The sequence below is a fragment of the Megalops cyprinoides genome, chromosome 16, assembly GCF_013368585.1.
Source record: "Megalops cyprinoides isolate fMegCyp1 chromosome 16, fMegCyp1.pri, whole genome shotgun sequence".
Classification (NCBI taxonomy): Eukaryota; Metazoa; Chordata; class Actinopteri; order Elopiformes; family Megalopidae; genus Megalops; species Megalops cyprinoides.
Window position 1 is genome coordinate 30,509,052 of NC_050598.1, and position 120,000 is coordinate 30,629,051.

Below are 120,000 nucleotides of genomic sequence, written 5' to 3' on the forward strand. Positions count from 1 at the left end.
ATGTCTTCTGAGTATTGTTCTGCTCTGTGTGTCTTCAGAGCAAAACTGGGCTCCATCCCAAGAATTACGTATCACAGCAACGGTGAACATCTCTGCAAACAGAACTGATCTGCACTTAAGGATAAATGTTACTGTTCTTCATCTACAAACACCAGGGCAAAGTTCAGTTTCTGTCAGAAGAATCAAATATTTATCAAACGTGTGTTGTAGCAGCTCGAACCCAAATTCTGGGAGGGTGTTATTTCATAGGAAACACATTCGTGACCCTCTCCACTGATTCAGGATTTCACAGGAAATGAATCCTCAAGCGCAGATATTGGGATAGCTGCCAGGTCACGGGGTGGTGGGAGATCTATACAGCACTGAAAAGTTGTTTGTCTTTAGAGTTTTTACTACAGAATTGACCATAATGACCCTGAGATCTAAGTCATCACTATCCAGAGCTTTCTCCGCTGTCGTCCCCCAATGGTGGAGTGAACTTCCACACTTCATCTGTTTTCTTGAGTCCCTCACCATCTTCAAGAATCATATCAAGACACAGCTCTTCCACGCTCACCTGATCACCTGAGACACTACCACCTAAAGCAATTTATTATGTCTCAAACTTTGTTTTCCTTTAAAAAATATGGTTTAATGCACTGTCCTATCTATACCAACTAGTTTGTACCTTGTCTGGCCAACTGTTAAAATTGGTCATGCAACGCATCTAATATTATTGACTTCTTATATGGCTGTTTATGCTTGTGTTGTACTCAGGTTGAACAACCTGATATGGCCACACAATAAAAAACAAGCTAGCTAGTTAGCTAAGTAGGAAGGTCACTCGATTTTGAAAAATGTAGTTTACAGTGTTAAAATAGTGATTTAAGCTTTTATTTGTCAGCCAGGTTACTACTTTGTGGTCAAATCATCTGATACTTAATACTGTATGTTAATTTAAAAGCTATGTCCTCTGGTACAGAAATGCCTAACACAACGAGCAATGAAACCACTTTTCAGGACCTGCACATTTCAGCCTGAAAATACAAGGAATGCCAGGGTGTGATCACAGAAACAGCCTTTTCAGTTAGTCAGAGAAATAGTACATTTGCTGTGACGATTTTGAGTAACAACAGCCAGTTTGGCCTTTAGACAGTGTTGTACTTTTGAAGCCAGCTAGCTAATTACCTCCTTGTGTTTTCAGCAAGTGTTTTCTGCCAAGTATTTTCTTGGCTAGCTAGCTTGCTAGCATTCACACTGTAAGAAGGTAAGATGTAATGACATCAGCAATGCTGTTTGTGATTGGTGACTCCAGGTCAAGATTCAAGTGATTGGTCTTTCCATGTGGCTTTTATTGCTATTCCCATCATCCTCACCATCTGTGTCATCGTGCTCCTCCTGTTCTTGAAGAAGTAAGTGCATGCCTATATTTTTTTGTTTATTAATCTGCTGCTTTTTTTGGGGGGGGGTAAATGTGAGAAGAGTGTTAAATTGTACCTCTGTCAAAATGACTTTGTTATAAACGCTTTCCATGTTGAAACAACAGCCAGTAGTATCCAGGGAGATTAATCTGTTCTGCTATGAATTCATAATCTGAAGACCAGCCAAAACAAATATCATAATGTCAATGGGGACAGTGTGTCAGTGTACAGTAAAAGGTGGTGCCTTAAAAAGGATTTTGTTTCTGTCCTACTTTGACCTGTGTCAAACCTGAGGTAATGACCACTCTGTCCTTCACTGCTTTAGGAGGTCATGGTACAGCGTATCTCTGAATTCCCAGCAACAGTGCACACCACCACGATCCACAATCTTTCCCTTACAAGCAGATTATGTAAACAGGACAAAACTTCCAAAGAGGGTTATGATTTCCCTGGTGGCTGCAGCAGACATGCTTATCTTAAATTTCCCTATCAGTAGTCGGCTGTTTGTGCTACTGGGAGGGTCGAGTTGAGGATTTGTTGAATCTGGGTGGCTTAGCATGGTTAAGATGCGCAGCCCTGAGAACAATCAGTCAGGACTTCCAGGTACCAGTGGCCTTCCTGTCGTCACGGTGCCCTTCTCCTTTGCCCCAGACTGCAGGTCTTGATCCTGCCTCAGATTCCCGACCCAAGGAAGTTCCTCAAAGAGCTGATCAACAGCAATGAAGACCAAGGGGTTGCGCGGCCAAATCTCCCCTGGGACAGTACTCTGGATGAGGTACTTTTCCTGTATTGCTTCAGTAAATAATGTAAAATGATGTGAAATTTAAAGTGTTTGTATGTTGCCCTGGATAAGAGCACTGTGTCTGCTCTGGAGGTTTGGAGGTCTCTGGAAGATTTCCTAATACAAATTTATCACTGAGACAGCAACACATGTGTCCTCTAGTCTTAAGGGTCTCTTTTTTTACTTTCATCTTATAATGTTCATATAGGCCAGCTAAGGTAAGGGGTGCTTTTTTGACTTTGAGTCACAAACGTTCATGGTCCTCCTTCTTTTGCAGAGGAAGGTCTTCGTCCCCGAGCAGACGGAGGTGTGTCTGAAAATTGAGCTGGAGGCGGAGTCGCAACCGAAGGAAAAGCCAAAGGCCGAGCCATGACCAGCGAGAGGTTCGGGTGCTGGTGTCCTTTCCGTCCAGCAAACACCCTGGACGGCAAGAAAGACAGCGGGTTTAGCGCTGTCCTGTCAGCCATCAACAAGCACACAAAAAAAAAAAAAAACTTCACTGGGAAATGTTCCGTTCTGTTTTGCTCTGTTCCTTGGACACCAGAATGCTCAGCCCAACGTATGGCTCCTTTGCCCAGCTCTTAAGAAGGCGTCCTGGGCGTGGATGAAAAAGGCACACGTTTTCCACGTGTTTGTCGGACAAGTTACATGCGGTCAGGAGTGTCTGTGACAGGCTCCCACATAGATGGTTGAGGCAAGGTGGCGGCACCTCGGTGCAAAGAATCCCAGGAGGATCCAGGCCTGAGATGGCTACCACATGAAACAATTGTTTTCATGATCCTTGGAGGAACGAGAAAGTTCTCTGTGTACCGCCAGTAACCGGGTGGTTGGGGGACGTGGGCTTTATATCAGGGCTAAGTGACTGTCAGAGAGGACCACGCTGAGGGACCTGACAGTGTCCACTAGGTGGCAACTCCAGATGACAGTTGGGTTTGATTTGCCAGGTGAAGCTGTGAAGTCTGTGACTGCCAGATTTGCATCTATGGCAACAAACTTTTGCAGCCCGGTGTTTCCAACTGCGAAGAAGGAGTGTTCTGTTTCTAAAGGACTAAATGTGTGCAGAAGCTTATTACTTGACTTGGACTCTGTATTCCTGTGAATGCTCCTCCCAGCTCTACCCCTGACCTTGTCTGGATGACACAAGCTAAAGCAGGGGATGACTCTCACTGTAAATAAGGAGGAAATAAAAGCAAAGTTCATTTTTGTAAGCGCTTTATGAATCGCACAAGGCTGTACACATATATTTTTGTCTGCAAGCTGTTTATATTGTACAATAAAAAATAACTGAGTGTGGCACATTCACTCTTTGTGCAGAGAATGCTGGTCACCTTGCATTGGATTTGCAGGCTCAAGAACCCGCAGTTTATGCATTTCCCGGGCGGGTGTGGAGGGATATGCGTGAGATAAGTGCATGCAGTGGCAGTTTATTCTGAGGTTTTTATTTCAGCAAACGTCTGATTTTTGTGGGATCTGAAACCCTGGTGCTCAAGCTATTGTGACATCACTTCCTCCACTAGCTGAAGCTAGTAAATGCTTTCTGCCTTCACAGTGAGTGTCTTTACCACAGCAGCATTTATACCCAGTGTATGGGGTCAGGACGTAGGACACTACTCTGGCATCTTGTTTCCTTCCCGGGTATTGGAAAAACCAACACTAGTTTTCTGTTTCCATCATATCAGAGTGCAAATGTCTCTGAATTACCTCCAGCCCTACAGAAGCAACTTTTGCATACAAAAAATGACTTTCCCACGGTAATCTGTTGGCCCTTTTTCTATGAGGAAAGGCAGCAGCAAAAGGGTTGAGCTGTTCTTAGGATGCACAGAACTTGCATTGTCACGTTTTATCTGTTACCAATAACATTCCGTTAACGTTAATTTCCCACAGTCATTTTGCCTTGTTGCATCGCATAAAGTACGCTTCAGGGGCCTCTGTGCTTAATTAAAAATGACTGGCAGGCTATAGTAAGTGTCTCTGTACTGTGCAGATTCTGGGCATGAACAGAAAAAACAACTGTTTGTGGCTCCACCCTCTTTACATTCTCTTAATATACATAAACGGCTGATTTGCATGCTTATGTCCTGATTTATTAGGGCCCCCATTGCAATCTCATATTTCAAATATAGTGGTTCTGGATTTAATAGTATGCATAGCCTTGGAATGCCTGGGGGTCTTTGTTTATTTCCTCATATAAATATTTGAACGCTATTATTATGGAGTAAATATCATGCACGCATCCCCATTGAGAGTGAGTGGCTTTACCAGGTGTGTGTGCGTGCCACATTTTTACTGCGATCCAATTGGTTGTGTGAGCTGAGGGGACCTGCGTGTGTATTACCCAACATCGATCTATCAGAACTGGTTTTGAACCATCAAAAATCACAGAGCAATCAAGGAGCAATCCTTCAGGAATGGAGAGAGAAGCTGAAAGAAGAGAGAAGCTGTACACACACCCATGAAAGGTATGATATTTGCTTGACAGAGTGGTTTGGATTTAGTCTCGCAAGACTCTGCTGGCTGTGGAACCTTTCCCACAGCTTTGCGAGGGCATATGGACCTCAAAAAAGATCTGAAAACAGGTGATGCAGGATTTTTATGCCACTGAAAACATGCATAATAATCACCCGAGGGAAGATTGTGTGTGTGTGTGTGTGTGTAAGAGAGAGAGAGAGGTCAGGGGTCAGGCTCCAAGGTGGCCACCAGGACAGCAGCAGCAGCCCCCTGTGAGCCCTTATTGGTCCAGCACAGAGGCCCGGCATGGGTGTGCCTCTGTATGTGCCTGCATGAAACACGTTACATATTTGCTCCACAGTTACAATAAGCTGACATGTGACATAAAATTGCCCAATAACGCCCACAGACATCGCTGTGAATTTACAAGTTGGGAATGGTTTACTGTCTCTACCCACTACTATTTTGCTGTCTGTTGTTTGTTTTTTTGTCTATCAGTGCATTTCAGGAAACCCCCTGTGTTATTTGTTAAGTTCCCACTCATATCTGACAGTGTAAAATTCCATTTTTAAGCTGATTGCTTAATACCTATAAAATAAATTGTGTGTGTTTGGAAGCATTTTTTTTATTTGGTTACATTGGACAGTGGAAATCCAAGGGGGGGCAGAGCTGGTGAGTGTTTTTTCTCCAGTTGCCTCTGATCTACTTACCACCGCAGGAATGTTGAACTTGTTGAGGCAACGCTAAATGAGCCAATTCCAGTCATCTGTATTAGGTAATACGTACAGGAAACAGCCTGGTTGATGGGACTTGACAGAAGAATTCAACTGAATATGAAAGGAAAGTGCTGCCACCTACTGTAAGTATTGAGTAATGCAGTCTTACACCCTATGGAGGGACGTGGGATATCTTCCCTCCATAGGATAGCCAGAGAGGCAGTGTGACATCATCTGCTGGTGATGATGTCACAGGTAATGATACAGTGTGACATCATCAGCAGCAGATTTAGTCTTGCTGAAGGTGGCTGAAGCCACCTCATAACTCTGACATACAAAAAACAGCAAGGAAAAGTTAATTGATGTGTGTTGAAAGGAAAGCTTATATTAAAAAGAACATGCACAGCACTTTTGCCCACTGCACTGCTACATTTAACTGCAGTTATACTAATAATAAATGTTTGCATCGTTCTCTTTTAAGATGAGTTTCAATGTTTTGTTTTACTGTACAACACAATGCAACACAATTGTGTGAGAACTCCTCACGTGCCAATTGCAGTTTGGGCACCAAGCTGGAGTCTTTGGAGGGTCATTACTCAAATGAACAATGCAAAATAATACCAGCTGTGCATTGTGTGCAACACCCAGTAACGCCATGTTCAGCAAAGGCTGAAATAAATTGTTTTATGGCATGAAAAGGTCGAACTTCTCTCTTCTTGTGTTGTGAAATCATACCACAATTTCCCTTTTTTCAAAATCCCTTGGGGTCTGTCATTGGTGTCAGTGCGAGATGCCACTGCCTTTGTGTCAGGACTTACCCTTTTGTGTGGGTATTTCCCAGTCTTCCTCCAGCTGACTCTGGCACCATGGTTTTGACAGTGAGGTCTCCTGTCCAGCAAGCAGAAATGTGTGTTGCACAAATGGAGAAAAAAGATGAGATAAGATCACAGATTTCTTATTGAGCCTTTTCTGTAACATCTTTTAACACTATAGTCTAGTGAAGTTTGGACCAAAGGTCCTTAAATTTCAGGGTTTTCTGTGATTACATATGATTTGCACTAATTTACTTATATTTTAACTCATCTTTATTTTTTTCACTTCACTTTCTTCTTTCACATGAAACATTTAAATGAGAAAGAAAAAATCTACTGTACATATATTAATAGAGTAAGTACTGTAGCTGTAAAAACATGGAATATGTAGTAACAGATGACTATAGAAATTAGAGAAAAATAGAAACACAAAAACAGATTTAATTAATGTGTGGGTATTTGTGCTTGATGTCCGCTTTTACATACAGTCATCGGGAGTGGCGGTGTAGCACAGTGGTTAAGGAGCAAGACTTGTAACCAAGAGGTTGCTGGTTTGATTCCTAGCTGGGGCTTAACCCACAACTTATGCCTTGATGTATTAATAGATGAAATTGTGTTAAAAAAAATTCTGTAACCAATGTAGGCTGCTCTGGATGAGAGCATCTACTAAATGCCAACAATGTAATGTAAAACAGTCTTCATAATTCATAATTATTAGAAAAGTGGGAGGACAGACAAACTGGAGATCATCAGTTTTTCTAATCAGATTATCTCTGGTCAAGAAGCAGCTCCATGTCTGTTTAGAAAGGGAGACAAGAAGATGAGGCAGAATCGAAGACCTACAAGTATTTTTATTAGTGCAGAATAAGTTTAGTCAGTGCAAGGTTTGGTTGGAAGACTCGCTGAATCAACTAGATTGGAAAATAAAACAATACTGCAGTACTGAGATCTCACACTGGGTGGCGCTTCAGTCCTGTCATATTAAGTCAGCAAGTTAGTTTCTCTTCCCCTGATTTTTTTTTTTTTTTTGGCCTGACATTTTTGTACAGTCCCTGTAAATATTGTTGGTATGTGTTAAAAATAAAACTATAGGTATACTACAAGTTCTCCTTAGACCTGAATGCACAGAGCCCCTGTCTTGCTAAGGTTCAGTGCAATGTTAATGTAAAGCAGGGCCTGGTGAATTAGTATGACATTAACGACTCCCTCTCCTTCCCTCTGTCCCCATCTGTCATTTCTTTCTTTTTTCCACTCTATCTTTCAGTTTCTCAAACACAAACACATGCGCGCACACACACACACACACACACACACACACACACACACACTCACAGCTGGTCATGATCGACTGCATGCCAGGAATTCTTGGGAATTCTCATCTTTCAGAGGTCATTCATTCACTCTCTCCCACTGTCCCTTACTCTCTCTTTGTCTGACTCTCTGACCCTCTTTCTCTCTCTCTCTCATCCCTTGTTCCCTCTGTGACCCACTCTTTCCCTCTCTCTCTCACTCCCTCTTTCCTTCTCTCATCCTCTTTCTCTCTCTCTCTCTCTCTCTCTGTCCCTCTTTCTCACCCTCTCTCCCTCTCTCTCTGTCCCTCTTTCTCTCCCTCTCTCTCTTTCTCTCTCTCTCTCATCCCTTTTTCCCTCTGTGACCCACTCTTTCCCTCTCTCTCTCACTCCCTCTTTCCTTCTCTCCCCATCCATCACCCTCTCTCTCTGTCCCTCTTTCTCACCCTCTCTCCCTCTCTCTCTCTGTCTCTCTCTCTCTCTCTCTCTCTCCCTCTCTCTCTCTCTCTCTCTCTCTCTCTCAGTCCCCCTTTCCTTTCACTCCTCTCACTTCCTCCTTCCATTCTCATTCCTTTCTCTCTCTGTCTATGCCTCTCCTGTTTCTCTGAGATGTGTGCATCTGCTAAATAACAACATATAAAATTTAATAAAAATGTATGAGATTCATGATTCAATTAGAGCTTTATTGTTGTGACTTCATAATGTAAAACATTACCAAAGCAGGGTTACAAACGGAAGATAAATATTTCAATAACAATGATAATGGTGACAAACACACATTTACACATTGATATTGGTAGTTCAGGAATAATACATAAAAAGAGGAAACAATGAGATAAAAAGAAGAAAAATGAACAAAAATGATAACAGAAAAAAATAAGCATAAGCAAGTTGAATAAGAGCATTGGATTCATTTTGTTTCTGCAGGGGATGTTGCAATGAGATGAATGTAAAACTGATGATTCTGAAACAGTGTTGCATAAGGAAAGAGAAATAGGGTAAAAAAAAAAAACAATATTAGCACTAACAGATTATAAAGTAACAATAATAATAACTTTATTATGTAACATTCTGCCAATCCAATATTTCTGTGAACAGCCCAATACAGATGGATTATTATTATTATGTTTTTTTATTTTTATATGTAATATTATTTATATGTATTATGTTTGCATCTACATATATTGTACAATATGTTCTGTCTTTCTTTTCATTGTTAATTTAGTGATTTCTGTGAGTTCATGGTTTGGATTGAGATGCACCGGATCTAGTCTGGCTTAAACCCGAAAGTCATGGAAGAACTTTTCCTTTGAGAAAACTGATTGCATGGGATTTCCCTCCCGCTCTTCCCCACCCCCCCCCCCCCCCCCCCCCCCCCCCCTCTCTCTCTCCTTCCTGTCCTCTCCCCCTCAGGGTCCAGAGGGCAGTGCACTGGAGGTCTCAGATTTGTTATTTCTCACAGTCTTCCTCTGGCTCTGACTTTTTTCACCTTCAGTTTGAAATCAAATGCTTTATTGGCAGGATATACATGTTTCCAAACTCAATGAGCTATCATAACTCAATCATAACAACTTAATAATCGATAATTAACCCCATAACAAATATATTAATAAAAACACTGATAACATTTATAATACATGACACTTTACCCTTTATGTCACACAGGCTTTGACACAAAGTTTCTCTCTTCTCTGATGACAATTCTTATTTTCTATCATTTTTTAACTTTTCAGTTGTATTTTATTTATTTTTTTTTTACTTTTCAGGGGGAAAGATGGTTTAATTGGGAATTTAATGGGAATTTCCTTATAGCTCTGTCTCTGTTTCTTTCTTGTTGAAGTGAAAGTACAGTCTGGCCTTTCAGGAAAACCGTGGCTGCCTGTTACATCTGGGCAGTGTGCATCTGGGTCTGTACTCTGTCAGTGATTTTCTGAGTTTTAATCCTCAGGAGAACTGCCTCAATGCATTCTCATTTCAGGGCCAGATAGCACACCATTGTACTTTCTTCTCTTCCCCCCTTTCCTACTCTTCATCTTTTCTTTCTCCCTCTCTCTTTCTCTCCCTCTCACATCTGTCTAATCCTTCTCCTTTCTTCCTGTTGACTATTTAACTTGCAATTAACTTAACCTAACATTTAGGTGCACATCCTTTTGTGATAGCAGAAAGACTGAAACATCTGTATTGCTATGTAAACATAGAGATGAATCATGTGATTTTCATAATGACAATATTCGATAAGAATTATTAGTATAAATTGGCATAAATAAGACAGTAAGTAGTTGATTCCTTTATTAATAATTATTATAAATTATGCACACACAAAAAAACAACTCACAATGCAAAGTGGTATAAGATAAAGGTAGCAACAGTACAGTACAGTATCAGTACAGCTCACAGGATATGTGTACACTGTGATGTCTGATGTGTGCAGATGGTGTAATTATGTGTGTTAATGGAGTGGGTGAATGTGGGGGTACATGTGAGCGCGGTGAAAGTGAGACGAGCTGTCTCACCATGGCTGTTAACCCAGCTGTGTGACTGGGACAGTCATACATTGACAGATGGGCAGATGGGGACATGGAGGTTGGGAAAAGGGGGGTTGCTAATGGGTCCTCAGAGCCAGGGTTTGGGGGAGTCATCTGGCTGGAGAGAGAGAAAGGAATTAAGTTAAAAAGCAAAAAAAAAAAAAAAAAAAGAGAGAAAAAGGACAAAAAAAAACAGCAGGAGACCAGAAGACAATGCTGCTATCCATTTACACAAACACTAACACAGGACAGTGGTCACACACTCACACACATACAGACACACCACAACACAGGCCACCGATAGTCTACAGCAAACAAAATTGGCAGCTGTACAAAAAAGGGCAGACAAAAATTACCATCACAAGAAGACCACAGACTGAAGATGAATGAAAAAAGAGGGGGAAGTGTGTTTGGTTGCTCTCTGTGAAACAATAATTACCAGCACAATGAATTTCTACAGAAATGAGGGTATAATTGCCAATTAACTGCATTGCGTTTCTTGATTTAAACAAATCTGACACGAGGGGGTAGGATTTGTACAGAAAACAGTCGCAGTTGTCCATTCAACAACGATTGGGTATTTCCACTGTACAAGACCCATGATACTACATCACGATAGGTTTATTTCTAAGTCATTTTATCGTGTCACGGCCCCTTCCATTTCTCCATGAACCAGCCTCCCTTCTCTTACTGGTGTAAATCAGTCTCCTCGTAGGCTAGATAAAGCTGTGCGATTTCCATACGTTCTGCGTCGTTCAACCACTCTGGGATCATTTTAGCTTTCCCTCATCCCTACCCACGACCGTTATGTGAAAAAGACAAAAACTGATCCTAGATCAGAACTTCAGGGTCAAACTCGACTCACAGCTTCTGAAATCAGGCCCAAGCCCCGCCCTCCTTTTTGTTTGCAGACTCCTCCTCCCTCCCGCAGATAACGCTCTGAGGGGTATCACGCATGTCAATCAAAGCTGCTCGGTCGTAGCCACGCCCCGCGCTATCGGCTCCCGCACCCCTCTCTCACTGGAGATTGACAGTTACTCCCCGCTCGCTTGTGCTCTGTCGAAATAACTTGAAAAAAAGAGAAAACTTTGGATTAGTTCTCCGCCTCAGTTTGCGTCGTTGAAACTTGGATACCGTGTATCGCTTGTCTGTAAACTTAAAAGGGACGAAAAGCGGTTTAAAAAGTTCATATATATAAAAAAATAAAGTATATAAGAGGCATATTCATATATGGCTGCTGGGGATGGTGCCCAGCTGCCGGCGACGATAGCGGCCAGCCGGAGCGTGGAGAAGGCGCTCGAGGAGGCTGCCTCGAGCGGGGCGCTCAACCTGTCCAACCGAAAACTGAAGGAGTTTCCGCGCAGCGCCAGGAACTATGACCTGTCCGACATCACACACGCAGGTGAGCCGCTAGCCAGCCGGTTCTGCTCTGCCGTTCAGTTATCTAAAAAAAAAAAGGTTGTTTTTGTGTGAACAATAAGATCAGAAAGCGGGACTGCGAGTTTAAACTAGACAATGGGTTTTGTGTGTTGTTTTCTAATTATTGAAAACGGTGCACATTTGTCTCCCTTCTCTTCAACACAAGTTCAAGAGTATCACATTCGCTTCCTGTTCAGTTGCTTGGCTAGCTAGCGTTAGCTTCTTGATGGAGCTGTGTTTTAGCTAACTAGTGCACAAGCTGTCGTTAGCTAGCAAGCAAACTTACGCAGCTCATTTTGGCAAAACATGTCTTTTTCGAACAGTGCTCCATTATTTTTGCTTGCTGAGTTAGCCAGCGAGTATATCTGGATTAGGCGGAGATATTCTCAATCTAACATTGCAAACTTGTCTTGAATCATGAACAACGTTAAAAGTGTAATGTTGTTGGTAGCGAATAGTAGCTACACATTTTGAGAGGAAGCAAAATAACCATTTACTTTTTGGAATAATTGCTGGTGAGTTGGTTGGGTAGCACGCAGCATCTCGATGAAATGAATCCCGCTGTCTAGCAACTTAAAACGCCCCTCTCCACTAGCTAAGCAAGCTGTGCTGGACTGCAATAATTATGACCATCTGCTCCTGCTTGTGTATATCCAGGCTGTGGGGCCCGAGTGTTTCATTCACCAAGACAGCTGCCTTCAAGGAATTAAAGCTAGCCAAGTAGCCTGCTAGCCGAAGACAATGGAAAACAATGTTAGACCTGGCTAATTAGTTATCTGATCGATATTTATGATCATTGATGTCTGAATTATGGCATATTTTTTGAAAGAATTTTAGCATTTCAAGAATGTAGTGAATGATATTTTTGTGTGGTGCACACAAGTAAATGTTAGACTGTCATGACATATAGCTTATGATATTTGAGATTTGTCGGTCTGTCCCCTACTTGTAACACTCAAGAGCTTGTGCCGCTCACTGTGTGGCATGTCCTAACACACTGCAAGACGTTGAAGCTTGCCTGTGTAAATAATGTATTCTTTACCTGGAAGAGCTCACCTACCCCCTATTTACGGTGCGTAGTGACAAATTAAGTTTTCAGCATGCTGAGGTAAGGCTGGTGTTGGCCTTGTTTTGGGTTTACGTTTAATCTGCTGTTTTTTGCACTGGTGACAGAGTAGTTTTTGAAATTATCCAGGAAATCATTCACTGTGTACTGGTGAGATACAGGTAGTCTAGCACAGGCAGTAACATCAATAATGAGTAAACAGTAAAAAGTAGTGGAGTTTTTAGAGAACAACTGTGTAATGATAGTAACAAAGCATCTGAACATTTGAGCAGAGGATTAAAAGTGCATATAAAGTACATATCTGTCCACAATTTTAGCTCCTAAGTGCTGTTTTTGTGAAAAGACAACAATAAATAAACTTCAGCCTAAACACTGTGAGGGCTTTTTATGTTATATTGCATTTATAATGTAGTACTTCACATACTTTTCACTGTAAACCTGAGGGTATAGCTAAATAAAATGGCTCTGGGTTGTAATTCTGCTGTATGCAGTCCTCTAAGCCTGGAGGTGCGGTAATCTGTGTGCAATATCAGTCCCTTAGTGAGCCGTAATGTGGAGCAGCTTCCCAACAGGAAGGTCATGGGTTCAGATCTCCCTGCGGGAGCACATGCTACTGCCATTGCTCTGTCCAGCGAACAAAGCACAGCTGTGTGTTTGCCACGACGGCGCTCCGCTTGAAAACTCTGTCGTCCCAAATGCAAAGAGCATCGGCCATAACTTTGGCTTTAACATTGGGGGAAACCATGAAATCTGGCAGTCAGGCTTCCGAGAGGAGACCCACTGCTTAGCTGGCAGACTGCTGGCCCCAGCTGCTGCAGTAGCAGTGTTGGTTGGGAAAGAGAGTGGGTGCAAAGTTAATAATTGTTGTTGCGTCCACTCACTCATGTGACCCCCAAGGCCTGTGAAGACAAAACAGTTCTTGTGCTCACAGAGAGAGAGGGAGAGAAAGGGGCTTTTTATCCAGCAAGCTGGTGTTCTCGGTCATGATCATCAAGGGTTTTCCCATTCTCTTTCTTTCTCTCTCTGTCCTCATGGTCTCTCCTTCTGTCTGACGGTCTCTTTCCTTTAACCTAGTGTCTGACTGTCTTTTAATTTCTTTTATATTATATATTTGTTGATAAAATACCTGTTTCAATGACAAGGTATGCAGTTTGTTTTGATTTGCCTGGTCAATTCCTCTCCTGGGGGGGTTGCTGCTGGCAGTGGTCAGTTTCTCTGGGACACAGCAATGGAAACCCTTGTTGTGCAGCTGTGCTCATATGAATGAAATCATGGACGACCTGCACAGTTCCTGTTTTCTGCATGGCCTGTTCTTCTGTGTGCCATAAGTGTCAATAGTTATGCATGGCTCTTCCTAAAGCAGCCATGATCCAAATCAAGAGGGTGGTGACCCAAAACTTTACAGTGACAGTGGGGCTATTACAGCCATGCCAAATGGTGTATAAGACTCATGCTATAGGGTGTATGTTCCATGTTTGGTTTTTTGCACAAGTATAACCACTGTATCATATTGAAAAAAAGATCACTTCTCTGTCAGTACCCCACTATGTAAAAGATGTGTGTTTCCCAATTTAAGATGACTCAGCCACAAGGCGTAATCTTAAGTACTTACGGGGGGATTCTTGTGGCGTGGTCTTTGTGGAACACAAGAGGTATTGTTCAGAAAGCAATCACAGTGGGTTCTCTCTGGCCGTGTATTTGAGCACACCTCAGGTTTTTGAGTCAGTGTGCATTAATCTGCAGTAAAAACAAAGCAGTCAATGTGAGAAGGTTTCACCGGAAGAGCTGCACACTCTGATTTTTTTGCCTGAGCATCAGCTTCACTTCCTTGTAGCTTCATTTACCGCATAAAAGCAGCCCAGGCTGCCGGAGTGTGTCTGTGCCCTCAGCCCGTGTAGACAGAGAAGAAGTAAAACCTCCAAAGTGTGGTTTAGTGTGCTGGAAAATTGATTTCACGTGGCAAGCTTCTTTTTTTTTAATCCCACCTTGGTGATCCTGTTCTTAATGTTTGCAAAGTCCTGAAAGTGAAAATAAGAAAGAAATAAGAAAGTCATATGAGCTGGGTAGCACCCTGTCTGTAACGCAGAGATCTACAAAATAAGGATATATGAAGGGAGGTCTGCCTCTTTCAGAGAAGCCTTTCAGTATTATAGCTTGGTAGCAATATAGTCAGGTAGGCTAGGCTTTTATTAGGCTTTTATTATTCTAAAAAAAAAAAACAGAAATGTCCTTTGTTTATAGATGGATTCTATTTTGCCATTAATATTTTGAATTAAGAACAGCATAGTTCATCTAATGTGAATTAGTTGTTTGAAGTTCAGCTACGCATTTTAATTTAGAATTTTCAGGATATTACTGAAAAGCCACTTTCTCTTGTTGCTGTGTGATGCTCCTAATGCTGGTCCTGTTGTCCTGGTGCATGTAGGACTGTGTGGTGAAACCACGCAGTTGCCAGTGTGATTTCCATCGGTATATGTGTACGTGTATGTACTCACTTGGTGTGGGGGTGTATGCGTGTCGGGTTTGTTGCGCAGTACCGCTCTGCTTCCTCTCACAGTTGCGTTTCCATCACACGGCGGATGTGGCTTGTTGCTAAGCTTTCTTTAACTTCTGCTTTTTTTTTTTCCTCTCTCTTGATTAATTCTCCTCCTCTTTCCCTCTGTCGCCTGGTTGGCTGCTTAAAAGGCCTGCTCCTTCACACAGCACAGCAGATGGTGTAGAGAATCCCATCCGTCCCCTGGGACTCTGAGATACAAGCAGGTTCGCTGTCAGACCCATAGAAATAGGATTTCTAGAATGGCTTTACTCATTTAAAGTAACAGCCCAATGTGGGCTATGGGAGGCCAGCCACAGCGAATTGGATAAAAACAGGATCTTTGTTCAAATTAAGATTTAATTATTTGTCTATGATAAAAGCTGCTTAGTATCTGCAACAGCAGGTTCCCATGCCCTCTATATACAGTGTGTTCAGGCTTCTATATTTAATTGGCTGGGATATGGCTGTTTTGTTTGTTTTGTTTTTTTTGTCCCCAAAAAACTGTCCACTAGTCTTTCTATTTGTATTTGTATTTGTATTTGTATTTGTATTTCTATTTGTATTTCTATTTGTATTTCTATTCTATTTCTATTTCTCCTTCTGTTGTCTCTGGTCGTCCTGCCTGTGTTTCAGTGCTTGCAGAGCTATGTCTTCCATGCAGCTGCATACATGTAAGCACATTCCAGGGGCTGCATTTTCACAATTCACTGTGACAAAGGACATGTTGATGGGCTTTGGCCAAGTTCTTTTTTTTTAACTCATGGTCAGATCTTATCACCCTGGTACTTTGGCAGTGCTGTTGCTTTCCTCGCCTAAAAACACCCCAGAGGCTGAGCACCAGTATTGGTTCTTCACTGTCAGTTCATTGCTAAACTTTGTCATTACATGAAGGTTTTTCCTCATAGTCACATAACAATACGATCTTAAATATGCAAATGGTATAAGTGTTGATTTCCAGGTATAATGACACCACTTTTCTTATGTAACTGATGGTCATTATACCATAAATGTTAGTTTGTTGACTTTGGTGTGTTCAGATGGTTTTCGTCCACTTACCCTAAACGTGACAGCATGGAGGGGAGGGGCAGTTATATAACAGGGAAACCCAGACTGTTGACTGATCAACATTCAGAGAATTAAAAATCCTGACAAGATCAAAGTTGCCGCATAAAACACATCCTCCTCTTGTTTAGCAGTGCAACAGCTTTAAACATTGATATGCACGCAACAGTAAAAAAAAAAAAAAAAAAAAACAACCATGGGCAGTAATATCTTTTCAGGACAGCTGGTTAGTAGGGGGTGGGAGGGAGAGAGGGGGGTCTCACATCTGTTTTCCATTTTCCCCAAAAAAAAAGTGTTTCTCCCGCATCCACAAAAAAAGAGCAAAATGAGCTCCATGGTTATGGATAACGTTTGTTGGGCCGTGACGTGCTTTTACACACTTCGCCACTTTGCTGCTTCGCGAGTCATCGCTCGGGCGGAGGAGGGAGGCTTGAGTTTACGTCCCCACACAGCAGATAAACCTGTGCATCTTGGTTGCTATGGAGACGGAGACAGAACACCGTGTAAGCTGCGATACATATTTGTTAATGAATGAATGTTGTTTATTCATGGACTTGACTTGATTCATAGGGATGTGTGAGATGAGAGGTGCAGGTGTGTGTGTGTGTGCGTGCGTGTGTGCGTGCGTGTGTGCGTGCGTGTGTGCGTGCGTGTGTGCGTGCGTGTGTGCGTGCGTGTGTGCGTGCGTGTGTGCGTGTGTGCGTGCGTGCGTGCGTGCGTGTGTGCGTGCGTGCGTGCGTGCGTGCGTGCGTGTGCACGTGTGTGTGTGTGTGTGCATTTGGTAGGGGTGAAAATTCACAACAACTCGTAGTCATGCATTGGTCCTGTGTGCCTTTGCCCGTGTGCTGTGTGATGTAAGCGTGCCTGCACTGGAGGCTAAGGTTACTGGCTGTGTCGTTTCCCTGCCTTTTGCATACCTGCTGCATCCCTTTGCATAATGTGGTCGTGTGAGTAGCTCAAAGCCTAAACTCCCGAGCTTGATTTCTTGATTTCTTCTCTGAAAAGGAAGCAATGTGTGCACAAAACGGCTACATGAATGTTGCATGGTGGACAGTGTGACATGTGTGGAAGTCTCAGCGGTGGGGTTGTGTTTATGAAAGAAACAAACCCGGTTCACTAGGTGTTGGTAAAGCATTTAAGGATTTAATTCTGGCTGTGATTACACTGTCTCTCTTCCATTACAGTGAAGCCAAATACATATTGCCCAAAATGTATGTTTGAGTCAAAATATGAAATATGGAAATATTTGTAGAGATTGTGCTGTTATGATATAGTGAGAGTTACATATGCACGGCTTCTGTAGAAGCGGGTGCTCATACAAGGACAGCATTGTTGAAGCTGAAGTGCACTGAATGAAATGAGCAAACAGTTCCTGCCAAACAACTCAAACCAAGCGCTTCTCCATGGGCTGGTTTCTCTCTTCTGGTGGCTTCTACCGGTGACTCCTCCCATCTCCACTGTGGTATAATGTGTCACAGTATTTGCAGGGCTGCTGTTGATTCGGAGATGAGCAGGGGTGGGAGAAGCACTCCTAATGTGTGGCAGTGTGAGCTGTTCCAAGTCTTACCAGTAGCATGTGCAGTTGCTTCCACTCAGTATTCTAACTGGCTTTTAGTAAAACCTGGAATGGCTGAAATTGCTATACATGGGGGAGTGTTATTCCCATTCCTCTAGTTGAGCCTCCCTCTGGTCGGCTGCCTTTGCCCACTGTGAGAGCAGCCACTGAGCCACTGCCACTAGTCCATGGAGTTTGAAGCAGGCTGCCCATGCGGCCTAGTATTGCAAGTAGCTATGAATGCTGCGGAATGAAAACATTGCAGGTTTATTTCCTCGTGGTGCACTGTCATTGTACCCCCAAGCATGTTACTAAACCAGAGCTGCTTTGGTCAGGATCCAGCTATATAAATAGATAAACTAAAAATGTAAGGTATGTGAGTGGCTGTGAATAAGGCTGTCTGCTGAGTGAGTTAAAAATGTAATATAATGTAGTTTGTGAGTGTTTGATGTGGTTGTAGTCCCCTTCTTCTTGCTGCTATAAGCAAGGCTCGCTCCCCAATTCCCCAGGGTCCTCTGGACTTGGCCTGTGGAGTGATAGGCAGTGAGTAAAGACAGCTGTGTATGTGAAAATGGCACTCAGGAGTGTGCACCGTAGTCTTTATATTAGTGTGTGCGTGTGTGTACATCTCTGTGCGTGTGTGCACGTGTGCGTCTGTGTGCGTGTGTGTATGTGTGTGTGTCTGTGTGTGTCTGTGTACGTGTCTGTGTACGTGTCTGTGTACGTGTCTGTGTACGTGTCTGTGTGCGTGTGTGTGCACGTGTGTGTGTGTGTGTGTGTGTGTGTGTGTGTGTGCGCGCGCTTGTGTGTGTGTGTGCGCTTGTGTGTGTGTGTGCGTGTGTGTGCACGTGTGTATGTACGTGTGTGTGTGTGTGTGTGTGTGTGTGTGTGTGTGTGTGTGTGTGTCTGTGTACGTGTCTGTGTGTGTGTGTGTGTGTGCACGTGTGTATGTACGTGTGTGTGTGTGTGTGCGCGCGCGCGCACGTGCACGTGTCTGTGCATGTGTGTGTCTGTGCATGTGTGTGTGTGTATGTTTCCAGAGCCAGCGGACTACAGTGTGAATGTGCTGCTCTCACTGTTGAGGGCAGGCAGGGCTCCATTCTGCTGTGAACGATGAGAGACATTTTGGATGAATCTGTAGCCATGGGTTTGGCTCTCTGTGCACTACCTGCTGTGTGATTAAATGGGGTTTGGATACCAGAGCAGCTGAAGGCATCAGAGTCATAGCAGGAGTGAAAACGCCCTTCCTCTTAGTCTTTTGGATTACACACACAGATATGCGCACACACAGATACGCGCGTGCACACACACACAGACTGGCACAAGCACTAGGTTTCACATATTACCTGTGAAATTAATGTCTTATCCCATTTTAGAGTCTTACAAGTATTTTAAAATCACTATTGACTATTAATATTCAGTAAAATAGAATTTCTGTGTGTTCTCCTGTCATCTAGCCTTTTCCCCCACTCTCATACCCACTCAGAGCCAGACATAAACCCTCTCACAGACACACACCCACAACCCGCACATTCTCTCACTCAATGACAGTCCTTGTCCTCCTCTAGTCCTCATTCCTGACCTTGTCCCAGCTCCCCTTGGAAACAAAGTGGGTCTTAACTAGAGCAGAACTTTCCAGCAACTGCAATAGGATGTCAGAAAGTGACATCCTGTTGTGTGATAGCATCTGGAAAGGGGGGGTCATATTGTTGTTGGCAACGTACTGCACAAATGAGGTAAACACAAATTTAGCCCTTACTTGCACCCGTATTGAGATAGTGTGTTTGTTACAGCTGTTGGACCCATTAAGAAATCTCAGGGAGGAAGAGAAGGAAGTGAATTGGGATGGTCCGTGATAGCATTGATATTGTCCAGTGGAACACCCTCTCTTCCCTCTAAGTATAGATGGCCACATTATTAAGTTTTAATTAGGTTTTAATGCAGTGCACGCTTATTTGTGCCTGGAGAGAAATCTCCAGCCATTGCACATTGACATTTCCAGGGTTTCATTTTGCATTTTGGCTGCAGTTGCTCGGGCTGACGTGGGGTGAGAGATAGGACGAGGGCATGCCAGTCCCCTGGAGAGTGGAGTATCTGGTTTGTTGAGTCATTCTGTGGAACTGGTCTGTGTTTTGTTCTTTCGCCACCTCTTTTTTTTTCCTTCCACATTTTGCTTTTCTTCTCAGCTCTTTGTTCATGCCTTCACTTGACTTCATGGCCCTGCTGTTCGGAACCTTCCTCCCTCTCGACCCCCCTTCCCCTCCTCTCCCCTCCCCCTGCATGACTCAGTCTTTAATGACCTGTCTTGAAGTTTCTCAGTCACCTACACATTCATTAATCAGATCCTTTTTATCTTTTATATGATCTCGCAAACAGGGCACTGGAACGTTGCATTTTGGTGCAGGTGGGAAGGCATGGTTTGTTTTGCCTCAGTACCAGCATACATCAGGAAATGTTTTAGAAATCTTTTACTTTTATTTCCCAGTCATGTGATGACTCCTAGGTTTCCTTGGTTACGCTTTCTGTTTTTTCTTTGGTTTGTATTCTCTTTCTGCATTTCCTTTCTTAATCTGTGCCACCTACCCCCTTCATCTGTCCCTCTTGTTCTCACTTTTCTTTGATCTGCTGTAGTGATTCTGTTAGCTTTACTCTTCTCCAGCACTTCTGCCCAAATGTGCAGGCATAAGTGCAGTCTCACTCACACATACACACACACACACACACACACACACACACACACACACACACAACATAAGCCCATTATGATATTTGAGAGGAGGGTTAGGGTGTTGTGTCTGAGTGAATGAGTGAATCAGTGAGTGACCCCCCCCCCCAAGAGTTAATCAGCTCTGGATAATCGCCCCACACGCCGGTGAGAGGAAGTGTGGGAGGGGGCTGAGTTTCAGGGGGCGGGGATCTTAGACTGGCAGGTGGCCCTGGGAGTCTCTTGCTCTTTGTTTCACTCTTTTTCTCCTTCATAGAAATCTATCTAGGAGTGGCAGGTGGTCTTTTAGGGTTTTTTCCTTTGTCTCTCTCTTTCTCCCTCTGTCCCTTTCTCGCTCTCTCTCTCTGTCTGTCACTTGCTGTCACCTATTGAGGTGGTAATGGTATATCATAGGCAGTTGGCCTTATTTGTAAGGCTTGATAGCAAACAAGAACATTGTTGGCACTGAAGAGCAATTTATCATTAGAGTGCATTTACAGCCTGTTTTCCTCGCAGAATGACTGCTAGAAAAAAAATGTTTCACTATAACGGAATGCTGTGGTGTGTCCTACTGAAGCGTGGGATTACTTATTTTCACCAACAAAAATATGTAATGGTACTGTTTCTGGTTGGTCAGCGTGTTGTGAATGAATCAGGAGGCAGGAGTCCACAATTTCTCAGTGACTGTTGTCCACTGTTTTATGCAAGCTCACCTCTAGGCCTCTTACCGCAGGATTATGGTGCTACCACCACTTAAGCCAGCACTGATTGTAATTGCAGTCTGAGCGAGGGGGATTACCTTCATTTGCATTTTAGAAAATTAGATTTAAGCATTTCAACCGCAGTGCACCCCTCACTGTCTCCTCCCTGCGTGAGAGAGAGAGGAAGGGAGAGGGCTCGCCAAGGGAAAACCAGCATGAAGTAAATCTCTGCTTCCACACAACAAAGTCCATGATTATATCAGTGCTGCCTTTGTGTGCAGTTACTGTACTGCTCTGATCTTCTGGTCTTTCCTGCACCTGCCAAGAGCTGTTATGTGCTGGGGAGTTGTGCGTTTGGCTGCAGCTGGAAGAAGCAGTCCTAGAAACAGTCGTGCACATCAATCACTCTCTGAGAGGGCTGCTCCCTCGGTGGTGAGTGACAGTAGCAGTGTTTTACCACTAGAGGGCAAAAAGGCCAAATAGCGGGCGCAGCTTGCAGCTTGTGAGATGTCAAGGCAAATAGAGTGAGAGAGACACAAATACCAGTTTCTAAAAAAAATACAAAGCTCTGCTTGTTTCTGTGACCCTGTGGTTGTAGGTTCTTGACATAGCAACTAATGATAGACTTATTTGGTCAAATATCTAGATAAACCGACATAGCAGCAGTGGTGTAGGACACTTTTGAGATTTTACATAAATAGGGCTGTCTTCTGTTTTATTTTGCTTTGTTTTGAACAGTGGTCAGGGTGTTGGGTTGACTGGGTATGTGTCATGCTGATGCAGAGTTTTTTAGCCAGGAGCGCAGATTTAGCTGGGTGTGTCTGACGAGAAGACAGAAGCATAGCGCCGGTCTTAGGACAGTGTGAAAGACAGGAAAGATGTCTCAATTGAGCCAGCCGCCAGCAAGAGGAACATCAGCAGGACTGTAAAAGACTGAATGTTAGAATAATGGGTAGAAAGAGAAGGAAGAAGCGTAGAGTCAAAGTGAGATGTTTTTACAGTCATTCAGTAACTTGACTTCAGAGAAAAGCATACACAGTACATTCACCAAAAACTTGCAAGTAGCGTCACAGGCTGTGCAGTTAAAACTCGCACGCCAGCTCACCCTCTGCCCTTCTGTGTCTCTGTCAGTCTTTGATTCACGTCTGTCTTTTTAAAGCTTGGTACACTTCAAAGTCACACCACAGGCGCAGACTAGTGTGTGTATTTATCTGGGAATAAACTATGGCCATATAAACCTGCTCAGACATAAGAAGCAGCTCTATGGGTGATCCATGGATCCATATTTCTTTATTATTGCATGAAGTCTCTGAAGTCCGACAGCGTCGTGTCAGGTGGTCTGAGCCACAGAAACAGAACATTTCCTGGTGGTTAGGGTGGTGAAAGCCTCCTCTGATCCACGTGAAGGGCTTATAGAGACCCTCGTCTCAGTTTAAGAAGGCCGGGAAATCATCTCTACTTTTAAATCCATATGATAAAAAACCTTTTAAACCCACACGTCACAAAGGTTCCATTGTTGTGAAATCTGGTTTAATGGTCTGATTTAAATGAGCCCTTACCTTTATGATAAGGGCCCTGGTTGTTTAAACTAATAAGATTACAGACCTCAGGCCGGCGCCCCGGCAGTAGGTAGGCTGGATTTATCCTGCAGAAACGAGGTCGAGACGGAGATCGGGGTTAATGCGCAGGTTCCCCGCTCTTCGTAATGAGTGAATCGGCATGTAATGGGCGCAGTGAATTAGATGAGTCATCCTGATGACGCAAGATCCGTTACTCTGCTCAGAATGTTTGCAGCCTGACACCCTAAAACTCCGTCAAGGCTAAAGGCAGTGACCCTGAGGTTGACACTATGGCTCCTTGTGTTCCGGACCAAAGCTGAAACCAAAACATCATCGTGTCTATGAGGTATATGTGTATATGTGTGCATATGAGGGCCAAGAGGACCACACATGTGTAAAGTCCAGGACTGTAAATGACTGGCTAAAATCAGGATTGGGTCTCAAGTGAGGATGAGACCAAACTTGCAATTTTAAGATGACTCACTGATTACTTGGGTCGTTATTCAAATGGTTGATAATTAACCAAACCAAATTAAAAGAGACCCAAATCTAGAATAGTATTCTTCTCCTCAGTACTGGGAATGAAAAGATTTCAGTGCATCCCTCTTGGTTATGCAGGGTCTGCGGGTTATGCGGGGGTAGATTTTCTCTTTGACAGGTTAAAGTTGCAGGGTCACTAGCCACTCTGGTAGGGGGCTGACCTATTATGTTGGTGAGAGAACCTTTGTTAAATGCAAGACGGCCAAATGCATGCTCCTTTATGTCTGGTTCCTGTTGTTTTTTTTTCTTGTTGTTTTGTTTTTTTTTTTTATTGTAAGGGAATGGCAGAACTCCTCTACTACTATGCCTGCACTGTACAAGTTCTTCTGCAGGGTAAGATTCAGCTTAATTCGAGAATTAATTAGGCAGTTTTGGTCTGAGAGGTAGTTACCCTTTAACATGTCTGTCCCTTTGAATTTTGATTGCTGTCTGTTATGAAATAATAATGCAGGGACACTAAGTGCGCTGAGCAGATCAGTGCCATTGGAAACAGGGAAGACCCTTCTCTGATTTTGAGAGGTTGTGCAAGTGTGTTTGATTCCAAATTCATTGATTCTTTATGAACTTGTTTATGTTTATGATAATGTCAATAAAGGACGACAGATGTTACGGTGGTTTAGCTGTCAGCATTACTTGTAATGTTATCTTGCTGATTTGCTATTTTAGCTAATAATATATGATGTTGCTACAGACTGGTGCCTTGCAGGATCCAGTTAAAGGGCATCTTGCTCGGCAGTAAATTATTTTGGCTGGGGAAAAATCCGACTGGCTGCTGAATTTGTTCATCTACTGGCCACCCTGGGTGGTGGACCAGAAAGCTAATTTTGGACCCTGTTTACTCTGTACAACAGAGTTTGAGTGCTGATATCAGGCTGTAATCTGGCCTGCTGGATCTAGTTACGTCCTAACTGCAATTAAAAATCAGCTTGTGTTCATTCACGTCACTGAATACACATAAAATTACAGCGATTTCACAATCACCTTACATGTTTTTGTTTTGCATAGAGAGGGAGGTGGTTCCCATGAGATTCTAATTCTCATTGGACAAACCACACTTTGTTCCTTGGCTGTATTTACAAAGGTGACAAAACCTCACTTGCTGGACTGGCGAGTGACCCAAAGTGAATAATCCTCAGTGCCAAAAAAGGTACCTTCCTTGGATGAACCTTTCATAAAATAACAGGTAATTCACTGATAATTGCTTGAAAGTGTGAGTGAATGCAGGTATCTTTATTGTGAATCATCGTTAGCATGCTTAGTGTTTGGTAGGAAAAAGGCAGGATTCAGTTGTTGGAATACTTGACCTTGGAAGCCATCAAAAGCCTTCAAATATTAATTAAAATGCACACCCCTGTTCTCAAGAGTTATTCCCTGTACATGCTGATGATACTTTACAGAGGCCTGTTTACACCAGCACTCCAGACCTGATTGCAGCGTTGTTAGGCTTAGGTCATCTGATTAGACCAGCTCTCTTGGGGGCAGGTGTGTGAGGCCAGAGCAGAAATCTGTTTATGAGCCTGAAATTGGTGTTCTGTGTGCCGGTGAAAGCAGGTGAACGCAATCCTGGCAACAACAGAGGGGAAAAAAAACTTTGTTCCCGACGCAAAGTTCTCAGGTTCAAGCTGAAAACAATAGGTTTACACTGCATTATTCATTTACTTAGCGGAGACGCTGTTATCTAGGACAACTTGCATGGGATCCTTTTATATGTTTAAATCCTCCAAGAAGCAATTCGGGGTAATTACCTCTCTAAAGGGTTCAACAGAATTCATACACAACCTGCTGCTGTTCTTACAAGTACAGCTTCTTAACTACCTCAGTGTCCTGTTCCCTGTGTATTTACGTTCAGCAGTGAGGTACTTGTGTGCAGAATATAACAGCCATTGGATGTGTAATGCCCGTTGCCTCCCTGGAAATGCTTTCTGTCTAATGTGGACAGCGCAGAGCAGTTTCAACATTTTTAGTTTGCTTTGTCTCTGGTGCCTTTCTTTAGACCAGACCCGAGCGAGACCTCACAAAAATAGATGAGACGGAGCTGTGAATGGGAGCGTTCTGGTGTCGAGCTGGGCCCAGCGCCTTCCAAAAGGGAGCTTCCTTTGCCAAATCAAACAGAAAACAAAGAGGGAGAGTGTGAGAGCTGAGGCTGCAGGCGAGGGAGGCTGGCTGGCCTGGAGGTTCCTGCAGAGACGCAGCACTCAGCAGGATGCAGCCTGGCCCCCGGCGCTCACAGGGTCAGCTCCATTGTTCCCTCAGCCCGTCTGCAGGACAATGGGGGCCACGAGAGACTGGCTTTGTGCTACTGTACGCACGCATACACTCTCTTATACACACACCGACACATGCAGACTGCTACCGTGTGCATGCACACACACACAGAGTTACTGTATATACATATGCACAAGCACACATACATACAAGCACAGGGGCACACACACAATCACATACTGTATACACACTCCAGTTCCCCAACATGCATACACAATAACGCACTCCACTACACACTCATGCTGATGTTTACTCACTTGCAGTTCAGACATACACACTCCAGAACCTCTTCACACAGCACAAAACACACTGTCCACACAAAGACTGGGTCGCTGAAACCACAGAGCATTTGACTCTCAGACGTTTAAAAGTTACGTCTGGTTCGCACACCATAAATGAGGATAGGGCTTATTTTCCAGTAAAATTGTACAGTAATGTACAGTAATGTGTATGATCATGCAAACCTTCCAAAGACCGATAAACTGCAGATGAGTCACTGTGAGGGAACTGCTGTAGTACGCAAAGGGACACCCTGTCGGCCTCTCGTTCCCTCCCTCCCCTCTCTCCGTGTTTCGGGACTGCAGTGGCTCTTCCCAGCCTGAGCACAAGGTCAGGGAGTATTTATGGAGAGAAAAGTGGATTTTAATTACAGGGCCAGCAGGGAGCACATTGGGGCTGGTGGAGAGATTCACCACTGTCATTACAGGGTGTGGGGTAGAACTGCTGCCACAGAAGGAGGGATGAGAGAGAGAGAGGGAGGGAGGGACAGAGGAAAGGACTGCAGGACAGGAAGGCAGAAATGCTTTTCATCAAGGTGGAGGCCAGGAGTTCATTGGGCTATCTGACAGAGCAGGCTAATTTTGGAGAGCTCAAAATGTCCGTGGTCAGAATTTATTCTGCCTCTTTGAACCTTGTTTCACTGTTCTGTGTGTGTGTGTGTGTGTGTGTGTGTGTGTGTGTGTGTGTGTGTGTGTGTGTGTGTGTCTGTGTCTGTGTGTATGCATGTGTGTGTGTTCACTCGCTTGTAAAATAGTAATTTTGTAGGACACTCTATACAACAGTTAGCCTATAAAAACATCACGATGATTTAGGGAATCTTGCATCTTAAACCATTTGAGGTTGAATGGAGAAAGGGAGTGTTTTGAATGTGCAAAAGAGAATACATGCAAGCCTGCAGGTCAGAGGCTACGGTCTGTGTTTGTGTGGGGCAGTCATGCCACTGTTTGTCTATGTGTGTGTGTGCGTGCATACATGCCTGCATATGTGTGTGTGTGTGTGTGTGTGTGTGTGTGTGCGCGTGCTTGCACCTGCGCATGTCAGTCAGTCCAGACGACTTTGTGGGTGTGAAACGGTCAGGCCAGCATGTGTTTATGGGCATGCCTGTGTGTGTGCGCGTGTCTGTGCACATGTGCATTCTCATGCAATTGCAGGTCCATCAGAGGCGATGATCTGATTGGCTGTGTGTGTCTCGCTCTGATGAACCCCTCCCCCTGTGGTCCTGGGGTTCTGTGCCGTGGAGCTCAGCGGCACACTTGCATAAACTTTCATCCACCGATCACATGCATTGTACCATCACTTTATTCTGAAACATAACTGATTCAACTTGTGTGAATGATCTGGGTTGTCAAGATGTGTTTAGAAGGGTGTGGTTAAAGGGGTACAACAGAACTCAAAGTTATCCCCTTATGTACTGAGTGGTGACCATGTCTCATATCATTCCTTTTCCCAGACCTGTCAAAGAACCGTCTGTGTGAGCTGCCAGAGGAGCTATGTCAGTTCATCTCCCTGGAGACCCTCAGTCTGTACCACAACTGTGTCCGCTCCATCACCCCCAGCATCTGCCACCTGCAGGCCCTCACCTACCTCAACCTCAGGTATGCTACATTTACACTAACACCTGTGTCAACCTCGGGTACACTGCACTACACATATAACTGCCTCAACCTCAAGTGTACTACATTTACACTAACACCTGTGTCAACCTCGAGTACACTACACTGCACATACGCCTACCTCAGCCTCAGGTGTAATACACTACACATACACCAACCTCAACCTCAGGTATATTATACTGCACATTCACCTGCCTCGACCTCAGGTATATTACACTGCACATTCACCTGCCTCGACCTCAGGTACACTGCGCATATACCTACCTCAGCCCCGGGTATACTAAGCTGCACACACTCTTGGCACGGGTGAATAGTTGATGAATGTATGCCTTCACTCGCTGTGCTGCAGAGGTGTAATTGTGTGAACGTTAATAATCGGCGGTGTGCCTCTGCCTGTCTCTGCAGTCGTAACCAGCTGTCCAGCCTGCCCCTCTCTGTGTGTCAGCTCCCCCTGTTACGCGTCCTCATCATCAGCAACAACAAGCTGTCGGTCCTGCCAGCCTCCATACACGCCCTCACACACCTCCGGCAGCTGGTACGTCCCCCCGCCCACACCTGTGCACAGAGCTCGGGTTTCACCTCATCTTTCCCTCCCTCTCCCTCTGGCTCTCAATTCAGGTGGTTTTTTGGCCATGACAAAAGTGCGTTTGTGTCTGCCAGAGCGTACAGACAATTAAGTGCACACAACAGTGCTATGATTACGTCTGACCTCTCATCCTCTTACTCTCTCTCCATTTTTCTCCCTCTTTGCCACTCCCTCCTTCCCTCTGTTTCTCTCTCTCTTTGCCACTCCCTCCTTCCCTCTGTTTCTCTCTCTCTTTGCCACTCCCTCCTTCCCTCTGTGTCTCTCCCTCTTTGCCACTCCCTCTCTCTCTCTGTGCCGGTGGCAGGATGTGAGCTGCAATGAGCTGCAGTGTCTGCCGGTGGAGATCGGGCAGCTGGAGTCTCTGCGGGACCTAAACCTGAGGAGGAACCAGCTCAGCACTCTGCCCGAGGGTGAGGCTCTGCTCACAGCCTGCCGTTCTCACAGGGAGCTGCGGGTCTGTCCTCTGCACTGAGCATACCTGCCCACAGTGTGGAGCAGCAGTGTGGAGCAGGGGGCAGGGCAGGGCAGGGCAGCAGTGTGGAGCAGGGGATGGAGCAGGGCAGCAGTGTGGAGCAGGGGGCAGGGCAGGGCAGCGGTGTGGAGCAGGGGGTGGAGCAGGGCAGCAGTGTGGAGCAGGGGGTCGAGCAGGGGGCAGGGCAGGGCAGCAGTGTGGAGCAGGGGGCAGGGCAGCAGTGTGGAGCAGGGGGCAGGGCAGGGCAGCAGTGTGGAGCAGGGGGCAGGGCAGGGCAGCAGTGTGGAGCAGGGGGTGGAGCAGGGCAGCAGTGTGGAGCAGCAGTCAGGGCAGCAGTGTGGAGCAGCGGTCAGGGCAGCAGTATGGAGATATACTATATACCAAATAGCATATTTTCTGTTTGGTTGGATTTTTGTTTATTGCCAATACAATATTCTTAGCAGTAAAATAATGTTATCTGGAACAGATGCAATAACTGGCTGTTTCTACCCCACCTCCTCTCCTGTACCTCTAGAGCTCTCAGAGTTGCCATTGGTTCGTCTGGATGTGTCTTGTAACCGCGTCTCCAGGGTCCCTGTCTGTTACCGTCATCTCCGCCACCTCCAGACCATCGCCCTCGACAACAACCCTCTGCAGTCTCCCCCAGCACAGGTTAGGGGTGAATACAGCCGGCAGCCATACCTCCAAATACACACGCATGCACGCGCACGCACACGCACATGCACACATACTGTGCACAAACTGACACACGTATACTGTCTCTCTCTCCCTCACTCACACACGCACGCACACTCACACCTGTGTATCCATCATTTGCTCTCCCAGTGATGAACACTTTCTGTCCTTATGAAGAGTACATTTTGTAAAAGTAGTGTCACAGTTTTAGCAGCTGGGAAATCTGAGCCCCAGATCACCTGAGCTTTTTCTCAGTGATCAAACTCCGCTCCGGTTTACTGTACAGTGGGCATGACATTCGAATGTTTATCAGAACTCCCTAAATCAACCCCTCTCACTCTGCCTGTCACAGATCTGTTCTAAAGGAAAGTTCCACATCTTCAAGTTCCTGAACATCGAGGCCTGCAAGACAACACAGGAGGAGCTGGAGAGAGCGCTGAGACCCACAGGGTTCAACACTTGGTGAGAGAGAGGAGGAGCTCTATAGAGCATTGAACCTGAGAGAGAGAAGGAAGAGTTACACAGAGCACTTAATTTGCTTCATAGTCACACATGGTCAACAAGTCACACATGGCCACTTGCTGAACAAACATGCATGTTATAGCCATTCCACTGTATAATTTCTGAAGTTACTCATGGTTAAGTGTCTCTATGAAGGTTAAACTCACAACTTGGGAATCAAACCAACAATACTCTGGTCACAGCTGCATTTGCTGAGCCGCATTCCGGTTGATGAGCTGGTTTTGCTTGGGGTGGGACTGATGTGTGCGCTTGCCTGCCCCCCCGCAGCCTGTCGGATCAGGAGCTGTACTCGGGCCGGCAGTATGGCGGGCTGGACTCTGGCTTCAACAGCGTGGACAGCGGCAGCAAGCGGTGGTCAGGGAACGAGGTGAGGGTCAGCCAGACGGCTGCGCTGCCGCTCCCTGCCTGAGAGACAGACGCTGCGTCAGGCTCAGCGGTATCGGCCCGAGCGGCGCTAAGCCCCGGGCCTCTGACACAGCAGAAACCGGCCTGACGCAGGCACTCCGCACGCCAGGCGGCAGAGGGAACGCAGTCACTGCTCACAGCCGTGTCCTTGCGTGGGAGAAGCCCAGGAACGGCGTTACAGCCTTCAGCGCCGCGGGTTTAAAACCACGCCCTGGCTTTGACGCACACCAAGTGTTTTCTGTGATGGAACATTTTGATCACTCGCTCTGTGCATGTTTGCCCGTGTCTTTGCTTGAGCTCTTCTGTGTGAATGTCTGTGTGTTTTTGGTAGTCTGTGTTTGTGTGATTCTTTGTGCAAATGTGTTGCTATGTGTTTGTGTGTGTGGCCAGTCTGCAGTTGGCATGTGTTGGCCTATCCTTTAAACATATACATAATAAAAAACTTGTAACCGTTTCCAAATTTTTCATAAAAATTTTAAGTCCCCATATTCAGACATATATTTGCATTTTTACTGAAATGCAATTTGAGAGCACTTTGAGAACATTCCTCTGTGCCTGCTGTTGTTTCTTAGACCTGTGGCCATTCATGTTATTTATGGTTTGAGTTGTTAAACAGAAATACATACTCTGAAGAGAGGAAGAAGCTCTGGAAGTATTGCTTCATTAAACATTAAAGGCAGTGTTTCCATGAGGGGTTCTGAGGTTGATTCTTGAACCAGAGTAGAAAAATATTGTGACAAGATCAACGGAAAAGGGTGTAGTTCGCTTAAATCTGAGAGTGGTGGCTACCTAGTCACAAATTCTGAGAAAAGTTATTTGACGCAAGTGAATGTTGGCTGAGGGCAAGCGTTTGAAGGACCGCACTCGGCTCGCTTCAGCTTTCCTGGATGATTGATTTTCGTCGAAGTCAGTCCAAAAGTCGATGTTGAACTCCTCTGTTCGTGTTGTTTAAATAAAGTATGAGGTTTTTAGTGGTGATTGTTTTGTCCACACCCCTAGTCTGCGGATGACTTCTCGGAGCTGTCCCTGCGGATGGCTGAGCTCTCCCGCGAGCAGAGGAACCTTCAGGAGGAAGGGGAGAAGGACCCGCAGCCTGGCAGAGGTGAGGGGAGAGAGACATCCCATAATCAACCAGTGGGGCGGGGTTAACGCTCTGACAATCTTCTCTTCTGGGGCTTTATGGGAGGGCGGGTTGGTTTCAGTGTCATCCAGCACGCAGGCACCGGTAATGGTTGCCATTTGTACAGTAGATATGTGTATTGAGTCTCTTTCCTTGGCTGAAAGTCATACACATGCACACATGCTTCACTCAACACAGTAACACTGTGGTATTTTACAGTCTGCATTCTCTCTCTGTCTCTCTCTCTCTCGCTCTCTTGCTCTCTCCACTTCTTTTCCCCTACCGCTGTCCCTCTCTTCCTGCCTTGCACTCTCTGTCCTTCTCTCAGTTGTAAACGGAGAAGTGGAACAGGTGGATTTCATCGACAGCAGTGTTACAGAGGAAGAAGAGGAAAGCAGACGACAACCCCCCAGACTTCCATCCACATCGCCCCCACAGGTCAGGAAGACACACTGCACCCTCTCGTTGTGTGGGTTGTGTGTTGGTGATCAGCAGTTACTGATCTGGGATCTGTTCCTTTCAGGACAAAAAAGAGTGCACTGCCCTGTCCCACAGCCCAGACTCATCACCGAACAGCAGGTGAGTCTCTCACACACTCATACACATACACAGACACCACATAACTCCTCTCCTTACACTGCAACTTGAGCTGTGTGTGTGTGTAACTGCGCATGCCTGTGTGTTTGTGACCTGTTGATCTCCATGCAGTTTCTGTGGCAGTTTCACTTTATGAATCAGTGAGTGTCTGGTAGGCCCCTGAACACTATTTACACAGCCTGTGTAGGACAGGCCTGATAGTAAAATTACACTCCCTCTCTTTCTGTTCTCTTCTCAAGGTCCCTCTCTCTGTCTCTCTCTGTCTCTGTGTTTGAGGACCTGGGAAAAGTCAACATGCTGGGATGTCTCATTTTCCCTCCTTTCCCTCCCCTCACCCTGGCTGTGTGCTTAACCTCGCACAGAGCAGGCCAGCTAATTGCCTGTCTTGTTACCAGACAACAGACACTCCCAGAAACATTCTGTGTATAGTTGGTGTTGTTGGGTACAGGTATATGCTGTTGGCGACGGTGTGTTTTCCCAACTTTGTTATGTGGTTTATTTGCTTGGCAAATGTCCGTATCCAGAATGACTCGCTCGTCTGTCAGGTTTACAGTTTGCGGTTGTGTAACCCAGTGTACGAAGCTTGGTTTTTGTTGGCACTGTGTCGGAGGTAAAGAGCCGTGCGTAAGGGCAGAGCACCAGTGCTTCACACGGCATTCACTGCCCCACATCAGGCACCTCATACAGTATCACTGCTTTCACTTTGCAGTGCCACACAGTTACATTCCTTTCAACAATAATGATAATCTGATGTTCAGATGTGAATGTTAGTTGGCCTCTAGTCTGAGGGCGTCCAGTTCAACAGAAATGCACACGTATACTTTACAAGCTTCCACAAGTTTAGAGCCGGTATTAGCCATTGTCAAAGTGAATTTAACTTTCTATATCTCCTCTGTTCCTCTTTCTCGATCCTCTGTCTGTCTGTCTCTGTCTCCTTCCTCCATCGCTTTCACTCACCCCTGCCAGATCCAGCGTGGGCGGAGAGGGTGGGGACACAGTGACCTCCCCTCCCCCGTCCAGCCCAACCCTGGAGGAGCGGCGCCGGCCCGGCAACCTGCAGATCTGGCAGGAGAGGGAGAGAGCGCAGCGGGAGAGAGAGAGAGGACGAGACACAGCGTGAGTCCCAGAGGGAGAGAGAGAGGGGGGAGTGAGAGAGAGAGAGAGAGAGAGAGGACGAGATGCAGCGTGAGTCACAGAGAGAGAGAGGGAGAGAGAGAGGACGAGACGCAGCATGTGTCCCAGAGAGAGAGAGTGAGAGAGAGAGAGGGGGGAGTGAGAGAGAGAGAGAGGGAGAGAGAGAGAGAGAGAGAGAGAGAGGACGAGATGCAGCGTGAGTCACAGAGAGGGAGGGAGAGAGAGAGGATGAGATGGAGCATGAGTCACAGAAAGAGAGAGAGAGAGAGAGAAAAGGAGAGGGGACAAGATACAGCGTGAGTCACAGAGAGAGAGGGAGAAGATGAGGTGGAGAAACAGACAGAGAGGGAGAAGGAGAGGGAGACAGACTGACTTGACGGGAAGAGAGCACACCAGCAAAGAGGAAGAGCACGAGAGAGAGAGAGAGACAGACAGACAGACAGGGACAGGGTGCAGGAGAGAGAGACTGACAGACCTAGAGAGAGTCAGGGCCCATTGTCATTTATCTGTTATTGACAGCTGTTAGTTACTGGCAGTGTTGCCATCTTAGAGAATTTGTGGCTATGCAGCCTTTTGGGACAGTGGAGAATGATTTGTACTCCATCTTTTCTTTCCCTCGTCAATTTGCCTTAAAAATTAGGAATTTGTTTTAAGTGCTAGTCCTCTCAGGTAACGTTTTAAAGAAATGCACTTAAAAATAACAACAAAATTGTCAGGCAGCTATGTCCCTGACCATAACAGACCAAGAAAATTTTATTGGATTTGACCATGCGGCATGACTAACTCAAAAGTGAAAGCTTTTACACCGGTTATTGTATTTTCTTTTTTCAATTATGTATCTTTGGCTTTGATTATTGTTTTACACAGGCATTTTCCCTACAGCATGTTTCATTTTGTGTTCTTTTGCTTGGTCTTTTTTCTGCCATCCACCTCTCCCACAATTCCTCTGGACTCTGTTTTATATTAGTAATCTGGAATAATCCACAGACAACAAGCAAGAATCTTTTACGTAGGAGCCTGCTAACCAAGTGATATAACTCCCACACGCACACACACACACACACACACACAATCACCGGAAGCTAAAATGGCTCTCAGTTCTGCCTCAGATGGTGGTCCCCCTGTGGAGTGGTCCTGAGAAATGGATCATGAGGTATTCAGCTGAGGAGGCCCTGTGCTTCCCCTGACCTAACCCTTTCACCCTGTAGTGCGGTGCCTGGCCTCACTGTGCTGAAGCCTCTCCTGTCTCTTTACTGACTGTTGTGGAGCTGCACACACTCTGGCCCTGTTTGATTTTCATGCTGCGTGCTGATCATGAGGGATCATGGGAAAATTATCCGCCATGATGATTTCACTTCTTCAAATGGTGACGGGTGTGAGATGAGTCATTTTTCTGTGGGAGCTGAGCGTTTGTAACTCTTGGCCTGTACAGCTCAACTCCCCAGGGGCCCTCGCAGCAACCACACACCCCAGGTTTTAATCCTCTCTTATTCTTCCATTAAATCAGCCATTTTGTAAATGTGTTTTCTCTCTTTCTTTTTTTAATCCCCCCCCCCCTCCACAGTTTACCGAAGTCAGCAGTGAAAACAGGAAGTCATGCGGCGACGGCATCACAGACAGGAAGTACCACAGGGTAAGTTTTAAAATGCACGCGAGGGAGAGAGAGAGAGAGATGCTCTTGTGGTTGTGTGATCGTTTGCATATCTGAGTGGAGTAGAGCGTATGAGCACCATGCAATTCCGCTGGTGTGCTGAAGTTGTGTTCTCTGTCTCCCCCTAGTGCTGGATCCTCAGACAGCAGCCCCTCTCTGAACGGCTTGCGGCAGAGATGCCCGGTCAGTCTCTCTGCTTCCTGCAATCTCTCCCTCTCCGTCATTCCCTGACTTTTCTCCCTCAAATACAGAATTCAGTGTGTGCTGTCATGTTTGTGTAGTTTAGCGTAACCTAAGGTATATCTCAGCTCAGACAAAAGGAGCGTTTCTGTGTCTGCAAGGCTGCCCTGAGACTGAGGCATTGTACGGTCTGAGCCCTGACACGGCACTTATTCTGTCTCTAGTGTAAAAGTCAGAGATGCTGCATCACATTGCTCCCTCCGGCCTCCTCCGTTTTTTGGTGGAGGAAGCAGCCGTTTAAAGAGTGCCCTTTGTTTAAAAGCTGTCTGTGGACACACTAGCCTTTAATCACTAAACTTTCCCTGACTGTTATGTTGATCTGCATTGTTTCAGAGTGCAGACCAGATGTCCACATCCACCCACCCGCCTGCCCCCCAGCGCTCCAACAGCAGAACAGGTACGCTCTCCCCCTTCCAAACACACTACAGCTACTCTCCCCCTTCCAAACATACTGCAGCTACTCTCCCCCTTCCAAACATGCTACAGCTACTCTCCCCCTTCCAAACATACTACGGCTTCTCTCTCCCCCTTCCAAACACACTACAGCTACTCTCCCCCTTCCAAACATACTGCAGCTACTCTCCCCTTTCCAAACATACTACAGCTACTCTCCCCCTTCCAAACACACAACACGTTCTCTCCCCCTTCCAAACATATTTCAGGCATGTATGTGTATGTGCATCACATGGAGGGCTCCCAGTGTATTGGCATTATTGTTATGGATGGGAAATGGAAAATCGGACTATGTTGCTCTCTCTCTTTAGCCAGTGTGATTGAAATATCTGTACTAGCTTTTTGTCAGGGTATTGAAGGCTTGTTTCACAGCAGTGACTACCTTCAGGCTAAATTTTCAAAACAAAGTCAGACAAATGAATTTGGAGAAGTGGATTATTGTAATGAGCAGATACCACCAACAGGCTGACTCCACCCTGTACGCTGATCTGCTTCCAGTAAAACCTGGACTGGCTCTAACTGCTGTGCCGTGGGATTGCTGGTTCCTTCCCTGCATAGACTCACATCACAAGGTCATAATGTTCTGCTGTCTGGCAGCGAAACAGGCCAGTAACGCTGGGATACAGCCTGCTCACTCACTCCCCTGGGGACAGGCAAACATAGGAAAATACTTTCCAGTCTAGCAACCAATCAAATTCAAAACCGGATGCCGACTGCTCACACATCGAGGGTGGGAAGAAATCCTAAAAAGGAATATTTTTTTTGTTTATGGGCAGACGCGCCCCCGTCCCCGAAGCCGTCCTCCCCCCCGGGGGTTGCACAGAAACCCAGCAGCTTCCTGTTCCGCGCCTCCTCACGCTGCAACGTCAAGACCTCAGGTACCCCGGGGAGGGAGGGGCGGTTACCATCTTCGGCCTTTCTGTCTCGCTATGAGTTGTAGTCATTAGTTACATGTGATTAATTGTAATTGTGTATTTTCTGCAATTAGGGGGCCCAGGATGACTTGCATGCATTTTCTGTGGTGTTGGTTCTTCATGCATTTTACTGCCCTCTGCTGTCTGTCTCTGCCTGTGCTCTGACGGTCGTCTCTCCCTCAGACTCTGTGCTCTGATGGTCGTCTCTCCTTCAGACTCTGTGCTCTGCCTGTGCTCTGACGGTCGTCTCTCCCTCAGACTCTGTGCTCTGACGGTCGTCTCTCCCTCAGACTCTGTGCTCTGCCTGTGCTCTGACGGTCGTCTCTCCCTCAGACTCTGTGCTCTGATGGTCCTCTCTCCCTCAGACTCTGTACTCTGCCTGTGCTCTGACGGTCGTCTCTCCCTCAGGCTCTGTGCTCTGACGGTCGTCTCTCCCTCAGACTCTGTACTCTGCCTGTGCTCTGACGGTCGTCTCTCCCTCAGACTCTGTGCTCTGCCTGTGCTCTGACGTTCGTCTCTCCCTCAGACTCTGTACTCTGCCTGTGCTCTGACGGTCGTCTCTCCCTCAGGCTCTGTGCACTGTCTGGTGGAAACAGGCCGCAGCGAGTCCCGGCCCTCCCTGCGCTCTCCACGAGAGGAGAGACAGGACATCTTACAGCTGCGCAAGGTACCGTGCCCCTGCCTTTTTCTCTCCCTTCCCTCTTCTGCCACCCTATTTCTCCTTCTCTCTTTCCCTCTTTCCCTCTCTCTTTCTCATGTGAATTGTGAATTATGAAGGAAGAATTGAAAGAGTTAAAATTAAAAGCAAAGACGCATCCTCCCCTTTCTGGCTCTGTCTGTATAAATTTTCTTATCAAAGATGTTTCTCCCCTATTCTGCTTCTCTCTGTCTCACTGCCAGACTCTGGAGACACGCCTGAAGGTGACTTTGCCAGAAGACCTGGGTGATGCACTGTCCAATGGCACGATCCTCTGTCAGTTGGCCAATCACGTGCGGCCACGCTCCGTGTCAATCATCCACATCCCCTCCCCGGCAGTGGTGAGCCAATGACCTCATTTCACCCTTTTTGATCTGACATGAAAACTGTCATTTTGAAATTATTTGCTCTGGAGGGATAGATGTAATACACAAATGAGCTTCACTGAGACTAGTCAGGTGTATAAGCTAAGTGAGACATGTGCCAGTCCTCCAGCTACCGTTGGCTCCTATTGTGTACTGTGGGACTTGTAGTGTGTAACATGGCTGTGTGTAGTGTATCGTTCCTCAGTCCTGTGTAGATTTGGAAAACTGGGCAGTGAGGCAAGCTTGGTACTCCGCTGGTGATTACAGAGTCCAGAGAGTTAAAAATGGGATATGGCACGCAAATCATCCTTCCCAAGATCAAGTGTCACACTTGACCTATTTGGAAATGACATTTATGATATTTTAGTTTTGTTTGCTTTCATGTCTCAGAAGGCCTCTGGTGGTATTCATAACCTTGTGTTCAGTAGCCATGTAGCAAAGCAGAGCGGGTCCTGGTCCCTCCACAGAGAGCCAGGGCCTGCAGAACCCCACACAGCGTTTTAGCCAGGAGAGGAGCTGATGGAGACACAAACTCCAAGGCCAGTGTCAAAGAGCTCCGATGTCTCTAATCATTTTGGCACCTTTTGTAAAAGACTAATTCTGGACTGACACTTGCTCAGTTGGCCATCCTGTAGACCATAGATGCGTAGGCTATATCATGATTGCTTCTCCACCTTCTCTGATGGACCATGACCTGCCCCCCCCCCCCCCCCCTTCACAAACTCTAGCCGTGTGGTGTTTGTTTTGACAGTCCTGGATGAAAACCTTCATACAGTTGCGTTCATACTGTGGCCATCACTGAAGCTGTGAAAGCAGTTGTACATGTTGTGAGCGGGCAGGTGGGCGTGTGCTTCTGTTTCCAGCCTTCCGTCAGCCTCATTGTGCTCTGTGTGTTTGACCCCTTCAGCCAAAGCTGAGTGCCGCCAAGTGCCGCCTCAACGTGGAGAACTTCCTCGCTGCCTGCCGCAAGCTGGGGGTGCCGGAGGTAACCATCCTCTTTCTCTCTCCCTCTTCCTCACTCTCTCTCTCTATCTCACCTGTCTGCCAGAAAGGGTTTCAGTACGAATTTCATGTGCATTTCCAATGATATGTCTTTGTTATCTCCATATGTTTGACATGTGCACCAAAAAGGCCTGCACAAATTAGTGTCCATCTTGAGTTTCACTCTTGTATCACATACATACTGTATCTATCTTTATGACATGTTGTGGAAGCCCTGTGCATTGACACAGAGTTACTCCACCCTGTACTAGCTGTGCGGCAGTCTTCTGCTGCCACCCCCTTTGATATTGCACTGGGGTTAGACCTCCACCTGACCAGTCTAAAGTAGCGCACAGCACTTCTGGGTGGTGCAGGGTGACCAAATGGGATATAGTGTTACACATTCTGTGTGTTACAGTGAATAGCTTTCTGCCAAGGTTTTCTCTAGGCCTACTGCAAGGAGACGCAAAATAATAAAGAACACACACTTCTTTTAGAAGTTCTTTTATTTAGTTTTTCTTTTCTGTTTTTCTTTGGATAACGGATACCTAAATGAAAATAAATGAAGTAAAAGAAAAGTTTACTTTAGAGTGTGAAGCTCAAAAAAAAAAAATGTTTTCAAACAGCGGGTGTCCAGAATCATAGCTTGACTTGGAGGATTTCGACGTTCCTTTTTAAAAATAATTTATTGTGTTCACTGATTGGCTTATCCAGGGCCACAGCGTGTATATTTTTATGTTTTATGAGTTTATACAGATGATTGTTTACTGAAGCAGACGAGGTTAAGCACTGAGAGCAGCAGTGCTCCTGTTTGGAGCAGAGCCCTCTGGCTCCTTCGCAGCCAGGCCACAGCTGCCTCTCCAGCTACGCAGTGAATGTGTATTAAATATGCCCATCACACGGAAAATAACGTCTGCATTAACCCAGAAAGATCTGCTCTCGCAAAGAATGAGACACTCTTCCTCAAATGATTGAGTGAAGATGCAAAGAACGATTGAGACACCGAAGATCATTCAGTTATTTAAAACAAATCAAAAGAAAGCCCAGTCTGGTTTGTGCCCGGTGTGTCATTTTAATGCACTTGGACTTATGTGTCCTTACTTGATTGATTTTTTTTTTTTTTTTCCTCAGTGCCTTGAATGTGCAGAATAAAACCTTCTATCGCAGCCAAGTCTAGCAGGTCATAAAATTCAGCGTCCGGCCGGTGTGAAATGCCAGCTTTCAGGGCGTGTCCTCAACAGACTGTGTGCAGTTGTTGCATATTACAGCCTTATTGACACCAGTCCATATACCAGCTGACAAGCACTGACAACCCCAGGTGCACACACTGTATTCCTTGACTCGCAGTGGTGAACGGGGGACATGGTTCAGCCTTTCAGAACACTGCTGGAGTACAGCTCAAGCTCAGAAAGTGAAAGCTCTCTTACAGTTGTCATCCTTCACACCGTAGTGTCTGTCTAATTCAGCAGACATGAAATTGTACATCCTTATGTTCCCTCAGAAGCTCCGAGTGCTGTCAGGCGACAGGCTTGTGGTGTCCCTAAGTCTCACCGCATCCAGTAGGAAGGCTGTTGCTTTCAGTTCACATCAGCTGCCAGCCAGAACTTTGTTGGCATTTTATACCCTTTATAGTATTTTAGAAGAAAAGGTTGACACGTACAAAAGAGGGGAAGCAGTGGCCGCCCGGCCCCATTATCGCCGATCACAGTGAGGAAATGGCCAGATGCAGCAAGAACAAAGCCAGTAACGGATGGCAAGAGCTGTGGCCTGTAGAACGGCACAGCTGAACCGAAAGCTACAATAAGCATGATATAAGAATATAAACGGGTAGAGTCGGCCAGACAGGTAACAGGTAAATACTCAAGTCACAGCTGTTAGTGGGAAGCCATATGAGTGGGAAGTTCTAATAAATAGCTCATTTGATGGCGATCCTTTGTTTCTGAGTGGCACTGAGGTCATTCGGAGTTAGAATGTGCATGCCATCAAACACTGTGGCCGGTGCAGTGTTCCGGGAGGTGCCAGCGTTAGCCCCACCTGTGCTACCTGCAGAAAAAAAGGCATTGAAGCCTGACAGAGATGTGTGTCGAAATCCTCCAAGCCTGATGGTGTTCACACGCCGAATCCGCTCTGTGCTCTCACAGGTGCCTGCAGCATAGGTCCCTGTAGCAGGCCATCTGTACTGTATGGAAAGTTGTGTAAATTTTGTCAGTAAGTAGATCGTTGTGAGAGGGTTAATTGGTTTTCTCCTCTCTTAGTCTAACAAATGCTAAAAGTGTGTTAAAATGTTCTGATTAATGCCTGCTTTTCGCATAATGAGCTGCATTTATTCAGCTGAATGGTTTCCTGTTACCCATACTTCCCTGGATTAATCTGGCTCAGAGCAGAGTGGGGAACTGCAGATGCATTCAAGTTCAGTTAGCCCGTAAATGGCGTCACACGTAAAAAATGTTTCATTATCTCAGGATTGTTTCCAAACCTGTGATTCTGAACTGTGAGGGGTTACGGTCTTTGGCCAAATTAGCAGTCTACCCTTGTAGTCAAATGTGGCCCATGAATATGAACTGAAAGAAGCAAAGCTAGTTTGAATTCAGCTATTAAAGCTTTGCCACTGTTTTGTTGAGCTGATAACAGAGATGAGTTGCTGCGCAGAGTTTTTATGTAATTCTGTCCCTGAGCCTCTGTGGCCTGTGTTCGAATCCGGCCACGTCTGGTCGTCCAGGGTCTCACTGCTCTCAGACACCCTGCGGTTCCTTGCATGCCTGTGAGCTGTTCGGATGATCTCAGTGCTGTGGAGTAGCACATATCTTCCAGTTAGCGCTAACGTAGAGTTGCCGCTTCCGAAACCAACACTGAATTAAAGTGGAGAAAATGTTTTTTTTTTAAATCATGCATAGATACATAGATACATACTGTATAAGAAAAAAAGAAAGTTTTCGGTTGCTTTTGGGATTAGTATCGGTACATAAAATGTACTTTTCTCAACACAGCTCAGTCCCTTAAGAGATGGGAAACAGATGTTATTTTTCTCTCTGTAAATAAGCCCATTGTTTTTTTGGAATTGGGCAAATTTCAGCTGAGGAAATGCCCGTGTGAGAATTGCCTTAGCGTGTGTGCTAATGTGCTTTAAGCTCACTGTGTGTCCTTTGTTTTTTTGTCTCTGCTTCCCCCCCCCGTCCCTGTTTGTCCCTCTTTCCCCTTTATTTACACCCTTTCCCCCCTCCCCTCCTTTGACTTTTTACTCTCCACTGCCCCCCCCCCCCCCACCATGCTACTGTTTTTCCTTCGCCATGATCTCTCCTTCTCCCTCTTTCTTTCCTCCCCCTTGCCCTTCCTTGCTGTTTGTTTTTCCTTCACCCTGTCCTCTGGCGTCTCTTCTCTCCTCCCCCCGTCCCCCCCTCCCTCCCTGTCTCTCTCAGACGGAGGTGTGTGTGCCCTCTGATGTGCTGAGCTGTAACCTGCCTGCTGTGCTGCGCACCGTGGGGGCGCTGTTGAGCCGGGGGCCCGAGGGGGGGCAGGACGGCCTTCTCCACTGCTCACAGCTCTCTCCCGGCTTCCTGCTCTTCTACTGCCTGGCCATGGCCCTGCTCTACATGCTGTACTGCCACCTCACCGTCTAACACATGCACACACACACGGATACATACACACACTTACCCATACACATACATACACACGCACGCACACACACACACTCACACACACTTACCCATACACACACACACACACACACATACATACACACGCACGCACACACACACACTCACACACACTTACCCATACACACACACACACACACATACATACACACACGCACACACACAGATACATACACACACTTACCCATACACACACACAGATACACATATGCACACTGATACACAAACACACGCACACAATGGTGGAAAACATACTCATGTTGACCATGCACACACTTTGAACACTATACAGTCACTGGCCTGTACAGACACATGTGCGCAGGCGGGTTGCAGGTGTCCAGTGTAAACTCCCCGAGAGTTCGGAGAAGCACCCAGCTGCACATAACCGCTGGGATTGTGAGAACCAGAAACCACTGACTAATGCAACAAAATCCCACTCAACAGAGCGTACTGTGGACTGAAGATAATGCGCACACACACACACTCACACACACACAGTGTAGGATAGCAACACTCAGCATGTAGTTAACCATGAAGAGTCATCCTATTACACACTATGGTAGAGTAACCTTAACTTAGGACATGAAAGCCATAAGCTACAAAAGGGTGAAGTGTGTGTGTTGGGATGCTGTGTGTAAATATACTTACAGACTGTAGTGGGTGCACAGCACCTGGCTGTGTCACTGGATCAGTGTGCAGTAGGTGTGTTCAGACCCCATCGGGCTGCAGCTGGTCTTGGGGGCACTGCAGTACAGCACATCTGAAATTCACAGGATGAAAGGAGTCATTCTGCCACTGGTCAGACTAACCGCGCACACGACACTAGAGTTCAGTGCAGAATGACACACTACACGCTGTTAAATCTTCAGTTACGTTCAGTGATGTTAAGTAGAATCTGATGCACTGTAAAGTCAAGTTCTTATTAACTGTAAAAAAATAGTACTGATTAAAAACTGAAATTGATGCTCCAAGAACCACCATCATCCCACCCCAGGGTCGTGGGATTGGGCAGTGGGGAAGTCCCTGGTTTGCAGAGGGAAACTCTGTAGCCCTGTATGTAGGGGTGCCACGTGATTTAACTTGCAACCAAATCCACATGGTTTCTGGGTTCAAGGGACAATTTGATTCAAAGGCAGAGCTTCAAAAATGATTGGGGTTTTTTATTTTTTATCAACCCCCTGCAGAAATGGTAATGTGTACCTATGTGTGTAAGGCTCCATTTGTTTAACCTGGTGTGCTGGAAGGGTTGAACTCAATTACAAGTATGTGATTATGAGTGAAAAAAATATATAATGATGTAGCTGGTGTGCCACTGCAGTCCCAGTTTACAATGTTCAACTGTTACGACCAACACCCTCACCATTTCACCTCCCTCATGTTGACTGTGACCAGCAGGGGGTGCTGTTTCCGCAGTTGTCTTAATACTTCCTGTTGAAATCAGAAGGTACAGAAATATTTCAAAGCATTTTATTAACTTGATCAGCTGTTTCTTTTTTTTTTTTTCCAAAATTTAGGCCAGCTGAAATTACTTCATATTTGTATAAATGTAAACGCCTAATTGTTTAAGTTATTTCATTTTTTTATTTATTTAAAAGTACTGAGAAATTTAGAAACACGAGCTGTGATTTATTTTTTTTTTAATACTGTGTATGGATATAGTAATGGGCAAATCTGGGCTTTGTGCATCTCCAGAACCCAGGCAAACTAGCTGAGAAAATGATTGGTTTAGATGGGTCCATCGTTCACGGAGCCAATCCGAGCACCTCTTTTGGTTTTAATTGATACTTGTCATCCAGTCATATGTGAGATCTTTACCATGACCACTTTAACCATACAGTCATGCTTCATGAAGCCCTGCTTTGTCCATATTTACTTTGGGGTAGTTTACTGTGCTGTGTACATTAATCTTATTGTTTCCCAGCATTTGAGATTCCTAATGAGTAAAACACTTTTCAAGACTGTGCACACACCCACTTTGCTCTAAATCCATAGAAGCAACATTCTTAAAGAAATAAAGAATAAGCTGCAATCAGTTTTTTTCCTAGAAAAAGAGATGACAGGTATTTTTCTAAAAAGATATTGTTTTGCTGACAGTTTTTATCCGAGCAAAACGAATCCTGTTTGTTACTGCTTTCGGCGGTTTCTTGATGAATGCACTGTACAGCACACTAACCAACTCGATAGCTCCTTATAAAGGAGTTAGTCTTAATCATCGAGGGATCAGTTTAAGATCATGGTCAGCGCCGTGGGGCAGGACGGAAGGGAAGTAAAAGAATGTCTCATTTAAAGCAGTGGATGAATGTATTTAAGTGCTGGGCAGCCTTATTGAATAGGATTGCATCACATGAAAGTGTTCCTCTCTGTGCTTAGAGCTGCTGTGATTCCCTAACAGCACTGTCTGCACATACAGCTTATGACCCCCATTTTGAATTGGGTAGTTAGCCACAAATAAGGCTTGGGACCAGTCTCGTGGTTAGATATCTGTGACTGGAACCGAGTTTACCCAAAGATGCCTGTTTCAGCCCCCGCGTGAATAAATCCGCCATTCTGAGACGAGACAGAGAAATGGCGGTGCCTCTCTTTTTCGAGGTGTTTGTCCTTGCTGTCCTCCACACACTGGGGAAAGTACTGTTACTGTTATAAGGGAGCCTTTAAACGTTCGTTTTCCCTTTCCTGTCTGTTACACAGTTCCAAACTGTCTCCATGAATTCACCTGCGTGGGTTCGATTCATAGTAAGGAAAATGTGATTGAATTGTAGATGGCAGAAGCATATCCACCAATCCACACATGGAAATTAAATTGTTAAAAGCATTTGCATCAGATTTACAAGGAAGAGAAATGACAAACTGATGTATTTTGTAATATTTATATCATACCTATATATTTAAAGATCTGAGTTTATATATAAATATAAAGTTTCTTCTACTGTAAAGAAATGATTAAAAAGAAACGCTTTGACCATGTCCAGTGTTGTTGTCTGATCTTGTGTTATTCCTGCTTTTGCTGCAGTCCTGCTCTGTTGCTAATGAGTGCTTTTGCTTCAATGTTTTCCTCCATTTTAGAGCTAATGATATATTTAATGCAAAGCCATAATGCTGAGTAAGTCCAAACATCACTGTGACTGTGTGTTTAATTATTGTCCACAGCGCCGAAATTACAGGCCTTTGAGTGTTTGTCTGCTAGAGTTGTGTGTGTAAGTCTCTCTCTCTCTCTCTCTCTCTCTCCTCTCCCTGTCTCTCTCTCTCAGGGTCAGTTGTTGTTGAAATATATTCCTCCCAACTGTATCTGTTTTTTATGTTTTTAAGCGAAGTAATAAGGTTAACTTTGTAGCTTGTGCTGCAGCAGTCCCTATGGAGAAGGTAAGTCACTGCCACCTGCTACCTGAACAGAATTCACCTGCATGCTTGGTTGCGGTGCAGTGAAGTGCCCCACCAAACTAACTTATGGTTCACTCACTCGCTCACTCACTCCTTCTCCCCTCCTGCTTGCTCCCATCCTTCTCTCTCATTTATTCTCTGCTTATCGGGGATGAAGGTGTGCAGTTGAATGGTGGGATTGTGATCAGGGGGAAGCTCTGTGCAGGGTGTTGTAGATGCTTAACTGAGTGCTGCTGTCTTGGTTTAAAAATCTGGAGTGAAGTTGGACTCTCAGAATGCCAGGAGTCCCGTGTTCCAGTGTGTAACTTGGCCCGTAGAGGCCTCTGTCTGATAGGGAAAGTAGCTCTCTTTTTAACTACTGACACTATTGGTCCTGAAAGTTAAATAAAATTGGGGACCTGGTAGCTGAATGTGTTTTGGTGCATTAAAAAAAAAAAAAAGTTTCATACACTCTGGCCTACCAGGTCTGGATCTAAGGGGCCTTCTGCATTTGTTTTACTTCCAGTTATCACTGTATTTATATGTGGCTTTGAGCACGTATTCGTGCAGCCTCACTTAAGTCTTAACCTGGAACAAATCGACACATTTGAGAGAGGCCTGCTGAGGCAGAACGTCTTTGCCTTTGAAGTCGTAATCAGATTTCGGAGTCTGGAATGCCCCATACGGGGAAGTTCATTACGTGTGTCCCGTAGGCACTAAAAAGGAGGGAGGGAAATTGCTGGAAATGACGGACGTAATAAAGCCAGCACGGGTCTGTGTGGTGAATGTGACCTGTAGTTGTGTGCGTTCCCTGTGCCCGATGGTGATGTTTGTGCTCTCCCTCCCCTAGGATGCTTTGTGTGCTCCCCAGCAGATCCTGGAGGACGAGGGCTTGACTCGGATCGCCCAAACCGTCCAGTCCCTGTTGGAGCTCCCCCTGTCAGGACCCCGACGCTCCTCCCGTCAGGACTCCCAAGGGCTGCCCCTCCAGGCGCCCGATCAGAACCCCAACAGCCCTCCGTAGCACTTACTGCCAGGTTCCGGGTGCGCCAGGTTATCCGTGTGTGAGATTGTAATGTCGAGGAGTTTGTAATGTCAGGGTTACTCCGTACGTTTACAGTTCCTACCACAGGGAACCTGTCGGACTCTACGCAGGTGAGACTCCAGGCAGATTCAGCAGCGACTGCACACTTCCAATTACACACATTCTCATGCGATTATCATGAATAGGCACATTTTTTCAAGGAAACCGATGTTGTAAATACATGTAGATGCATATGTTCAGCAGCGGCTGTAGAGCTTTGTTGTTTGCCTGTCTTTTGTGAGGCCGAGTGCCTCAACTCCAGAGACTGATGTGGGGTCACTCAGAGGGGTCATCGCTGCCTTTCATATGCCCGACACTGTAATCATGAAATTGACGACAATAAAAGAAGGGGACTGATAAATACTTATATTAACAAAGCATGAGTGCATTTTTATTTGTTTTTATTTATTTTATTTATTATTATTTTTTTTTTGGTCATGCAAGAATTTATCTCCATCATCTTTGGTGTTCCACTCTAGCAGTGTGAGTGAGGAGGTTTTATAAAGTCTAATTTTATTTTTGCTAGTTGTCACACGAAGGATAATTTTTCAAATCAAGGTGATAAAATGGGAAAGGAGGCTTGTAGGGAATAATAAGAGCATATGGACATGTTTCCCTTTTCTCCCTTGTCATTAATTGGTCATCAGATTGGTTAGGACAATCACACGGGACATCAGGGATGATCAGAGCCTAGTTGTTAATTTTGAGTTAATGATGAAACCAGCCAAAGGTTGTGTAGTATTTTCTTTTTAATTGCTGTTTTGTTAGTACATTTTATCATCACATTAACAAAATGTCAAGTATTTACAATAAGGAACAAGTAACAATTTATAAATTCTGATTTTTGTTTTTTGTGAGTATCTTTAAAAAATATATTGTCATCACCCACCTTAATCACAGTGCTCAATAACAAACGTTCTCTGCAGCCATTTTAACAATCGGATGTTCACATTTATTCAGTTCTGTTTTATCTTGTAGTGTATTTCTTCACCATCAGAAATTAAAATGCTCTTCCAGGTAATATAATGACCAATTCGGCTTGTTAATCAGAAGGCAATCTTTCCAGGTCCTAATTGAATTAAATTTTAAATGGATTCACTGCAAATCTGCAGATCTCTGGGACCAGGATATCAGATATAACTTAAGAGAAACAGCTTAGTGAAACATGGCTTCAGTATACATATTAACAGTTTTATTTAAAAATAAAACGCTACATAAAATCTAAAGAAACTGGTTAGCCCTTTAGCGTTTGCGCCCTCTTAGCTACACACCTGTCTACATGTGTACAAAACAGCACTTGAACCATCAATGAAGTTAAAAGGTAGGCAAAACATTCAGAAAACATTGTCATACCTTTTAAACCAGATGGAAAAAAAAACAAACCCTTGAGAGGAACAGTTCCAAGCAGCTACTTCTTGTGTTTCCCAGGGCCCCTTCTTCTCTTTAGGTCATCGATGCCTACACTGAGACAAGGCTGCTGAAACATCTGAGCCATTAAAGTTAATTTAGGTCAAAGCTGCTATTTTTAATGCCTGCATGGCTGAATATTTTAGGTGCGTAAGTAAGCTGCACACAACCGTACGCACTCAGATGTCAAGATGGAGTCTGTCCGTGGCTCTGCTCGCTTGAGGTACTAGGGAAGGGAAACTGCTAACAGGCTAAACCGCGCATTGACCGCGGCGTTTCCACAGACCAGCTCATCCGCGTGCATGTAGCACCATAAGCTCACGCAAGAAACAAGAGGCCAACTCTAAACGTTGAACAGGAAAGATGGTAACTGGACAGAGAAAAAAAGATCATCTCAAAGGGATGAAATGCACTTGTTGGTAATGACGTAAACAGTACTCCTTTTCCCTCCACCTCTTCTTTCCTTTTCTCCCCCTCTCCTCTTCCTCACGTTCTTCCTCCCGTTGTCGCTTAACTTATCTAAACGTCCTTTTCAGGGCCTGGTGGGGAGGGGTGCAGGGTTAGTAGGTGGCGTCGATGGCGTTGATGTTGCTGTCCATCTGGTGTCGGAAGGAGACACGGGCCTTGTGGGAGAAGTAGACCTGGGACCCCCCCACGCTGCTCCCACTTTCCCCCTCACTCCCCCAGGAGGCCGTGGAGGAGAGGCGGGGCTGAACCTCATCGGACGACACTGGGGCGGGGGCGGGTGGAGAGATGTGGAGAAAGCCAAACAGGAAATGGGAAAAGGAAAAAAAAAAAAAAAACTTTTGTTACTGCAATAGTTCAGATCAGTTATTCTTGTGGGTTTGTGGTTTTAATTCTACCCTCTGGCTGAATTACTCAAATTTGAATTTTAAAAAAGTTGTACAGCTTGTTTTAAGTCTTACATGGTTGCTTGTCTAACTTTGCATGTTACACTTTCAGCTGACCCTCAGGGTGGGGCGTTACCCCTACAGATCCCTTCCCCCCATCACAGCCACCGCCATTTCCCCTTTTATCTCCACCGCCTGCAGTGCTCTTACCTGCCTCTTGGGGGCACTGCCTGCCCTTGCCCCTCTCTTTGCAGCGCCTGTACCAGGGAAAACACTGCAGCACCTTCACACCCATGGACACAGGAGAGGCTGGAGACAGAGAGAGGGAGAGGAATGAAGGGAGAGAGGAATGAAATGGAGGGAATGGAAATGAGAGGACAGCAGGGGGCAGACATGGAGGAGGTGAATGAAGAGGAAGGAGTGATGATCAGAGGCAGGTATAGAGGGAAGGGAACAGAAGATGTGATGTGAAAGGGTGGGATAGATGTAGAGGAAAGAGGTGTGGAAGAAAGTAGGAGAGATGAGGAGGAAAAGAGAGACAGTGGAAAGCACTGTTAGCATACAGCATGTCATATCTGTGGTTGTACACATTTAAACACGAGGTTAATGGGAGCCGTGAAAACTAAATACTTTCCTAGTCGGCACAGCTGTAAAACAAACTGGTTGTTTTTCAGCAGCATAAAATTATTGTTTTTATGGTTTTGAGGCGAAGTAGACTGCAATCTATGGTTTGTAATTAGAAGACATAGCTGCCTCTTCCTGTAGAAAACAGACCTGTTAACTTTAACTGTCAGCTTAGTATAATTCTCACGTGATATCATTTTCCATGGAAGTTTTTTTTTCCTCTTTCCACCTTGGGGAAAACTGGCAAGTAAGCAGATCACTGCGTGTCATAACGAGGAGCTGCTGGTCTGGCATGATCCATTCGTTACCAATTTACAGTCCAGCAAATATATACAAACAGCCGCTTATCGGAAAGCCACAAATCAAATGCCTCACTTAAGAAAACGAAAGCATCTCAGTGAATTGAAAACCATCCTGGCTACCACTTGCCCCCACCAGATGGAGAATGGAGCGGAAAGAATCTGATTCATGTTTAAAGGAATAGTGCTGGTAACTGCTTTCCGTGTCCATGTCAAAGTGTGGAATCATGACCATGCTTAGCTGGATCCCTGTCTGGCCGTGGAGTTAGGGTTTTAATCAAATTAGTTCCAGTCTGCGGCACAAATAGTTCAATGTCGTGTTAAGCTGCATCTGTGGGCGTGGCAGAACAATGCGATGCACTCCATATCCCATTACCTAATCCTGTAAGGGACGTCATTTGTTTATGAGCGTTCATAAACACTCGGAGCCGCGTGTGGAATTATGCTGACGGTGTGGCGCAGTTCTGAGGCTGGCCAGCTTTGCCCTCTGAGCGTTACTGAGTCATAACCCAAATTCTTTTTGACATCCAGTAATCACGCTGGGCTGTCTAAATGCTTTGTTTGTTTATCTTTTTCTAATGAGGATGTTCTAATCTATTTGGGTCCACCTCAAATGAGCTGCCTGCCACTTGCACTCGCCCTCCTGAACCCGTTTCTGAGTTTCGCTGCATCTTGGTTGGAGGATACTTTTTTTTTTCTACTCTGTCTACTCTACTCTTTGCTTGGTCAGATGAAACTACTGCCATGAGTTGCTTTGAGTAACAGCAACAATTTTCCACCTCCCTTTGGAAACACTGCCATGAATGTGTTCTTCATTGTATCTCTTCACATGGTCTTCTGTGTATAATGCGTTTTACTTCATCTTTTCTTATGCACGTAGGCATCTGTCAAAACTCTAAGAATGCACTCTATGACCAGAATGTATCCGCCACTATGATTGACCAAGACACAACCGCTACAATAGTCCCCCTACTGGAAAAACAATCTTTACACAGAAATTCAGCTTCTACTGTAGCACTGCACACTCCAACACACTTTCAACAGCTGCGGTCACGCTCAGACCGGAAACCGCAAAACTGCCACCCGCTGACCGCAACGCGACCGCTTTGTCTTCTGTGCCATCGGTCAGGTCATATCATTCACGAGCAGCAGGTCTGATCCCCTTTGAGCCACTGCTCAGAGAAAGTACTCAAGGATTAACAACAAGACTCCGGTTCCACTGGAGTTCCGCGGAGGACGACTCCATGTTTTACCAGCTGCAGGAGCACTCAGTGCCAGAGGTGAAATGGTCTTTCCACCTGTCCCCTGGTTTTCCAGCTCCTGGATTAGGAATCCGTTTGGGCTCAGGGAAAATAAGGGATTCTGGGATTTGAACTGGGAATTGAACTGTGATTAATATTGTGATAAACTGAGTGATAAGCAGATCTCAACAGATCATAAAATTTTAGTCTCAACCGGCTTCACACAGCGAGACACCTGTCTGTTTCATACTCAACATGTGTCCTGTCCCTGCGGAACAAAAACAGTTTCATTTATTCTCATCACAAGGGGCACTGATAAAGCTTAAATATGCCTTAACATGTAGTTACCGCACGTCAAGAATGCGAGCGCTTGCCTCTGCAGCTATTTCTGAAAGCTGAAACGGGCTGAGAGGTGTTTTGCAGTATGAGAGTACTTCGAGGGAGGGAGGCGGGGAAGGGAGAACACCCAGCTCACGTACACCACGCATTGTGCAGTGTGTGTTTTTTTTTTTTTTTTTTGTTTCCGTGCTCCAGAGCGGCAGGGCAAGAATAAAAGGTTTGTGTATGAATGTCTCCCCCCACCCCTTCCCCACATGCCCCTGTGAATAGGTGGTCAGGACAGCGGTGAGGAATTTCAGGCCTGGGTCGGTAACTCCTCTAGTGCTGACTACAGTGCGTTTGACTGCGTCCAGCAGCCAATGCCACATAGTCAGTGTCTGGGCCAAAGCAGAAAAAACAACGCCTCACACAAACCCAAAAGAAAGAAAAGGAATGGCTCGACCTCAGACAGCTATCTGGGGTGTTTTAGGGCTTTTTTGTTGTTGTTGTTTGTTTCTTTCAAATGGTGGAAGGGGGTGGGGTTTGTGTGGTGCAGATTAATGTTATTTTTGTGTTGCAGTGCTTATTTAAGCATCTCAGATAGCATACAGACTTCCATAAGAGACTGTGCCATTAGGCAGGATCCAGTTTCCCACAGTTAGTTTGTGAGCTCCAATGTGCCTGACTGATTGCCAATGATTTTTTTTTAGGTTTGCAAGGGTTGAAAAAACTAGGAGTTTGGAACTTTTGTCCATCTGGCTGCCTAACATTTACCCCTTCTCAAAATTCATCAAAATTTACTGGAACCCTCACCCCGGTCAAAGGTGAGCCAATCATTCATCATTGACTAAGTTGTTGAAAACATTTTTTTTACAAAAAAAATGCATGCATAGCCTTTCAAGCAAACCACATCTTTTGGTTTCAAATGAAGGATTTTTGATCATTTTATGGTTTATCCATTTCATCGTATTGGGCATTTAGCTGACTTACTACCAAAAAAAATTACAAAGAAAATAAATCTGCATATATGTAATTTCCCTCATGTCCACATCTCGGCGTAAAATTGATTCCAAGCAGTCATAATTTGATCGGCTCCAGAAAAGGAGCTGTGAGGCAGCTAAAAGAAACTATGGCAACTGAGTGCACTGTTGAAGAATGTGGTGTGCGAGCCCATTTATTCTTTGAGGGCTGGTGAGATATTACAACTCCTCTCCAAAGCCACTTCACCCAACACCCCACTTACTATTTCCATGCCCACCCCTCACCCTGGTGCGAACATGCGGTACCGTGCCCGCTGTGAGATCATATCGTCCTCATAGCTGGGCGCCTGGCCAGTTCAAATAGAGACATGGCGTGTCCCACTGGCACATACTCATGCACCCCACCCCTCCAAAAACTTCTCCCAAGCCAGTCACTATAGATAGCACTATATTTCTCTCTCAGGGACACTAGAAAAAAAAAATCTCCTTGGCTTAGTGCTGCCTTCGCTCTCCCACCCCCCGCCCCTCCGCACACCCCACCCCCTTGGGCTTTCTGTCAGGGGCTCTGGTGCTGAAGGAATTGAATGTAAACCGAAAGGAGTGACGGTAAATTCTGTCACACAGCTCCTTTCTGAAGTGCACTGCATTGTCTCCCCTTTGGATTTGCTGGTAATGAGTGGACGCATGGAGTCCCTGCTGAATTGTTTTGCTTTTTTAAGTATCCAACCTGCATCCATCTGTTTTCTTTGGGAGTCCACTGAGAAAGATAGGACACCTAGATCGTTCCTATTAACCTGTAGACCGATTACTATCATTATTGGGGTGTAAGGATTCTGTTGTTTGTCATTTTTCATGGAGTATTTTCGCCTCTCCGTCAAGGTTTAGATTTTCTTTTTTGTGACATTAGCCTTACCACATTAGCCATCTACTAGCATCTCAAACACAGGAGTGGCCGTACAATCCCAAAATCCTTAAGACTACGGCAGTAGAGCGCTCCTCCGCCATGAGAGGAAGCATTGGACAGGAGGGGGGGGACAAAACCCAGGGAAAGTTCTTAGTTAAACATGCCTAGCATTCGCCCATCAGCTTCACAGAGGACGTCGGCTTTTCATTAATTTACCATACACCACTCCGTGTACCCAGCCTTTTTAGATGTAGCACTTTTTCTGGAGACTACAAAATTAATTTCACTCTTCAGTCGGACGAGTGTGTTGCACGTTGTTAGTAAATTGTTTATATTTTTAACAACCCCTTGTGCCCTTGAAGTGTTGGCAACGATATGATGCATTATTATTTGGGGGAAGAGTTAATTTCATAAACTGCACAGTCCATTCCAGGATGGAACTTGGTTGAGGATGTGGGTGCGGGGCGGCAGCTGAAAAATGTATTTCAAATGTTGCATCGCAACATGAGATGTGTACCTACTCTACTGGAAAGACGCAACGCTTTATTGGCCGTCTGCCGAGGCTCAGCTACAGCAGTTTTCAATAAGTTGGATAATAGTACTGTGGGTGTACAGGAGACTAAGCACTAAATTAATTCGCTAAGAAGGTTGACATTTTCTTCGGTATTTTAAAGTAATTTCTGAAATGTACCATTTAACTTCACATATCGGTTGTGTCATGGATGAAAATAAACTATACACGTTTGCGCGACCGCTATTGAGTTAAGCAGTCAACTTAACATTAGAACAAAATCTGCAAAAAAAAAAAAAAAAAAAACTAGAAATGAGAAGTGGTCGTACTTGCTTGTCGCTGGTCCAAAACTGCACTGAATAAAAATATTTTCTTTCTTGCACACCTTCTTGGAACTCCCCCGACAACCCCGCACTAAAGGCGCCGTAAGTGCGCAGATCAGGATGAGCAAATTGACTGGCATGAAGAATTAAATCCATATCCATACACTCACACACCCACGAAAATACTGTACATTAGCCCACGCACGCGCCCCCACACACAAGTCAGCAAACGTGCAATGAAACACGTATAAATTCTGTTGTTGAAAACACAGCGGCTCTTTGCACAATATTGACCTATATAGCGACAGCAGTAACAGGTATTTCATTGAGTGTACTCTGCTGTAAAAGACTAGGGTGCGGACAGCTGAAACGCCACGGCCTCTGCCTTTTCCCTGAATCGTGCGTTATATAAAATGGGCCGTGCCAGAGATAATCTGGAGTTAGAGAGCAAAGTGGATCAATCTCTACTTGGAAGCGAGAAATCCTCAATTCTTAATGCACCCTTGGCGAGTGTCAAAAATAGGGCATTTACCTTGAGAAAGAAAGCCTCGTTGAAGACTATTATTAGCATGACGAGACGGAGCATCAGCGTTAGGTTACATTCAAGATCAAGTGGTTATACACTCGATTTAGAATCAATAGCTTGCCTCTGTAATCGTGGTTTGGTGTTATTCCGTGTTGCATTCGCTGTGTATTCGCACACCCACCTTCGAACATATAGCGGAACGCACATCCCAGTGAGCAGTCGCGAGCGCTCATTCAGCTGAGTCCCAAAAGCAAGCTACTTTCGCAGACTTCAAGTACCCTCCATCACCAATGTCCCACCAGCCTGAACTCCTCACTCCGAAAAGATTCCGCTATTTTTTATTATTTATAACACTGCGTAGTCTTAATTTACTGAGAAGCGAACAAGTGCAGTAGTTACAAGTCTTGTAGTTATTGCAGCACTCAATAATTTTTGTGCGCTTTACATATCTTTAGCACGGACACAAATATTAAAAAGTTCATGAAGAACTATTGAAAACGTACCTGTTGCAGAATACAGCAAATCACGACGGAATATGTCGATATAGTGTGCTTATTTTGGTTTGAGTCCTTATTCACCCTGTTGCTCCTGTTAAACTGCCGTCTAATCTCTTACTTTTGCTTCTGGGGTGCCGTGGGTTAGCCAGCTTGAACAGCGTCCTTCCCGATGTATCGGTCCTCCCTCTAGCTACCCTGGTCGCAACCTGGATGCGAGCGGGCGTGAGCGCACGGTCCGTATGTGCAATGACAACATGGAAAGATTTTACTGGCGCGTGGAGCGCTTTAGCTTTAAATAGCTAATCTCTGGAGCGCTGCCACGCGCCACGCCCCCTTCTCTCTCCACTTCCCTCTCCCTCCCTCTCTCTCTCCCTCTCTCTCTCTCTCTCTCTCTCTCTCTCTCTCTCTCTCTCTCTCTCTCTGTCCTCAGTTCCTGGCAGGCTGCCAAAGGAGAGGAAAAAAAAGAATGACTCCTTGAAATTTACTCTTTTGAACAGCAGGCGTATAGTATTGCGTAATTGCATGTTCTGGAAGTTTTCACACACAAACTAGGGTGTTGGCAGACAGAAGCCTTTCTTACAGCATGGGTTGGGATCCTTACTGTAGTTGTGTTATGGAGTTCATAGAAAGCAGCTAACAAATTACCAGTCTGGTGTGACACTGGGAAACTTTAATAGATGTCGTTTCTCACCCTCTTTCATTACTTTCACATCTAGCCTCCCTGTTTGACACAACAGTAGGTGTTTGTCAGGGTTTTTTTTTAATGATTGTTGACCTGCAAATGACATAACGTTATAATACACAATTTTAACATGATGAATAAAATGTAATTTTCCCCAGATCTGTCTTGTTTCAGTTATCATGTTTAACACAACCGATGCCTTGCAAAACAGGTGCACATTTCCATCTGATCGCAGCTATGACACAGGCCTTGAGCTGTGTAGCCTGCTCCGAGGGGTGTACTCAAAATATGACATGCTCATAACATTCCACCGGTGTTGTAGCAATACAGCATTATCTCATTGTCACACCGTTCTGCCTCTCTTCACTCAGACAGACTTTAAGGTCGCCTGACCCTTTGTAACAGAATTGAGAGGACCCAGCCCAGCATGCAGGCTCAGCCAGATTAAGAAAAAGCACCCAGTGAATTTCCACACTGTTGATGAATCGAAGGTAAAAAAGAGAAGATGGAGCGGTTTGGAGCAGCGCTTTTAACACAAAGGCTGCCAGTCTGATTCAGCAGTGGGGCACCACTGTTGTACACTTGTGTTTAATCCAGTAAATGTCCACCTGTAAGAATCTGTATGACTAGCATGTAAAAACTGCAAGAAATACAAGTCACTCTGGTTAGGAGCATCCACTAAGCAAGTGTAATGTAGTGGGGTGACTGAACAGGCCGATGAGTGAATGAATGAGAGAGTAAAGCCGTGAAAGGAAATATCCTGCTGGATTAATCGGGGGTCAGTGTGGCTTGGATGTCCCAAGCTGTGAAAGGCTGACCGTCTGCCTGACACCCAAACGGGTGCAGGAACTCCTGGGGGAAAGGTGAGGCAGGTTTGGGGACTGTCAGCTCAGTTACCCCAGACCTGATCAGACCCTCCCAATCCCCCCCCCCCCCCCCCCCCCCCCCCCCCGGGTACCCAGTTGCATCCTCCCACTGCACTGTCAGTGCCCAGCTCTCACACTGAGGTCCCCAGTCAATCAGCCCGTCTATCCCCACCTGCTGTGTGCATGAGGATGAGGAATAGCACCCCCATCAGGAGAGGGCAGGCTCCTGCAAGGGGTCTGTAGCCCACGGAGGTCCTGGTGACGTTTGGTCGCGAAACTCTCATCCTGTCTGTCGGGGTCTTTAGCTCAACGCTGACGCCAGTTTCCTGCAGACACGCGGCACTCTGGTTTACGCAGAAGCCTGCGTCTTTAAGCGACATCATAACTTTTTTTCTGCGGTGGGAGTCATGTAAACACTTCTCAGAAGCGCGTCTCGGATCACACACACACCCATCCCCTGACTCATACGCAGTGCTCCAGGTTTGAGCTCCGCTTCTGAGAAACCTCGCTCTACCTGCTCCGAGCCGAGCAGTACGCGGAACCAGGCAGCGGCGAGCGCCAGCTACGCTCGGGTGACCATGGCGACCATTCAACTTGTAATTATCCAGGTTTGATAGCAAATAAGCGGAGAAACACAGTGATATGAAGCTATGGGTCATTTGGCAGATGCTGTGATACAGAGATGTGGCTCTGGCGAGAGCACAGATTTTCACAACTGCATTTCCAAGAAACTGACAGGTGGCTCGTATTATTTCACAACGTGTTTTTTAGTGTCTCTATTAATGAAGCTATTGGTGGAGCAGATGTAATCAGCTCTGCTGTGTGCCTTCACTCACTGCACACTTCAGTGTGACCCCTGCGCTCTGTGCTACATGTGACATCCGATAGCCAATCAAAGCACAGCCAATTTAACTGCTGATATTTCAATGACAACTGTGATAGCTATAATAAAAAATGTGTTAACCCTCCGTTATCCGTATGCTAAAATGCAGCTGAATGAGATGTTGTGTGGCGAGGAGAGCGTAGCCACAAAGTACAGACAGAATCATATCACACAGCAGTGTGGTGTAGTGGCAAGGAGCAGGGCTGCGGGTTCAGTTCCAAACTGGGGCACCACTGTTGTATTCATGGGCAAAGCAATTACTCCACAATTGCCTCAGTAAATATCCAGGAGAATAAATGCATAAAACTGTAATCTATTTAAAATCTGGATAAGAGCGTCTGCTAAATGACTGTAACATAATATCCCGTCCTCTGCTAACCCAACCGTGTATGCGTATCAGATTCCAATACTAGGAACAGGAAGAGGAGAAAGAATACTGGGTTAAAGGTATCGGTAGTGCAGAGGATTCCTCCCAGCTCACCTGTCTCTCTGTTCCGCACAGCGAGGCAGATTCCCCTCTTTAGCTCATGCACGCTCTCAGGGCTGTGGGGGATGTACGGCCAGGCCAGCTCTAAGGTCCTGGGACTCTGTGGCCAGAACACCTCATGCACAGTTTGGGCCAGGAGGAGAGAGGACCCCCTTCCGTCCCCCTCTGATTCTGTCCGCCCCCCCGGGCAGAAGATGACCCCCAGCGCCACGGGGTCCGCTCTGCGCGTCCTGGCTTGGACGTCCTGGAGGATCTCGGTGAGGTACCTCTTTCCCGATCGCTGCCTCTCCAAGCCCGGTCCAAACACGAACAGAACCAGAGAGTAGTCCAGCCTCCGAGGCAACAGGAGGCATCCTCCTCGCTCACGTCGGGGTGATTTGGGTCGGGCTTTCTGGCTGGGGTTATGTTTATCCGAAGTTGGTCCAGGCACAGGTCTAGGTTCTGGACTGGACTCTGGTTCCGGCTCTGTTTTAGGTTTGTGCTCAGATTGGCACGCCCCTGGACTTGGACCATTGTCCTCCTCCAGCTGGGTCAGTTTTGGGTTTCGGGCGGGGGGGCCTGTGGCGTCCAGGGTGGTGGCACCCTCCTCCTCCTCAGTGCAGCAGGTTTGGGTGCGTTCTGTATGTTCTACCTCTGGTAAAGGGGCACTGTGCTTGGATCCAGTCAGCTTGCACCCCTCAAGTCCAGGAGGTGAGGAAGACGTTTCTGCCTGAGGGAGACCATCAGACCCGTCTACACTGACTTCTCCCTCCAGAGCTTGAGGTTCTCTAAGGCTGCCTGTAATTCCATCCTCCTTTGTCTCTCTCCTCCTCAGACTCACTTCTCTGTGTCTGCCCTGTGGAATGTTTGAAACAATCTCTGTTTCCGGTTGGATCCCATCCTTCACGGCAACATCATCAGGCAGAACATGCTGGCGCCCTTTCTGAAGGGGTTGGCAGTGGGAGAATCTCTCCGCAGAACCATCAGCACTAACCTCACACACCCCACTGCAGGCTGCCACTGCTGCTGATTCACCACCCAGCCCAGCCGTGGTTAGGATGCTGACAGATAGAGGTGGTACCATGCCTGGGCAGTCCTCAGGCGAGTCCCTGGTCTGGGGAGGCCCACCCCCTGAGGTGGCTCCGTTGTGGGAAAACTTCACGCAGCTCTCGCTCACTTGGGCATCCCCATCAGCCCTCTGTCCTCTCTCCCATTCTGTGTCCTGGCCCCTCTCTCCCTGGTGCACCGTATCTCCTCCTCCCACACTCCCCTCCCCCACCTTCTCTGTCTTCTCCCGTTTGCCTGTCCCCTCTTCTCTTCCATCGTGTGCAGGCAACGAGAGGAACAGATCCTGGGCCAGAACCCTCAGCTTGTACGTTCGGGCCCACCTGTTGTGCTGGTTGGGTCCCATTCCACCGTGGCAGTTCTTTCTCTGGGTGCCACTCTTGCCCCCAGTCTCCTCCCCAGCGACCCCCTCGGGCCCACAGTCTCCCACCAGCAGGCACCTCTCCCGGCCCCCCAGCCAGGCCAGCACAGCCTGGAAGTCTTCCGCTATCTGCCGGTGTCTCATCTCCACCTCTGTCTGCCTCGATCTCTGTCTGTCCATCTGGCTGTCTGTTTGTCTGCCTGTGTATGTGTCCTCCAGTGCATGCCTATTTCCAGTCTCTCTCTCCCTCTCTCTCTCTCTCTCTGTCTCACTCCCCCCTTTCTGTCTCCCCCCCTCCGCTTCCATGGACTCTGGACCAGCGAGCAAAGAGTTAGTCAATATTAGATCTCCAGGTTGCTATTTAAACTTTACCTCTGAGCCGGGAAACACTCACCCCGCACACAGGCAGGCAGCTTAACTCTTGGTGATGCTTTTGTAGTTAATTTATGCAACATATAATACTGATGCCTTATGGTGTAGCGGGAAGAAGCAGGGCTAGTGGTTTGATCCCCTGCTGGGGCGCTGCTGTTGTCCCCCTGGATAAGGTGCTAAACCCATAATTGCCTCAGTAAATACCCAGCTGTATAAATGGATAAAACTGTAACCAATGTAAGTTGCTCTGGATAAGAGCATCTGCTAAATGACAGTAATGTATTTTAATGTAATGCGCAAAAGAGAGCTTTCTTTGAACCACAAGGCCTCTGTCCACATGGAGCACTGTGCAACTCTGGCACCCTGCGGGCAGCATTACCCTGTAACATTAATCAGCCAAGCAAACGCCCTTATCCACAGTGACTTATGCTGATTACAATGTATACACTGCCCATCTGTATTTACAGATGCAATTCAGGTTAATGGTCTCGCTCAAGGACACAGCCGGCCCGGGTTCGAACCCTCATCCTCCTTGTACCAATTTCCGTTTTCCACCACTATGCGTCCACACTGCGGAACACGAGTAAGCAACAGCTTGTGTTGCAGTTTGGTCCACACACTTCCTGTCTAAGAAGCAGCGGTCCCTGGCTTCCCAGAGGACAGATCCGCTGTGCCAGGCGGAGGCTCTGACCGTGAATGCTGAGGCATTCTCTGAAGGAAAGCAAAGCTGGAATATTCACAGGGACTCCTTTCACAAGGTCGTAAAAACAGCAAAACTCAAAACCATCAAAAAGTGTAACTGTGTAGATATCAAATTGTGTATGTTGTAGGGACTGAAACAGCCATTTCACTCTGTCTTTCTCTGTCTACTTCTTTCTCTCTCTTTCATTCCAATTAAGGTTAATTCATTGGCATGATTACACATTGTAAAGTATTGCCAAAGCAAATATGGAGATAACACAAATAGATAAGAAATGAAAAAATATACCGTGGATTATTCATTAACATGAATGGAAACAACAATAATAAAAATTATAATCAGAACAATAACTACGTTTGTTAATAAATATCTTCTTAATAATATTCTTTTCACAATGATTATATTAATATATGAATATAATAATAATTCATATATTATTGTTTTATTAAGGTTATTCAGGGACATGTGGTGTCCTGTCGTCAACCCATTCAGTGTCCCTTAAGCTGGCGGGGGCTATTTGTCCTTCCTTCTCTCAGGAAAACTAACGGTGGTTGTTAATTCAGTTTCGGAAAAGGGGAGGGAGCTTGCAATCATATTAAAGAGTTGTTTGTTAAAACTGGGGCATTCCTCACAGTGTAGAAGAACATGCAATCTCCTTCTCAACCTCACCTGTATCCCACTGGCTAACCATGATTTCTTATGTTACCTTTTCTCCATGACCAGGATCCACCTCTGCTAAATATCTCTCTCTCTCCCCTCTCCCTCCCTCCCTCCATCTCTCACTCAATATCTGTGTCATCCTGTCTCTCTCTCTCTCTCTCTCTCCCCCTCCCTCACTCCCTCTATCTGTCTGTCATCTTCCCTCCCTCCATCCCTCCCTTCCTCTCTCTATCTCTGTCTTTCCGTCTCTCTCTCTCTCTCTCTCTCTCTCCCCCCCCCCTCACTTCTATCTCTGTCTGTCATCCTCTCTCTCTCTCTGTCCCTCACTCTCTCTCATCTCTTGACGTATCTGGGTAAAGGACGATGGGCCTGTCGTAATCTAGGGCATTGTCTTTGTGTAATCTCACCAGCTGGTTGCTTATTAACTCACCATTGTCATTAATGTGGGACTTTGATAGGTGATCAGGCTCTGATCAGGCCTTCACCCCCTACATCCCCACCCCTCCCCACAGACACACCCCCCACCTGCACCCTCCAAACTTTTATGGGAGGCTCTCCTTCCTCCAGGGATTTATTGGTGTATTTTGGAAATTTCCACCGATTAAAGGCCTCCTCATCTGAAGGCCACCAAGGTCAAAATGCATTAGAAACGGTTGTCTTTACATGTGGCTCGTTCATTTACTGTTGTTGTTCTGTTTTTGCTGTCCCTCTCAGATATTCTAATCAAAGATGGTCTTGACCAAAGTTTTTTTTCAAGTATAAATTCCTCAGAGCTTAATGTCTGATAGGCCTTATGGCTGAATGAGATACAGATTCATAGATTTTTGCAAAGATTCAATGTTGCCCGTATGAGTACAAATTGTACAGATGTCCAAAAGTCAGTGCTATAATATTATAAAAGGCTCACACTTACCACAATCATTCATTTACAAAAAGAGTGATTCTTTGTTCTCTTTATCTGTATCTATGGTTAGGCCTCACTGGTGGGGGTAACTTTTGGTCCAGGGCTGAACAGAAGTGTCCAGCCTACATGAGATGGACTATCAGGCCTCAGGAAGCATGTTTGTCAGACCGATGATGCACTTATGAGCTCAGTGATTAACCTGTTCCGCTTCTGCTCTGGAATGGATGAAGTGTGGGGCCCCTCTAAACCAGGCCTGACAGGGGGCTCTGCTACAGCTAACAGCCTATTGGCTGATGGTGCCCACTGGCATTGTGAGGTCACCCACCACCCAGAGACCAATCAACATGCTTTCAAAGTCCATGACAGGAACTCATCCCCCCTGTGAATCTTTGCCATTTCAGTTATTCAGTCAATGACGGAAGTCAGATGACTTTGGCTAAGAACAGTGTTGGTTTAAGTAGCACACAGGGAGTGAGAAATGACAAAGCAGGTCAAAATTATCAACGGAAAGGAAATAACAGCTTACAAAACATGGCCCTATAAAGATGAGTAATATTTTTACATATCCATTCATAGTGCTTTGTATTTACTGAAGGGAATTTCTTTTTTTTTCCGCTTACTGGTAGTTACTTCAACAATTTCATTTAAATGAAACCGTTTTGTGCTTCACAGTGCTTGAAGTACAGTAAAATTGCAGATGCACATGCAAGTACTTGTATTTTTCTAAAAAGTAAAAAAAAACAAACAATGACAGATTCAAACATTATCAACCCAGCATATACACATACACCTGCGTACAAACCCAGACACACACGCACACACATACCCAGGGAGGGAGAGACTGAGTAAGTCCACTTGACAGAATATGACAGGATATACTTTTCGTTTGCCCTTTTGAAAGCGAGCGTGATCATTTCAGCAGTCTCATAATGCCTTGGTTTTCTTTGTAGTTTTGATGTTCGATGGGGTTAGTGCAGGCCGTGATCTTTGATCAGGTGTGTATGAACGGCGGACCGGCTCCAGGACGGTGTTTGATGATGATGCTGATGTATTAGTGTCTGAATCATTTTTGCCAGCTGTGTGAAGGTTAGCATTGCGTGTGAGGTGTCTTCCCTGCTCCTGCTGTAGCCGAGTGACATTCGGGGAATGTGTTTATGATTTCCTCAGACGCCTCCACCCCTACACCAACGTGCACCGGGAGCAGGCCCTGTGTTTGAGGCAGATTTCTGGGGCAGACCAGTTCAAGTCGCTTTTGACTGGTTTCTGTTCGAGAAGCACATCCACCCCGCCCCCCCTTCATTCTCCTGCTCCTTCCCTCTCTCCCTCCGCACCCCCCACTTCCTCCTGGTCACTCGCAAACTAATATTAAACATTTGTTACTTCTCAGTGTCCTCTGTCCCCTCGCACGCACCCAGACGCACACACAAAAGTGTGAGGAGATTCAGTAAACAGGACAACAGAGCGTCATGGCAGCGACAGTTGGTCACGGTCGCTGTGGTGCCGGGGCAGCTGACCACATTTACATTCCAGCCTCCCAAAAGCTCAGACTAAGTAGTTTGTGTTCATTATTCAGGCTTTTGTTGTGAACCATTTGGGTCTGTGTTTTATTTAGGTTAAGGTTCGTTTTTACAGTGACGGGTGATTAATCAAACTGTCAAATGCAAGGTGGAGTGATGACTGCGGAATCATTGGCTCTGCGTGTTCAGTTCAGGCCGTATCTGGGTTGGAATTTGAATTTGAGTCTGACTTAGTGGCGTAGAAAGTGCAGCAGTGTGGTGTAGTGGTAAGGAGCAGAGCTTGTAACCAAAAGGTTGCTGGTTTAATTCCGCACTGGGGCACTGCTGTTGTACCCTTGGGCAAGGTACTTAACTCACAATTGCCTCAGTGAATATCCAGCTGTATAAATGGGTAAAACTGTAACCTATGTAAATTGCTCTGTATTAGAGCATCTGCAAAATGATGGTAATGACAAAAAAAACACGCAGGCAGGCAGCTAATTCTGTTCAGGAATTGGGGCAGTAGATTTTTAGTTTGAATTATGGTTATGATAATGTATTTCATGTAATTTTAGTTTGCTGTTTTGACAGGAAAAGTAGAGCAGAGGCATTGAGAAGGCCTGAATTTGTGGCTCTGGTCTTTGTGTCACAGTAGAGCTGTTCATCTCAGACCCAGCTTTGTGGGACCGACCGGACCTCCCGAGGGGGACTGTCTGTGCGGTTTGGACTGGCTGTGGAGAGGGGACTGTTTGTACTGTACAGACCGGCTCTGGTGATCAGACTGTTTGTGCTGTGTGGACCGGCTGGCTCCAGCTTGGTTCCATTGTGTGTCTGTGCTTTTCTGTCCCAGGGGGCTGGGGGGGGCGTTTGTAATAGCGACTGAATGGGAGCACTCTGCTGAGAGAGAAAGTGGGGGTGGGGGGTGGGGGGTGTACTTGCCCTGACTCAGCTCCACAGTTCACACTTCTCTCTCTCTCTTTGTCATCCGTTTAGCGTTTCTTTACCCCTGTATCTTTCCCCCTGGTCCTGGCCTGCAGGCAGGGACCCAGCCAAAGCCCTGAAGCTGCGCTCCACTCCCTGACACTATCAACATGTCTGAGAGGTGGGGCACTGCAGGTGTGTGTGTGTGTGTGTGTGTGTGTGTGTGTGTGTGTGTGTGTGTGTGTGTGTGTGTGTGTGTGTGTGTGTGTGTGCGTGCATGTGTGCAGACAGTGGGGTGCACAGGGGGTACTGCTTGCTTGTGGCTGGCTGTGGCAGGGAATCTCTCCTGTTATGGCTGAAGAATGCCTGGTATTCTTTATCAGTGGGCTGGGTTGTTTACCCCGGATAGTCTATGTATTTATACACTGAAGGAACTAAGAGACTGTTTATCTTTGACATTAGGTAACAAAACCATGAAGGGATTTGGCCAAAGGAGTATTAGCTTAGCCCTGGCTGACACTACGGCACTGGAGACCTTCAGTTGTTACAGCTGCAGTTCTTACAGTGTCCACCGGGGGAGCCTTAATCCTCTGACCTGTACATAGATATTGGCTCAGCTCTGGGTATTGGATTCCGGCCAGCACTCTGAAAGGCCTGTCACAGAGCATTGGCTGTTGGCAAGAGCCGGGTGATTCTTTCATTCAGCCCCTTTTCTGTGTCCGATACATGATTGGTTGGTTCTAGCTGGCCTCTTACAGTTTTTTATGTGATTGGTCAGGTACAGGGGCATTTCCTGTTGCCTCCAGCTGTAGACACACAGACAGCTGTGAATACATTTCTCTGTCTCTTATAACCCCCCACTGGACTTATTTATGCATTTTTCTGTACTCCTCTTCCTGTGCCTTTGTAGTGCCCCCCCCTGGGGTCTGCTGACTGTGGCCAGGTCAGATCTTGTTATGCTGAGAGTGTCCAGCAGGGGGCCTTGTTTCCCCCCCCCTCCCTCCCCCTGTGCTTCAGCTCTTTGAATCTCCTTGTTTTTTTCATTGTGCGAATGCGGAGTGATTCTCTGGCGTTTCCATGGTAACGGTAAGCCTTAAAGCTGCACCGAGGTCAAGTTTCGTAAGACAGGAAGTGCTGGGTTCCCTGTCGCTGGGTGGCTGTGTGCTCTCTCCTGAAGACAGACTGCTCAGGCTGGGAAACTTTCAGTCATCCGAACCGGAATCATTTTTCAAAAATACCCCAAAAAAAAAAACCCATAAACTGCTCTAAAGCATTGCTTTTTCACTGTGAATGTATGTATTCGTGTAGGTGTGTGTGTCAATGCGTGTGCAAGAGTGTGTGGTAAAACATGAGCTCCAAAAGCGCAGGGGAAATTTTTAAATATGTGCCAAACAGGCACTTTTCAGTAATGTTGCATGGATTTATTGTTGAAGAAATAATATATGTTACAATTGCATAAACATCATGTATATTTTGACTAATTCTTGATGTATTCCAATATTTTCATAATTTTATTATTATTATACTTCTGTATTTTAACACATATTGTTTTAACATGTTTTACTTTCTCAGCTTTGCTTCTGACATGTCTGACTGTCACAAGGCTGCAGTGTTATGAGAATTGTTTGAGTTATGAAATGAATGAAAAAATAAAATAACAGACCGTCCCATCTGGATGAAACTCATAGTTTTATTTTTATTTTTTAAAATTTTTTATTTATTAAGATTTTGTGAAGCAGTTTTACTTTTTTTCCATTAGTGATTTGGTTATATTTATAACAAATCTAAAATAAAAAAGAAAATAAATAGTATAGATAAATGATTCTTATTTTCTAAAGCAGAATTATGATTTTAGTGACAGGATACTGACTCTGAATGACTGGAATGTTTATCACCAGAGAACTCAGTGCGTTAAAAATAAAGAGAAATTCAATGTAGTGAAATGAAAAAAAAATACCAGAAACAAAAGGGTACAAGAAACCAAGGACAGAAAAACATTCTGCAATGATTAAGAAAAATTCAAGCACAAGTCCCCAACACACATACACACCTTTCACAAAAGTGAATTCCTGTCAGATCAAATACTTTTCCCAGTTCTAGGTAAAAGAAGACTGCAGCTTACAAGTACAAAAACAACAAAACCTTCAAAAACCATCTGCGCTGTGTATATGAGCGCCCTCTAGTGGAGAAGGGCTGTCAGAGGCCTTTGTTTTCGGATAACGGAAATCATGTTCTGGACATTTTCTGCTCCTCTGCTTTCTCTTACAATCCACCGTCATCCTGAAAAAAAAAGAATAGAAAATTAAGCCATCTCCTTGTAAAAACCACCTCAGTTCCCTGACAAACAGCGGGTAAAAGAGTAAATTCCCTAAAAAAAACATGTAATGATGTATCGCCACAACTTTCATGTATCAAACTGTAACTCTGAAGCAGTGGTTAGTGAGATGGATCCACCACCAGAGGGTTTCAAGTTAAAATCCCAGCTGGATACTTAAGCATAACAACCTTACATTATTCACATTTATTAATTTGGCAGACACTCTTATACGGAGAAACCAAAAATTCATTCAGCAAGGTTGGGCAAGTAGTCACACAGATACCAGATCATTTGTCCCATCCTTTAAATGAAGTGCCATAGTGGGAAACACTGCCACAAAGCGAGTCCTTTCACACATCCTCAGATTATAACCACCAATTTCCAGATTTGTGTTCTGTTACTTCAGTAGCTGAGGAATTCTTGCTGCGTGTAGTGTGAGCTGCATGACAAGACTATCCGCTAATACCCCACAGATAATGCCAAGCAGGCCGATAATGATACAGGGGAGCAGACTTTGGTACAGGAGCTGCACTGTATGTTCAACTGCTCACTAAACCCAGGATTAATCTTCAACTTAACATTGATTTTCTTTCTTTAGACCCTGCTTAGAACTGCGTAGATCCTTTACTGATTAAATTCCGCGGCGTTTCAAACTGATGCTGTACATTAGCCGATACGGTTCACCTTTGTGTTTTCCAGGACAAAAGGGCGTCTGAAGGGCAGTTTCACCCTCTCAGCCCTCCCCCAATCAAAGCGAGAGTGTCAGCCAAACCTCTGTAACGAAGGCCACGCAGGCACTGATTCTGATCAAGTAATGTCGCCTTAAGTGTTGCCAAATGTTGCCAAACCCGGACCCAAAAGACCCAGTCCCAATAGACCATCAGGGGTCAGTAGACGCTGTATGTTGAAATGTGTTGTAATCATGGGGGGGGGGGGCACTTATCCCAGGGTTGAGACAGGGTGTTGCTGCAGCGTTGCGGCAGCGTTGCGGGGACGTTCGCTCACCTCCTTGCTGTCGCGGCAGTCCCCGCACAGGCAGCCCAGGCAGCCGTTGATGACCTGCAGGCCGCACAGCGCCATCTGCAGGAGCCCCAGGCACAGCATGATGGAGAACAGCACGATGTGCCACAGCACGATGTCCTTCGGATACTCGCACAAGCTCCACAGGCTCTTATCCATCAGGTACCCCGTCCCGCTGAGGGGAACCAGAGGGAGGCGGGGTTGGGAAGGGGTTCGAAAGGCATGGAAAGCAAGGGAAAGGGAGATGGTACAGAGCAGGCCTGGCGCTATGGGGCGCCAGACGAACCTCAGTGCACCCCAGTTGTCTCCTTCTATCCCAATGTCTTCATAGTGTTTATTATGTTTGTTTTCTAATATGACTTTTTGTGCCCCCTTGTGGATTGCAGTTGTAATTGCACCCATCTGTATTTTTGTCCTGGCGCCGGGCCTGGTACAGAGTTTTAAAAGGTCTGAAGAGGAGGGAGAAGGGACCTGGTAAAAGGGTTACAAAGAAGAAGGGGAGTTGGTAGAGATTTGGAAAGGTCTCAAGAGGAGGGAGAAGCTGTCAGTCAGGAAGAGAGGGAGAGTGACAATGCTGATACCATTCAGCATTTCAGTGTGTGCTGCATCTACATAGTTGGTGTTAAGTTGCACCCAAACTGCACTACTGGAGCATGGAGGCCTACACGTGAGGTCCTGCTTACAGCTGATGACGTGCTTTTAATGCTGCATCAATATTATTATGGTGTGAAGTCATCAGAGCGCCAGGCTTTACCTGAACCTGACGCACAACAGCAGGTTAACTGCACGGCAGTGTGAGTCTCTATGTCTCAGTGCAAGTTTGCCATCTGCTGGTAATAGGGAGTAGTGCAGGTGTACTTTGGTATCGTCGTCTCCAAAACAAAATCAAGTGCCTACACACACATGCCTACACAATGGAGCCAATAATTTGACATCATAGGCTGGTGTTTAAATTATAGTGTTTTAAACATCGTGTGTGATTTATATGATGAACGAAATGTCTGTTAGGGAGAGGAAAGGAATTGAGCTGAATAAGCTGCAGAACAGAGTGTACTGTGAGGTAGGCAGCCAGGTTTACTTGGTGGCTTCAAGATCTTCGAACGGGTAGGCCCACTCGTCTGGATTGATCCGACATTTGGGGCCGATGGCCAGGCCTGCTGACGCGACGCTCGTGCAATAGATCGCTCCCACCACACCAAACGCGGAGGAGAACACCGAATTCAGCATCTATCACCGGGTACACACACATGCACAACGTGTCCGTTACACTGTATTCACACAGAAGTACTCACCTTGTGTGTTCAGCATGTGAGACTCGCAGTCCACAGCATCCACGTACATAATTAAAGTAGGTCTACTGGCGCAGTTTATTTTCACCCAACGTATAACGTAGTAAGAATAACAACCACAAGGTGACAGCAGAGTGCTGTTAAATCATTGACACTGTGAGCAGTCGAGGCCTAGAGTTTGTTTAAACCGAATTAAGACATTCAGTTACATGTTGGAGGTTAAAATAAATTTTCCATGTATCCATGTATTGAAAAGGAAGACAGCGGTATTGTAAAGTTCTCCCTGCCATTAATCTATTAGTCATTGTGTGTTACTGTGACAGATGTAACGCTGTGTGTGTGTGTGCATGTGTGTATGTGTAAGAGAGAAAGAGAGACAGATAAAGCTCCTTGATCAGCCAAAAACTGTTAAGTCTGTGTATTGTATGTGTCCTGTATCACAATGAACTCAATCAGGCTGCTTCCAGTCCCTCTTCTACAGCCCGTACAGACACGGAGAGAGAGGAAATGTAGGAGTTCATCTTGTTTTTGTCAAGCCCCAAAAACTGCAAAACTCAACTCACCCGGCAACGGTTTCCGCAGCAACCAGTTCCACAGCAACCCTTTCCCCCTGCTCTAATAGCAGAGCAGCTGGGACACAGCATCTGAAAAGGAGAGAGACATCCCATAATTCTAATATCGCCCAGTGGCAAAGCTCCAAACACCTTTGGACAGACTGCAGTTGCAGGGAAAAGTCCCTTTTTGTGGGCAATGTCTTAAATGCCTCTTATTTTCATTTTTGCCATCTCTTACATAAAAAAGCGAAGTCCCAATGCGCAGCCCCTGTCCCTGGAGGCTCTAAAGTGTGGTTTAAACAGCCTCATTCTGACAGCACTTTGTCCTTCCTCCAGAAAAGGTGGAGGCATGCATACCCCTGGAGTGTGTGTGTGCGTGTGTGTGTGTGTGCATGTGTGTGTGTGTGCGTGTGCATGTGTTTGTGTAGGTGAGTGTGTGTGTGCATGTGTGTCCATCTGTGTGGGAGTGTATGTGTGTGTGTGTGTGTGTGTGTGTGCGCATGTGTGTGTGCATGTGTTTGTGTACGTGTGTGTGCACGCGTGTGTCTGTGTGCATGTGTGTCCATCTGTGTGGGAGTGTATGTGTGTGTGTGTGTGTGTGTGTGTGTGCACGCGTGTGTCTGTGTGCATGTGTGTCCATCTGTGTGGGAGTGTATGTGTGTGTGTGTGTGTGTGTGTGTGCACGCGCACGCGTGTGTCTGTGTGCATGTGTGTCCATCTGTGTGGGAGTGTGTGTCCTTGCACTTTGGAACTTAATAATTCAGGAATTAAAAACGATTAGATAAGGGGCCACATGCACACACAGGTAAATGGGCAAAGGGGCACACATGCACACACACACACGCATATCCGCGGATGCGCTTATGTACATATGATAACACACACTTGAACAGACACAAAGGTACATTAGATGCAGGAAGTGCTCAGAGAGGACATTATAGCGTGATCCCTGGAATAATCAGCCGTTATAGCAGTGTGGTCTACACCCATGCAGAGGAAACCCAGGATACAAAACAGCAGCAGAAGGAATCCACTCCAGAGCTGCAGTGAACCCCATGGAGCTCTCAGGCCCTTAAGCATGTCACATCCTGGTAGGAAATGGCAGGAACTCAGTCCATGAAAAGTAGTGTTGATTGTTAAAAAGAGGAAGGTGGTTAAAAGGAGGAAGGAGGTGTTGTATGTGAAAATGCAGCCTTCATGCACTTTCTCTTTGCTCTTTTTAAAATTGCATCACAGAGAAGGAATTCTTCCACTGGAGACATTTAAGAAATGTGCACAGCTGACAGGGCTGCATCACTGGCAACTGATTCTCTGTCAGGCAGAAAAGCCACAAACAAACATGTCTATAGTGTCCTTTGCTCTCATGCAACACAAGAGACATTACATTCTTTTGGTAGACGCTTTCATCCAGACCAATTTTCAGCACAATTATCTCAGGTCACCTCACCCACTCCCCAAAACCCCAGAGGTCAGAGGTCAGCTGTGGTGTCAGGTGGGATGGCGTGTGGGAGGGGGAGACGGGCGCAGTACTCACAAAAAGCCCCCCTCCGATGAGGCCTCCCATGAGCCAGACCTGCAGTGAGATCTGGTCACTCTCCAGCTGCTCCGCGTTGGGGAAGAACAGCAGTAGGTTGGAGATCATGCAGGCAAAGGCCGAGGGCAGCAGAATCAGGCCTATGAGCCGGGCGCACTTTCCTGTGCAGCACATCGTGGGTCCGCTGGAACGGCAGTACAGTCACAGAGAGGACCGCAGGAACCGACAGACGTGACTACGGTCACACGTTACGACGTTACGGCGGTCGAGCGGAGGATGCTGTCGACGGTCGTCACACAAAAATAGTTGACACTGAGCCTTTGGTATCCTGAATTGTTTGGTTTGTCCTCTATGAGTAATTTTTTAAAAACATTTGCTACGAATATACAAAAATCAAAGGAGTGTTGACCAAAACGCCTGCCTTTTCATCTGGTTCCTTCCTCCTGTGCTCTCGCTCTCCAGCCTCTCCTTCCCAGTGAGCGCTTGGCCAGTCGTTGTCCAGCGTACAGACTGAATCACACAGAACACAGGGATGCCCTTTGATACCTGTGTCGATGTACCCTGCAGATACAGGAGCCATTTATGGTTCGTTTGCACAGTGGAGAGGGCGGGGGTGGGGGTGGGGGTGGGGAGGGGGTTTTCTGAGCCAGCGCTGTTTGGTGATAGGACGACAGTGTCACCACCGCGGAACCGATCGATCCGAAATGGGCGTGTGCGCCGACACGGGGATGTTGACGCACCTGGAGAAGATAACATTGAAATAAGAAGGCCACCCCATCGACAGCCTTTACATTATGCTACATTACACTACAGTGCTGTAACCAGTATCATAATAAGTACATCGTTACATTACATATATTAATTACATTACATTGCTGTACTTTTGCTGTCGCCAGTCTGGCTATGACTGTCTAGAATTAGACAACTAACTTCGAACCCACTCAGTGATAGCTCCTGTAATTCCTGCACATTTCTTTCTCACTAAGAGCCTCACATGCGGTACTTTGTCAAATGCCTTTTGAAAGTCCAAATTGATAATATCAAAAGCTTGGTTTGAGTCTAAACACACTGTAGCTTCCTCAAAAAAGTCAATGAGGTTTGTTAAGCATGACCTCCCTCTGAAAAAACCATGCTGGCTATCATTTAAAATACCATTTTGTTCAAGGACTAATTCCAAATTGTCCCTAATGATGGATTCCAGTAATTTACATGTGATACAAGTTAAGATGACGGGCCTATAATTTCCTGAATCAGTCCGGTCACCTTTCTTATACTACACTGCCATGTTTCCAGTCATCTGGTATTTCTCCAGTTTTGAGAGATTGCTTAAAAATAACTGTCAGAGGCTTGTAAACCGCTTCTGCTAGTTCCCTGAGAACTCTTGGATACATTCCATAGGGGCCTGCTGCCTTATTTGTTTTAAGTTTTTGGAGTTTATCTAGTACTTCTGCATCATTTAAATCAATTTCCTCCATAAGACTCTGAGAATTGAACGTACCTGAAGGCATATGTGAAAACACTTCATTAGTGTTCTTATTTTTTATAGTGTTTTACAAGTGTTTATAGTGTTTTTTTTATAGTATTCTTATTTTTTATACCTCGTATCTCATCCTTAACTATCTGTTTACAACTGCAATATTGAAAAAAGCATTTATAGAGTTGCTCTTTGCATCTAGTGCAATCTGTGTTTCAAAACACCTTTTAGCTTCCCTTATTTTTTTCTTAACTTGAGCTCACATATTACTGTATTCAATCTTATTACTCTCTGAGTTGTCCAGCTTGTATTTTCTAAATAATTTCATAATTTCATAACTTGTTTGTCCTATAACGACTTCTTGCTTCTTTTTCAGCTTCCCTTTTCTCACTTATGGAATGAATTTACGCTGTAGTCCTACATCCAGAATAATCGTTTTAAATATGCACCACATTTCTTTCACAGTTTTACCACCTAGAAGTACCCAGTTTATATTCCTTGTATAATCACGCATCTTAATAAAGTCAGCTTGTCTAAAGTTGAAAACTCTAGCATTGGAGAATGCAGACTTAACTTGCCAAAAACTGCACTAGTAACTGCACTATGGTCACTTGTTCTGAGTGGTTCCCCTACCTCGGTACTGCAAATTCTATCAGGATTATTACACAGAACCAGATCTAGAATTGTGTTCTCTCTTGTAGGTTGAGTAACAGACTGTATCAAAAAGCAGTCCTCATACTATGTGACTGCAATGTGAAGCAGTAATTCCAAAACATTATTGTATGTAATAAATCTGATCACTTACTTTCTACTATATTTCAAACATGCAAAACATGGAGATACTTGAAGAATACTGGAAGATTATTATGCTGCAAATGTCACTATTGTTTGCATTACTGCACTAATGGACACAAGTAGGCCTAATACTGACATCACTTCATATATTACATTGTTATGCCTTGCAGGTAATCCTACCTACTACACCTCATTATTAGGCACCTAAATCCCATGATTACTTCACTAGCATTTTTTTCCATGCAATTAACGTCAATCATATACACTGAGTCCAGGTAACTAAGCAACGAGCCAGTGTGTTAATGTTCCAAAGACAATCATTTTTATTTCTGTTTGCTGAAGTTTGTGTATTGTTGACATTGTCTGCTTCATAATCTCCTGTTAATTTCTTTTTTCCTGCATTAAAATAACAAAGGGGTTATTGTTATTGACAATCACATTTACTGTCCTTTAGGATTACAGTTCCATTGCCCGTTGTCTCAGACTTCCTCTCAAGCATCCTCTTGGTATGAGTGAAGATGAAGAATCCTTTACCAGAACATTAGTTGCCACTACATGCATGTGCTGCCTTGCCTTCATCAGAGCACAAAAACACAGAGGTTAAGCACATTAACTGTTTTGCATCAGTTTATTCTTTGTTTTGCATTTTGCATTTGTTAGAGGTCAGAAGTAGCCATACTTTAGTTCAAAATTAATTTTCTTCTTGACTGTTCTTGTTTCATTTTTAGTACTATGTTATTGTTATTCTTAATGGGTGGCATTTTTTTCAAAATCAGATAAATGTATACTATGTAATGAGTCATTTTACATGATGCACAATGTAGGTAATGGCTGAGAGGGGGTCTTTTAACTTCTGACATCAGTCATTATTAGATTTAGGGGGCCTAAAATTAGCTCCCATCTCACTTCTCCTAGTTCATTCCCTGCAAACAAGCCACATCAGTGCATATAGTATTCCCTTTCCTGAGATGTGTTTTGGCATGAACAAATGTCAGTCTAATAGAGTGGTGATGAGAGTTTTTGATCATCCCAGCGGTAAACCCGGTGACTTTGTCTGCTTTGTTGCATTGCGTTGTCTTAAACTTTCATAGGCAGTGCACTTTAACTTGTGGTGTTAAGGCAAGAGGCCTAGCAAGCAGTTAGCCTGATGAACCTAACTCCTAAAATCCATTAATAAAATTTACTTAGCAAGATCACTGTCCATTCAGCAATAGCAAGCATAAAAGCTGTGTTTTTAGTTGCTTTTAAAATTATTCGATGGATGGTGCCTTCCACGGTTTAGGTGCATAAAAACAAAAGGAATCATCCCTGCTTCTCGATGTAATGCTGCGTAGGAACATCATGATCGTCAGTAGATCGATGAGTAGATCTGTGGGAACATTGGATGTGGTAACTTAATAAAATTATGTATTCTGTGTGGCACTTTGTCTTGCAATTCTTAGTAGATCGTACACCCCCAGTGAGTTGTTAAATCACAAGTCAAACAATCTTGACCATAAATGCGTTTTCTGTGGTGACGCCATGTTGCAGCTACGTCATTACGCAGCTAGGGGGCACGTGCTGAGGAAGCGTAACGACGGCGGAGTGGCGGTTGGTGGAAGAGTTCGCGGGTCACGAGTGGGCGAAAAATGTTTGGTTTGGTGGCTAATGCTTTTCGGAGAGTTTAACGCGACTGTCGTGTAACTACAACAGTAACTTCAATGGGACCTGCCTACACTCATTTCTTGTAAATTACCGTTTTGTTTGGTTAACGTTGCGTTCGTGTTGCGGCTGAGGAAAGTCGGCTCTTTCGCCCGCGCGTTTCGGCCGACTTTAGCCAACCTACTTGGCGCCATGGATGGCCAAACGAAGCAAACCGACGCTCGTCATGCACCGCCTCCATCCGGTGAGTTTATTTTATCGACGGGTTTAACTTACTTTCACGTTGCGAAGCTCTCTTGTTTTATACCGAACAATGTTGTACTATATCTACTCTCGAAGTACAAGTTAGCTGAATTATTGTAACATTCGTTAACTTAATGGGTTAGCCTCGGGGTAGTGTGGCTGGTGTGGGCTAGAGGTCGCTAGCTGCTACATTGCAAGATGGCACACAGAATTTAAAGGGAATCGCCATTGTTAAGGGCTACTATAGAATTATATATATCGATAATATTGGTTTGCTGTGATTGTTGGTGTCGGCTACTGTAGTTGGTATCTTGCTTAATACTGTGGGTAGTAGACCAAGTTACGTTTGCAATATTGATGATTCATGAATAAAAATCATGATCGTATCTAACGTTAACTACCTAGACTTGTTTGCCAGCGCTAGCAGAGGGGGAACAGGAACACATTTTCTCTGACTCAGAGACGTAATCAAAACTGAGACAGGTCGGAGTGCCCGGAGAAAATGTGTTTCGCAGTGTGGGCAGAATTTTCGGAACGTTTCTTTAATCCGACGGTACTGTGGATCAGAGTAGTGTTTTCTTCTAGGCGCGTTATTACATCATTTTTAGCACCTCTGTCATCTACAGTGTGGACAGATTCACAATTGTAGTTTGCTAAAGTAATTACAGTATAATCCTACAGATGATTATGTAGAATGTTTTTTGCTTATTGCCAGTTGAATAGCATTTCCATGTATTTCAACTTCAGAGGGTGATTATGTTCACATATGCATTTGATGTTTTACAGTTTTGTCTGGATGGAAAAGAATGTCATCTGGCTGAAATTTATGTGCTTTTGTACATGGCGAAAGATCTAGGAACGAAATATGCACAAGCATGAAAAACATTATTAATCTGAAAGTATCAGGTGCTAGGGTGTAGAGATTGAAGTGGAACTGAGATGCAGAAGAGGTGGGTCTTCAGTCTGTGTTGGAAGATGGCCTGTGATTCTGCTGTCCTGACCCCCGTGGGAAATTCACTTCACTGCGGGGGGACAAGTGCAGACAGGTATTGTGGCTTAGAGTAGCAGTCCTGTTGGGAACGGAGTGGGAAAGACAGTTGCCCCAAGGTTGCAGAACATAGTGATCTGGCTGGTGCATATGGTTTGAAGACTGATTGAAAGTCTGATGGGGTTGTCCCATACTGCATGCCAGCACCAAGTTTTTGAACTTGATGTAAGCAATAACATGATGACAGTGAAGTGGGAATGCATTATGTTGTTTTTAATGGTTGCATTTTAAACATTTTTTTACATTTGTGTTTGGTTGAATTTAAATGGCATGCACTGCACATTAATGACTTTGTCATCTGGGTTCATTTATAAATGATCTCATAGCGAGTGTATTGTGATTTCGCCATCCTGTGGTCAAAGAAGGAACCACACATTCTGAAAGAATCAAAAGAACTGATCAAAATAAACATAGTTGTGTATTCACTTTGAAGGAAATGAATGAATTGGCAATCAGTAATCTTTGTAGTTTGAGAGAACAAGAGTGGGATTGTTAACCATGCCAGAAATTTATGTGGATCATACTATGTAATTAATAATATGGATTAGTTAACAGTCTGAATGGGTTTTTAATAATGTCAAAGATAAGAAACATTAAAGAAACTGGAAACACCCATTCCCTTATTTATTGCATTTTGCTTGCACACTCTCATTGTAATGAAGTAATTGATTTACAATTTCAGCACTTAGCTCTGGTTCTGAACGAGTCAGTGACTCAGTTAACCAGATCGTTGTACTGAACTGAATGAAACAATTGAGATGTCTCATTTATAAGGAGCAAGCAGAGACCATCAACTGTCATTGGTTTTTGGGATAAGCTTCACAATGCAAGGGAATGACATCTACCTGTTTCTCCCCCACCAGCTTCTCTTAACCAATACTGTCAACTTAAAGATATTTTTGATGCTACCAAACAAATTGTGCTTGAATGGAGGAATAATTATTTACTTAGACAGGAAGAGCTATTTTTTGCTTAAGTGCTGTCTGTGTCAGTCCCGAAAGACTGTTTTATTGAACTGTTTAAACTTGAGGAATTTTTCCTGTTTTTATCTGTTTACTTGTACAGACTTCAGTCCACTGTACAGCGAACATTTTCCCGACCGGGAAAAAATATATTGTATTAATATGTTAAACTGCTGAATTTTAGGCCTATATACTATGGGATTTTTTTTTGTACAAACCCTTATTCACATAGTGCACTGTGGCAAGATTTGGCAAGATTTTAATCGAAGCTGCTGAATGTGGTTTGATTTAATCATTACCAGGTGTGGTAACTGCTAGTACCCACTCCATATCAGGTCAGGATCGGGCAGGGTTTGGTTTGGATATTAAAGTGCACGGGTTGGGTTCAGGTTTCAGTGTCAGACCTGAGACACAGACTGCAGGGATCTGTAGGGGTTACTTCTGCAAAGGCCCTCTTTGATGCAGTGACCTCTGCTGTCACTTTCTAACATTACATTTTACACAACATCATTACTCCTGTTGTATTCACGAAAAGATTCTTCCATTTTGAATCAATTTTATGAAGGTTCAGTGGTTTGTAATGGCAAATGCAGTAAGACTTGAAGGTAGACAAAACTAAGAGTAGTGACAAGAAGGCTGATTGACAAAATATTTCAGTTGTGACAATGAAAAACACATTTATAGCCAGAGTGAATTTGAACATATGGGACGTGTTGGACTGCAGTGTTTTAAGCAATTTGACATAGTGAAAAGGAAATATTTTCCATTTAGGTCAAAATAATATTAAGGGTTGTCAGTTATAGTGTTTTAGTATTATAGTGTAGTAAGTAGTTGTGCAGTTTATTCTGTGTCCATAGTTCCTATTGTGTCCACTGGGTGGTGTGAACCACATGGCGAGCAACTTCCTGTTCTGAGACAACATGCATGTTCTCATGTGCTCAGTCTTGTGGAAACTGCAGTGCACCCTTCATAAAGCCTTTAGCTGCTGCTATTAGGGATTTGTGTCTTCAGATTTGAGTCTAATGTTCTGACTCTAAAGCAACCACACTGGTGAATGAACTGGTTCCAGGATGAGCTTATAGTTAATCTGATTTTGTTTTTAAACAAAGAAAGGAAGTGAGTTGCATTATGGGATGCATACATTATAGAGGAGTTATTGTGCCATAGCTGTCTTTTTAGGTTATATCCATGTCAAGTTTTTATTATTTTATTAGAAGCCTCGATTATTGGTGAGAAATACTCTGTGCTGAGCTGAAAAATGTGTGTGTTTGGGGAGGTGAATGCTTTCCCACCGCGACTGTGGTTCTTGTCTCCTAACACTTGTTCTCCTCCCTGAAAACGTTGGCTTTATCGCTTCTCGGCCTTTTGGCTAAGATCAAGTGTAGTATCTGTTCTTATCAGTTTAATATCTGATACGTCCCCTATTTGGGGACCATATATTAAATTGATTTTTGGAACAGGGAGATGGAATAGGGGCTTGCTCCGTCCACTCCGCGTATCGACCTGGTATTGCAGTATCTCCAGGAACGGTGCACCCCCTCCCCGGGGATAATGGCGTTCAAAAATAGAAAAGCTTTCTTTGTTTTCACATTTCACAGGCTGTTTAGATTTTTGTAAATCTGAGTGGAGACCTGACTCTGAATGGAAAGCAATGCTCTGCTGGTTGTAGTTGGTGCTACCTCAAAAAGTTGAAGTGGTGCTGTGGTTGGTTTTGAGAGTGCCTTTCACTTGGAACTTTCTGTAAGATAATTTTTTCATCATCTCATCTCCAAACTTTGTATGTTTCCAAAATTAAACATTTTGAAATGTACTGGCAATACCTAAAAATCTGTTGTTTGTCTCTGTGGTGACACCCCTCTCTGTATAGTTCAAAGCTGGATGTGACTTTACCCTCTAACCTGGAGGTAGGATCTATGTGGTAGGCTAATTTTTTTGGTAGCTCTTGCATGTGTGAGACTTGACTATTTCATCTCTTCCTTTCAGTCCATAAATTGGGCAGATATTTTTAAATCAAATTAGGGCTGCACGATATAGCTGTCACGATTAATTGCATAGCTGTTTTTAGCGCAATAACAGCGATTCCCGGCATGTGCTGTTGTTTCTTCCCGTATGTTTTTCCCTTTAGTCATACCTGATGCAGGAGCACACCTTCAAAGTTCAGTGAAATGCTTCCAGGGCAGTGGCAGCGGGTGAGCTGGAAACAGGGGAAGCCTGAACACTATCTTTAAATCTGTCATTACTTTCAACCTGTTGCACTTTATCCTCCTTGATAAAAACAATAAAAAACAATAATTCAGTAAAACAAACAATTCACTGAATAATTGACACTAATCGTGTAATTAGAATAAATTATTATGCTCGCGAAACACTGCAGATTGTCTGAAATTTGTGTGCTAATGTGAAAGTCTTCAGTCTTTAAAAACAGTATATGAAGACTCTCTTTATGGTCTTTTATATTTCTATGGTCAGATAGACTGAAATGAGATCGGTGCATAATAATGGTCAGCCTTATTTGACAGCAGTGAGTTTTAGGGGTGCGTTTTGCTGTATCTAAAATGCAGGGAGATGGCATTGTTTAAAATGAATTTCTTTTAAAGGCTTGATTTGATGGGATCACAGGCTGAATCGCTGGAATCACTCTGTTCAGCTGGCTTGTTTGATGCCGAACTGTGGTTGACAGTAGTGCCCTTTGTATTGTCTAAAAAAACAGCGCACAAGTTTAAGGTTGAAAAATAATATATTTGTAAAAATACACACAAAGTAGTAAAAGCACAGTAGTTGGTTGCGTAAATGTACAAAATGACAATGAGGAATTAAAATGGACAGAAATTCCCTGATTTATAAAGTAAATGTTTATATACCTATATGCTTACATTTGAGAATACTGTGTGTGGTACGTACTTGCTATTAGGGCATATATTTATTTCTTACAAAATTCGGAGTCATTTCCCTCTGTTGAAATGTCCAGTGTTAACCCTTGAGAGAAATGACAGCATTTTTTCAGAAGTTTAATGCAAGGCACTCTGTCTTCTAAGCCCCCTAACCCTAAACTGTATCCTTGTTTCCTAACACCCTCAGTCCCTTCCTGCAATACCATGTCTCATACTGTCCACCCCTCCCCTTCCCTCCCTCTCTCTTCCTCAAACCCACACCTTGCCCTTACCCTTGCCCTTAGCCCCGCTCTCTGCCGCCCCCTGCTGGCTGCAGCAGCCCCCCGCAAGCCCGCGGTGCTGTGTGGCGGGCAGGTTCTTGTAGACGGCTCGGCTGTAGGGGATGAAGCAGAGGGCCAGTTGCAGGTGGCGGGCGAGGCGGCAGTACGCGGCCAGCGCCAGCACCAGCAGCGGGGTGACCAGCAGGAACCCCACCACCAGCAGAGCCACGCAGCCGCCGTCGTTCAGCAGGTCCGAGCAGTACAGGGAAGAGCCCTGCGGCCGCACCTAGGGGTGAGGAGAGGGAGGAGCGTGTTAAACATTCTGAGGTTAGTGCCAAGATGTGAATCCCTCCGTCGTTCTGTTCGTGAGTGTGTGTGTTTGCAAGGCGGTCGGTGTAGTGTGTTACATGGTGTTCTTCTCTATCGATGTGGCGCGAGGAGGGCGTGCTCCAGCGCCAGTGGACTCACCTCGCCACGTCCTTGCTTGTCTTTACTGGTGATGGACACAGATGATTACTGGAAGACATCTATGTGATATAAACTCTAAACAGCTCTTGCTATAAACTGATGTGTGTGCGTTTGGTGGTGTTTGCCCTGAGAGCCCCCTGATCCTGGCTAAATCGGTTTGGTTGCTGTGCGAAGGGGGCAGCTGTTAACCCCGAGAGCTGGAAAGCCCCCTGGCCGGGATTGCAGGACACGCCCTCATCTGGTGTCGTGGGGGAGGATGATACACGGCCGGAGCCGGGGGAGATAGTGCGAGAGGGAAAGGGTGTGATCTGCCTGCTCTGGAATGCGTTCCAGAGGTGAGGACAGACACAGAGCAGACACACAAGACACACACTTACACACAGTTTCAGAACACACGTACACACACATACATACATACATGCTTGCACACGGTTACATATTCACACACTTACTGAACCTGTACATTCACACAGAACACACAGTGAACAGAGACCCCCCCCCCTCCCCAATGTACCATGCACATTTATGCAGCCATTTACATATATATGTACGCACAAACACACATACACAAAGGCAAAACATAGAGAGGTGGTGACCTGCGTAGCAAACGTGCATTTTTTTGGCTGGAAGATCAGATGGACAGTTCCAGTAACCATTTTGTGCATAAATCACCCCCTGTATATGTCTTTTTTTCCCTTTTCTCTCTCCTCTTCCCCTCTCTCTCTTTTCTGCCCTCAGTAAAGTTGACGTGTTAATCCTTGGTAAGCCGGTCACACAAAGTCAGTAATTGGGCTGAATACTGAAGAGTCTTGTAATGAATTTCCCTGGTAATCAGTGCTTTGGAGAAGCCCTCTTTCCCAGCGTCCCACACTCCCTGACCTGCAGTGACCCAGAGGAGCACTGCGGGACAGGAGGCCCTGACCAACGGCAGGGTGTTGCGTGCGCACGTGTGTTTGAGTGGCTTGTTTGACTAAACTTTTGCTTTCAATCCTGGGCAAACATTTTCCTCGAGAAAATGCTGAGTTGTTCCATCTGTCTCTGGCTGTTAGCTGTGATTGTGGGTGGCGTCATGTTCCTGTCTGCCTTCCACAGTGATCTCTGGTCTGAGCACAGACGCCAATGGAAGCAGCGTTGTCAGACAGCTCCCATGTGAGGTCAGAACCAATAATGCCAGCGTGCTGAACTGACATGGGAACCCCACCCAGAAACTTATGTGACTGAGTTTTTGTTTGAGTGTTAATGATTGCGAGTTTGTTTTTGTGTATAGTTAAGTGATACTCCTCTCGCTCTCTTTCTGTGTGTGTGTGTGTGTGTGTGTGTGTGTGTGTGTGTGTGTGTGTGTGTGTGTGTGTGTGTGTGTGTGTGTGTGTGTGGGGCTGAGGGTTAATCCTCCTAAATGTATTCGCCGCTGACGTCAACCCCCCCCCATCCCCCTGACACTAATTCTCCCTTCTAAATGTCTGAGAAATGCACGTCAGCTTTGCCCCAGCGCTGGTATGCAAGGAGCAGGGCCAAGCAGTGTTCTGATCTTCTGCCATGCTTTTCCCTCGTGGCTGGCCACTATTACGAGTTTTCAGAGATAATTGTAGTGTATTTCAATAAACTCTTCTTTTTCATCTTTTCAGCTCTAAACTCTTCTTGAGGTTCTGTACACAGACTGTGATGGCACTTTTTCAGTTACGCCCCTTGCATGAGATATGTGTTCACTGCTTCCAGCTTTTGCGAAGATGGGGAATGAAAAAAATGAGCAGCAAGCGAGATGTCACGTTTATCTCCCCGGGAAGAACAGGAATGCAGAAACCTCCTTGCTGTTAATCTTCTGCACATGTAGGGGAGTTTGTACTGTACTCAGGCACACACTCAGATACATGTACTGTCACACACTTACACACATGCGGACTTACCGTGGAGTGGCACAGGAACCCGAACACGACCATGACGATGGCGGGGGTGAGGATGAGGCCGAAGACCAGGCCCGCCAGGCCGGCGTTGATGGTGGCGATGATCAGGTTCTGAGCGGTCACCAGCACTGAGCATGCCCAGCAATCCAGTGACCCCCGCAGCTCCAGCGGCGCATCCCCCCCACCGTCCGCCGCCGAGTACGGGGGCGGAACCACCACCCCGGACCCCCCCACGGGAGTCCCGGCGGGGGCCGTGGAGGCCACCGAGTTGGCGTGGTGCAGGTGGGGATGGGTTTGGTGGTGGGGGTGGTGGTGGTGGTGGTCCTCTCCTAGGTCCATGGTCTGGTGGTGGGACAGCCCCTTCTCCAGAGTGCCAGTGATGCTCATGGTGAACTACAGGGCAAGAATTACAGTTCAGTCAGTCATTTTCCATCACTGCCACCTGAGGGGGCTTTCTTCCTCGCCAGCTTCATGTGCTTTACATGCAAATCAGCTACAGAAGCCTGGAATTGACACTCAAGCCTCCCATCTGTTACCAGAAAGTGAGCCACAGCCAGGAAGCACAAGACCTTAACCCTGATGCTTTTACCATCTGTGTCTAAAATTTTAAAACTACGTTTGGTTGTGGTCAGGAGTGTCTTCACTATAATGCATGTTCTGCTTTCTTTTAAAAAAATAAACAGGATTGCTTGTGATTTTTTGTTTTTGTTTATGCCAAGCTGCGGTCACTTAATTGCGTGTGAAGTTCACCCGGAGGTTTGGATAGGTTGTTTGTCTTGCGTCTTCGTTTATCTTGTTTTATCCTCCTCTCCAGGGTATGCTTCATAAGCTGATCTTTTTCATGATTTATCTTAAAGCTGATCAGCCAAAGGAAAACCGGTGAAGTCCAACTGATAGAGTCGCATGTGCAGCAGGATGAAGGGTGCGACTTGAGGGAGAGATAAGATGGAGGGATGATGAAAAGAGGGAAGTTTGAATTGGAGATCACAGGGGCGCCAAGACTTCAGAGGGGTAACCAGTAAAAGGGTGATACGTCAGGCAGAAGACGGTTTGATTATCTGAGTTCTGTGTGTAAGATGTTTGTTTTTCAAACATTAAATCTGAGATCTGAAAGCTGAAAAAATGAGGAGCACTTGATGTACTTGGCTAATCCCACTGCGGTGTTCAGGCCCTTAAAGCCCTGAATTGTTATGCCCAGGAAGCGGATGGAATTTCAGTGTTGGGTGGGGGTTATAATATGTGTTTTATAATTCCACTGAAGAACATTTCACGTTTTACAAAACCATTAACATTAAAATCAAAAAAGTCTTCTTTGCACAACACATTCTTCAAGATATTGGATATGAAGGAAAAGTTCTGCAATTTGGTACATTAGAAATGACAGATTGTGACTTTTTGGCAAATGCGTTGATAAGTTATGAAATGACTTAAAATCTTAATGAAGCATTAAGAACATAACCCTGCCATTTGAACCTTTCTTGTGCCAAATGTTACACTCTCACTTGGATTTATGTAAAAACTAGTTTTAGTCAAACTTGAAATTCGCACCTAAATCCCTTTTCTTCTGGATTACTTCTGGGGTTCCTTAATGACCGTAAATTTCCTCAGTGTAACTAGAACAGTCTGATGCCTTCTTAAGACATAAAACTTTGACTAATTGACAGCAATGGGCTTGTGCAGATTTGCTGCTGAGGGTTTTGAATATTGGCATCAGACGATGCTCTCTCTCTCTCTGGCCGCATGTTCCCTTCCACAAGCCAACACCTACATTTATATTACATATTACATGTGTTAAATAATTTTACACCTAAATATTCGTATTACTAACTTTGGTTAGGTGCAGTACATGAAATGTATTTTTTGGTATGTTGCACAGTAGCCCAATATCGGCATAGAACTGACAGATTTCCCGATTTTCCATTTTTCAGGAATATCAAGACTGTGTCCACTGCGAATGGCAAGACTCCAGCGTACAGTGTGAATAACTCTCTAAACGGAAAGAATTGAAACATGCCCTGTTCACTAGGTGATGCGACTCCAGCATTTTGTGACCTGACTTGTGACTTGACCTGATCGGTGTGGGAGGAAGGGGAGATTAACTCCTATGACCTATGGAATTCTTGCATCTTTGCTGTGGAAAGTTTGGACAGAGGTGATTCTTTTGGGGGTAATGTAAATGCTTTTTTTCCCTCATCTCTGTTCTGGTAATGGAAAGTTACTGCAGGAAGCAACAGGAAGTGACTGTCGAAGACGGAGGAGAGTGTGGGAGAACAATGGGATGCCAGACAGCTGGGTCTTTAAACAGAGGCATTACTGCCCAGGATGTTATGGATCTCTATGCGGAGATGTGCTGGTACAAGGAGTCTCGCCCGAAAACACTCTGCTATTGACAGGGGCTTGTAATGTTTCCTGAACAGTCGATGCATAGTAGCTGTTTATTTAAATCTCAGCTGGCTGCTTTGATTCCATTCCAGGAATGCCTTGAGTACTCGTTGGCATTGTTTTTGCTGGACTGGCCGGAAATAATGGCTATTAGGCATACCCAGCAGTGCTAAGGAAAAAGCGTCACTGAACCAAGAGGCTTACTGCCGTAAACTAGGTGGAGGGCACTGTGTACATCAGTTCAGAAAGACAGAAAAATGTAACTGATTATTATAGAGAACTGAGGGAACACTTATCTTGACAAAAGTTTTCAGAGTAATTACAAAAATATGCCAATATTTTTTCTAATTACTTTGTGAACAAAGTATGTAATCTCACCTCACCTGAATCTTTGTTCAAATTTTAATTTAAATGTCATTGTACAGTTATCTTCAGTGAATGAAGTAAATGTGTAATTATTGCTGCTATGAGCTCTGCTGATTCCCCCTTAGGCGAGGTGGTTAGCGTTAGCATCAGAGTGTGTCTACTTTACTTTCACCATGATGGGCTCGGCTGCTCCCTGAGCCCGTGCATAGAGATGGCGGCGCTGTGGTTTTACTCACTGTGTGCTGTGCAGCCTGGCAGATCTCTCACTCCCTCTGTTCCTCACTCTCTTCCCCTCTCTTTTCTCCTGCTGTCCTTTTTCTTCCCCGGCTCTCCAGCCACAGGGCCCTGGCGCGCGCTCTTTTTTGGGTGAGAGGTGCACTCACACGCTCTGCTCTTTGTCCTGCCAGTCTTGTCCCCCCCACCCTTGTCCTCTCTCTGCAGGGCTGAAGGGTGTGTGTGTGGCGCTAGGGTCAGCTGAAAAGACCGGAATGAAATATAGATCCTCTTCACTCTCAAGTGGACCTCTTGCTTCTTCCTCTCCTCTGAGCTTCTCTCCTCTCCTCTCCTCCTCAGATGGTGAGGAAGACCTGTGTTGCTGTGATGTCTTTAGTTTGGAATAACCCAGGACTAGCTGTCCAGCCGGCCCCCTCTCCACACGGAAGGTTTTGAATCAAAGTCTCCTCTCTCCAAGGTAGTGTCTCCTCTTCCCTCTAATGCTTGTGGCAGAGTGCTTTGTGGAGTTGCAGCAGTGCCTTTTTCTCTCTCTCTCTGCCTGCCCCTCTCTTTCCTTCCTCCAATACTCTGTCCTGCCCTTGAGTGCACCCCTTCTGGGCAGGATGGGGGTGTGTGTCGGGAAAAGGGGGGGTGGGGGCGCTGATAACCTGAGTGTCTGGAGAGGGAGAGAGAGAGTGTTTATTTAAAGAGCTGAAGCTTGGGGTGTAATTACCAGAGTAGAGGTGGGGCGGCCGTGCCCGCCATCCCAATAACTGAATAACAACTGTGAACTGAAAATAACTGAGGATGCAGGTCAGGAAGTGCGAAAAGGGGAGAAATGCCCTGGCGCGGCAGATGTAAGACCTCTCAGTTAGTCGTTAGTGCAGATTAACTGCAGAAAATCCAACTAAAGGATGACTGGCAGTTTATGGGGATGTTCAAATGGTCACGCTGTAAGTGCAGAATATAGAGAGAGCAGAGCTCGTCTGGGCTGGCCCCTCGTGTCAAGGAAGGCTGGCAGAGCTACAGTATATGTTGCTTTGTTGAGTGGTTTTAATGAGTGAAAAATGAAGCTGCTGGCGGTTGTCTTGAAAGATTTTGAGTTTTCCAGTCGTGACCTTTGACCCCCCGGAGTGCAGAGCTTGATGCGGACTGACAGGCCGCTGCTGTGGTGTGTGGGGGGTTCACCGCCATGAGAATGCACAGATTTGTGGAGGAGGGGATTGATCTGAAAATACCGTGGGAGGTTGGGGAAGAGTTGAGATCTTTCAGAGAAAGCACTTGGATTGAAAAAGGCAAGGAGCAGAACACCAAAAAGGAGCGATAGAGACAGATAGATGGATAATGACGAAAGAGTAGTGTGGTTTCCTTTCATGAGTAGAGCTCCTGTAATCTCAGAGAGAAAGTGGAGAGATGGAGGAAGGGAGGGGGGGAGGGAGAAAAGAAGGGGGAGGGTTCAGCAGATTGATAAGAAGGCAGTCGGCGGGGTTCAGATCACATGCCTGCAATTTGTTTGGCAGATTAAGTCTCTCTCTTCTCCTGAGCTGGTCCTATTTATTTACTCATCATGACCCCCAAGAGCACTGCACACATATCAGATACTGCTCTTGGGAGAGTGAGGATTTTCGGGCTGGGGGTACACAGGCGGAGATCAGAGTGAGAAGAAAAAGGGGCGGTAAAGTAGAAAAAATGGATATTTTTATACATCCTTTAAATTTTTTATCAGAAGGCTCCCGTTATAGCAAAAAAACATCAGCATGTTACCTGCAGTCATTCATTGTAAGTGTTGTGCTGGGCATTTGTTAGCCATTTGCTACTGTTGAAATACTTGATGTGCATTTTATTTTGCATCTTATAGAAAATCCAAAGGAGTAACCAGGAAGAGAATGGCAGTTAATGGAATGGGGATGGGGGAGGGAAACGGAGAGAAGGAAAGAAGTAAGGGGACACTGCTTTGGTCTCTAGGATGGTGTGATTTGGGAGCAGACGTCAGGAAAGAGGGCTGGAGGGAAAACAAACAGTGGTGAAAACCGCAGCACCAAACACTACCATTCTATTACAGTATTACACAACACTCACCACATTGCGCAACTCTGCTTGCACAACCACGCTCTCCATTTTGCACAGCTCTTACAGCTTTTCATTGTATTACACAACACTACTCTCATAGATGTACTCACAATATTACACAACATTACTCCCACAGTATTACACAGCACTACTCTCATAGATGTACTCACAATATTACACAACATTACTCCCACAGTATTACACAACACTACTTTCATATACTCTCACAATATTACACAACATTACTCCCACAGTATTACACAGCACTACTCTCATAGATGTACTCTCACAATGTTACACAACATTACTCCCACAGTATTACACAGCACTACTCTCATAGATGTACTCTCACAATATTACACATTACTCCCACAGTATTACACAACACTACTCTCATAGATGTACTCTCACAATGTTACACAACATTACTCCCACAATATTACACAACACTACTCTCATAGATGTACTCTCACAATGTTACACAACATTACTCCCACAGTATTACACAACCTTATTCTCTTATGCCCAGGAGTGATGGCAGCCTTTATTATTAACTAATTATAGTTTGCTTAGCAGATGCTCTTATCAGAATCAACTTGCTTAGTTTACAAGAAGCAGTGTAGCATGGTGGTAAGGAGCAGGGCAGGATAAAATGTACAAATTGTAAGACTGTAGATAAGAGCATATGCAAAATGACAATGTAATGTAATACAGGTTATCCATTTATACAGTTGAATGTTTATTGAGGCCATTCAGGCTAGATACTGGGCCCAAAGGTACAGCAGAAATAGCCCAGCTGAGAATTGAACCAACAAATTCTGGGTTATGAGCCCTCTGCCTCACTGGTTGGATACAATAAACACACGTTGCTTAAGTAATTGGGTGAAATCCAGAGGGGAAAAGGCAGGCAGGAAAGTACACTACTGGTTTGTTGGATCTCTGGCCACTGGGTCAGAGCGTTATTTATTGTAGTAAATAATATGGGCATGATAAAAAAACTGGTTAGTGGGTCTCTCTCTTTTTTAAGACAGCGCATCATTGGTGTGTAATTTCAGGTCATATTCACTGACCTGGAACTGCTTGTGTTAGTGTGTCAGGCACTGGCATGCAAAGCCAAGTCCACTGCTTTGGTCACACAGTTGATTTCTGTGAATTGGAGCTGTAAATGGTTTTCATAGGCCTACTTGTTTTTTGAGTAAAGGAGATGCACTCGCAGTTGAAATTCAGTTTCTTTTGCCAAAAACCTGACGTCTCATGTGTGGAATTGTGTGATGGGGGGGTCTTCCTGCCCTTACTGGAACCAGGATTTCCGCAGGTCTGACCTGAACCCCCCCGGACATGTTGCGATGATGATGCACTCACTCTCTCACACTCACAGAGGAAACCGCCACTACCCCCCCCCCCCCCGAATACAGAAGACTGACTGGTACAGGCAGATGCACGTAGAGTCATGCAGACGCTCTCCCAGGCAGGCACGCACAGTAACCCTGTGAAGGAAGCTGTGTAAGCAGGCAGGGGGAGAGCTTATCGGAGTGCTTTCGGGTAGAGAGAGGGCATCCTGCCTGTGTTTCACTCGGCGAGAACAGGCCGAATCCTGGCACTGCAGCAGAAAACCTGAACATGGAGTATGACTGATAAGGAGGGGTGGATGTCTGCCATACTGGACTCACAGCCTGTGTGTGTGTGTGTGTGTGTGTGTGTGTGTGTGCGCGTATGTGTATAGACTTCGTTAGCAGACCAATGAGGTGGAGCATGAGCTATAAGTGGAATGGTCATCGGAAGCGGAAAATACAACAAAAATATATTACATGTGGTCAGGCTAACACCCACATCTGAATGATGCATTTACTTAAGACTAATTGATTGGTCAGGTGAGTTTAATGCATAGTATGTTTTGGCCAGTATGTTTTTAAAGCTCACAAAGACTCTGGGCTGTCACTCAGCTGTCCTCAAGTGTGTCCTTCCTCTCCAGAGAAGGACGTGTTTGCCTGTTAGAGCATGAGCACTTGTGACCAGCCTCCCCTTGGCTACAGCTCGCCCCCACGCCCGTCATCCGTTTAATCCCGTCTCCTTGTTTAGTTTGGAGCTCCATTGTTGGCGGTGTCTGTGGAAACTGGGCTGCAGCGTCACACACAAGTGTCACATGTATGGAGCGCCTGAGCGCCAGCTTCTGTAATGTGGCCAGCAAGTAAACTAAGAGCAGATACAGCGCTGCTGGGCTTCCCCTCGCACCCAGGCCAGTGGCCTTTCACAGGAAGCAACTCTGATAGGCCAGAATTTCAGAGCACATCTGAGCAAATAAAGATGAACATTCCGCTCCTTTTGGAAGGGCAGTTTGGCTTGTGTCAGCCTCCACTCTCAGCACATGGATGAGTGGTTATGCGTCACACATGCTCACGGAAGAAAATACATGAATCACATTAAAGACCATATTTGAATGAAGATAATAAATTATCTGAGTATAATTAGGCTGAACTGCTGTGGATTGCTAATACTGTTGCATATTTCAGTAGTAAATTGAAATTTTATGTTTTATAACTCTGGGTCTAGCACCAGACAGGGTTACTATAACCATTCAGATGTAGTTGATTAAATTGAACTGAGCTTCTGATGCGAACATGCAAAGGCTAGCTGTAGGTAGAATGAAGGAATGGCATCAGAGAAAACTAACTCTAAAGTGAAAAGCATCTGGTGGAGTGATAGGCACCATTCACCAGATTATGGAGTAGTTCTGGGACATACCAAGCTGGGTTGGGTCTACAGGGTGGACTGTAAAAACCTGCATTTGAAGCCTGTAAATGCCTGGGCTCCATTCATGGTTCATGCACAGTCTCCAAATTAAATAAAAAGTAAGGCTGTATCGCATCAGATATGTACAGTGGGTAACACAGCATAGCATCAGTTTAATCCCAGTAGCTACTATTAGGATTGGGTTTTGTTTCTTTGCTTTGGCATTTGCTGCTGATGTCATCAAGCAGCCAGAGGCAGCCCTTTCCAGGTGAGAATAAAAGGTGAGCTGCTGACAGCTGACAAAATGTAGGGGCAGATTTCCATGGGGAGATGAGATGACAGCATTTGGTTGAGGCTTATAACTTTTGGTCATTTTACAGTGCTGTTTGTTTTAGCCAGGACACTGGCAGATAGCGCTTGTTTGGGGTCTACAAGGATCCTGTCACTAGGTTCTTTTTATATGCTTTGTTCCACTTTTGACTTGCAAGACTCCACCCCCTCCCACTTATTTGCTGATGTCTCTCTGAAACTGAGTGCTGTCTGTCTCATTGTTTGTTCCATTTAGCTGAGTTTATTACAACCTGTGGAATCAAAATCTGTAGAATGATTTGCCTTACATGTGGACACCAGAGACTCTTAGAATGTAAACCCATATTAAAGTCCATGTTTTCACTGTCTTACGGTTTAAAGTGGTCCTACTTGCACTTTGCCACCATGCTCCCCTCATGTGACTTTGATACCCTACCCCTGCTATCAGGAGGACCCTACAAACTCCCGTCTCTCTGTTCCCCCACAGGCCCTCCCTGGGACTCCATCAGGATCTCCCTTCAGCTTCCATACCTCCTGGACCCTTGGCTCACGTGAGCATCTTAAGGCCCTGTCAGTGCGGAGGCTTTGCTCTGTGCTTTTTCCTGTGCCTCCAGTGCTGCAAATTTTGATGATTTGTTGAAACTTACGCCTGATGTTTGTTCCTAACACTGAATAATAATTTCATTCGTGACACTTTTCCCCCGCTAGTAATAGCACTCATTTATGTCGGTCAATGCCGAGGTCACTGAACCGTGTGAGGAATAAAGGTAGTGCCTGCCTGTAACTGTGAGTCATAGTGAAAGATAAATGTTATGTAAATCCCACCCTCAGTTTCGCGTAATACTACCACCTACTCAGATACAAAGATTCGCTCTAACTAAAAACCTATCTTTGGGTGCCACAAGGGGATTGAGGGGAAATTTTCCACATTTTCCCCTTCATGAATATTTTATTTCATCCCGTCATTTATATATTAATGCATGTTGGGTTTGTACCGTGTAGGTTTTACCTGGAACGTGATCTATGAAGCGCTCTGGTAGAGCGATCTGAGTACATTATCTACAGCAAATCAAAGTGCAGAAATGGGTATTTTTGTTACGCCTGTTGATTTAGAAAAAAACACATCTGAATGGCTAAACATGAAGTGTGGAAGCGAAAGAAACACTGAAAATGTGAGTGCATCAGTCCAAACGGAGCACGTGGCAGGAAGTCTGAAAGCGTCATTCAGCACCTTTACTACCGCTGTTACTAAGCTAAAGGTTAAAAACAGATGTGTAGATTCTCTCGAACACAGCCTCGTGTAAACGAAAGATCATACTAATACCACAGTACACCTCAAGTTAAAATGTACCAGTTAGTCTTGCCAATGGAAGGCTTACGGAAAAAAAAGCAAATACATGCCATTAAGATTTATCAAAAGATTTTATTAATAAGTCATAAATGTCACACAAATTCACAAAGTGTTTAAGACATGTCTGGCTCAGTTTGTTTGGTGTGTGAATTCTCTAAACAGTGCAGTTTAATTGACCACAAAGGAGGGAAAATGTATATTGCAACAGGAAAAATAGATTTTTTGTTTTTTTAAAAAGAAAAGTCGAGAAACTTCAGCACCTTCTATCCCTTGTTTTTAAACAGTAAAACAAGACAACCATTCTTCTTGTGTAGGAAAATGTGTTCATTAAGGGTACAAAGAGCCTTTGATTAGTTTATATCTACACAGCTCTGTGCGCTACCAACTACAGAGGAGGTGAAGTTATAATTATAGATATATCATTTATATATGAGGGAAGGGGGTGGGGGGCAAGGGGAGGTAAGCTAGGGTGACCATACGTCCTCTCTTTCCCGGACATGTCCTCATTTTGGGACCTAAAACATGCGTCTCTAAACGAGGACATGTCCGGGGAAAAGGGGATGTATGGTCACCCTAGGTAAGCACCAGGAAAACAGCCCTCCCCAAAGTCCCCCTTCAAATATTAAAGAGGAATAATAATAGAAAACCTTTCAAATCTGATATCCCTAATAAAAAAGGGGAGAACATTAATATCCAATAAATAGAAGAAAAAACAAAACATATAAATAAAAAACACAATTTACAATTTTAAATCTTAAAATCCAGAAGAGGAATTAATTCATAAAGGAAACAAAATGGGAGGTACAACGAATAATTCCACCAAACAAAATTAACACATAAAGAGTGAAAAAAGACCCGATGTGTTCCTCAAAGGGTATATCAAGACAAATCCTGCTCGGTGGCAGAAATAAAATTAGATTTATGCTAAACAAGATTTACAACACACAAGATTCTGAAAGACAACTGAAACCTTAACAAAAAGTCATCTTAAAACCCGTATGTTTTGAAGCATTCCAAACAATTGTAATTTTTTATTCTTAATGCTTTAGAAAAATGTTCATATTTCTATTATTAGTATTTTTCATTATCATTTATCTAAATACAAGTCACAAGGCCAATGTGGTATATCTAGGCTGATCTAGTAAAAAAAAAAAAAAAAGAATAAATAAAACAAAAAAAAATTTAAACAGCACCCCACAAATTCAAACAGCATTTACAAATTTCAGCATTTAAGAATAAAACACAACCAAAAACATGCCATTGAGATCATAAACTCCCTCAGTCAGTCATTTGATCCTCCTGTCATTACCATAACAAACACTGCCTTCTATGGAGAGTCCCTCTGAGAGCCAATCAGCAGCTGGTAGACAGGACCAACAACAGTAAACCGGAGTTTTATTGGCTGATGTGGTATTGTAAACAACATTTAGTAAACTGGTTTTCGATTGGCTGTTCAGCAAGTATTAGCAGTAGTAATAAAAAAGACAAACATAATAAAAGAACGAATTCAGATTAACAACAAAAAACAACTTGTGTTCTCCTGACAGACAGGAGTTTTGGTTATGGCTGGGAGATGGCTGGAGGCCTCATCGGGAGCTGGGTGTTGGAGCCTGAGAAGGAAAAGGAAAAAAGACGGTTCAGATTAAGGGCTATAAAGGGGGTTAAAACGTGTAGAGAAACTGGAGAACCAGCTCTTGTGTTTATGTGTCATAAATTAACAAAGCTTAAAGTGTCCTCCAGAAATGCGTGATTTAGGGTGACGCTCTGTGGGGAGTTATACACAAGGTCTTCTCACCAGGACGAAGTTGTCGTAGATGTTCATGAGCTCCTCCATCCGGTACTGCTCCAGCACCACCACAGCGGACAGGCTGGGGCTGCGCAGACGTGCGCAGTCCTCGCAGTGCACCACATACATCTTCCTGCTTCCGTTCTCACTCGTCACAAACAGCAGGTTAAACACCTCCACCTGCACAGAAATCACCCATGCTGTAATGCACTGCGCAAAATGATCATAGCACAGGCCAGCTATCCTGGCATTTACTTCACTTAGTGTGAGCTCTTCCACTGCGAAATCCAGGCATTAACATGGACAGATAACATCCAATATAATTCAACCTAATTACCTGGCAGTAAATTTAAATTATAGAATAAATGTTGTCAGTTTTATCCTTAATCATTTTGTTCTATTCCATGGGTAAGCTCTCGATTCCCAGCTCAGTCCTCAAGAGGCAGAACTCACATCGCACTCGTTGCAGTAGTAGGCCGGCTCATCCTTTACGCGGCTCTGGTAGGAGATCTTCTTCCCGGCAGCCACGAGCTGGTCCCTCAGAATCTGAATGTGCTTGATAGACTGCAGGAGACAGTGTCTGAGGGAGGCAGAGGAAGGGAGTGAGAGATGAGATCAGCTGGGAGACATCTCAGATCTGCAGAAGGCAGGCTCCCCCAGTCTGGGAGACACATGTGCATGCATGGACCTGGTGTCCATATCTAGTATGTACATATATACGCACATACACACAAAATATTGTGTCTTGCTATATTACCCTGCTTAACTACAGTATTTTAAATTAGAGCACCTAAATATCCTGACTTTCAAATAAACGGTTAACCGGAGGCATCACTCTTTTAAGGAAAGGTTGCTGACCTCAGTCACACAGACACAGTGTCCACACTCACTTGATCATCTTGTAGGTGTCCGCGTCAGTGACCTTCACAGTGCGAGCCACGTTCCAGGACACATGGATCATGGGGACGATGGACTTGACCTTCTTGACTTCGTTCCACTCGAAGCGCTCCAGAGCCAGCTGGTACTGATAGGCTGTAGCAACAGAGAGAGCACCGCTTAGTGTGCGAGCTCCATCACTGCAGTCGTCCGTTGGCCTCCTGTTGCTGTCAGTCATTTCTGGTTTCAGTCATTGGCCTGCTAGCCTTGTCATTCCAATCATCATCACTACCCTTGCAGAATCCCAGACTCCAAATGAACAAGAGTACACTGCAGAACAGTGCAAACACCAGTCTGCCCATACGATGCTAATCTAAACTCAAGCGCAAATTCACAGCTCTAAACTGCTCACTCTATACCTTTTTGCCATCTGGGGGTTTAGGGTGAAATTTAGACTCTATGGTAATACCAAGAGACTTATATATTGTACAGAACCAGTGATTTTCCTTTCCAGTGATGACCTGCCCTACTCAGATAAACAGGTGTCACAGTCCTCATTTGTGTGGGCGACTTACAGTTGATTGGCCCCACATTCCAGGCGATGTTGTTGCACCAGCCCACAGCCTGGACCCAGTGTACTGTCCCGGCATTGATCCACACCAGGTCCCCTGGCCGCTGGATGAAGCGGTACACTGGGATGTTGGCCCGGTACAGATCCTCCAGAACCGGCCACCACGAGCCCGTCAAGTAGTCCACTCCATGCCTGAACAGAGGAGAGAGTGGAAGTTGCAGATACACAGCTTTCAGGTGATGGCCCTTATAAGACAGTGAGCAGGCTGCATCCATCATTAGTCTGAACCCCAGCTCCAAAGGCAGAAGCTATCTGCAGCACTCACTTCTCACAGAAGTCACTGATGGCCCCCCAGTAGTTATCATGCACAGCAAACCACTCGCAGTCTCCTGGACCGATGTTGATGTTCACAGAACAGAAGTTATTGTTCTCCTGATGCCCTGTTGGTCAGAGGGCAACACAGAGTTACTAAAGAGCATGAGCATGTATACATACATTCAGCCATATACCCCCATCCTCCCACAAAACACACTGGCTTCATTCTCCCTCACAGCTGTTTTCCTGTTGCACCTGTCTCTCTTTGCCCGACACACACACACACACACACACACACACACCTGGCGTTCGGCTGCCCGGGACCTTCATGTATAGCTGCACAGTGTTCATCCCCAGGATAGTGTGTCCCACATGACTCAGCATGTTTCCACTGGATGACACACGCATGAAGGCTGGCAGCTTCAGCAGCTCCTGCAGCTGTGGCTTCCACCTGAGAGAGAGATGGATGGACCACGGATCATCATCTGCACCTCTGCAATGCTCATTTCCATAATAATCATCTTGTTAAATCACTCTTACAGCAGTACTGAATTAAAGGCTGTAAGTATTCTGGTCATCTTCCATGGGGGTTATTTAATCCCCCTCCCCAACACACACACCACCCATGGAGAAATAAAAACACCCTGCAACACCACAACTGGCCAGCAGATGTCAGAGCTGCACCACTGGAGCGGCAGAAAGTTCTGGAACAGAGGGAGAAGTTGCACACTTGGGCAGGAATGCTGGAGTTGCACTGATATCCACAGCTTCCCCTCGCTGCAAACCATCTACAGCAGTAACACCATGGCCACAAAGCATCAGCAACACTCAACATGTCTGCTCACCTCTTAGCGTCTGAGAGGTCGATGTTGGTACCAAATTTGATGATCTTTCCCACTGGTTTCTGCTCCCCACTAAGGGACAAGGGGGAAAAAGACTATTAGAAACAAAAGCATTCCATACAGAGGAGCTGACCGTCTTACAGTCATTTGTATAGTTCAGTGTTTACTGTGGGAATGTGCCCTCACCAGGTAAGGTAATAGAACTGTCTGTGTTACAAGCCGTGCCCTGTACTACACAACTGCATTTATTTCAATGGACTATTAAAGCAGGTCAAGTTAAATACGCTGCTCAAAAAGACAAGAGTGTGCTGCCAAGGACTGCCTGCTTTGTGTGAGGTGGGGAGAACTCTACCTGCTGTTGCTGGTGTTGGTGGCTGAGGCTGTGTTGGCTGGGGGCTCTGAGGCTTTTTTCTTCTCCTCTTCTTCATCCTCATCATCTTCATCCTCTTCATCACTGCCCTTCTCCTCCTGTGGTCAGAGTGAGGAGAGAGATTGAGACTGCAGGAAGCACACAGGTTGTGGATGAGGAAAGTTTGAGGCGTGGTTGTGTGGGCGGGGCGTACCTGCAGGCTCTCCTGGAAGCTGGAGGCCTGGTACTGGGCATATTTGGCGATGGTGGTGTGGGAGCGGCTGCTCTCGCAGGGCCAGGTCTGAGCAGAGCCACTGGGGTCCCAGTTCTCATCAGCCGGCTGCTGCACCTGCGTGCGCACCTCCACTGCGTGTTCCCCATTTGCCTCCACCAGAGACTTAGTGGAGAACAGCCCCAGATCTGAGAGAGTCACAGAGTCATCAGTCAGCTGATAAACAGGCTCACATGGGGATGGTCGTGTCATGTGATGCTGTGGAGTTTTAGTGCAGTGTTTACAAGGTTATGCTGTGTTGCTGTGCTGTATTAGCATTGAAACCTGCTCATGCAGTGCTTCTAAGATTGTTGACTTCTTATGGTTTTCTGCTTGTGTTGTACTCTACCTCACTTTTAAGTCGCTTTGGATAAAAGCACCTGCCAGATGAATAAATGTGAATGTAATGTGAATGTTTGGATAGGGTAGCGGAGGAGTGCTGTGTTGCTGAAAATAGTGATGGGGCAGGAGACTCACTGAGGCGGAGGGAGCCAGCCAGCCCTCTGATGACAGTAATGGGGTTCTTGGGGTCTGTGCAGAACTGCAGAAGCACGGGGGAGAAGGCGTCTCTCTTGCTCTCCAGCTAGAGGAACAGAAAGGCCATTAGCATGCCTGGCACTCCTTTACATTGTACATCATAACCCACAAAACCCAACTGCTACAGACTGTGCCAGCATAGCCCAATCACATTACTGTCATACCAGTAAACTACTTTTCATTCAAATTCCTATTACTGCACTTGCCCAGAGACTTGAAAATTGGATAAAATTACAAGGAGAAACACATATGGTGCTATAAGCAATGCTGTGCAGTTATGTGGAAGGCACAACACTAGCCCTGCTGTTTGACATGTTTCTGCCACATGTATAATACAGCAGTATAGTCGTGGTCTCAAAACCAGGCCCTTGTAATCTACCATTTAGTTTGCTTTCTGTATCACTCTAAATCACCTTTCTGTTTATTACTCATAATTGTTCAGTCACTTCTTTATGATATTACACATACTGTAATTGACATCATAATGGTGCTCGGGCATGATTATTTAAGTGCTCTAATTATGATAAAATTACAAAATGGTCTGGCCAACTTTCAATGTGAAAGAAATGCTGTTTTCATGAAGGACATACTGTGTTACAAGCTGAAGTAAAGGGTAAGTGTTGTGTGTGAACAGACCACAAAACACCTTTACTCAGAGTACAGTTTAACTACAAATCCAGAACACCATTCAACATTAAGTTGAACCTCTTTCTAAAGGAATTATTTGCCACAGAATGCATTCAAATAATCTATCGGCTCATTACAGCGGGGAGATTAACATTACAGCTGTAATGAAAACCAGCACTTGTAGGGAGGGCTTATGGTTGTGGAGTAGGAAATCTGGCTATGCGGGGAACAGTATGCTGCCATGAGGGGGCGGTATGAATCAACCCTAACAACAACTGAAACACAGTCTTCCCACCCAATCAAAAGCCATCCTGCTATTTATTGTATATGCAGAACTTGCATACATATTGATGGTGTCTGTCACCATGTACACGGTGAAATATTTCTGTTGACAAAATGGCTACAACTGAAGTTTAAGTCATTTATGGGCCTGAGTCAGAGACTGATTAGTGATAACAGGTGTGTCATGGTGACAGATATCTGACAGCTGTTTGTCTACAGGATTGAAAGGTGATTGACAGGTGTGGACGTGACTTACATAGATGCTGGGTGTGGGTGGGTTGAGCTTTTCTCGCGGGATGGGCAGTTCCCTGTTCATGATGGGCTTGACTGAAAAAGCGGGGAGAAGATAGGACTCCCGGAACTTCCCCTTCACTCTCGCTCCCCTGAGAAAAAGACCATAACAGACTGCATCACAAATGCTGCTGGTCACCTACAAAACGAGTCTACATAGTGACATTGCTGTTCAACTTGTTCCCCTCCCCCCTCTTTCGAAGAATCACCAGCAGGCTGTGATGTGCCACTCACTTGCAGGCTCGAATGACCTCAGCAGCAGTGTTCTTGATACTGATCTCTGCCAGGGGGATCCTCTTCTCCTCTACCTCAGAGGCAATGAAAGTCTCCCTGTCTCCACTCTCCACCTTGATCAGTCGAATCTTCAGCTCCTTGGGGGGACCGTCTGACAGAGCCTTCAGCTTCAGGAAGTCAGCTGCGCCCAGGGTCGAGGTGGTGCTGGCTGCAGTAGCCATCGGCCCGCTGGCCATGCTGCCGTCCGGCTTGGACCCCCTTCCAGCTGTGGTTGCAGAGTCTTCTCTCTCTCCATCACTGCCCATCACACTCTTGTCTTCTGTCCTGCCCCTCTCTCCTGCCACAGGGCAGCTGTCCTCCTCTCTCACCCGGGTCTTCTCGCGAATCTCCTTGCTCTGGAGGTCCAAGTTCCCCAGGACTTGCCGGTTCTTCTTGTCCTTGTGGTGTTTCCCGTCCTTGTGTCTCCGGCTGGAGCTGGAGTGTGAGGAAGAGGAGGAGAACATCTCTTCTCGCTTTTCTTTGTGCTTTTTCTTCCTCTCCTTTCTCTGCTGGTGTTTCCTGCTGCTGCTGCCAACATCATGCCTCCTCTTTTGGCTCTTCTCCCTCTCTCTTTCTTTATCTCTTACAGATTTTTGAGCCTCCTTCTCCTTGTCCTCCTTCTCCATCTTGACCCGACAGCCTGTTCCTACCGGGATGGCATGTCGGGTCAGTAGAACCTCACAGCTGCGGCCCAGTTCTGCCAGTGAGGACTCGGAGATGGTGGTCAGCTTCAGCTCAGGCCGGAGCCCAAAGGACTTTGGTTCTGTCTTGACGGGGGCTGAATGTGGAGACAACGGAGTCCTCTGGTCTCCTTCCAACAGTTCTACCTTTCTCTCTTTCTCTCCACTCTCCTGTTTCCAGATGCTGATCTCTTCCTCTTCGCTCTTCAGCTTGCCCTCTCTCTGGGCTCTCCAGCCAGCCTCACCCTCAGGAGAGCGCGGCTTCTCTGAGGTAGCATGGGTAAGGGGCTGGGGTGAGCCGCCGAACCCTGGGTGAGTGGTGGAGCTGGAGGTGGGGGAGGTACCCTGCTGGCAACAGATCTCTGGACCCAGGGAGAGTGAGGAGGAGTATTTGACCCCTGTGAGGGCGTTGGGAGGGGGCCTTCCAAAGGGACCACCCCGGTAGGCATATTTCTGACTCCCCAGGACAGAAGCCAGGGATTTGAACATGCTGCCCACGCCTGTCTGGTGGAGATGTGGCCGTTGTGGTGGCGGGGAGCAGGATGCTTCGTTGCCTTCATCATCATCATCATCCTCCTCCTCTTCCTCATCATCATCATCATCATCATCTCCTTCACCCTTGGCTGGATCAGGAAGGCCATATAGCTTGGCTAGGTCACTGTGGCGGTAATCAGCGCCTGGTCCACCTCTGATGTCCTGGGATTGTGGGTATAATGGTGTGGAGTGGCCTGGGCTGGGCTTCGGAGCAAGTTTCATTGCTTCCTCCTCCTCTTCCTCGCACAGTGAAGATGCCAGGGAGCCTTGTCTGCTAAGGACAGGGGGACTAGCGTGGGAATCAGTCCCCAGGTCCTCCACAGATTGCTGGCGGGGTGCAGGGAGGAGATTGGGAGCACACAGGTAGCTCTGTAGAGTGGACGGGGGAGAATACTGGCCTCTGTCCGCGCCTGAGCTCAGCTCTTCCTCCTTTTTGATGGACTCATCCAACATCTTCATGATGGTGGCCAGTCCATCAGGCAGGATCGTGGACAGCTCAGGGGGCTCCTCCTCAAACTGTGCGCTGTCTGAGTCACTGCTGCTGCTGGCACTGCTGCCCAGGCTGCCTAAGCCACTGCCTGTGCCCACTAGCTTGTGCCCACTGGCACTGGTGCTGGAGCGACTGCAGCTGCCAGCGGAGGAGGACAGGGTATCCCTGGGAAAGCCCTGGAAGAGTTTGGGTGGTTCACGGAGAGAGGTGGTCAAGACCGTGCTGGAGCCACCACCCTCTTTACTGGCTCTCTCCCTGGGAGAGTCTTTGGATGGGCTGGGTGTGGGCTGCATCAGTGGGCCTCTGGCCAGGTTTTCGCAGGAGGAGGAGAGATTGGGGCCAGGAGCGCTGAGATAAGGAGGGCAGGCGGTACCTGAGGTATTCTTGGAGCTGGGGCTATGGGATGACCCGGTGCTTCCCCACCTCTCCCTCTGTCTCTGTTTCTCACGGGCAAACTCCGTCTGGGGGGTCAGAGGGGGAGGCCGGGACCTTTCCATCAAAGGAATGATGGGGGGTGGAGTCTGTCCTGGAGGAAGAGGAGGGGCGCCAGCACGGCTCAGCCAGGGGTAGGGGGGTGAGGGCTTGGTGGCGGGAGGAGAGGGAGACACAGAGGAGAGAGGGGATGGTCCTGATATGCCACCAGACAGAAGTCTCTCCAGACTCTCGATGGCATTCTCCTCTTGTTGCTTTTCACCTCTCTCTTCCTTCTTCTCTCTGTCAATCATCAGTTTCTGCTCCTCCGTTTTCCTCACTCCTTCCCTGTCTCTCTGTCTCTCCTCAGCCTGCATGTGTCCCTGCAGTTCTGCGTCCAGCTTGTCTAGAGCCTCCTTGATGGTTTGGGGTGCTGGAGGGGCCTGAGAGGGGCAGAGCCTGGGGTAGGTGTGGGCTGAGGGAGGCTGGGTGGGGGTAGTTTGCGGAGGGGGGACTTTGGGATAGGCAGGGGGGAGAGGTGGAGCCTGCTGTGGGCAGAGTTTGGGGTAGGTTGGGGCAGATGCAGGTTTGGGGGTGGGAACAGTGGGAAGAGGTGCTGGGCGAGACAGGTGCAGTGAGGAGCTTGTGGGCTCTGGGAGGGCGCTGGAGGCTCTGCTGGTGATGACCCCTGACCTTTGGAACCCTGAGCTGGGGGAGGAAGAAGACGAGACAGGAGTGGGGTCAGACAGCCTTAAGTAGGGTTTGACTTGCTCAGAGGGGGGTGGAGGGTGTTGCTGGGGTTCCTGCTGGTATGGATTAGCAGTGCCAACATGGGCACCATTGAGCCCTGGGTGAAGCAGAGGAGGAGGCTGGCAGACAGAGGGCAGTGGGGGCGGGGCTTTGCTTGCCCAGCCACTTAGGGCACTGGATGTGATGGGCACAGCAGGGGGCGCTGTAGCTGCTGCCTGGGTTCTGCACGCACTGCTACGGCTGTTGTAGAGGCCGGTTTGGTGAGGAGGCTCAGAGCTGGTGCTGCTGGAGGTGATGACAGGGGCCCGGGGAGGCTCCTGCGAGAGGCTGGTACGCTGGCCATTCCCAGAACCCCTCCCTTCCCCAACACGATGCTGCTGATGCTGACCCTGAGATTCCAGTGCTGGCCCATAGCGACCAGACTCCTGCAGGAAGACACACAGCTCATGTTACAGCTTGATATACACACACCTGTTCCTGGTTTAAGTCCTTGTTGTTTAAGAGCACACATTCATACAAACACACACACACACACACACACACACACACACACACACTAGCGATAGCAGTAGGCTCTCACCGGAGCGTGGCCGGGGTGCCGGCTCTGCGGCCTCCAGCCCTCGGGGGGTGTGTGCTGAGGTACTGCGGGGGGGCCGTGTCCGTGCCCGTGTCCTGGGAGTGGCTGGTGGTGGGAGTGGCTGTAAGGCACGGCGGTGAGGTTTGCTGGTGGGGGGGCGGGCCTGTCTCTGCTGACGCTGCCGCCCCCGTCAGTCCCTCGCTGAGGAGGTCCGCCCCGAGGCTCGCCGCGGGTGTCACGGCCATGCTGGGGGTGGGAGGGGTGGTGCAGGTGGTTGGGGACGGGGTAGGGAAGGTGAGGGTGATGTGGAGAACTTCCCAGTCCCTGAGGTGGGAGGGGCGGCTTGGCTGGGTGGCTACCGCGTCCTGGACCGTATCCCGGAGGGGAGAAGGGGGGTGGGGACACTGGTGATGGAGCACCGGGACCAGGTTTATAAGAAAAGCCCCCCATGCTTGGCTTTGCAGAGTCCTACAACAGGATAAGAGACCCAACAGCATGAACTACACAGTAAAGTTTGCACTGAAGAGTCATTTTAGGACAAAATAATGTTATTTTATACCTGCAATTCATAGCATGGTGGTTAGATATGACATTATCTATATATATAATAAATGTAATGAATAAATATTTGTTGTTCAAATTTAACCATAAAATTATAACTTTAATAAACACCAAACACTTCTACCTATTATCTTAATACATTTGGTGGTAATACATTTGTGGTGTGGTCCCCTGCATAGGAGAGAGAGCACTCACCTGGAAGTCCAGAGGACCACCCTTCCTGTCGGGTGGGGGCCAGGATGCGCCGCCCTTATTCATTGGGTTCCAGAAGCCTGCTTTTGGGGGAGGGTAGTGAGATGCAGGGTGTCCTGCAGCAGGAAAGCGCTGTAACCCTGGATGGGGGATCTGGAGGCAGGAGAAGAGTGCGTTTAGTCAGTCACTCAGATTTAACCAAGAAGAACACGTACAGGTTGCATGTTTCAAAAATAACATCACACTTAAACTAGAGCAGGATGTGGATGAAGAACCTCAGAAAATCAAGTAAGAGTAGATTATGGCAGTACAAGACAAGGGTACAAGAGAAAGAGATTGAGAACAGGACAGATGGAAAAAAGGAGAAGAGCTGAACTCTGACCTGTTCAGAGCTGGGTCCCCTTTTCCTCTTGCTGGGACTTGGGCAGTCTTCACTGGTGGGCTGTGGGTGGTGCAGGGGTGGGGGTGGGGTGTGCTGGATGACTGAATGTTCTCCAAGAGGGGGTGCTGGGCGCTTCAGCTGACCGCCCATCATCTTTCCTGGGAAGCCCCTGGACTGCTGAAACAGAAGAATCAACATCCACACGGTCAAGATAGTAGGTAGATGTAAGTGAGTTGTGGGTGAATATGAAATGGAAGGACGGTGGCCATACTGTGTGTGGTGCTCACCTGCTGCCCTGGGTTCCACAGTTCCCCCAGAGGGGCCATATTTCTGGGACCATGCTGCTGGTGAGGGCTCCCAAACTGAGCAAGAAAGGAGTCAGTCACACACAAGTCAACAGAAGGGGTTCGATTACATAGATCAGCACATCAGAAGGATGTCATCTTCCATTGTGGGTGCTGCGTCTGGCTCTCTGCCTCGCCACCTCCCCTATGCCACCAAACTCTCGCTTCTTCCTGATGCCCCACCCCCATCTCCCTTTCCTCACCCTTGGCAGCTGGTTGGGGCGGGGGGCGAAGTGCCCTCCTGGTCCTGCGCTGTAGCCATTGTGAATGCGAGCAGGGCCCTGGTAGGAGCGGGCGGGGTCATCAGGCTTCTGCTCTGTTTCATACAGGTGTCCCAGGTGTTCCCAGACGCGCGGCTGCCTCTGCTCCCTCTGCACGCAGGCTCCCGGAGCTGGAGGCAGCTCCATTTTGTCTCGAGGTGAAGGACTGTGGGAGGGAAACACGTCCTGCATTCAGTTGGCCTGTTACCCAGGGCAAGTTTACACTAAAAACATATCTCATCCTGTAAGGCAGCAGGGAAGTCATTGTGATTACTGAGTGTGTAACATGCAGATGAGTACATTGTGTACTTACACTGTGTGCATGTTTGTGTGTAAGTTTATAAGCATTATTTACTCTGCCTGTGGGGTGTACAGAGTGGAACCATGACAGAGGAGCATAGAAGTAGCGTGCGAGTAGATGTGAGACTCACCCATTGTTAAAGAATTTACTGGGGTGGTTCAGGCCAGTCATGTGACCTGGGGGTAGGTGGGGGAGGGGTTGACTGGCACTGGAAGAGCACCTGGGGGTAAAAGGGGGGCAGAGAAATGAGTCCCATTTCACAGAAAATATAACATATGACAGCACTGAAAGAAGAGCAGTGACAGACACCGATGGTGGAGCTGAAGCTCCGTACAGTGCAGCTGGGTGAAGGTCCCTGTCGATATTTGAGGGAGCATAAAGAAGTGGGTTTTGGCTCACCTGGGAGGAGGAGCCCAGGCGCGGCTGCCCACGGGAGCCCATGGTCCTCGGTTCAGTCCGTCCAGAGGGAAGGAGTCCCGTGTGCCACGCCCACCAAACTGCTCCGCTGGGTGATGCATCCAGCCTAGCGTCCACACACATGTATACCACACATATATTAAATACAAATGTACCACGCTTACATACATACACAAAAAACAAATACACTACTCACACACACTCCTGTATAACACAAATTCACAGTCAAGCTGACACAACCACACAGGACCATCTCTGCCAGTTGGCAGCCTTCCTGGGACACTCACCACACTAGCTGTATCTGTGAAGCCCTCCACTGCAGCACAGAGAGGGCCACACCCCACACCAAGGGGAGCCTCCTCGTCCGTCAGTCTCTTTATCTCTCTGCCTTTTCCGTGTGCCTTCTGCACAGAGCCACTCAGAGCCAACCAGTGAGCTAGGTGGTACAGAGAGAGAGAGAGAGAGAGAGAGAGAGTCAGTATGGGTCCCTTTAAGAGCTCTGCCCACGGAGCCCCAACAGCTTGCTGAAAGAGGTGTCTGGGTGAGAGTGAGAGAACAGGGAATCTGGCAGTGAATGGAAATGAAGTAGGAAACAAGGCCATGAGACCATGGAAAATGAGAGGCTGAACAGAGAGAGGACACCAGTTCATTTCTGTAGCCTTTGTCTTCTACAGTTAAGAGACAGAAAACTCTTCAGGTACCCCACACGCTCTTTGAAAGGTTCAGTAGCAACAGTGTGTCACTGTGCTAACATATCAACCCAATTCTCTCCAAGCATTTTGCAACTACCACCAACTGCCTCTAGAGGGGGCTGTAAACTTCCACTGATGTGAAGCAAAGACAAAATGCTAATCATTCATTAGGACAGAGGTGGAGTAGCAGAGTGTTTTGCTGAAAGGAAAGTGCATAGAGGTTATTTTAACCATTGGGTAGCCTGTCAGATTCCAGCTGGATAAATTAATGCGTCTAAAATAGGATTGACTGAAAGACAAAGGTGTAATGGCTGCTGAAACTGGACTGTAGAAGCTGGACAGCTTTGTCTGTGCAAGTGTTAGTGTGTATGTGTGTGTCTGAGTAAGTGTGTGTGTGTGTCTAAGTGTGACTGAGTCAAAGCGTGTGAGTGTGTTACATGCAGGGAGGGGGGAGGATGTACTAGGGCTAATCTCATTAGAGCAGGCGTGATGGAGAGAACGAGCCAGTGCAAAGGAGGGGGAGGGCACAGGAACAACAACAGAAGGTCTGAACAGCACGGAGGAACATCTAAAATTCAAACCTTTTTTTCCTTAGGGCAGAGAGAGACAGAACAGCCTGTGCTCATATCAGTCTCCCACACGTCTTTTCTGCTGTTTTCACAAACACACACACACACGCACACACGCACACACACACAAACACACACAAAGTAAACTGCTTTATTGCTCAAGAGAATCCCATTCACTCTGTACTCTTGAATTAGCCCGACAAACAGCCAGAGCCTCCCACTCATTCCGGCACTCTATGAAAAGCATGTCGTGATATTTCTTTCTGTTGGTCCATATTTAGCATCAAGGGGACAGAAATAGATGTGACACAGATGCGCCTTCACTGCATCGCAGTGCGCATACTCAGACACAGCAGAGGAGTGAATTAGATACAGCTTCGTTATTGAGGTGGAAGGTGTGCAGTAAGGTAGGCTAACACTGCATACATTTTGACTTGAAACCACCATTAGAAAAAATTACTTCTTACCTTTCAGATCAGCATCAAGAAATGACCCTCACAATCACTTGATTAGCCAATCAGCTTCAGCTCCAGCAGCTGATCATCTCTGTTCCTCCTGGATTCCGCCTGGGAATAAGAATCAGGGTGAGAAGGGTCACTCATTTCATAATGTGCATAATGGTTTGTCTCTGCAAACCGTCCTGATGGCAATATATATATCCACACTCAACTCCCACATCCCTGCCTAGAAACGAAACTTAACTGAGCCAAAGCCAGAGAGATGAAGCACAACATGGACTCTGTGGATCGGATGATGCAAACGTCAGACTTCCCCTAAAACCTAAGCCAGCCAGGACCCATTCACAAAAATGACAGCGAGCTGCCACTGCCACCTCTGAAACCACCCCCGTGCTTCCAAAACTAAGAGCGCACACAAATCCTGCCTGCTGTCAATGATGCACACAGCGAGGAAATACTGAATCGACAGAATGAAAACAATGAGGCTTCACACGGTGCTGAAAATGAATGTACAACATTAACACTGCGAGTAACAGATAAACAAATCCATGTATGATTCCAAACAGTTCTTGGCCAGATGCAGGCTATTTGTAAACTAGGAAATGTGAAAAATGTCAAAAGACGACTAAAGGAGGAACTGAAGAGAGGCTGGTGTAGAGTGTGGTCATGCATGTATGTATGCAAGTTTGTGCTGTGTCTGTGCATGTGTGAAAGGTCTGTAAATAGTGTGAGTAAGCAGTTCTCTATGGCCCAGATGGGCACAGACATGTCAGACATAGCAGACATTCCAGCCAGGGCCCCACACACATGCCTAATCTCCATAACTCAGTCATCTCAGTCTCTCAACTAGGGCCAACTCAGAGAAGTAGTTAGTTCACCGCACTCCAACTGTTGGTGGTGGTTGAACTCCACCAAAAAATAGACGGTCAGGTCTCCGTCTGGACATGTGATTGGCTGATCGCCATCCAGGTAAGTGGCTACATGTTGGTAAGTGAATGGCTCCCATTCAGATGGGTCACATACCCACTTTGACAGATTAGGGTGCTGTCTTCTAAACAGAAAACACATCACAGATAAGATTAATAGGAACAAATGAACAATGCAGATTCTCAGCTAGATTTTCATTCAGGAATCTCAAAATGCTTGGGGGGGTGTCACCTCAACCAGTGTGTCACCCCCATTTGTTTATGAGAAGGCCACACATCACAGGTCTTATCTTCTATGTTTTCTCACTGCCTGCCATGCTTGCAGACCTGTGCACAGGAAAGTGTGTGACTCAGCGGGGCTTCCCCGCAACAGCCTGGTGATAGAGAAAAAGGGCTTACCCCAAAACTTTAACCCTTCCCCGCTGGGACATCAGAGAGCAACGCCCATCTTACGCACAGGTGACGGAGGCGTTTTCGCTCTGACGTCTCTGGGAATTTCTCAGACCTGCGTTGTCAGACTTTGGTGCGGTTTGCCAAAACAAACAGGAAACTGATCGAGGTAGGTTTAGGCCGAGTGGGGGAATCCATAACCACCAAATCACCTTGCAGAAGGGTTAGCTTGCAGCTAGCCTAAATACGAAGATGCGATTTACAGACAACCACAATGCAAAACCCCCACACAGATACATCAGGGGGATTTACACTCATGACTTCTGGATTTACCGAACCCCCAAACAGACCACCTGTCCTCAGATCACCTTATTCCCCTGAGAAGAGCACCGCCTAATTGCCGACCAACAGAGTGTCTACCCCCAATCTCCCAGAGAACTACACCAGGTCACAAAGAACCTTCAACACGCAGTAAGAACAAGATGAATGAAGCAAAAAGATTTACAGGACCAGATGTACAGGGTATACCTCACTACACATATATGACAAACTGATGAGCAGAGGAAAGATCGTACACAACACCTTCCTCTGCAATAAAGATGTTTAAAAATAATGTGTCATCAGCTCTCGCCCCCAGATCACCAAATTTCCCCTAATCTCAAAGGCATTTCCCCGTGACGGTCACAGTCACCAACCCCCTCCTGAATTCCCCACATTACCATAACGCACCAATCCAGGAGAGATGGGTGCTGGGTGTGCCATTACTGTCAGAGAAATGATACCACAGCTACCAGGAAATAACCATAGTGAAATCAGACATGTACTTGCAAGCACACTTGTACTTGGTAACAGTTAATATGAAGTTAACGAAATTCAATGAATGACAATGCATTACACACATTACTACACAAGCCTACAGACCTGTGTGGTAACCAGAGCACGGTCTACAGTTGTGGATGCCTAGACTGCTATTGGATTACATGATAAGACGACACAGAAGGCAAATATGGTTACATTCTTCCTGCATCCGGCTCTTCCGAGATATCTGAAATATCTCCCCTGCCCAGCGGAGCTCTTTGGGACATGGGCCAGGACAAAAGAACTGTACTGCTATAAATAATCACAGCTCTGCATGTAAGAGAGAAAGAGAGCAGAGAACAGGATGGACAGGGACACACGGAGGGTCGGTGTCCACATTTGGCCATTGCGTAATGAACCCCAGATATGGCTCTAGCTGTGGAGAGGAAATATGACGTCAGAGACCAGCAGGAGCAGCTGAGTTTTGCGTCTGTCCCACTTGTGTGTGCGTGTGTCCACTGGTGATGCAGGCTGGCTCACCACGATAAAGAAGCAGCACTCCCAGCCCTCCCACACACACACACACACACAGTACATCCTGATCTGGAGCTAGAGGTCAGACCAGGACAGGCTCTGCTCCCTCCCTCCCTCTGAGAGAAACACAACAGCCATTGGCTCCTCGATTAGAGTGCATTCCGCTGCTAATGCTCCAACTGCAATGCTCAACAGCTTGTCCACACTGAGGATGCAGAGCTGTCAGCTCTGTTTAGTCTTACCTTAGAAAATGGAGGGACAGCAGAAGGTGCCCTTAACAGAGGCACTTAGCTGCTTGTATGAACATGCACACATTTACGAGTGCTAGAAGGTGGTTGCCTTTTCCTGATGTCTGGAACTGGGGCTCCACTGAAGTGGAATGTGTGGCAAACTAGTTTCACCACTGCAAGCAAAGCACGTTCAGCAGTGCAGTGAATTATAAGAGACATAATAAAGTCAGATGAGTACTGACCTGAGCTGTCACATGAAATTTCATTTTCATCAACACTGCTGACTGATGCCATCAGTGAGATTTCTCGGTTTTCCTTCTGTCTGGTCTTCCTGTGTTTACCCTCTGTGCCCTGTCGAAATCTACCCCGTTCCAGCCAATACAATTTTAAAACGCATTTTGAAAGTTTTCAACATTTTCAATATTTTACAGCAGGAGAACAGAGACGACTGTTCTATGCCAAATATGTTATCTCAATGAGGAAGCTGGGTAAGGAAGCTGAAGCTGTCCTAAATATTTCAAAATGTCCATCTCTTTTTTTGACATCATCTCTTAAGTCACACTTCCCATCGGACTGATGCAGTTTTAAAACAAAAAAGAAAAGAAAAAAACACAAAGAGTGCTAAAGTCCTCTAAATAATCCAGCCATGATCTTCACAGAAGACAGCTTGGATTTAAAGAGAGTACAGTAATGCTTTAAATGCTTTGGACAGCTGAGTATCTTCCACTCCACAAAACCATACTGGTGTATAGAGCTATTGCCTCGCCTTGCTTTCCAAAGAGGCAAACCCATCCAAACATGTCCCAACCTTTAAACTTTTTCAGTTCTACTCAAACTGCCATCTGTACAGTGACCCACAAAAACACTGGCACGCAGAACGCTGTGGGCCACATGTGGAAGGAGGAGGGAGAGCGACAGCCACAGTGGGGCTGAGATCAAACAGGAAGCTGTCGTCAGAGGCACAGGAAGAGGGCCTGCCGATGGGGGACGGGTGTGGCTGGGGGGGTGGGTTTCCTGTGGAACAATAATGGTATCTTTTAGCTGTTCTGCTTCTCTGTAATTGGGACATCAGTACCCACCCCCACCAGCTACAGTGAACGAGTATAACAAGCTCTTTCAAAGAAGCACTGGAAATTTCAAAAACATTACATCTTTTCATGTGTCTGAGATTAGAGATGCAGTTACCAGTAATATAAGCGCCTACACAGTCTGCTCCATCAGTATGTAGTGTGAGAAAATTTGTGACCTGCCCATCTGGCATGAGGTCTATTTCCCAGCAACACCCAACTGCCCCAGTCACTACAGCTTTCAGAGAAGTCACTCAAGTAGAGAAAAGATGATCTGATTTTCCAGAAACGGCACAGGTTCTGAAGGGGAAAGACTGCGACACAGTCATACTTCTCCAAGACCAGCCCACGCCAGCTTCCTTTTAAAGACAGAAGCTTTGAAAGAAGCGGTATTGTATGTGACAATGTGTAAGACTGCTCATGGTGATGCGTGTTCAGCCCTTCAGAGCAGGCAGATGACAGCACAGCTATGGGGCATCCTGTGCATCACACACTGACATGCCAGCGGTGGGGACTGCTCACTGATGCTGTCAGTGAACATGTAAGTGTGCATCTGTGCACTATTACAGACATTCCCCTGCCGCAGTGACGGTGTGATGACGAACACTGATTGCATCAACTGATTGGAGATCTCAACATGGCCTACTTGCTCTGGATTACATAGAATAAAGGAGAAACACAGCTGAAAAGCTCCCCTTAGAGAAGTTTCTCAGTTACAGCTGTGTCCTCTCCGTTTCTCAGAAATTGAAAATTTGGGAACAAATAACCAGAGAGAAAAATCACTGTACAAAACATACTGCTTTGGGTAGCCTTTGTTCCCTTGGTAACAGCTGCCATGGTATTGGGCAGAGCATCAGTGCTGTTTACTCGCGACGGAGAGCGAGAAATGCGGGAGCACTGCAGCCTGTTCTGCCCTCTTCCAGGAACAGGAGAGCCCAATGTGGGCCTGCAGAAGAACATCTAAGTACAGCACGACAAACAGATCCAAAGAACTGAGACACACTCAGTGAGCCTGGGGAGAGAAACCTCAGCCAACATGTGTGTATTTCAAACACATGGCCAGCCACAAACACACACACACACACAGCCCATCACCCTCTCACTAGAGCCAATATACCCCCCCCCCCAATGAAGCCCATGGACTGAGTCACTAGATGCTGGGTTATTAGGGCACAGAACAGTCCGGCTCTGTGCACTTCCCACTGAAGCAGCCTCTCCTTCCCAAAACAGCGAGGAGTCAGAGGAGTGACAAAGAGAAGAACAAGACAAAACGTGTAAAGTGGATGCCTTTCCCGTGCGCCTTCAGTGTGACTCACTGACACCTCCCCTTTCACCTCTTCGTCACCATCAACATCATCACGGGCCACAAACCAACACAAACACGCGGGCTGGGGCCAAACCTCCACAGCCAGGAGACAGCCAAACAAAGCAGCAAGCTGGTTTTGGGATTCATGTGACACATTGTGAGGCTAAAGAACTGATGCTACGCGCACACTTACCCACACAAACACACAGGGCTACAGAACGGACACTGATACCTGGTCTTTTTTTGGGTACAGACTGGTTTTCACCACATTCTGGGCACTAAGACAGCAGAAATCACCCCTCCCACCCCCAATTCCCGTCCACAGAGAAACAGCACGCTTTCCTTTAACTGTTTTTGCACTTACAAACCACCTGTTCCCCATCGTGTCACTTCCTCTCCTTGAAAATGTGATGAAATTTCATAGACATAGAAACATGGTGGGAAACATTTCCATTCATCACACGCACTCACTCACTCCCTCCCATCCCCGAGATCAAACCCAGACAGAAAATCAAGTCCCACTGAACAGAAACATAAGCAGAAGTGAAAGTGCTGCTCTCCCCTCCCTCTCTGGGCAGGGCACACCGTTGGCGTGTGTGTGTGTGTGTGTGTGGTCTGTTTCTCAGAAGCAGAGGTTCTGAAACTCTGCCATTCAGGGAAGCCGTGAAGGCCAGTGAGGATGTGCGACAATGGCTGTGTTTAGAATCAAAGCAGTGCTGGAATCTCATTGCGTCACCCAGCACAAGGACTGCATCAGCTGACTAATCAGTTTACACCAATCATTCTGACCCATATTACTTATGTGCTACTGCTATGCACGACGTCAAAATCCCAAACACATGGCGCCCACCCCCACCCACGGCTCCACCCCCAAACAAATGTATACTGTGCACCTGTGTCCTAACATACACACCCTCCTAAGTTTACAAACAGAGTGAATTCACTCAGCCCTAGATAAATACAGGCAACAGCTGGAACTGCAACAATAGTCAGAACATCATTAATTCTGAGCAGCTTTATTTGTAGGCATAATTTCATAATTATCCTGGACAAGAGATCTCAATAACACTTACTGACGACAAATAACAATTGAAAGAATACATATCTTTTCTATAGTTTCAGTAGGTCACCAAACATTCATTATTCATGAATGTGCTGCATTCTACTACACTATAAACACAGGTGGCTTCGTGGTATGTGTAGCTTTAACATCAGGTTTCGTCACAGCATGAAGGCGGGCGATTGTTCATTCGCATTCACTACAGGGGCGAACAGGCGGGCACTTCAAACACCGGCAGCTAGCGGCAACATTAGCGTTACTCGCACAGGCGGAAGCCTTTCCGAGTTACCCTGCACTCCCCGACGTCTTCAAAGAAAAGCAAACATGCCAATTCGTTTCCATGTCAATCGAGCTATAAATTAACCGCTCGGAAGTCGATTTCAAAGGGGTGTTCCTTACCCCCGCCGTGGTTTATGACATCCTTTACAGGGCACTCACGCATGGAAGATGGTTAGATAAATGTACTAGGAACGTGGTTATTATGAAAAACTTCCAGTACATTAGATTCTTCTGGGGTGTCCTGATAAGCTAATTTCCCCTCCGTGTTTTGATGTATTTTGAGAAAAACCACAGACACAAAACACCCCACCTCCAACCCGTGAGGTAAAATGATGCAAATGACTTCCTCTCAATCTCTTATTGTACGGACTCCGGCAATTGATTCCATCTAAAGACAGCCACTCCCACAGACAAAGGAGTGGGATCGCGTTACACAAGCGAGTCATTCTCCATCCCCTCCTCTCCCACGGACACACGTGGGTTCCGTGTTTGAAGTGCCGCTTTGTGGTATTTGAATAAAAAAAGTCCTTCAGGACACTCATACAAATAGCTACCACGGTGCATGTAAATAACTGGAAGTTTAATATACCGAAAACAAAGTGCCGTTATCAATAAATTGTACTGCGACGTCAATCGGCGCACGTCACATTTCAGATTATCTTTGTGGGGAAGATTAAATGCACTTCTCTTCAGTCAGCCACTAACGGGTTAAGAGCAGACGCGAGCGGGTCTTCCGGTTTCGCAGAAGCCCGTTTCGTTACTACAGTCAGTGGAGTAGTTTCACTACGCCTGCAGTCCCACTCCAGCGTGCTGCCTATCTTTTGTGATCTCGACAGTACGGCGACAGTTTCAAGACAAGTACAGTGTGTTCAGAAAAAAATGCCCACTTACCTCAACTGAAACTGTAAAAACTCGTCTTACAAGTACAGGTTCCCACGTCGCTATTCCAAACTCCACAAAGTCCCGTCACGGTGAGCGCTCTGTTGAACAGTGACGATAGAAACTACATTAAAACACTGGCTGCAAAGCCGTACTACCAAATCAAATATTTCAATGGGAACGACTGCCGTGGTCCTTCAGTATAGCGAATCACTGATAATTCCAATTATAATTCCACATTTCATTGTCAGGTGAACTAACTGAATCATCAACCTAGTAACTGTACAACTGAACAAGCTCCACCACGAATTTAAATGCGGCTCCGGATTGACAAGGCAAGAAAAGGGTAAATAAGCCTTGGCGATAGACCGTCATACAATTCCATCCCACAAAAATAACAAACAAAAACAACTGAAAACAGGACGACTGTGATTGTCGGCGGTGGTCAATCATGAATTGATGTTCAAACGACGGTTTAAAAGTATCCCAGTATATACCGAAGGAATGAGTGAAGTATGAGTCCCGGGCTTCAGCTCCTGTTTGCCGGGCTCCGTCTGAAAGCGCTGCCGGCAGACCGATTTCAGCTGCTCACTGTGAAAGCCGACACAATCTTGTAGACTGGGAATAACGTTCGTTTTCCTTCAGATCGCCGGTAATTTAAATCAGATTACACACGGGGAGTGAGACAGTTCAGTAATCAGCGTCGGTTGTGCTGCTGCGATCTTTTATTGCTCGTCTTTCCTTTCTTTCTAGTCTCTCGCTCTCAGAGCCGTGGATCGAATTGCGTTGAGCCGAGCTCTGAGTTTTAAAGGGACACGCCGTTTGGCTCGAAGCGCAACCTACGATGATATCACCACACACACACAGCGCCCTGCCTCTCTCCTTCCCCACTCGCTGACGTCACTGCGTGGCCCCTCCTCGCGCTGTCGGAATTCCCTGACAGCGCAAACTGGCACCGGCAGCCCGTCCCGCTGTTCCGCTGCGCTCATTTAAGGTGGACTCGTGACTGTTCTAGCTCCGATCACGATGATGGCCGTTCCTTCTGCCAACCACACTATTTATACTCATGATACGACACGATCCACTCACACTGTTCTTTCAAACTCAGATATTAATACTGTGCTGCATTTGAGCCCGTACACGCCAGCTTGGGACACCGATTATAGATCCATCCTTGCCATTTACATTGCTTTTTAAAAGACATAATGCGTTTGAATGTTTAAGCACGATGTAACAGTATGCGTCTGGTAATTCAATCCAGCAACTTCTAGGTTATGGACAAATTAAAGGAGAAAGAGGACAGATGAAAGCCATTCAAAAGGCAAACAGGTGAGGGCCGAAACAAAGAGAAGAAAAAGAGATAAAAGAGAGATCAAAGGGAAATAAAGAAACAGAATTGTGCAGGACCTGCATTTAATGCCATGTGACCCCCATTAACAATGTGTTCCAGGTCCTTTCTAAAGCAGTGTGCACACTGCCCTCCCAAGGAGCCCTCAGCAGACCGAGTGTGTGGTGGCAACAGGCTGACATTCATTAACAGGCAGACCTGCCACTGCTGTAAACTTGGGAGCTGGTAACTGATGTCCCCCTGAGTGGGACACCTTGTAACCCCCACCCACCCTAATCCCCCTTCCCACTCACATCCTGCACATATAACTACAGATCTGGCTATGTATGTTACTGTATGTGTACATGTCTGTATGTCTAATCAAGATCCTGTGTGTCTCAGCAGACATGCAGTGTGTGTGTGTGTGTGTGTGTGTGTCTCTCAGCTGGGTAATATAGGCGTGCAGTGTGTGTGTGTGTGTGTCTCTCAGCTGGGTAATATAGGCGTGCAGTGTGTGTGTGTGCGTTAGTTGAGTAAGACAGGCATGCAGTGTGTGTCGTGGGGGGTTAATTAAAATCACCAGGGGCTACACTAACGAAGTGTGGGAATCAGGTTGAATTGGGGAGCCAATTCGATCTCACACTCAGGATAAATATAGCATGTCCCCGCTGGCACAAAGCCAACTCACCACACACACACACACACACACACACACACACACACACACACTACCGTATATACTGAACACTAAAATACAAGAGCACACACAGAGAGCACACATTAGCACGCATGCTAACACATTCATCTGAAGGTAGAGAGCGGATTCAGTCATTCATTCATATTATATTGGTAGATGCTCTTGGTATTATTGTTAGAGTATTAAGGAGTACTGCACATTTCAGAGGCCAAGTAAAAACTGACCTTGTAACCTTCTAGCTGATACAAAAGGAATACAAATAATCACATCTTTGATCTAATATTGTTCTATAAATCTGATACAGCAAAACAGAAATTCTGTTTGTTCAACAAAAAGGGACCTCAATTGTCAAAGCCTACCAAATTAATTCAGTGATGAAATGGGCAACATTCTGATCTGGTAAAAACACCTAGATGATGATGAGATGGGGGCTGCATGTGTGTACGTGTATGTATCGGTGTATGTGTACATGAGTGCAGTGCGTAAGTGTATGTGTGGGAGAGTGTAGTGTGTAAGTATGTGTGCGAGAGTACCGTGCGTGTGTATGTGTGTGAAAGTGCAGTACGTAAGTGTGTGAGAGTACAGTGTGTAAGTGTATATGTTAGAGTACAGTGCCTAAGTGTATATGTGTGTAAGTGTGTATGTGTGTGAGTATGAGGGGAGTGTATATAAGTATGTATGTGTACGTTGCATGTTAACTATTACGTGTGTATGTGTTTGTGAGTGGAGTTTATAAATGTGTATGTTTATGGTTGTGTGCGTAACTTCATGGAGTGTGTGCATCCTTGCATCATGTTTACCCGATTGCGTGTTTGTGTGTGTGTGTGCGTGTGTGCCTGTGTGTGTGTGTGTGTGTGTGTGTGTGTGTGTATGTGTGTGTGTGTGTGCCTGTGTGTGTGCCTGTGTGTGTGTGTGTGCCTGTGTGTGTGCGTGTGTGTGTGTGCGCCTGTGTGTATGTGTGTGTGTGTGTGTGTGTGAAAGAGAGAGAGGTGTGCCCAGATGCTGACTCACTCAGACTGGCCCTCTGTCCCAGAGTCTGGAGGCTGACCCATTGTCTGAGAGAGGCCAGGGGCACAGGCACTGTCTGTACCAGTGACACATCCTCCTACCGCCAGTGCCCACACTCACACACTCACACACTAGCTCTCAGACAGCACTGTCACAGACACAACACAGATCCTCTCTCCCCCTCTCCCTGAAGGTGGGGGGTGGTGAGTGATGATAAGTGGCGTTTCTCAGAAGGCTTCAGCTCACAGCCATGTCGTCATAACTTGCCATCTTATTTCTCCTCAGGTGCCTGTGCCGTCACATCACTCAGCTTAATCTGTATCTGTCCATCAACAGCTGACAAGCATGGCTCAACTATACGACAGCCATTCCACACAGCCAGGAGAGGGGTACCAGTGAGTATGTGAGTACATACATACCTACATACATACACACATACATGCATGCATACATATATAAATACAGACAGACAGACAGACAGACACACACACACACAACTAGTCACCTCATGGGAGTTTAGGATTCTAATATTTTGTTAGTTAAGATTCTAATATTTTCTATTATTGTTACTGAATATAATAAATCACCTGGGGAATCTTCTTAGGCCTCTGCTTTCACGATTGCTTAACATGACTGAAGCTGTCCACATGGTTCTCAGCCTCCTGATTCTATTATACTGTTATATGTTTACACATAAACTTCTTCACTCTTAAATGTAGTCAACTATCAATGATCTTGACTCATTAATATGTACTATACAGAAAAACCAGTACGTTATGGAGCTGAACCTAATTCACCAGTACGTTATTAAGCTAAACCTGATTCACCAGTACATGTTATTGAGCTAAACTTGATTCACCCGTGCCTGTTTTTAGACCGAAAGTATCAGGAGTTAACAAGGGATAATAATAGTGACAGATTCAATGTCCTGACTCATTACTTGCAACTGTCACAACTCCTGTAATCTTACCTAATACATTCACTGACATCATTACGTCTGTAAACATACACCGCTGTTTGCCAGCACTCACACTATCTGTCCTCCATAAACACACATATATACAAACACATCAGTCATATAACTTCACAGGTAGACAACGTACATCCTATAAATGAACGTAGTAAATAAATAAATAATAAAATATGAATAAATAATGAATTTTAATGAAACCCCCAAAATCCACAGCAAAAACAGCCACATCCCGAGGGGATTCAGAGTGTGTGTGTGAAAGTATGTGAGTGTGTATTTGTGAATGAGTGGGGGTGTGTGTGTGTTAATGACTGTGTGTGTGTGACAGTATGTGAGTCAGTGTGAGTGTGTTTGTGAGTGAGTGGGTGTGTGTGTTTCTGTGTGAGAGTGTGTGTAGGGGGGCTGGATGAGCTGACACATGTGATTACACATCCTCTCCTGTGACAGAGCCCCTGTTCCATGTGCTGCCTCTCTCCTTTCATACGCTGCCCACTCCTCCTTTACCTCTTACTCACACTCCCCTCTGCTGGGACACTACTCCCCCCTCCCCCTCCCCCTCCCCCCTCCTTCTCAGCAGGGGGGTCTTCAGGATGTGGACTGCTTTGGTCTACAACAGGACCTTCACATCAAACTCTTTGCAGTGCGGTGGTAACACCCTTCAGGGACAGACATTTCTCTCTAGTTTCACTGGAGTGTCTAAACGGTGAATATCTGTGTCCTGGTGGGTTGGCCATAGTGGCCATGAACAGCCAAGATAACGGAATGAGTGGATCATTAAAACTTAACAAAAGAAACTTTGCTGCTGGCAGTGCATTGTGTACTAGGACATTCAACTGTTTGCCATTTAATTCAGGAGCAGATGTTTTTAAGTCTCTTAGCAGATGCCCTTATCCAGAGCAACTTACAAAGTTAGCTATATGTCATTTCTGTTACTCATTTTCAGTCAGCTCATCTCTTTTTGAAGCAGCAGTCTGAATGTGGCCAGTCGCCACCATACTGCATGTATTCAACAAGACAACATTCAGTGCAGCACCATCTGCATTCTAGAATTGTTTATGGAATCACTTCCATCTTGAGAACGGGGCTGTTTGTGGAGCACCCTGGCACAAAATGGCTGCCACTCATCAGCCTAGTAGGGGCTGCACACTGGTATTGGCTGGGGTGAGTGGCCCGCCCTCCATCATCATTAGCAGCCACAGAGTGTATGGTGATGTACCATCTTTGGCAGGGATCTGAGAGCGTGTGTGTGAGACAGAGGTTGTTTAGCGGCAGAGGGAAGCTGAGCTTGCTGGGCTCACCTGTGTGGATGTACTGAGGATGGTGATGAGCAGCTGAAACAGAGGCAGTGTTGTAGGCTGTGTCTTCTCAGCTGACCAGCATCTCTCTATTTCTGCACATCCTGTGACAAAACATGGTACACTGGTCAGTCTACCGCTCAACCAGCAACACGGACCAGTCTACACTCAGAATACAAGACAGTCCATGGTCAAAGCCCAACCAGGACCACAGCTCACACTTATCATGGTCCCAGTTTCTGCTGAAGTGCTCCTCTAATTCCTTCAAGGATAGAGCAGGTGGGATACTGGTATGCTTCCCACTAATATACACAGGTACACCTGAGACCTCCATCATCACAAAAACACCACAAGTCAGAAATGATTACAAACCCTTCATCTAAAAAAAAAAAACAGTCTTATTTTCTTGCAATGAAGCAGATGAACTCATGCTTGCTCTTTATTTGTGAATACAAACACCATAATATTCACTTACAAAAATTAAATGAGAGCATTCTGAAGTTATTTGATTAAACATATTAACTGATTTGTACCCATGCAATGACCACACAATTTCAAAAAAACAACACACATAAAACCACAGTATATTCTCTCACACACACACACACAGATGTGCTCTCTCTCTCACACGGACACAAATATATATGTGCTATCCCACAAGCAGATAAATGCATATGTTCTCTGCCCACCTCCCCCTCGTGATCTTGTACACTGATTGGGTGATGACTGAGCTTGTGGTTTA

General features: G+C 45.9%; 6 protein-coding genes and 1 non-coding gene across 11 annotated transcripts in view; 3 read left to right on the forward strand and 4 right to left on the reverse strand.

Moving 5' to 3' along the window:
* The window catches only part of il13ra1 (interleukin 13 receptor, alpha 1), a 9,269-nt gene extending 5,785 nt beyond the window's left edge, over window positions 1-3,484 (forward strand). Inside the window, exons 8-10 of the mRNA XM_036549074.1 lie at window positions 1,295-1,391; window positions 2,052-2,175; window positions 2,459-3,484. Of these exons, the coding sequence (XP_036404967.1) occupies window positions 1,295-1,391; window positions 2,052-2,175; window positions 2,459-2,554 (317 nt within the window). The 3' untranslated portion in view covers window positions 2,555-3,484. The remainder of the gene's footprint in view (window positions 1-1,294; window positions 1,392-2,051; window positions 2,176-2,458) is intronic.
* Window positions 3,485-11,010: 7,526 nt separating this feature from the next.
* lrch4 (leucine-rich repeats and calponin homology (CH) domain containing 4) lies at window positions 11,011-47,460 on the forward strand. 3 transcript variants are annotated; one of them, XM_036549033.1, is made up of 19 exons: window positions 11,011-11,373; window positions 27,108-27,252; window positions 27,676-27,805; window positions 28,161-28,266; window positions 28,843-28,979; window positions 29,356-29,465; window positions 29,793-29,892; window positions 30,930-31,032; window positions 31,373-31,488; window positions 31,574-31,629; window positions 32,614-32,763; window positions 34,346-34,414; window positions 34,561-34,615; window positions 35,006-35,069; window positions 35,902-36,003; window positions 36,609-36,706; window positions 36,940-37,077; window positions 38,009-38,086; window positions 45,946-47,460. In XM_036549033.1, the coding sequence occupies exons 1-19, from the start codon at window positions 11,202-11,204 to the stop codon at window positions 46,117-46,119; spliced, it is 2,103 nt and encodes a 700-aa protein (XP_036404926.1). In that variant the 5' UTR covers window positions 11,011-11,201; the 3' UTR covers window positions 46,120-47,460. The 3 variants fall into 3 exon arrangements, with proteins under 3 accessions (XP_036404926.1, XP_036404923.1, XP_036404925.1); XM_036549030.1 differs by lacking the exon at window positions 45,946-47,460 and adding an exon at window positions 41,499-41,759; XM_036549032.1 differs by lacking the exon at window positions 45,946-47,460 and adding an exon at window positions 41,499-41,759 and having other exon boundaries at window positions 31,379-31,488.
* A 323-nt stretch (window positions 47,461-47,783) lies between these two features.
* Window positions 47,784-54,940, reverse strand: si:ch211-237l4.6 (uncharacterized protein LOC446130 homolog). Its single transcript, XM_036549034.1, has 3 exons — window positions 54,779-54,940; window positions 48,648-48,746; window positions 47,784-48,316 (listed from the first exon to the last, which is right to left on the reverse strand). Exons 2-3 carry the CDS (start codon window positions 48,730-48,732, stop codon window positions 48,147-48,149), a joined length of 255 nt encoding a protein of 84 aa, XP_036404927.1. The 5' UTR covers window positions 48,733-48,746; window positions 54,779-54,940; the 3' UTR covers window positions 47,784-48,146.
* An 11,313-nt stretch (window positions 54,941-66,253) lies between these two features.
* Window positions 66,254-71,238, reverse strand: tm4sf5 (transmembrane 4 L six family member 5). Its single transcript, XM_036549100.1, has 5 exons — window positions 70,751-71,238; window positions 69,226-69,306; window positions 68,452-68,600; window positions 67,359-67,548; window positions 66,254-66,316 (listed from the first exon to the last, which is right to left on the reverse strand). The coding sequence occupies exons 1-5, from the start codon at window positions 70,922-70,924 to the stop codon at window positions 66,299-66,301; spliced, it is 612 nt and encodes a 203-aa protein (XP_036404993.1). The 5' UTR covers window positions 70,925-71,238; the 3' UTR covers window positions 66,254-66,298.
* Window positions 71,239-78,262: 7,024 nt separating this feature from the next.
* Window positions 78,263-78,453, forward strand: LOC118791701. The gene has a single exon (XR_005005562.1). It is a non-coding gene; the product is annotated as a U2 spliceosomal RNA (small nuclear RNA).
* A 1,481-nt stretch (window positions 78,454-79,934) lies between these two features.
* tmem88b (transmembrane protein 88 b) lies at window positions 79,935-85,452 on the reverse strand. The gene is made up of 3 exons (XM_036548627.1): window positions 85,418-85,452; window positions 82,437-82,826; window positions 79,935-80,350 (listed from the first exon to the last, which is right to left on the reverse strand). Exons 2-3 carry the CDS (start codon window positions 82,818-82,820, stop codon window positions 80,054-80,056), a joined length of 681 nt encoding a protein of 226 aa, XP_036404520.1. The 5' UTR covers window positions 82,821-82,826; window positions 85,418-85,452; the 3' UTR covers window positions 79,935-80,053.
* A 7,595-nt stretch (window positions 85,453-93,047) lies between these two features.
* kdm6ba (lysine (K)-specific demethylase 6B, a) overlaps window positions 93,048-120,000 on the reverse strand; it is a 40,077-nt gene continuing 13,124 nt past the window's right edge. The window contains exons 2-25 of one of the 3 annotated variants that reach the window (XM_036549107.1): window positions 119,262-119,362; window positions 113,974-114,062; window positions 106,502-106,600; window positions 105,061-105,209; window positions 104,756-104,879; window positions 104,487-104,576; window positions 103,999-104,221; window positions 103,739-103,813; window positions 103,452-103,628; window positions 103,073-103,222; window positions 102,320-102,784; window positions 98,836-102,164; window positions 98,567-98,693; window positions 97,342-97,447; window positions 96,808-97,013; window positions 96,597-96,712; window positions 96,248-96,316; window positions 95,705-95,853; window positions 95,413-95,527; window positions 95,092-95,279; window positions 94,531-94,672; window positions 94,094-94,220; window positions 93,650-93,820; window positions 93,048-93,464 (exon numbers count right to left, since the gene is read on the reverse strand). In XM_036549107.1, the coding sequence (XP_036405000.1) occupies window positions 93,441-93,464; window positions 93,650-93,820; window positions 94,094-94,220; window positions 94,531-94,672; window positions 95,092-95,279; window positions 95,413-95,527; window positions 95,705-95,853; window positions 96,248-96,316; window positions 96,597-96,712; window positions 96,808-97,013; window positions 97,342-97,447; window positions 98,567-98,693; window positions 98,836-102,164; window positions 102,320-102,784; window positions 103,073-103,222; window positions 103,452-103,628; window positions 103,739-103,813; window positions 103,999-104,221; window positions 104,487-104,576; window positions 104,756-104,874 (6,168 nt within the window). In that variant the 5' untranslated portion in view covers window positions 104,875-104,879; window positions 105,061-105,209; window positions 106,502-106,600; window positions 113,974-114,062; window positions 119,262-119,362 and the 3' untranslated portion in view covers window positions 93,048-93,440. Of the gene's footprint in view, window positions 93,465-93,649; window positions 93,821-94,093; window positions 94,221-94,530; window positions 94,673-95,091; window positions 95,280-95,412; window positions 95,528-95,704; window positions 95,854-96,247; window positions 96,317-96,596; window positions 96,713-96,807; window positions 97,014-97,341; window positions 97,448-98,566; window positions 98,694-98,835; window positions 102,165-102,319; window positions 102,785-103,072; window positions 103,223-103,451; window positions 103,629-103,738; window positions 103,814-103,998; window positions 104,222-104,486; window positions 104,577-104,755; window positions 104,880-105,060; window positions 105,210-106,501; window positions 106,601-113,973; window positions 114,063-114,458; window positions 114,794-119,261; window positions 119,363-120,000 lie in introns of those variants that run through there. The other 2 variants (XM_036549105.1, XM_036549106.1) reach the window with 2 other exon arrangements.

What these genes read in the sequence shown, in the direction of transcription:
- lrch4 (XM_036549030.1), top strand. Translation starts at nt 11,202, where the DNA reads ATGGCTGCTGGGGATGGTGCCCAGCTGCCGGCGACGATAGCGGCCAGC. An exon ending in ACATCTTACAGCTGCGCAAG is followed by an intron (nt 36,707 to 36,939) that starts GTACCGTGCCCC and finishes TCTCACTGCCAG; the next exon opens with ACTCTGGAGACACGCCTGAA. An exon ending in ACATCCCCTCCCCGGCAGTG is followed by an intron (nt 37,078 to 38,008) that starts GTGAGCCAATGA and finishes TGACCCCTTCAG; the next exon opens with CCAAAGCTGAGTGCCGCCAA.
- tm4sf5 (XM_036549100.1), bottom strand. Translation starts at nt 70,924, where the DNA reads ATGTGCTGCACAGGAAAGTGCGCCCGGCTCATAGGCCTGATTCTGCTG. An exon ending in GCTGCGGAAACCGTTGCCGG is followed by an intron (nt 68,601 to 69,225) that starts GTGAGTTGAGTT and finishes ACCCGGTGATAG; the next exon opens with ATGCTGAATTCGGTGTTCTC. An exon ending in GAAGATCTTGAAGCCACCAA is followed by an intron (nt 67,549 to 68,451) that starts GTAAACCTGGCT and finishes GGTTCCCCTCAG; the next exon opens with CGGGACGGGGTACCTGATGG.
- si:ch211-237l4.6 (XM_036549034.1), bottom strand. Translation starts at nt 48,732, where the DNA reads ATGGGTGTGAAGGTGCTGCAGTGTTTTCCCTGGTACAGGCGCTGCAAA. An exon ending in GCAGTGCCCCCAAGAGGCAG is followed by an intron (nt 48,317 to 48,647) that starts GTAAGAGCACTG and finishes CCCCCGCCCCAG; the next exon opens with TGTCGTCCGATGAGGTTCAG.
- tmem88b (XM_036548627.1), bottom strand. Translation starts at nt 82,820, where the DNA reads ATGAGCATCACTGGCACTCTGGAGAAGGGGCTGTCCCACCACCAGACC. An exon ending in GGTTCCTGTGCCACTCCACG is followed by an intron (nt 80,351 to 82,436) that starts GTAAGTCCGCAT and finishes CCTCACCCCTAG; the next exon opens with GTGCGGCCGCAGGGCTCTTC.